General features: G+C 43.1%; 3 protein-coding genes and 1 pseudogene across 11 annotated transcripts; 2 read left to right on the top strand and 2 right to left on the bottom strand.

The window, feature by feature from the left end:
• Positions 1 to 4,051: 4,051 nt before the first annotated feature.
• ARIH2 (ariadne RBR E3 ubiquitin protein ligase 2) lies at positions 4,052 to 48,597 on the bottom strand. Of its 8 annotated transcripts, XM_071222154.1 has the most exons (18): positions 48,430 to 48,595; positions 45,413 to 45,472; positions 43,539 to 43,883; positions 30,916 to 30,961; positions 27,896 to 27,926; positions 20,297 to 20,364; positions 16,882 to 16,945; positions 15,185 to 15,335; positions 14,310 to 14,431; positions 13,019 to 13,128; positions 11,587 to 11,704; positions 10,548 to 10,598; positions 10,436 to 10,457; positions 8,111 to 8,262; positions 7,350 to 7,493; positions 6,661 to 6,729; positions 5,257 to 5,340; positions 4,052 to 5,029 (listed from the first exon to the last, which is right to left on the bottom strand). In XM_071222154.1, exons 5-18 carry the CDS (start codon positions 27,914 to 27,916, stop codon positions 4,958 to 4,960), a joined length of 1,248 nt encoding a protein of 415 aa, XP_071078255.1. In that variant the 5' UTR covers positions 27,917 to 27,926; positions 30,916 to 30,961; positions 43,539 to 43,883; positions 45,413 to 45,472; positions 48,430 to 48,595; the 3' UTR covers positions 4,052 to 4,957. The 8 variants fall into 8 exon arrangements, with proteins under 8 accessions (XP_071078255.1, XP_071078254.1, XP_045055692.1 ...); XM_071222153.1 differs by lacking the exon at positions 27,896 to 27,926; XM_045199757.3 differs by lacking the exons at positions 27,896 to 27,926; positions 30,916 to 30,961 and having other exon boundaries at positions 5,257 to 5,393; positions 48,430 to 48,597.
• LOC112310029 (small nucleolar RNA SNORA42/SNORA80 family) lies at positions 41,025 to 41,152 on the bottom strand (annotated as a pseudogene).
• A 2,992-nt stretch (positions 48,598 to 51,589) lies between the features above and the next one.
• Positions 51,590 to 71,809, top strand: SLC25A20 (solute carrier family 25 member 20). The gene is made up of 9 exons (XM_024566152.3): positions 51,590 to 51,795; positions 55,722 to 55,814; positions 59,412 to 59,539; positions 63,822 to 63,912; positions 68,555 to 68,672; positions 69,377 to 69,449; positions 69,797 to 69,906; positions 70,389 to 70,513; positions 70,945 to 71,809. The coding sequence occupies exons 1-9, from the start codon at positions 51,691 to 51,693 to the stop codon at positions 71,005 to 71,007; spliced, it is 906 nt and encodes a 301-aa protein (XP_024421920.1). The 5' UTR covers positions 51,590 to 51,690; the 3' UTR covers positions 71,008 to 71,809.
• Positions 71,810 to 75,748: 3,939 nt separating this feature from the next.
• On the top strand, positions 75,749 to 119,313 carry PRKAR2A (protein kinase cAMP-dependent type II regulatory subunit alpha). Of its 2 annotated transcripts, XM_024565769.3 has the most exons (11): positions 75,751 to 76,301; positions 90,296 to 90,331; positions 93,699 to 93,751; positions 96,527 to 96,610; positions 102,094 to 102,200; positions 105,240 to 105,393; positions 106,666 to 106,767; positions 107,385 to 107,459; positions 112,295 to 112,360; positions 114,676 to 114,817; positions 115,517 to 119,313. In XM_024565769.3, exons 1-11 carry the CDS (start codon positions 76,049 to 76,051, stop codon positions 115,648 to 115,650), a joined length of 1,206 nt encoding a protein of 401 aa, XP_024421537.1. In that variant the 5' UTR covers positions 75,751 to 76,048; the 3' UTR covers positions 115,651 to 119,313. The 2 variants fall into 2 exon arrangements, with proteins under 2 accessions (XP_045055718.1, XP_024421537.1); XM_045199783.2 differs by lacking the exon at positions 114,676 to 114,817 and having other exon boundaries at positions 75,749 to 76,301.
• The last annotated feature ends 5,010 nt before the right edge of the window (positions 119,314 to 124,323 follow it).

Genomic DNA, 124,323 nt, shown 5'->3' with positions numbered 1-124,323 from the left:
AAACCCCAGTGGAAGTTTCTCCTTTTCCTGGTTAAGACGCACTTCCCTCGTCCGGGAAAAGGGTGGTCTGTATTTTCTCGCGCCTGGGAATGGGGTGGCAGCGAGGAAGCAGCAGTGCCACAAAAACGACTCAATACTGCGGTGGATTGGGGCGCCGCGGAGAAGACCGCCCATGTGATGGCGTAGGCTCCATGGCTTTGGGTGGTAACACTCGTCAGTGTAGGAGGCCAAGAATGCTTGGAGTTTAGCTCTGTGGTCGGTCTGGAGCTCCCGGGGAGGCCTGCAGGAATCAGGCCTCAGGAAGAAGCTGTCTGACGTGCGGGGTCGCGTAGACGGTGGGACCCCGCCTGGGGTTGTCAGAGAGGGCTTCCTGGAAGAGCCCCGGCACCAGGACGGTCAGATCCCACACGGTAAAAGCAGGAATGCGGCAGGTGCTCAGGTGCGCAGAAGCTCTCCTTGCCTCAAAGACGACACGTGGGAGGGAGAAAGGGACTTTTCCGTAATTGAGTGACCATCGCCTCTGAAGAAAATTGAGCTCAAACTGTTGTCAAACCCAGAGTGGAAGGACATGCTAGTGGCCCAGCGCCAAAGCCTGGGCATTTTCAAGCTCCTTGCTCTCCAGGGCCTGGTTATCCTTAGGCAGACATGCATATGCCCTAGGGCAACGCCGTGGAGGCAGGTCCCACTGGTGGTTTCTCCTTACCCTGTCAAGACCCCCTTTCCCTCCCACGTCCTCCCAGAAAAGTCCAGTCTGCATTTTCTGGTTTCCTCAGTAGGAGAGGCCAGGGGCTCCAAGGATAGACCTGACTTCTCTTGGGGATTCTACACACAGTGGTGGTTTTCACCAGCGCCCGAGTACATGGGTGCATCCATTCATCCAGCTACCTTCAGGGACCATCCCCTCAATCTCCTTAAAATAAATATTACAGAGAAACACTGTCCAACCAAAGGAGGCTCTGGGTGTTTTGGGGGGAGGGGTACAGGTGGCAGTGGGAGCTGTGCGCTCAGCCAAAGCTGAGATGCTGACCACACACCAACGGTCCAGCATCCCGCTCCGGATGGGGTGGGAAGCGACAACTCCACAGCCAACCAGGCAAGCCTGAACTCCCCTCCACCGCTGCCAAGACAGACGTAGCAGGATCTGGCGCTTCTCCCTGACATGAATTCCGCAAGAAGTGACCCGGCTACAAAAAAAATGCCCCTCACTCACATCGATGAAAATCCTATTACCACCTTCAGTGTTCAAATTTCCCACAGCTTTTGTTTGATCCACTCTAATTAGGTCAGAAACCTTCCCAATTTTTTTTTTAATTTATTTTTCATGAAGTCTCCCAAGTTCTGAGTACAATAGGACAAATTTTTCTGAAGTCATATAAATCTACAATAGGACAAATTTTTCCGAAGTCATATAAATCTACAAAGTTCTTAAATATGAAATACCAACCGAGTGAGTTTTACCAAGGATGTCATGAAGGAATGCTGAAACCACTTCCTCCTTGGCCTTTTAAAACCAATACGAATCCCTGACTGGTGTGGCTCAGTGGTTTGGGCATTCTCCTGCAAACCAGAGTCGCTGGTTCAATTCCCGGCCAGGGCATGTGCCTGGGTTGCAGGCCAGGTTCCAGGTTGGGGGCGCATGAGAGGCAACCGACCTGTTACCAGCAGTGGTGACACTGGGTAAATACTCTCATTTTGAACAGCTGTGTAATGTGGACTGGGACAGCACCTCCGACACTGGGCTGCTGTGAGGACTACCCAGGTGGGTAGTCCAGCTCAGTGCATGGTTGGTGTGACTGTCTCGTGGGGACAGAAATTGGTTTAACAAGCCAGGATCAATGGCTATGTCCTCACTGCCCAAAGCAGAGCCCAGTCCATAGGCAATGCTGGTTGTTGCATGAACCCCTGGGGCCATGTGGAAAAGTCTTTCCCTTAGACTTTGCTTGAATGTGCTATCTTGTTCTTTTTTAAGATGACTGAGGGCAGGGTGCCAAGGCCATGGTATCCTGCCCACTGGTCTGCAGGACTGGCCCCGGACCTTGCTGCCTCAGAGAAAGCATTCATTAGGGACCAACTCCCTGTGTCTGCCCCCTGCCCCTGTTCTGGAGGAACCTAGAGGGTACAGGCTCATATATCCCTTGCATGCCCAGGTGCCAAACACAGGGCTTGGCACACTCAAGGTCCAAAGAGGAGCAACTGTGGAGTTAAGGCTGGCAGAATCGGGCGTTTCTCTGGCCTTGACTGCCACATGTGTGTTGCCCACAGCTCTGGAACCTCCACCTGGACTATCACTGAGTTCCTGCCACTCCTGACACCACACAGATGGACTCTCTCAATGAGAACCCGTGCTCTGTATTTCCTGTCCTCAACCTTTGGCATTAAACTCCAAACACTTCTAGTTTCTACCCAGAGTCTTCTCTTCATAATCCAGCGCCCCTGCGAAGCCACAACCCCCAAGCCCTGGCCATACCCCCCAGCCCTCTGCCCCCACACCCACTTTGGAGAAACTCAGGGAGTCAGCAGGGGCTGTGGGGCACTGGAATCAGCACCCTATCACAATCCAGGGATTCCCTGGAGGTGGGGAGCAGTTTGGCCTGTACCCAGGGAAGGAGAGGCAGTCAGGCCAGGGGGGCCCTCACAGCCCCTGGGGGTGGGGCTGGTCAACAGGAAGGCCCTCACTGGAGCTCTCAGGCCACTGCCTCCTGGGACGTTGGCTCAGGCGGCTACTTGGCGCCTTTGAAGAAAGACTCTGCACGTATTTTTATAATCAGAAACAGTTTATTTTGAATAAACTACTCAACTTTGAGCAGATGACATTACCTCAACTTTTTCTTTGAAGAAAACAAAGATATATGGTAAATTCATGAAAACACAGTGCCTTCTTTACCTTCCATCCTTTGTAGGTAAAGTTCTGCCTGAGCTTTCCATTTAGGACAGCCACCGGAGGAGGCGGGGGACGAAGGAAACTGTCCACAGGTGGAGGGCTACAGGCTGTGGTCTGGGAACCGAACCTCCTGCAATGCCAGTGGCCGGGGCCACAGCTGGATGCGAGTGCATCACAGCAGCCATGCAGTCCAAACAATGCCCAGCGACACCCCACATGTGACTAAGGGCACAGAGCTGCGACTCAGGTCCTGGGCCATGGCAGCAACACAGAAAGATGGGTAGCGGGGACGCCAGGGTTGTCCATGTGCCCACAGGATGTCCACCCCCACCCCAGGCCACAGCAGGCACGCTCCTAGCGCAGTGAGCTCCCCACCGCCCAGTCCCGGGCTCACTGGCTGCACTTCTAACTTGTCCTCCCTCCCCACCCCAGGCCGTCCCTTACAAGAGATGGCAGGAAGAGAAAAAACCTGAGTAGGGGGCCTGCATCCAGCCATGCACCCATGACCCCCAGAGTCATAGCTGTCCCCACTCTTTTCAAGAGTAATTCAGGTTACAGCCATGGTACTTGGGAGACTGCTGAGGTGAAAATGTTGGAGTATCAAGAACTCCCCACACAGCACTCTCACGTTTCTCAAGCAGCTCTTCCAGGGGGTCCCGGATGCTCTGCTGGGCACAGGCAACTCCCTCAGAGTGAGGCACTGAACAAAGCCACAAACCCCGAGGATCGGACTTCTTAACTTTTCAAAGGCCCACAGGACCAGGTGCAGGAAAGGCAGGACACCACATAAACCACTCACTCCGTTGGGGTCAACAGTGCAAACTCTGGCCCTCTCGCCTGGCCGGCCCCCTCACTACCGGTGCTGGGGCCACAAACTCAGGACCGTCCCAGCCTCAGACTCGCGGGCCCTAGGGGCAGTGGCCTCCAACACCCGGTATCAGACAAGGGGGAGCACCTAAGCCCCAGAGCAGCTGCCGGACACACTCCAGGTAACACGAAAACAACTGGTGCAAACAAGGCTCCTGAGCCAGGAGGACAAGTGCCCTTGGAGGGCCGTGCTGCACTCTGACCCTGAAGTCACCCGAGGGGAGCAGCAGGACAGCGTCAGGTGCGGCTGTGAGCAGACCTGGTCAGAGCCACACACTTGAACACTGGCACGAAAGGAGAGGCCATGGTTGAACAAATTTATTTTGGGGAACGATTCCCTTTGAAAGCTGTCTGTCTTCAGGAGACAAAAGGCAATGCTGTGCCGCACTCCTGTCCCCTGGTCGGGAGCGCCACAAGCCGCCTATGTGCTGCTGTGGGCTCTGGCTTCAGGAGCCAGGCCCAGGTAAGCCTCACCTTCAAGAATAAAAATGAGCCCACTGACAAGCAGTGCCACCGGAGACACTCAGCACCCTGTGGCAAGAAAGACCTTGTTCTGTACTGTCTCCTCACTGCCAAGGTGAGGCAGGTGCACCCAACCACAAAGGGTCCGCAAGGAACAGGCAGGAGGCATGACACGGCTCCCTGTGTGCCATGCCCATTACATGGGCGAACTCAATCCCCTGATACCGCCCAGGCTCCTCCCTTGGGGTTCCAGCCACGGCCAAGCCCCAAGTGAGTCTGGACGCAGAGGCCACCTTGGAGGCAGGGCGGGCAGGCAGCATGTGTTACCTTCTCAGTAAATTAGCTAGAGGGTAAAACACTCCAATGCCAATTTATTTTTAAAAAGGGTTCTGTGTAATTCTATAGTTGGTTTGCCTTTTTTTTTTTTTTTTGTATAATTGTACAACCTTTGAAAATTACATAAGTTGTAATGATCTAATACTATTATTAATAGTCATTCAGAAAAAACTTTCCCTCCCTCCCAACAACCATCCAGGGGGAATTAAAAATTCTGAAGAGGCCAAGAAACGAAAAGCAAAAAGATGAGAACAAAACAGAAGTTGACTAGGAGGAGTGTGGCCAGTGTCTCTCAGGGTGGGGCCCTGGCTGCTGCCTAGGGTCGTGAAAGGCAGAGCCTGCAGCATGCAGTATGGCAGCCAGGAGACCTCACAGCCACGTCTTCCTCACGCCGGCACATCCACGTCCAGCCTAGGTGTCGTGGAAATCCTTCAGCAGGGTTCTCCTCCGCTGCTCTGCTATATGCATCTGGTTTTCTAAGTCCTGCACCAGGGAAGCAAAATGAATGGTTGCATGGCCAACCCCGTGAACAGGGGCAGCCAAAGCCACGGCCACGGTGACAGGGGCTCTTGAGGAGTCAAAAACACTGCCCTTCCCACCCTTCTTAGCAGCCGCTTCCAGCCCACAAAACAACAACCCTGTCACCTGTTAATATGCCAGCCCCCCCCCCCCGCGTGCAAAGCAGGTCCGAGAAGACAGCGGTCTCTTACCCCTCTGTCATAGCTGTCTGCACGCTCCACTTTCCATGACAGGTTTTCAATCTCAGCCTCCAGTTGAGCCTGCTGGTACTCGAACTGTATGGGCAGAGCAGGAGGGTCAAAGGAGAGGGGCTGCAGCCGGGCAGGGCCTGCAGACGGAGGGGCAGACGCAGCACTCAGGCTCGCCAGAGCTCCGGACAGCCCCAGTGCTGTCCTCCGAGAGCAATGCTAGTCCTTGTGAAGGAGCCAGGCCCAATCAGAAGGCTACCTCGGGGCACAAATGGCAAGACTGCACTAACTCTCCACCCCCGAGGAAAGGGCAAGAATTTAAGCCACTGAAGAGTACGATCCCAACATACATGGAAACAAATGCTGTAAAAACATGTCAGCACGGGTGTGCACAGACACTGTGCTCCCCGAGTACTTCATCTGGTGTTTCCTTGGCTCTTCTGCAAATCAAGTCTTAAAAATAGTCAAACCGTTTGACTTACTAATTGTATGTCCAAGCTTTATGCACAAAGATGTTCTTCAATGTCTAATTTATAATAGTAAAACACAGAAACAACTCATGCCCCAAGTTATGGTATACCAACATAATACAACACTTACACAACTATTAAAAAATGGTATTTGCCAGCCCAGTAAAAATAACGACAGCTGCAACAATAAATGGCTCGAACAGTAAAATGCCATTCTCTCTCTCACACACACAGCCTTGATTATATAAATATTAATTTTCAATTTTATTTATTTATTTATTTTAGAGAGAGGGAGGGAGAAAAAGAGGGAAACATTGATGTGCAAGAGAAACATCCATCAGTTGCCTCTTGCACACTTCCAACTGGGGGCCTGGCCCACAGCCCAGGCATGTGTCTTGACCAGGAATCAAACCAGTGACCTTTTGAGGCACAGGATGGTGCTCAATCCACTGAGCCACACCAGCCAGGGGTAAATAATAGTAATTTTAAAAGGCTAGAAAATGCTAACACATGGTCATTTCTGGTGGGATTACAGACGATGTGAATGTTTTTCTGTTTTTCAAAATTTAGATAATAAATGTGAATTACTTTATAAATTGAGGAGGGGGAACAACTCACACATAAGATAAAGAAATAAATGAAGATGCAAAAAGCCCACTATCATTTAAGAACGTGTGTGCTGGACATTCTCCCAAAGCAGACCTCTCAAGTGGCCACAGACCTTTGCAGCCCACTGGCCCTATCACACGGTCACACTCAGGATGCTGCCCTACTACTACACGACACGCCAGCACCTGAGACCTATTTTGGAGATGCCAAAGGAGAAATGAAATCTGAAAATGAACAGTTCTGTTTTGATTTTGCCCCTCCCCCACAATAACCAAGGCACCTCTGAAGCCAAGAGGGCAGAGTAGAGGGATTGCTCCGCCTGCCTTACCAGCTTCTTCCTGGGGCCAGACTCCATGTAGTACGCATATGGGTACGTGTACTGAAGAGTGTATCGGCACTGCAATAGGAGAGAAGAGAAAGTACCTGTGCCATCATTCCAACCTACATGCATCTCAGGTGGCTTTTACAATTCTTACCCCACCATGCAAATTAGCCTGGCTCTACAGATATGGGCCTGAAAGAAATGAGACCAAGCCAAATAAAGGATGAATTGGGGGACAACATGGAAAAAAATGAAACACAAGTGGCCACAGAACACCCACAGTTCCTTTTTCAAGCTGTGATTTATTTACCAGCGGCCGCCTCATGGCTCTTCCCTCTTGAGTCGGACATCAGAGTCCACACATCTATCTCAATAACTGTCCAAAGACAAGCTCTTATTTTCCTTTGAGTGATGCGTGGATGGGACAAAAGAAGAAAAGGGCTCTAGCTTCCCCCGCAGGTCCTTCCCTGCAGGCAGAGGCAGCGGACTACTCTTCTTGGGATTTCCCTGGACATCAGCAGAGGACTACGTCCTCAGTGGACACAGCACAGGGCATTGTCAACGCATAAGCAGAAGTATGCAGGGCTGCACAGGGTGCTAATGCCCCCTTCAGTGCCCCTCCCCCACCCTCACAAGTCTGGGCCTGACAGGGCCAGGCCCTGGACAAGGAATCAGAAGAGTGAGGTGGTACAGACCTTGGCCAAGAGCTTGGCAGCATTCTGTAGGTACTGCCAGTCAATCCACGTTCCCAGATTATTCATGACCCTCTCCTGGATCTTCTCATGGATCCGCTGGTACGTCTGTGCCTCCAGCTGCAAGCTCTTATTGTGGTTTTCCCACTACAGGGTACAGAAGAAGGAGACAGCTATAGGAGTCCTAGGAAGGTACAGAGGTCCACACAGGAGTTCCAAACAGACACCTTGGCTGGAAGGGCATGGCCACAGCTTCACCCAACTGATGGGGCCTGAGTGTTGATAGTACAGGGGGGATTTCTTCAGTCCGCACCACTCTCTGTGTCTAGAGCGACTGCCTTCCAGATCACCCACCCCTCTGGGGCGGAAGGGCTCCAGACCTGAGGATTAACAGGCTATGCACTGGTCTGTCGTGCTCAGAAACCAAAGGCACCATGCTGTGGGGGCTTCTGAAGGGTCTTCCTGGGAGAACTGCCCACTAAATCTATTAAGATGGAACTTCACGGAAGACCATCTGATGGTCCCTCACTGTCCTTCGGTCCAGCACTCACACACAGTCAGCGCTGCGTTCTTCCTTGCCAGCTATGGGTGCCCTGTGAAGCCGAAAAGCCACATCTGGGGAGGTATCACCCAGAGCCATGGCAGGAGGTGTGCCCTGACTTCTGCACACACATGCAGGCTCTGGCTACCGGCCACTGCAAATTCTGTGGCCCCCAACTGAGGAAGCCCCCCCTCAAGGAGCAGCTGCAGAAGAGGATGCCTACCCTCTCGAAGTAGAACAAGTACTTCTTGAGGGCCTCCCTGGCTTGGGCCTGCTGGCTCTGGTTGACGATGTCGGGGTTCTCCTTGTACCGACTGCACTCATAGTACTCGCTGCCATGGGTCTTCCAATCCCCTAGACACATCCAGCAGAAGTCTGCACGGAACAGAAAGAGGAATTCACACCCACAGGACAAGCCCACAGTCCTCCAAAGGCAAAGCAGGGGGACCCAGAGGTCCTGCTGGGGGCATTCACCTGATCAGGACTTCCCAGGTGTCTCTCTCTCCAGGGGGAATTTGCCTCTCTCATCTCATCATATCGCACTATCTCTGTAGCTTGCCCTTGCCGACCTGAACAACAGCCCACAGGTATTCTCAGTTCCGTGAGCATATATGCTTTGTGCCTTTTTAACCCAATGCGGGCAAACGCTGACCGTACAAGACCACTACTAGTCTTGTAAAGCACAGCATAGAGAATACAGTCAATGATATTGTAATAACTAGGTATGGAGCCAGGTGATACATATAACATTGAATGTAAACTGTAACTGAAAAAGATTTTTGAAAAAGCATTAAAAAAACCACTAGTCTTTTGTGTCAATGCCACTGTGAGAAGCAGAAACTTGCAGAACTTGTCCAACCAAGACTCACTCACCACACACACCTGCCCTCCCGCTACGTCCCTCTCCTACAGTATGTGTTCTAGGAAGACTGTACATGAAGCTTAAAATAAAGACTTTATCCTTTTCTTCTTTTTTTGAAAAGCACCTTTCTATAAAAACTACAGCTACTCAACAGTTCATCCTCAGAATTACGACTCTGCTTCCACACTGGGTAAGCTGGGGAGGAAAAATGAAGATCCCTCCTGGATACTACACATCCAAGCAACGACTGGGGGCTCCTGAAGAGGGGGCACCTCAGTTCTGCCAGACGTCCAGTGCCATGTACTTTGTCTCTGCCACAGACCTGGCAGCGGACACCCTGCGGACACCCTGCTTCCCGGGATTCATTCCCACAGGATGACTGACTTCCCACAGGTCGATCCTGTGAAACTCAGGGAAGCTGAAGTCAAACCCATAGACTCAGCGGTCACTCATGTCCCTTCTCTCGGCAGTCTTCACTGGACAGTGGCAATACAGCTCTCCTTCATCAGCTAAGTTGTGCTTGCTACTTTTTTAAATACTATCTGCTTAGGGTTGCCTGTACAAGTGGTAGAACTGTACAGCCATCAAGGAATGAGAGTGGCAAGGGACGAGGAGACTACGACCGGGGAGGGACAAATAGGTACAAGGAGTGTGGTGGACACTGGGGGTGCTCACTCTGTCCTTTCTCTGTAGACTGTATGCGTGCCCTAAGTGGGTAATACATGCTCCTCTCACTCAAACACGCACAGGAAGATAGAGGAAACATGCCACTACTCTTGGCCCATCTTCACTTCGGAGTCACAACCTTTTAAGACCTTGCCCTGTCCACTCCAACTGCAGTGAGCTCCTGGAAGAACGCATGAAGCGCACCGACAGGCCCTCAGAGACACTCTCAGGGCCTCCTGGCAGCGTCTAAGCAGCTGCATGGGAGACCTGTTTGCATGTATTTCCTACTTGAAGGAATCTTACTTCTGTACTTGCTCTGGCAGGTAGGAAAGCAAAACCAACAGGTTCTACTCAACCTACTCCTAACAGATGAAGGAGGCCTGAAAGGCCAAATTCCTCTCTGGGAACCTCATAAAACCCCAAAGGAAAACTGTTATTTTACAATCTCCAGTAAAACCACGTGCAGCCCGCTCTAAAAGGTCCCTGCGAAGCAGCAGAGGTACACCCTGTGCTACGTGCCCGCTTCAGCAACCATAAAAAGCACACGCTAACATTTTCTTCTTGGACGACTGAGCGTCATGAGGGTCTAAGAGTTACCCCAAACTTGACTTTTTTGAGTAGGATTTTATTTATTTATTTTTAGAGAGAGGGGACAGGAGAGATAAAGGGAGGGAGAAAAACAGCAATGCGAGAGAGAAAGATCAACTGGCTGCCTCCTGCATGCACTCCCACCAGGGACGGAACCCGACCCCGGCATGTGCCCTGACTAGGAATTGAATCGGTGACATTTCACTTTGTGGAATGACGCCCAACTGAGTCATACCAGTCAGGGGACAAACTTGACTTCTGACGATGTGAGTCAGCAAGAGAGCAGCAGGACCACAAGAGGGACCAAAAGATAGTAATCGAAAGCATGACTGCATTGCTACAGACGTCCTCCCTAAACAAGCAGTGGAGACCCAAGCACAAGGAACACAGACTGTGCACCACTAGGCCCTGAGCACCAAGCCTGGGACTCACCGTGTTTACACTTGGAGCATTGCTGTCAGAGGAAAACAGAAGAGAACATGTTAAGGGCACGTTGACCAAAGGCTCCGTGTCACACACACAAAGGGTACAGGCTGCTGCTCACCATGTGATTGCAGCCTCCATTCTTCTCAATGCAGATGTTGCACTTGGGACACTGAGGAGACAGAAGGGCGCCATTAGGCTCACGTACCATCAGGTTGGTTCTAACACAAACTACACAAAGCTCCTGGTACCCGCGCCCAGTACTCATCGTGCGAGCACTTCTGGGGAGGACCATCTCACTTAAATGTGGCGGGTCGCTGAGGCTGGAACAGCAATCCAAGGAAATGAGGTCAGCATGTTTGGCTCTGAAACACTCCAAGCACCAGCTGAGCTGTACTAAGCCTTCCACCATCTGTCCCTGCCACCGGCCACTCAAGTTAAACACAAGCTGAGTCAGCAGAAAGCCTGCCTGCTTGGGAAGAATGCCAAAGCAGCACGAAAGCTGGACTAAGTCCTGGTTGGCTTGCCTGCACTTTTACTTCTAGAAGAGGGCAAGAAAACCACCTCTAAAGCTTGCTTACTCTCTTTTGAGAGACGACAGCAATCCTGGGAAACACTGCAGAAGCCAATTGAATGCTGTGCCACGAAGCAGAAAGTGTTTAATGATGTCATGTTCACAGCTGTGCTTGTGAGTGGATCAACTCAGCGCGTGACTGGCACGGGATGGGGCCTTGGGTGCTGAGTCAGCCGGGGCTCAAGGGGCTGTGGGCCACGCTTTCCCATGTAAAGTTTCTGAGTAAGAATTGAGTGTGCCTGGGCTTACATTAGAGTCTTGCTATTTATTAGGGGTGACTATCAACCACCTCTCTCCCAGGGACATTAAAGACAGGGAGGCACTCAATAAAACCTTAGGGTTTTTTTTTCCTAATTAGTTCCTTAACTTTTCCAGGCATTTCAGCATTTTACTAAAATAAAGGCACCCATCAATGCATACTATGACGGATGGCTGCTACCTCTGCCAAGTCTGGGCAAGGGTCTGCAGCCTCCAGCAAGGGCCCCGGGAACCTGGGTGTTCTGCTCTCAGGTGGCAGACCCCCTGGGCGAGGCCCTGGGCAGCACCAAGGAGGGCAGATCCATGACAGGTAAGACACAGTCCTTACATCTTTAGTGTGAGCACTAATGTAGTTGGCTGTTTCAGAGTCGTCCGCACACTTCGTGAGCCATTTCCGGATTGTGGCGCAGTCTGTGGGGGCGTGATACATCTGCCGGCACTTGAAACTCAAAACCAGAAAAGAAAAACACTCAAATAATCGTTAGGTCAAGCTTTTTATTTTCCTTCATCCAAGCCAAGAGATCCTGAATTAGAGTGTTTCAGAGGGAAAGCCACCTATCAAGGCCTTTTATACCTTTATTTACTCGGGATTATGCTGAAATATTATGTACACTTCTCTCCAATCGAAGCCCTTCTAAGACATACTTTCAATAAACCCAAATGAAGGTTCTGTTGTAAATGTCTTATGTGGTGTCAACACTTCCTGGAAGGATGTCAGATTCAGAATTCGGCCTCTCCACCGGCCTGGTGAGGTGCTCTGAGAAGGACACCTCAGCTCAGACCCAGGGCAGGGCCAAGAGCCTCTTCCAGGAGCACTGACTTATCTTTCAGCCGGATGTGCACACAGGATGCACGAATGCCAGAACCTGTACAATCTGTAGGCATATGATACATTAACAGCACAGGAAACTTATGGTCAGGGAAAAAAAACACTCATCAAGCTCGGCCCCCACGATTTTAATTTCCTTTTTGTCCAGGCCAACACAACTTGGATGGATAGTAGTACAGGCACATGCCCCAGGCAAAGGAGCTCATCATGTGGGACACGAAGGATGGAGAGGACTACACCGGTCTTCTTAACATCCGGTGAGCCACAGGCGCCCTCAACAACGTCTTGAAAGATGGACACATATGCACACATGCCACATTTTCCATGCAGTTTCTCCGAACCCCCCCCATGAAGTTCCCAGGGAGGCATGATTAGGGGAGCAGATGTGGACCTTAGTGATGACTCTTGCCAATAACCTGCACCTCAATTCCCTCACCGAACAAGAACAACAGTTCCAAACATGCACAGCTGTGGAAACGAAGGTGCACTGATGAGGATAATGCCTTTTCCCTGGTAAACCTTCAGTAGACTTTGGGTATTTCCATCATTTATTGAACGGAGTAAACCCCAAGTTGGTATAAACCACATTTATGAATTATAGGTGAGTTATAAAGATTAAAACATTGAAGATTATAAACAGGAATATGTAAACGATCTGTGCAGGTAGATAGACAGGTACAATCTCTGGGCTATGAGTCTGAGTAGCCTAAACCATGGCACACCCTCCAAGACTCTGGACTGAGCATTCTCAAACGTAACATGGAACATGAGATGCTGTGTACAAACCCTGCCCGGCTGGAGCAGAGCTGCTTCCCTGGTTCAAAGACCCTGTCTCTCCCAGCCCCTCCCCCGCACAAAGCAGTAGCAGTGGTTCTTTGGAGGAAGAGAAGGCACGAGCCCAGGGCTACTCGGCACCCACACTCACTCTTACCAGAAGACCTCGTTGCACCGATTGCACTGGACTCGGCGAGCTCTGGGCTCTTGTACCTGGATGACCATGGGGCAGTCTGCACCAGGGCACAGCTGAAGCTGATAATGACTCTGTGAACACAGCAAGGGGAAACAATGAGGTGATCCCCTAACCCTGCCTCCAATTTAGATGTCCCTGGGTGTTCAAACACCTTCTATTCTTCCAGCTGATGATTCACATCAAGGGGCTACGGGAATTCAAGATGAATGTCATGAAGACCAGGCATGAGGCAGATACTGAAGACCTTTCAATGCTTAGTTAAACCAGGTAGCAACTCATTAGAATGATCTAGGATTAGAGTACAAAATGGGATACAGAACTGCATCTGTGAGATGAAAATGCAAAGCAACCTCATCAGCTGAGAGACCCAACGACCCTCAGGCATGTACCAAAGGCAGCAAACAGCACAAGGAAGAAGGCACTGTTCACCCTGCAGCATGTGCGTGAGCAGACCCAGACCATCCAACAATCCAGTTTAAGTTTAGGCATAAAAAAGAAGAAAACTGTGTTGCATGAAACCAGCAAGCCTAGACAGGTAGCCCAATGAGCAGACTGACTCTACAACTGACCATGCTGGGATCCTGGACAAGATTTCAAACTGTACACAAAGCAATACCTCTTCTCTGGGCTGAATCACAGAGCGAAACGAATGGAACAGCAACTCCTGACATACGCCTGACTTGTGCTTGAACTTGGCCTACCTCAGCTTGTTTAAGCAATGTGTATAGTGTGGGTATGACTGACCATTCTACAAGAGACAGCCAAGGCTCAGAGAGGTGAAATAACGGGTCGATAGTTACGCAGTGAGGAAGTCACAGACCTGGAATTCACACAATTGTCTGACTCAAATCTGTGTTCTTCATTATGATTCTAGTGGTTTTCAAAAAATTGTTTTAATCCTCGCCCAAGGACATGCTTATTGATTTTAGAGGGAGGGGGAGGGTGAGGGAGAGAACATCAATGTGAGAGAGAAACAGCAATTGGTTGCCTCTCCCACACCTCCCAACCAGGCACCAAACAACAACCTAGGTATGTGTCCTGAAGGGAAATGAACAAGTAACATTTTGGTTTATGCGATGACACTCCAACCAACTCAGCCACACTGGCCAGGGCTCAAATGTTTTTAAATTTAAAGAAACTCTTCAAATGCCAGCACCTGATGGCAGCCTTGTCTATAAAGCAACTATAGTGAGCATCTGACGGAAAGCAGGCCCAGGAAGGCAGAGGGCGTAACCACAGGAGCTGGTCATACCTCCACATAGTCCCTGAAGAGGTAGCGCCTGTATTTGTCTCTTAGTTCTTCGTTGGGCAGTAGCGGGAACACAAAGTCCTCTGGTGTTCGAAGTGGGCAGTCCTGAGCCATGCAAGAGACTCCTGTTGAACAAAGATACTGTAATGGACAACTGTGTCTGCTCACTGAGCTCAACCCAAAATTCACCTTCCACATAGGAATCCCCTGAAGCAACAGAACTTATTCAAAGAAGAGAGAAATTAATATATTTGCACAGCGATACAACTAAAATATTATCCCAAATTACATACGCATTACAAATAGTACCACTAAAAATATCATTAAAAAAATCCTATATGGTTCCTGACTAACCATTGAGTTTTGTGATGTTTAATATTATGTGCAACTGATTACCACACCAACACATGACATTTTGCAGATATAATTCATGTGGTGCTAATTTCATTTCAATATCATCAAGTTATATGGTAACAAATACTCTCATAACCAACCATCAAATTTGATGTATGCTGTCACCTACATATCAAATTCTCTGGGTGTTTCTGAGTTATGGCTGCCACTTGGGGAATCAAGATAAGGTAGGCAGCTTAAAGAACAGTTCTTCTGAAAGTTCTCCCAAGAGGCAGCCTTGAAGTGACACTGACATTTACATATACGCCTAAACAATAGCCTTAATTGTCTAATTTTGCTCAGGACGGGGGGGGGGGGGGGGGGGGGGGGGGGACTTTGCCACTGTTCAGACTGACATGTTTGGAAAGCAATGGTTCTGGCAGTCAGGCTGAGAAGAAGACACACAGTTGACCTGAGTGTCTGAAAGAGCAGAGCAGGGATAAATACTTTGTGCCAGCTTTTTGCAAGCTCCACGGCAGACTCACCCACACCCACGCCGTCTTTGACAAGCACTGAGCAGTGCTGCTCCCAGCAGCTGCGACAAAACTGGTGCTGACAGGCCAGAGAGAGGAGGTTTTCCTTCCGCACAAACTGCATACACACTGCGCAGTGGTGAGGGGGGTGGGCTGTGGGGACCTGGGAAGAGGCAGATCCACATGAGTCGAAGGGGAGACTTCATTTCCCAGGGGCCATTAGGGGTGCCAAGCGTGGCAATCCTGACTCAGCCACAAGTGCCCAAACCCAGCAGCAACGCGTGAACTCTGGGAGTACCAAGAGCTCTGAGCAGAAAATGCCTATCAGGAAGGCTTCCTTAAGAAGGTAGTACATGAGCTGGGCTTGCAGAACCACTGGAATTCAGTGAGGCAGAGAGAACTTACAGCAATTTAATAATTTCAGGCTGAAAAGCTCAGAATTTCAAAATTGTCACGGTCCTTAGAGGTCATTCAGTCCACATTCTTTGAGAAACTACTGGGTTTCTTCTGTTAACTGGCCCAGTTGAGCACAGCACAGAGCTGCCCCTCAACAGGCCCTACAGACCCAGTCGTAAAGGGTCTGAGGCTGTGTACAGCTTCAAACAACCCACACTGCAGTTCTACTTATTGAAGACAGTAGGTTTCCCCACGCCAATATGCCCCAAATACAAAATACTACAGCCTCTGCCAAGTTAGAACTCATTCTTAACACATGGAAGAGACGTCACATACAATTAATTTAGTGGGATGAGGAAGGCTCCTCCTAGGCAAGAAACTCTACTAGGCCGTGGGCAGACACCCGTAAAGCTTGAGCTCTGTGACCCGTGCCATGTCACACAAACCGGCAGGCAGAACAATCTGGGTACCCCTGGCCAAAGCCACAAACCATGGAAAAATCGAGTACGAGTTTACATTGGGTTCTTGTTTGTTCAACTTGAGAAGGACTGTACTCCCACATTTATCCGTATGTGCCTGGAAACTTTCTAAGAGGTGGCAGAAGTTGTATGGTGATCCCAGTCCCATTCTCTCTCCAAAGGGCTCTTTCAACATGGCCCTCATTCATCTGACAAACGTCTCTCGGACTTCTAGATACACAGGAAATTGCTAGGCATTGTAGGATATGGTTTCTATCCTAAAAGCACTTACAGTCTTTACAGCACTTACAGGCAAACTAAAATGACAACTGAATCACAATATACATGTAACAGTTTAAAGATATAACCAGAGGAGTCTGGACAATAGTAATCAATCACAGGAAATAGGTTTTGTGAGAAACAGCTTGTATTTGGGTCTTTAAAACTGAGTTCCATACAATTAAAAAAAAAATTTTTTTTAAGTGAGTTTCATTCCCACAAGCAAAGATGGGGACAGGCTGTCAACATTCCAGGCCAGGGACGACACAAGGAAGAGTCAAAAAGACAAGCAGTAAGCCTGGAACCCAGGCCCCTGCAGGAATGGAATGCAGGTTGTGTGTAAGCGCAAAATGAAGGCGAGGCCGAAGAGGGTCCCAGGGTTGGCAATGGTGTAGTCCTCATCTATGGGGAAGCTTCCGAACTATAACGGAAACGAAATATTTAAGCCTACACTGGAACAAATACCTTAGGCAGGCTGCACTATAAACAAAGCAAGGTGGTTTTCAGTAACACTGTAAAGCCACAGGGCGAGCCACGTGCACTGGGAGAAGCCTTACTCAAGTAGGAAACACTCACATGCTTCGATGGACTGGGCTGAACTCGAGCCTCAACGAGCAGCTGAGCAGAGTTAGACTTGTATCTACAAGACAAAAGGCAGAAATGAAGGGAATCAGAAACCAAAGGCAAACATTTCACCGCTGAACAAAGACACAAAAGACCAAGTGTGTCAGTTGCTCTGAAATGTATCTGTCTCTAATTCCACATCACATAACCAAGCTTTCTTTTGCCCAAGTGCAAATATCTTTTTCTTCCAATTTTTTGGGGTCTCAATTGATATGAGAATTATAAACCTGCTTCAAAGGCACTGAACTATAAGAAAAATACTCATGAAGGATCATTTCTGCTTTAAATTCCTTTCTGAAATAGAGGCAAATATCTCTATGGCTTCAAAATAGGGAATGATAGCTTAAGACAGCAAATGCCATGCATACAGGAAAACTGAAGAATCGCACCACATTTCAGAACTGCAGATCATCAGGACGCACCGTAAAGTGAAAGCCAAGCTATAAACTGGGAGCTGCCTCAATCCCTGTACTGGCAAAGGATGAATATTCAGAATAAACAAAACAAAAACTCCTAAAAGTCCACTTGAAAAGATTAACTAACAATAAAAAATGGGCAAAAGAGAGAACAGGCATTTCACAGAAGAGAAAGCACAAATGGCCACTAAACACATGAAAAGGGGCTCCACCTCCCAAACCATCCGGGACATTGAAACATCCAGGAAATCAGAAACAATCAGATGCCATTTACACCCACCAGATTGTAAAACTTTAAGTGTGGAAGTATTGGGAACATTCATACACCACTGGTGAGCATGTAACATTGAACAATCACCTCAGAAAACATTTTGGCATTATCTAGTAAAGTTTTAGATAGCCCATCAACTCACTTACTACTCTTAAAAAAAATTTTTTTTAAATTTATTTTGAGAGAGGAAGAGAGAAAAAGATGGAGAGGGAGAGAAACATTGATGTATGAGAGCTACACCTACTGGTTGTCTCTCACACGCCCCCCAACTGGGGACCTGGCCCCACAACCCAGGAACTTGCCCCAACAGAGAATTGAACAAGTGACCATTCACCTCGCAGGCCAGCGTTCAATCCTCTGAGCCACACCAGCCAGGGGACACTTTCTATTCTTAACCCTACAAAAATTATGTGATACTAGAAGTCATGTGTAAGAGATTTCAAAGATGCATCATTTGTAACAGAAAAAAATAAAAAAAAAAACCCACAAAAAAACCCACACAACCCTGAATTCACAAATGGTTTTTTTGTTTCTTAAATTTAAAAAAAAATTATTTATTTCATTTTTTGACAGAGAGGAAGAGAGGGAGAAAGAGAGGAAGAGAAACATCAATGTGTGGAGGCTTCTTGCGCACCACCTATTGGGGACCTGGACCGCAACCCAGGCATGTGCGCTAACTGGGAATCGAACCAGTGACCCTTTCATTGGCAGGCCAGCACTCAATCCACTGAGTTACACCAGCCAGGCAGGGGTCACAAATGGTTTTTTGACAAGAGGATGAAGAGGATGTTATAAAATGCAACTTGTTGGTGATTTAAAAAATTGAAAACACATACAGCATGATTATATGTCTGTAGAGTTCTAAAAACATACAAAACTAAAAGATACATAATTTACGAAAAAATAAGAAAATGATTAATACTGAATTGAACGTAACTGATTGCCTTGGAGGAAGGAAGGGGTGTGGCCAGACAGAAATTGCTGCCAGAGGTCAGAGGGTTTCTTATTTGAGTGGATGCTTAAGAGCACTTGCTTCAACATTCTTTAATAACTACACACATAACATAAGTGTGTGTGCAAACACTAATTTTTGAAAAACCACTATTTCATAATAAAAATTTAATTCCTTCCAAAATACACTTAAAAACACAACCAACTATCATGTGGTAATAAAAGTGCTATATGAAGCCCAGCAAAATGCATTACCAAGATAACAAGAATATGAGTAGGGAAGAATTAAGTCTCAAATGTGTGGTCCTTATTCCATCTTCTCAGAACGCCTTGTCCAACTATGCTTATTCTTACTTCTCACATTAGTATTCTTAGTATCTTCAGCCATTCAAATCTTCTCCAAATTACACTAGAGTTTGGACAGTGAGAGACACCTCACTGCTGGAACCTATGTGGTCCCAGAGTTAGGGTAGCAGTTATAGGGGTGCAGTGGAAGTTCATATGGAAGTCTATCTAGATCCAGCATACAGCTCTTGCGTACAGTGAGAGTGCAGTTAGTGAAGGAGGAACACATTTGCTCCTTTCTACGTGGAACAAACGCTCCAGCTGGCACGGCCATCCCAGTGGTATTTAGTCTGGAGAAGGAAAGGCATGACCTTCCTCTGAGTTACAGTGGAATCATACCACACAGACAAAGTCCCACTGGAGTGTGAAAGTGCAGGATGGTGGCGTTTCTCACCAGGGGAATCTGGTTCTCCAGGGGCTACTGGGCCCTTTCTGGAAACATACTATTTTTCTAAAAAATATTTTATTTATTTATTTTTAGAGAGAGGAGAAGGGAGGGAGAAAGAGAGGGAAACATCAATGTGTGGTTGCCTCTCACATGCCCCCACCAAGGACCTGGCCTGCAACCTAGACATGTACCCTGACTAGGACTCGAACCAGCAACCTTCTGGTTCGCAGGCTGGAACTCAATCCACTGAGTCACACCAGCTAGGGCTGGAAACGTTTATTATTTCAAGAATTTGGGGATGTCACCACTACTGATTTGTAGTAGGTAGAGCCTAGGGGTTGTGCCAAACTGCCAACAATTCACAGAACATCTCCCCACATCAGAGAGTTATCTAGCCCAAAATGTCAATAGTGCTGAGGATGAGAAACCCTGAGCTAGACAGAAGCACATGCCTCTGGAGAGGGGGGTCGCCTAGGAAACCTCTCCCCAGGACCAGGGGGAGGAAAAACCCCTTTTCCTGACAACTTCCAGGGTATCCTGAGACTGCAAAGTCTGTGACTCAAGAGCTCTGGTTCTGGAGGTGGGTGGTTATCTGGCCATCCTTTTCTCAAGGGAATAGTGATACGTTGTGATGCAACCCTCACCTGATGTATCCAGAAGAAATAATGAGAAATGTTGGCAAGTATAATCTAGCAGGGCACTGATTACAAAGTAAAAAGGACACAAAAAATTTGAACTTCACTGTCCAACAACAGGGGTTTGAAAAAAGTATATAACACCTATATAAGGAAACATTGTGCCAGCAATAAAAGTAGGATTGAAAGAATAAGCTGAAAATATGGGAAAACGTTCCCCATATACTGAGAAAAAAGGGTGTGCGATATGATCCACTGTGTTAAAAATATGAACACTGTAAGGAAATACTCCAAAATGTAAATAATCATCATCACTGGGTGGGCGGGCATAGAGAGTATCTCTCCTCCCCCAACACCTTACCTGTCCAGTATCTCTGCAACTTGCCAGTGGAAATTAACTAATATAAGTTTAGCAACTGAATGAGACACCTAGAAAGAAAGAAAAAAAATCAAATTGTAACTGTGGTTCCTTTCAGAGAGCTCCACCTTTTGAGAAATGCATACATTCATGTCTATAGCACGCCCAGGCTTGGATTCAAATTCTTTGTCTTGGTGCTCTGCTTTGACTTTCAAGTTCAGACTCTTATAACCTTAGAGACTTCCTAGATCTCTTTAATTTTTCTTTCTTTTCATCAATGACTGTCCAAGAAATTAGTCTCAGCATCCACTTTAAGCAAAACAGCTATGAGCTCCCTAATGTAGTATGTTCCCTCAAGCTGCTACAGAAGGCCACACATGGGAAGTGTATTTCTTGTTAGGCCTGCTACTTGCAGAAAATCTCCAGGCTTGGAATTCTTGTATAAATCCGGCAAAACAAAACAAAACAAAAAAAACAAGCTCCTGTTTAAAACCTTGAGTGCCTGGGATCCAGTGAGCCCTAATTGCAAGGATAATTTAAAAGTCTGTAGGCAGCCTTTCTGTCTCCTACGCTCTTTTAAAGCACAGTGGTTATGGCCAAAGAGCCTCAGAAGGTGCTTTGAGGTAGCTATTCTATTTCAGTCAATTTTTCTAAGGAAATGATAGAGGCTATGTGTACAACAGTCAGTAAAAAATTAAAAATAACCTAAATGCCCAACAAAAAGGAAACATAAATAATATATGACAGATTCATGCAACGGATTACTATAGAGTCATTGAAAACGATGTTGCAGAAGTAAGCGTGTGAATATGGAAAGAGGCTCACATTAAAGCCAGTAGTGAGATAGCATGTACATGTTATAGCCACCTTATCTTGTTAATAGGGGAAGTAAGCCAGTTATAAAACAAACTACCCCTGAGTGTCAGGATGGCAGGTGGGGGCCACAGAAGATCGGCATGTGTCTGGATGCCTAGATCAGGCTTCCCAGAGAAAGCACTATGCAGCATGAGGGTGCTACTGATTCAAGGAGAAACAAGGAGCACACTTCAGGCTAAGGAGCCAAGAGAACACACAGTAACTTGGTACTCTGCTCAGTGGACTGTACTGAAGAGGAACTCCAAGGATCTCTAAGGTAGTGCATGCTGCTCCACAGGTAAGAACTGCAGGGGGGGAAGACACACATGACCAACATGTGACCCCCACTCCTACAGGTCAAGTGACTCCTGAAAAGAGACAGGTGCACCCCTACTAAACAATGGCATGTTCCAGCTCACAGTGTCAAAGGCTGTGCTGTAAGTGACTGCCTGCCTGTCCCAAAGCCTAGGCACATCTAGAAAACCAAGGACTCAAGACAGGTTATTTCACTAACAATGGTGGACCTCGCTTCCGTTCCATGCAAGGCAAGAGGCACCTGATCCATGCATGTTGGTGTGGTATTTCCTTGTTGAGGCTCACAGGACTTTGGGCCTAAGACTCATGAATTATAGTTAACACTTCTTTTAACTGTGGCTATAACAAAACTATTCCTCCACAACAGACCACTATCACAAAATGAAAAGACACAAAACATTTGGTTTAAACTTTAATGACTGTTTGAATGGAGCTTTTACTACAAATTTTTTTTTTTTTAAACCTGACAGTAATACTATTTAGAATGAGCTCCTCACTAGAACCTTTTTTTCCCATCTCTTACCCAGTGGGGCTCTGTCAGCCCTACACCCACTGCTTTCTATTCTGACTTCTAAATGTCTCACCATGCAGTGGCTACCAGGTCCTACCAAAGGTACGGAGCCACACAGGAAACCCAGAGGATTCCTGGCCATGTCTGGCAGCCACCTCCCCTGACCACCACAGGTGGCTTAGGTAAAGCCTTTAAGGTAAGAACAGGGTTCAGGCTGCTCTCACAGATCCACAGAATCCAGAACTGGAGTCGTCACAGGGTGGCCACTCAATACATGCTGACAATTAAATTCCATCATGCCTTTAATCTGTGTATTTTCAAAATGGAATTTCCCGACCTTCCTGAAGAAACTGAATTTTAACACTGTACCTGGTCTGAGCACTTAAGCTCAACTGCACTAACAGCAGCAACAAAGCCTCAGAATTCGCACACTAGGTGCAGCTCACCTACAGGGAAACAACATGGTCCTCTGTTGAAACTGGAAATTTTACTGATGACTAAGTCCATTAATGACCAACTCAGAATGTCCCGGTGAAGCTGAGTTTTGCTGACAACAGATAATGTTAAGAGAGGATGCATCTAGCACTTTATAAAACTGACAATGGAGTGATGTGAATCTATTCTTTTAGTGCCAACAGCCAAAGAACACACCAGTATAAACAAGATAGTAAGCACACACACGTCAGCTGCATGCACTTCAGCAGCCTTCTGCAGGAGGCACTACTGTGGTCCACAGGTCACAGAGGGGGATGTGAGAATGGCCCTTTATAACACCCACTGTATGTCATAGAAACCTAAAGGAATTCTGAGACCACTGATTTAAGCAAAATGCAGTGTCACTGCACCTTGACCAGTAACAAAAAACACCAGAAATCTGTAAGGAAGTCGGGTTCCAAAAGGCTCTCTGAGCAAAAGCAGCACAGGGGTAGAGGAAGAGTACCTAGAATAATTTATGCTCAAAGCAGACTCAGCAGGGGTGCCGACCTCTCCCTGATTTGGGTCTTAAGAAAGAACTGACTGCATGCACCCCCGTCCAGCAAGTATAGAGGAAATGACCTCAGGTAATTTGGGGGCACAAAAGGGGGGCAATATTTAAGGCACTTTCAGCAGGTCGGCCAGGACACACATTGTGAATGATATTTAAACATTAAAATAATCTGTTTTTCTAAGAGTATAAACAGCTGGGCTCTCAGGAAATAAGTACCTGGTGACACCATTATTGCTCAAAGAGCTCAGCAATCCGTTTTGAATCTATTAACACTTCACAACTGGTGAAAGTCTTCCACTCTTCTGTTATGTGTTCAATTTTGGGAAAAATAATCTTTCAGCTAAATCAAAACGAACTCCTGCTGATCTATTTGGATCAAGAAACCAACCTGCTAGTAGTTAGGGTTTTATGTACAGTGACCCTTGAGCAACACGGATTTGAACTGCACAAGGCCACTTATATGTGCGGTTTTCAATTGACCTGTGCAGTTCAAACCGGTGTAGGTATAGCCCTGGCTGCTGTGGCTCAGTGGATTGAGGGTCAGTCTGCGAACCAAAAGGTCACTGGTATGATTCTCAGGGCACATGCCTGGGTTGCAGGCCAGGTCCTCGGTTGTGGGGGTGTGTGAGAGGCAACCATGTATCTCTCACACACTGATATTTCTCTCCCTTTCTTTCTCCCTCCCTTCCCCTTGCTCTAAAAAAGTAAATAAATAAAATCTTTTTAAAAAATCACCCCAAAACCATGTAGGTATAGTGATTTTTGACTGCAGGGGTTAGTGCCCCTAACCACCTTGTTCAAGGGTCAACTGTATTATCAAGGAGGAGTTATAATGAAAAAGTCAAACCTTTTCCAAAAGGAAAATGGGTCCAGCATGGTAATCACTCAAAGCCAAAAAAGGCTAATGACTTAGGAAGGAACACCTATGACCATGACACATTCAAGATAAATGTGCAGTTCTACAATATCAACGTGTAATGAGATTACAAATCTTACTTACTTGAGCCCTTTTTCTACTTCTGGAAAACACTAACTGAAGAAAAGGCTAAAAACTAAGAACTAAGAAGTTTCTTATATAACAATTTGTAGCCCCAAGGTAATTACTCACAGGTTAATCTGAGCCTTTACTCAGAGACAGAATCATAAGAGTCTACCATTCTCTCCATCTCGGAGGCCAACGGGGGTCCCTCTCTAAAAAGGGTAGGGGTCACTACTTCCAGCATGTCGGTGAGTCTCATCCCTGTTTAAACTGCAAACCCTAGGTTGGTGAGATCCATCACTTTGGATTTTCACAAAATGTTGACTCAAGGACAGTTACAATAAATTTAAAACAAAGACAAGCTCTTTTCCTATACCTCCCCCCCACCAAAAAAAATAATCATGTTAAACTATACTTAAAGCTATTCTCAAGAACAGTGTTTGGTAGTTTGTATATAATACTTTACAAAGTTTAGTGCATCTGCCAAAAGCAGAAATAAAAGATTTTAATTCAATTTGGTTCATAATTTGACAAGACATTTGATTCAACTGCTGAATTTCAATCTATTTCGAGCTGCCGACAGTGGATACACCAAGGTATTCTTTGTATATAAACACCAGGCAATGTAAACTCCCTTTTGTCAAATTCAACAAACATTTCTCATGCATTATCCTGTTGGTAGAATCTGACACTTTCATTCCCTCTGCCTTAACAGCCCTCTTGCAGCACCTGTTCAGGTACAGGCATACCTAATTTTAATGCACTTTGCGGATATTACATTTATTTTTTATTTTTTACAAACTCAAGATTTGTGGCAACCCTGCATAAAACAATCTACTGGTGCCATTTTTCAGGTGATGGTTAGCATTTTTTAGAAATAAAATATTTACACTTTTTAAAAGACATAATGCTATTGTACCCTCAACAGACTACAGTATTGTATAATAACTTTTACAGGCACTGGAAAATCAAAAAATGTGTGTGACTCGCTGTATTGCAATTCTTGCTTTATTGAGTTATCTGGAAGCAAACCAGCAATGTCTCCGAGGTATGGCTATACTCAAAATGTGCTCTTCCCTCGGTATGCACATCTAGGCCCAGGGGGAACCACACTCCCACAACCTTCCAAACTAGAACCCTTGGCCTTTTCCGCTGTCTCACTCTTCCTTACCACCTCACCCTCTCCCATCATCACTACTCTACTGCCCAATCTCAATCCTGCCTCTCTAAGCACTTCCATCAGAAAACCCTTACTGCCCTGGCTGGTATGGCTCAGTGGATTGAGTGCCAGACTGTAAACCAAAGGGTAGCCAGTTCGATTCCCAGTCAGGTCACATGCCTGGGTTGCTGGCCGGGTCCCGGTTGGCGACGGGCGTGTTTCTCTCCCTCGCTTTCTCCCTCCCATCACCTCTCTCTAAAAAGTAAAATATATAAAATCTTTAAAAAAAGAAAAAAGGAAACTAAGGTAATATTATGAATAATCTAATAAATTTGGTATCTTAGATTTTTCTAAGATCTAATTAGAAGATCTAATAGATTTCTATTAGATCTAAGATTTTCTTAGATCTAATAAATTTGGTATCCTGAAAAATTCCCTGAAAAAATACTTAAAAAAAACTGACACAAAATTAAAAAGAAAAACAGAACAACTCTATCTATTAAAGACAATGAACTTGTGATAAAAAAAATTTCTCACCAAATTCCACGCCCTGATGTTTTTACTGTGAGTTTTACTTGTGTAAGAGCAACAATATTCTTATATAAACACATTTGGAAACTACATTAAGAAGGAATGCTATTTACAAAGTCATTTTATAAGCTTAACAGAACCCTGATACAAAAAAATATGACAAGAAAAACAAAAAGCAAAATAAAACGCAACTTAGACCAGTACATCCTGTGAACAAAGACACAAATATCAATCCAAATATTTTAGTAAATTAAATCCAGCAATATGGAAAAAGTACAATGTATCATAATCAAGTGAGGTTTATCCCAGGAATGGAAGGCTAATTTACCATTTAAAAACTCTAAATGTAATTCACTAAATTAACAAAATAAAGGCAAGAAACACAAATAATCATTTCAGTAGATACAGAAAACCCAAGGACAAAAATCAATATTCAAAATCTCACCAAATCAGAAACAAAAGTGAACTGCCTGATCTAATGTGGGTCATCTATGAAAGCTATTACACTCCATGATGAAATGGTGAATGCTGAGATCAGAAAAACGGCCTGGATAACCACTCACCATCTCACTAACATTATGCTGTAGACCCCAGCCAGGGCAATAAAGCAAGGGAAGAAAAGACATAAAGTAAAAGACAGAATAAAAGATTGGAAATGAAGAAGCAAACCTGTCTCTATTCCTAGATGAAATGATTGCTCATGCAGAAAATCCTTATTTTCTTTAAAGATTTTATTTATTTATTTTTAGAGAGGGGAAGGGAGGAGAGAGGGAGAGAAACATCAATGTGTGGTTGCCTCTTGAGCAGCACCCCCATCGGCCCCACCAGGGACCTGGCCCGCAACCCAGGCATGTGCCCTAAACTGGGAATCGAACCAGCAGCCCTTTGTTCACAGGGCCTGCACTCAATCCACTGAGCCACACCAGCCAGGGCTCCTGCAGAAAATGCTTTTAAAAAATCTATAAAATGACTTCTAGAACTAATAAATTTAGTAAGGTAACAAAATACAAGGTCCATAGACAAAAATCAAATGTATTTCTTTACAGCAGCAAATGAAAACTAAAATGTTAAACAAGCAAAATGTATTTTAATAATACATTTTATTTTACCCAGAATATCTGAAATATTATTTCAACATGTAATTCACAAAAAAATGAATTATGTTACATCATTTTTTAATCTAAGTCTTCAAAGTCCAATACATACCAATTTTAAAAGGTCACATTTCAAATGAACAGTGGCTACATATTATCTACCATACTGGGTAACAATGCTAACAGATTGAACGCAGCAATTAAATTAGTTGGGGTTTTTTTTTCTACAAATTAATAGTGGATCCTAAAATCTGTGGTACTCTAGAGAACCCAGAATATCCAAAGCAATCTTGAAGAAGAACAAAGTTGGAGGACTTAACATCATCTTGACTTCAAGATTTGCTATAAAGCTACAGTAATCAAGACAGTGGGGCTTAAGGACAGACATATAGATCAACATGAGAGAAGGGAGTCCAGAAGTAAACCAATACATTTGTGGTTCATTTTCAACAAAGGTGCCAAGGTAATTCAAAGGAGAAAAGGATGGCCTTTTCAAAAAATGGTTCTGGAATAACCGAACATCATTACACAATACAAACAAAACACAGAACATAGATGCTTACGTCATACTACACAAAAATTAACTCAAAATAGTCCACAGATTTAAATGGAAAACTTCAAAGTATAAAACTTCTAGAAGAAAATCTTTGTGACCTTGGTTTAGGCAAAGATTTCTTAGCTATAAATAATGAGAGCACAATCCTTAAAAGAAAAAAATCGATAAATTGGACTTCATCAAAATAACTTTTACTCTACAAACACATTAAGAAATGGAAGAGAAAAGCCAGAGACTGGGAGAAAATAATTGCAAATTATTTATCTGATAAAGGACTTAATTCAAACTGTATGAAGAATTCATACAACTTAATAAGACAAACCTAACTTTTTTAAGTGGGCAGAAGATTTGGACAGGTCACCAAATAGAAGTATGAATAGCAAATAAGCAAAAGAAAAGATCCTCAACATCATTAGTCATTAAGAAAATGCAAAATTAAAACCATAAGATACCACTTGACACTCACTAGAATGATTATAATCCAAAAGACTGACAATGCCAAGTGACAGCAAGGATGTGAAGACTACCTTTTTAATGCTGGTGGGGATGGAAAATAGCAGAGTGACCCTGGAGAACAATTTGGCATGTTCTTAAAATGCTAAACGTGTACTTACCATCTGACCTAGCAATCCCATTCTGAGATATCTATACAAAAGAAATGAAAACATGTGTCCATATAAAGCCCTCAGCAAGAATGGTCATAGAAACATATTTCATAATAGCCAAAAACTGGAAACAACCCAAATATCTATCAACTAATTAATGGATAAACAAAATGTGGTATATCCATACAATGGAAAATCATTATTCAACAATAACAAGTGAAGTACTATCAACCTAACACAATATGGATGAATTTTAAAAACATACTAACCGAAAGCAGCCAGACACAAAAGGCTACATATTGTATAATTTCATTTATATGAAATTTCTAGAAAAGGTAAAAACTAGAGACAGAAAAATGGTCTAGTTCCCTGGGGCTGGGAGCGGGGACTGACTACAAATGGACACAAGGAAACTTTTTTAGGTGATGAACATGTTCTACAACTCAAATTGTTGTAATAGCAGCACAGTTGCATCAATTTACTAAAACTCATCTCACACTTTAAAATGGATGAATTTAATGTAAGGAATACTTCAGTAAAGTTATATGAAAATAAAATTGATTGATGGATAGTATATGATAAAGCAAATGTAGCAAAAGCTTAGCAATTATATAATCTAGATGACGGGAATATAGATGCCCACTGTATAATTCTTTGAGCTTCTTTGTATGCTTTAAACTTTGCATAATAGATGTCAGGGGGAAAGTCTGCCAAATTTAATTCAATGGCAATCACTTGCATAAACAAATGTCACAGTAAAGAAAGGGTTGACCCTATTGTGACCTTCTACTTACTCCTCAAAATGAAAAACTCCCCTTCAAGAGTTTTAACATAGTTTTGACCAAAGGTTAGCTGATTATACAACGTGAATTTTTAAATAGATAGATAAAACTTCCACATAAGACTGGAATGCTGATCACTTCACAAGGCTCTCTTGACCTCCCAGACTAAGCCTTCTTGGTGTTCGATTGGATGGTCTGCTCTCACCCTGTCAGCTCCTTAAATATCGCTGTCCAAAAGGTAGAGCTCTCAGGCCTGTCTCTAACTCCCTGGCCTGTCTCTGAGCAATCACATTCCTTCGAAGCCTTGGACAGTGTAAATATGAGCCCCAAAGAATTCCTCTCTTATTTTTCCTGAGAGTTGGAATAGGTGGGAAAGGAAAGATGAGATGGGGCACAAAGTTCATCAAAGACTGAAGGGTGCCCTCCAATCTCTGAGAGGTCCAGAGAAAGCTTTCACAGTCAACGATGGAGTCAGAGGCCAACTGTAGCCCATCTACCGTACCCATTTTCTCTCTTCTTGTGCCCTCAAACTTGACTCTTAATGGGCCAGAAGCCTCTGGGCGAGCGTCCCCTGTTGTCATTTACCTTAGACACTGCCCTGCATTACCAATCCAATCTGGCTTTGTTTTGCCAGAGCATTTACAATCTCAATACCCTCAGACAGTTCCAGACCTTTATTTCAGAGAGCAGTACTTAACTACATGCATGTCAAAAAGAACTTTGCTGCTGGTCAGCAGTATTTCCCAAAGGTTGCTGGCAAACATTTTAAGTCATCCTCTATATTCTGTGTTTAGGACGGACACAACAGATATTTCCCTGATAAAGGCTCCCAAACATGTTCAGTAGTTACCACCTACACATAGATACCTAAAGGAGCAGATCGATGCTAGGGAGTCAAGTTCTCCTGTTTTAAAAAAAAAAATAAAGAATGAAGTGGCCCTGGCCAGGTAGCTCAGTTGGTTAGAGCATCACCCCCATACACCAAAGTTGTAGGTTCAACCCATCAGGGCACATAAAAAGAGTCAACCAATGAACGCATAAATAAGTGAAACAACAAGTCGATGTTTCTCTCTCAAACTTAGATAAAGAATGTAGTAAATGTGCTACACAATTCTATCTGTTTCCTAAGTAGGGCTGGGGGAGGGGGGATAGGTTAGGGGCGGGGGCCAGGGGAAATCCAGGATATGGGCCAATGATACTAAGTGTTTATAAATGCTTTAGCGGCTGTTACCAGCAAGCAGCTCCTCAAAACATGGTTAAAAGCACACAAGTCCACAGCATTTCATTTGCTGTTCCGGAGGCATTTTTTCCTATGATCTAGTGCTTCAGATACTAGAGAAATGAAATAGCATAAACATCAAACTGCTAGCTTAGAATGGAAACCACCTTGGTAAGATAAAACTTCTGAATTTGTGTGGCCTCTGAGCCACTCATTAGCAGGAGACAGTGAAGGATTTCAGAAGCTTGTATAAGGTAAACTCCAGAAGCAATTCAGTTTTCAGCGCAATTTGTTTATCAGCTCCTACTTTAGCAATTCTGTGACTTGCTGCCCCGATCTGTTCCAACTTTACTGTGTGTCTTTTTTCCATTAGGTCCATAAGCAGAAAGCACTGTGGTAAAATAGTTTTTCAAATCATAGGTCCCAAGTCCACCTGAAGTCTGTTAGTAAATGAGCCACAAATTTCTTCTCTGGTTTCCATCAAACCCACCCCAATCACCCCCACCCCAAAAAGTCAAGTTTCTATCAGAATTTTATATTAATCATTGGAACAAACATTTCTTGATCCCCTGACCACAAAGAACTTGAAATACCAGAGGAAGGTAAACTCTGCTACTGAAGGAAACAGTAAGTACACACAACATTCTGGACCCTGTCTACGACATAGCCAACCTCCATCTCTGAGGAAAAACGTTTTAGGAATTTCAGAAAATTTAACAGTTGCTACTTGACATCCCAGAGCACTTGAATAGAATATGTTTATTATTCAAAATAATACAAAGAACTGGCTAAATTTATTTAAGGATCAAGGCACATACTGAATAGCCTCTGCCTCTGACAATAGTTCCCCAAGGAAACCCATGAGCATGATGAGTTGCTTCTTCCTCTTTTTAGTCTCCTATAGCTGGGTCACTCTGTCCAGCCCTCGGGAACAAGTTAACAACACAGCTTGCAAACACAGATTTCTCCCCCAGAAAAAAGAAATCCAGCAGCCCACCAAAACTGTCACCAGCCCTTCCCACACTTACCAGTGCCATAGGGAGGATGCAGCTGATGGCAGTGAGCATCAACGGCCTGAAAAAATACAGGTGGTAGTTTCAATTTTTATTTAGAATTCTTACTTGCCAACTGCCTGAAATCTTTTAAGGCTACACGAATGAGTCTCCATGCCTCAGCCTGTGTTAAGCCACTTTGTGGTCCAATGACATTTGTTAACACCAGCAGTCATTTACTTCACAGCAGAGATGAAGGAAAGGAGTGAATTACTATGGGTCAGCTTCAGGGCCTGGGGTAGAAAGGGAGGTGCTATAGAAAAACTAGCCTATCAAATTCAAGATGGATGAATTCAAGTCTTAAGGGATTGAGGGTGAGGCAAGAAGGAACTAAAGGGATAAAAGGAAGAAACAAAGTTAAAGCAGAGACAAAGGAGTAAGTGAACACCTACTGGAATAGGGAAAAATCAGCAGCAATGGTGTTGGTAGTGGGTCCAGAGTCTGGCCTTAGGCAAGACTTATCCCTAAAGTCTAAATTAAGTGTCAGGCCTTCACCTCTCCCATACTTCACACCTACATACTCTCAAGCCTCTAAAAGGTCAGCTCTCTGGAACCTGATCATAACTCTGCTCCCTTTCACTTTTTATTTAAAGGTCTCCGTGTAGGAAGGGCTGATATGTAATCGAGGCACCCACATATTATACGTGCTTTAAACAATGATGATTAATAAATACAAATTTGATATTTTCTCTCCAGTCTAACCTTCAGTCCTATTATGATCTCTATCAGTAAAACCGTAACAAAAAAACCTAGACCTAGTTTTTTACGCAAAGCACAACAAAGGAAAAATATAAAAGTCAGCATTCCTTGACCATGAGGATACTTTTTTTAAATTATGAAAAATTCCAAGCATCTACAACAGTGAAGAGTGTAATGAAACCTTATGTACTCATTACCCAACTCCAACATCAACTCATGGCCAGGCCCACTGTATCTGTACCTCACCTATTCCCTACCCTCTAAATTATCGTGAAGTAAATCCCAGCCAGCTTCTCTTTTAGGGTGCATTTTCAATGAAAATCCTCTAGGAAGTACTTAGTACCAAATGCTGGTTACTGCCCCTTCTAGAATTCTAACAATTTTCCAGGGGGATGCCAAATAGGCAAGATGACCACCATTTCTGCAAACCAAGGAGTTGCTAGCTAATGAAGTGCACATAGTAGGACTAAAAGCCAAGTCTCCTACCATGCTCCTGCAGCCACAAGCTCATCTTGTCCAAAAATGATTTCAAACAATGCTCTGTCTATTCCAGCTACTGCTACTATGGAGAGAGGCAAAGGAGAAAATACAAAATACTATCTAGGCAGTATCATACAAGTCCCGCCTCCAGAGGCTAGCACCTTACTGACAAAGCCACAGACTCCAACAGCATGTTTCAAAGACACAGCTACTGACTGCTGTCCTTAGCGCTCAGAACACATGATGCTATTTTTATAACCTTTCTGTTCGTGTCAAGCTCCATTAGAATGGAAGCTTCTTGAGAACACAGATTTTTAAGAACAATTTCCTCCTGTCATATCCAACCACCGGGAACAATGTCTGTGCTGCCTGTCTCCTGCGGTCCAGTCTTAAGTCACTACACATCCATTTCCTCCTCCTAGCCCAGGCAGACACCAAGGTCTTCCAAGCCCTCAGAAGATGCAGGAAGAGGCCAGATATAGCTCTTATGAAGAAGGTTTAAACAAAAATGGATAAAGGGCCAAGAGGTCTTGTGTGGGCTGCAGGAAGGACAAAGATGCTGACAGGTTTGAGGAGGCAAAAATCAAACATGAGTTGGGGAGAGAAGCAATAGGGAGGCGTTCAGGCTGGAGAAGTCACTTTTAAGTTTTTCAACACAGCAAGATAAACTGGTGCTTTTAGTGCATATATTAAAAAAGCATGAAATAGAAGTAGAAAGAGTTTTACTTATTTACACCTCCTCTTTCACCATTCTAAAAAAAGGAGGCGGCAGAAACTAAAGGTAAAGGGATGTTTAAGTTACTTTATGGCAGAGATTAAACTATTTCTCCCCATAATTTTTAGCATCTATCTAAAAGTTAAAAAAAGTCAGAAGACACTCAGAAAACACTTGTTTATTGGGAACCAACAACTTCTTGACCTATTCCAATTACCAATGAACAAAGAAAATCAAATGGTTCATAAAAAGCACTTTGATGAAAAAGAACAACACTGCCACACCATTCTTTTCCCCAACCCCCATCCTCCCAGTCTTCCTACCCAGAAGAAATCTCTACCAGTCATTTTTCTAGGTTCCTCTGGTTGTTACCAACACCACTGAGCATGCCCATAATTCCCTATCAGACACTGCTTACTTGTACCACTACTACCTCCCCCTTCCAAGCCCCATTTTTAATGTTTAAATCACTATTTTCAGTTCCTCTATCAATTACCTTTGTAACTTTAAGGCCTTGTTTATAGGACCAGAATTGCAATCTTCTTTCTTATGCTTCCAACATTTATACCCTTGGGCCACTCAAAAGAGAATCTCCATACATTATCTCAGTCGCCATCAATTATTCATACTTGTGCCACATATGAGTTTGCTTTATATCTGGCTCAGGATTTTTTTGCTGTAATTTTTTTTGCTTTGTATGGGAATTCTAATTCTCTTGTCCCTTACAAAGAGTTCTATAGCTTCTTCATGGTATCCCAACCATCTTCCACTTCATTCTGCCTGTTGCTTGGAATCTACCCCATTCCTATTCCTGAAGAAGTTTTCTTGGATCCCACCAAAATTCTGTTCAAATGTGGGCTGACTGCTTTGCACACCTGTTGTACAGGTGACATCATGAGACTTTTCAGTGGACTACCAGATTAGTTCAACCATTTCTTGAATTATTTATTTTCCTCTTTTTTGATTTTCATCTGTAAGTAAATATATCAGAAAAGTTACAAGGGAAGTAAATATAGAAGTCCTTGATGTCTGAAAATGAGTTTACTTTGGAATGACAGAATTCTAGGTTCAAAACCATTTTCCCTCAGGACTTTGAAACTGTTGCCGATGAGACATCTGGTTCCCATTTCTCTCAGAAGATCGGTATATCTTTATGGCAACTTTTAGGGTTTTCTGTCTATCCTTATTTTTCTGAAATACCACAGTGACAATGCTGGTGGTGGGTCTTTCTTTATTCTTCTGGGCAATGGGTAGACCCTTTCGATATGAAGTCAACTCTCTTTAGCTCCTAGAAGTCTTCTTCTTCTTATAGTTTTTATTATTTTCCTTCTTGTAATCTTTTGTTTTCACTTCCCAGAAATTTTAGTATGTGTTGGATCTCTAGATCAATCCTCTGTCTTTTTTTCACTTTTTTTTTTTTTTTTGGTCTGTATTGTGGCTTTATATTGAGAGATTTTATCTTGATTTTATCTTCTTACCTACCTACAGAATCTTTTTGAACTTGGCAAATCTGTAATTCATTTTCACAAGTTCTTTCTGATTGCTTTTTCCTGATTGCCTCTGTTTTATAGATGCCACATCTTTTGAATATCTTGGAGAACACTAAATAGTGTGCTTTCAAAAACGAGCAAAATTATCTAATGGTCTGTTTCCCCTACGGTCAATTTTTCTGTTTCTCTCTCACTTTGCATGTTTTCCTCAATGTCTGGTGATTCCTCGTTAGCCATTCACATTAGAAAAACAGGGTCACCAAAAAAAGAATGACATACTAATACATGCTACAACTTGGATAAACCTCAAAAACATTATGCTAAGTAAAAGCAACCAGACACAAAAGGTCAGACATTGTATGGCTTATATAACACATGTAAAATAAGTAAATCCACAGAAACAGAAAGCAGATTAGCGGAGCATAAATGTGTAATGGGTGCCAGGCTTCCTTCTGGGATATGAGAACTAGATGAAGATGATGGGTGCACAGCACTGTGAATGTACTAAATGTCACTGAGTTGTACACTTTAAAACGGTTAATTTTAGGTGAATATTACAGTTTTAAACAGTGGGGGAGATTGTGTGTGTGTCAGGAAAACAAATCCTAACTCTGTGTACGTGAACGGAGCCTGTGAACTGGCAGGTTTTTCTTTAGGGTGATCCATCAGACTCAAGGGCCTCCAAAATCACTGATGAAGTCAGCCAAATCTTACATGCTCTCAAAGCCCTATTTCTCCCAACGTTATTCTACTTCGTAAAATAAGGAGTTTTGTCCACAGACAAGGGAGGAGCTGGGATGACTATTCTACATACACACATTTAATTAATCCCCCCCCATGTGCAGCACACTTATCCCTTCTAGCCTTTGTCAGTCATCCAGAACCCACAGCCTCTTCAAAGATCTGCTGGACAAACTGTTTTCCATGGACAATGATGTCCCCACAACTTGTTCTCTTGTTATTATGAGTTTATAACAGGTATATGTCTTTTCTTTCATTTTCATAGTATTTAAAAATGGAGGAGCACCCCATATTTACCTAATGCTCTTTAATAATTTCTCTCTCTGCCTTCCACAACTCTCTAGGTAACCACTGATTTACTTTCCTTTACAACAGATTAGTTGGCATTTTCTAGAATCTTATGTAATTGAAATCATAAAGTGTTTACTCTTCACTCCCCCTGAGTTCCCTCATGCAGCACAGTTATTTTGAGATTTATCTATGATGCTTATATAAGCAGTTCACTCTTTTTATACTGCTGAGAGTATGTTGTTCTACGGGCATGCCACTATTTGTTCATTCATCTGTATGTGAATATTTGGGTTGTTTCCAGTTTTTGGCTCTTACATTACTAAAACTGCTACAGACATTTGAATACCAGACAAATAAAAACAAATGGAGGGGGCCCTGATGGGTGTGGCTCTGACTGCTGGGCATCGTCCCGCAAACCAAAAGGTCACCGGTTCTATTCCTGGTCAGGGCACATGCTTGAGTTGCAGGTTTGGTCCCCAGTTGGGGCAGGTACAAGAGGCAACCAATCGATGTTTCTCTCCCTCTCTTTCTCCCTCCCTTCCCCCTCTCTCTAAAAATAAATAAATAAAACAACTTTACTTTACTTTAAAACAACAACAAATGAATGGAGGACAAAGGTATATGAGATTGGCCAACCATTTTGAAGCAGAAACCAAGGTCAATAAGCTAGCAAAAAGATTTGACTGTGCTCTACTATAGTGTCATTAAGTTCACAACTTTCAAAACGTTCACATTGTATTTATGGTAGAGATACTATTAGTCATTTTTATAGTTACTCATTATCAACATGAACAGAAGAACTCACTTTTACCTTGATAATCACTGAACTATGAAAGTACATTGGACATCAAAAACACTACAGGAAACCTATCCAACTCTATAGTAGTTGGGTAGTAGAGATCTATTCCCACTTTGGTTACAAAACCAGTACTCTGAATGGTGGACACACCCTTTCAACAGCCAAAGGAAGGGCGCACTCCTCCCTCCTCCCTTAGATAACCCGAATCATTACACAGTATATTTTTTTGTACTTCCACGTGAATATAATGTAAAATATCCCATCTCACCTCTGAAGAGTCTGTTTCATTACATCTGCATGAAGTTCAGGCTCCTGTATCAGAATTGCCAAAACAAATTCTGACATGCACCCCAAGCTGGGAACCACACATCCATTAAGTAAGTATATCCCATCTCTACTCAGAAATCAGCTGGCTTCATGGAAGCCCTGTGACGAGCATGTCTTCTATTTATAAATGGGAGCATACAGAAATAGAGCTCTGGGTTAATCGTCAACTTTTGCATTTATTGACTGGGCTTACACAATCAGATCAACAATAAGCAATACTTACTCAGAACAAAACATAACCAGGCTATTATGCAAAGGAAAAATGTTGGCATCCATCTCAAAGAGTTCAAGCCCTGGTTTACAAACTACTAATGTGCAGTAAGGCCAAGTACACACCAAGAAACACACACACAGTGGTACAGAGACAAGAGTGTCCAACTCTACCTCAGGATCATATGAGGGATGCATGGAAGAGGGGAGTCAAGGGCAAATCTTCAGTTTCCAGCTTGGTGAATGGTGGTATCAACAATTAAGATAGAGAATCCAGGAAGCAAAGTTTAAAGGGATTGGAGTTATTTCTTATAAGAGGCAAGGTTACATACAGATGTTGAGAGTATTGAAGAGACTGATAAAAGCCTACAGTAAAGGATAAATGAGAATGGGTAGAGCAAGTACCACCGGAAAAGAAACTGCTAGTCAAAAAGAGTGACTTCCCCAGATACAGGGACCACTCTTTATTCACTGTTGTAAGAATGGCTTTGTTCTCCTGTTAAAATCTTCAAACAAACCTCACACTCATCCTGCCTGTATTTTTCTCTATTTATGGTTAATAACTTGTAGTTATCACAGTAAAACCATTTCATGTTTATAAATGTTTGTGATAGTTCAAAGAAAAACTTTTAAATTCTTACAATTCATGTCAGTTTATCAAGCCACAGGGCAGACACATTTCAGAAGGAGCAGCATAAGAAACTTCTTGCTGTCTCACTCTGCATTTCTCAAATCTTTCCTACAACTCTTCTCTCTTTTGGGCAGAGAAAGCTAATCCTTTAAATTTTTCCTAGAGTAGTACGGGCAAGGACAAAGTAAAAAAGAGAGAGAGAAGAGAGAAAGAAAGAGAGCAAGTGCACGCACTCGTGCATACCAGGGGGACAGAGCTAGAGACTGAGAAAAAGTTAGAGTAAGGGGGGGCACCTCAATAGCAAGGACCCCAAAATCAACTAAACATTTCATTAAGTAGTGCTATCAACGCAAAGAACAAGACCAAACACCATAGCAAACCAGAAATGTAGGAACAACAGACTGGCTATATATATATCCCTGTATCCTCCTCCTGGTCCCAACTCAAAATTCAGTGTGCATAATTTTTACTTTTCTTATTAGTGAGTCCCAGGAGAAGGGCACCAGAAGCTCCAGATGAAGGCAAAAGAATCCCATTTACACGACCCAAATACCACATGCACACTAGGAGGCATCAGGCAGCAATATGTCACCTACAGCCTTCCTCCATGGGGCTCCTACTCCATGACTCAAATGGCACAATCCTAATAAAGTGTTTTAAGGAACCCCACCAAACATGTGAAAACAATATTCCCACTGTTCCGCCCTTGCCCTGCTTCTACCATAACTTAAGCATTTATATGAATACTCGTGTGTCAGGCACTTGACATGCATTATCTCATTTAATGCTCTAAAGGAGATATTGTTATTACTATTCCGTAGATGAGAAAACTAAAATATAGAGATATTGAGAAAGGTGCCCAAGGTCACATTATATTAAATGGCAGAAAAGGGAGTGAAGCCCAATCAGCTGACTACTAGCCAAGGCTCTAGCTAAGTTCCAACATACACAAGGCCACATTCTATGAAAATGCTCGCAGCAATATAACCGTGCCAATATAACAGTTGTAACACGTAAGTATTCACCTAAATGCCCAATGGGGAAAGCTTGAGCAAATTATGGTTCAAGAAGAAGATGGTGTAGTACACAGCCATTTAAAGTAATCTGACAATGAAGTAAAAATGGAGAAATGTTTGAAATATACATGAAAATACATGTACATACTGATTACTAGAACATAATGTTGACCAGGGTAGGGATTTTTGTTTATTTTGTTCACAGCTATTTTTCCTGGTGCCTGGCACATATAGTAGGTTTGACAATATTGGTTGAATGAATGAATGAACCACAGCATAGTAATATTATGTATGAATATGTACAATACCTGAAGGATAATAAACAAGGACGAAAATTTACTTTAGGTTAATGGAATTATGAATGATATCCTTCCTTTAATATTGCAGTAACATCAACCAAAAATTTAAATATAAGTAAATTCAGGATTAAGATACACATGTGGGATTAGAATCACCCCCGGTTACACATGGTTTACATGGTCCCTAAGGTAGTGTGAAAGCACAACAGAAAGACTAGAATGGAAGCTGGCCTTGACTCTGATGAAGAGCTTCTTTTCTGGAAGGTAGTGAGCATGTTGTGTGTGGTGCCAAGTACACAGCGAGCACACGAAGTCAATGATGACAATAACCTTTGTAAACTGGCAAGACAGGGACAACTCTAGCACTAGTTGTACTCCGGCAATTCTCAATGTCACTCTGGACATTTCTCCTCTATATCACCAATAAAATACAAATCAGACTTCCAGCATCGTGAAATATGTCAACACACACACTAACAACCAGCTATTTGGAACACAGGAATTTAATCAAGATTCTACTAAGATACAGGCATGCAAGGAAACCCGACATCAGGTTATAAAAATAGAAATCAGATGGCTGCTCAGCACATAAACAGTGTTACTATGCCCAGCTTAAAGATACTTTAAATAGTAACAAAAACAAAAATTTAATTAATAAATATATAAATGAAAATAAAAGCCTTAAAATTCGGCTACATCAGGACATAAAAAAGTTGATTTAATAAATAAAATTTAAAGCACTGTCAGATATTCAAAAACTTGGTGCCACTTAGAGAAAGACTAAATATAAGGTATTTTGTGTTAAGAACATTAATTGCTTGTTAAAAGTGGCAAGTACATAGAAACCACGTTGTTTTAAAACTGGGACTATTAAAGACTTCTCTACTTTAGAATCAGAAGCCCTGAAAACTCATTATGATTCATCCACAAAGGGGAATAACCATCTACAAAAAAGCTTAAGACATTTTCCAGGCATATTTTGCTGAATAACAGAATCTCAAACAAACTCAAGCAAGAAGGGGGAAGAATAGTGTTCTAGGGAACATTTTCCCAGTACTATTGCAGTTAATACAGCAATTCAAAGAGGAAGAAAAGCAGTAATAAAACCACTGAAAATAACCAGCTTATTTTCTCCAACCCTATCTGGGAAATACCAGGCTTGAGAAATGAGCAGCGCAGTTCAGTGCTTAAGCTAAAAAAATCTGTCCCTTCCTTCCAATAGTTAAGACACTTCAGATTGCATTACAATCCTCCGCATTTTATTCCTTTCACCTGCATTCCTTAGTCTCCCATCCCAGCCCAGAAGGTAACCTTCCTATCCTCATGCTTATCAAACCACTGGGTCTGGACTTCTTTTACCGACACTGCCCTTCCACCACACCTTATCTCTCAATATACCTCTGGTAGGATGATAGCTCTTTTACACAACAATACTTCTTGTTTTGCCATTATTTGAACAACAGCAGTTTGCCTCCTCCCCCCAACAGATAAGCATTTTCTCTGTTGTCTACCCTCAGCCTTTGATCTGATTTTCTGGGCATTTTTTTTTCTCAATTAATGCCTTACGCATGAACTAGTCGCAGAACACATACAGTTAGCTGTTCTCAGCCCAGAGGTCCTCACTAAACCAAAAGCTCAGTGTCCCAGAGAGTTGGGGTTTTTCTACTTGAGACATCAAATCTGCCCTGGCTGGTGTGGCTCAGTGGATTGAGTGCTGGCCTGCGAACCAAAAGGTTGCTGGTTCCATTCCCAGTCAGGGTACATGTGGGCTGTGGGCCAGGTCCCCAGTTGGGGGCACATGGGACCACACACTGATTTTTCTCTCTCTCTCTTCCCCTCTGTCTAAAAATAAATAAAATATTAAAAAAAAAAGACATCAAATCCCAAAAGGAAATAAAAGGCTTAGCTTTATGCTAGACTATGGCTCATCCCTGAACTGCCAGCACAGACAAAACGAGTGACAGACATGAGTAACAGTGAAAAATACAAGCCATTCCTCAAACTTAAGATAGCTTTTGTTCATGGACAGCTTTTCACAAAACTGTAATTTTAAACAACATGCATGTCACATTTCCTACTAGCCAAATACCACCTACATCATATGAAAGAATGAAGTATCTCAGCATGTCACAGACCTGTACAAACAGCACCGTGACCAATGGGGAAAACCAGTAGTGATCTGGGAGACGACTACTGATGTCGACTCAGAGACACATGCAAAAAGGGGGCCACTGCAGCCAAAGCACCTGTGAACAGCATTCTGTCAACTCAGCACTCCATTATTCCCTTCCACCTCAAAAAAAATTAATTATAATAATAAAAACACTAGGTTTTAGCGAGTCTAAAAGAGGAAGATTGTGTGTGACTCCTTTATTTTATTTATTTTCCACTGTGTAACCCACTTCAGTGCCTGCAGCCTATGGGCAGAGACCAGGCAATGGTTTATGGCCACAGTTTGCTCTGGCATGGGACACTAAGAGAGACCCAGAAGCCTGCCATAAATCCAAACCCATGCATCTTCCTCATTCTTAACCATGCTGTTTCTGCCTAGCCTCTCTGGTCAAATTCCCAAACCACTTAGAACATCACTGAGTCCCTTTACGTGCAGCCAAGCCACCAAAGGAGCCAGGATGCTTGCTGCCCAGGCCCAGAATGAAAATGATCTTAACGCGCTCCTCAATGAGGAAAAAAACCTATCTTCTAACGTCATCTAAATTTCCATGGGTTATTTTCCTTTTTGCCCCTCTTTCTATTAATCTTTCCTGTATTTCAACTTTCTTCCATCCCTTTTTTTTTTCTTCATCTCTGTTCCAAGTTCTTTTGCTCCTTCTTTTCATGACCTTGAGGGCCAGAATAATACCCTTTCATGACAGTAGAGAAGGATGTACAGCAGGAACTAGAGAATCTAGCTCACACCAATAGCACCAGCTACAGTCATCAACAGTTGGCAAAATCCACAAGTATCCAAGAAATAATTCAATGCCTACTATGGATGAACCACTGTGACAGGAATGATGGGGCATATAATGCATAAAGCAGTTTCTGCCCTCCAATAAGTAAGGTTCTCGTTGAAGAAATCATGCAAGAATATGTGGAAAAGGTTAAACACATGGGCTGTAACATCTGGGCACTAAGGCTAAAGGTACACCCATGGTTTTCTAGGGGTTCTTAAGGAGACTCACTCAGGGGAAGTACAAGCTGGACTCTGAAGGAGCCCTGAAGGACTAAAAGGTGAGGAAGGGCTTCCTAGGGAGAGAAGGCTTTTCAGAGGGCGGACCATATGTCAGCATAATAAGGAAAGATGTAAAATGGTAAATTTCATGTTATATATTTTACCACAATAAAAAAAGATGGAAAGAGAGGTGCCTGGGCCCCTCACCTGTCTCTGGCAGGGTAGGAAAGTCGGCAGAGAGGGCCTGATGAACTGAAAATTCTTATGCGTAAATGGAAACATTCAGAGGAACTTAGTCAACTGACACTGTCCAACACATAGCCACACACTTGACAATTCCTCTTCTAATTTTAAATACCAACATTGTATATAACCTGGCAATATGATTAAAGCAAAAAAGCTAGCTGACCAGATAGGGAGAGGTGTGCAGGGTGAGGAAGAAACAAACTTTTTTAAAAAGAGATGCCTCTTTTTATTAGGGCAACGCCCTCCAGAAACAGAAGTCCCAGCAGCTTCACTATAGCTATGGTGTAGAAATCCTAAACTCAGAGGTTCTAATGGGTCTCCATTCTCCAGAGTTTTTTCTGTTAAGCACAAAAGAGAAAGTCTGCAATCACCTCAAGAAGTGAGTCACAAAAAAACTCTAGCATTCAGCTTCTAGGTAGTTGCTTAAAAAAGCCCTGAGTATCTAAATCCAAGGTTAGCCTGTGCTGACCACCTGGGGGAAAAAACCTAAACTAGTAGATAACTGTTAGAGAAATCGTACACAGCACACTTTAGTTATTTCCATTTAAATACCAACAAGAAGATTATTTGATTGAAATCACACGAATGTCCCCCTGACCTTCAATTTGAGCAGACAACAAAGTCCATATAATAATCCCTGAAGGAAGGTCAAAGAAAACAGTAAAATAAGTAAATATCCCCATTTCCACATAATGGCCAACACAGAGAAGAAACATGCTGGGAAATTGGCTGCATGACCGTAAAAATATTTGTAGCACACAATGTTCTATGTGACTATACCACATACTAGTACAGTATTACTTCCTACAAAATATTCAGTGAGGACAGTAACTGGTCTGAGGTGTAAGACATTGAAAAGTACAGTACTTTTAAGTTTAGTTAAAAATACAGTACTTGATGGAAAAACCAACTTTATTAATTCTTTAAAATTTCTGTATTAACCCCCTCAAATAAGTAAAATACAAGCTATAAGAACTTATTTTATTCTTATATCTATTGCTATAAGATTTCTTCCAACATTAGTCACCAGCATATGAAACAAATGAGGTCATTAGCCCAGAGGCACTGATTATTTAGGGCAAACCAGGTACCTAGGCACTTCTCAAGACATTTACCAGTCACTCAATGTGGCTGTGTAGAAGATGGTGATTCTGATGCTTATCATATCTTAATAAAGTTTCATAAGCTCACGTTCTTAAACAAGTGTTAATTTGCAATTCTGCTTCTACATACTTCTGGTCTATCGTTCCTGAATCTACCCTCCTTTCTAATTCTTAGCAGTCTGGAAAACTGAGGGTCTTAGATATTCACGTATTAGAAAACAAGGTAAAAATGATGCAACATATACTCAAATTTGTTTTCAAGCTACAGGGCCATTCAATCAGTCTGGAGGAAACATTAGTTAGCAACAGCTCATATTCAGATTTCAGATTTCAGATTTAATTAAGGGGGGATCACACTTGGCATTGACAACACTGCTCACCTTTAGAATAGAGGCTAAGCTGGTCATGTGCTCATTGAGAGCACCCTCGGACTCCTTGTAGGTCAGGCAAGTAAACTGGTACTCCTCAGGATCAAAGGCATCAGCCCCCTGCTGCTCCACATCGCTGGCTACTCCCACATAATAGTCCTCTATGTCCCCAGGGTCCTCGTCCTCTTCCTCCTCTTCACAATTTGGGTCATAGTCCTCTTCATTGCTGTCAGACCCCTGGCTATTCATGTCCACAGACATCTTAGCATCCAGCCAAGTTGCAAATCAGGAAAGCAGGGTTTTTTCCCCTCCCCCCAATCTTTACCACTTTCTCAAATACATTAGTGTTTTTGTCTTCTAAGGAAGAAAAAGAAAAAAAGTACGTGTTACTTTCACTCTGAGAAGTTGTAACAGAAGTCATTCAAGAATCAAAATGGCATAGCCCTGGCCCTACCCACACTATGGCCTATTCCCAACTCTTGTCTCATACAGGTCACCCCTCCCCATCAAAGGGAAACCCTTTCCTGGAGGGGCAGAAGTGGCTGACAATGGTAACTTCACAGGAAGGCCCTAGCATGAAAAAGTAAGGCTGCTCTATGTCAATGAGTCCCTCCTGCCAGAATCTTTTAAGAGAGAAGCACATCCCCACAGCTGTCCACAGGGGAAGCAATGTAAAGGCTGAACTACCAAAGTTTATAATCGCTTTGCTAATCACACCCCACTTAATGGTGACAAAAACAGTACATAAATAGGGACACAATTCCTACTGTAATAGCTAGGAGAAAAACATCACTATTTCACAGACATCACTCTCGGGTATCTGGAAAGCAGTTGCATAGTTACTAAAGAAAAAAAGCCACATAGCTCTTCAACATCTTCCTCTAGCCTGCAAAGTTAATTGACTCAGTCTTAAAGGGTTTTACCCATCCTTTAAATGGGGTACTTAGGGGCAAAGAAACTGACCTAATAATGAAGAAAACTACAGATATTGTTTGTCTTAGCATTATCAAGGCTAGGGAAAACAATAATCTATTTAGGGTAAAAGTTCAAATGAAAACAGTTACTGAAAAATCTTCACAGTTGCCCTAGCTGGAGTTGCTCAGTGGACTGAGCGCTGGCCTGAAAACCAAAGGGTTGCCAGTTCGATTCCCACTCAGGGCACACGAGTGGGTTGCAGGCTGGGTCCCCAGTGGGGGGTACATGAGAGGTAACCACAAACTGACATTTCTCTTCCTCTCTTTCTCCCTCCCTTACCCTCTAAAAATAAATAAATAAAATATTAAAAAAGAAAAATCCTCATAGTTCAAAATATTACTCAATCACATATAAATGAACAGAGAATACTAGTTGAGAAAGCAAAATAATCACAAGAACTAACTTCAACTCAAACATTTTGGCAAATACCCATTAACTTCTCTGCATAAATACTATTTCAAGTGATCATTTCCAATAAATAATATCAAATAGTGACCTAAATCTAAAAACAAACAACCTTAAAATGCAAGGGCATTTAAATTGAATGGTATGTAAATAATTTACACAAACAAATCTGATTTAAATACAAATGTAAAGTCTATTTGAAGTAGATAATCTCCAAAACAAAATTAAGCCAAAGATTCAAACTGCATATATACTGAATATGTAGCCAGTCTAAAGGACTGTAGAGCCACATTTTAATGTAAAATTTAAAGTAAATTCAGTGAATCTAAGTTTGACATTAACTATAAATGCCCAATTTTTAAAAATCACAGAAGAGAACAGTAATGTAATATTTGTAATTTGACTTTTAACAAGATGTTTTGTATGGCAGAACCACCAATTCACAACTGAACTTAACTATGGTAGTTTTCCTTTAGAAAAAAGGTTAAATTTTAAGTTAAAAATACCTGTAATCCTTGAAGATCTTTCAAAAAGATGTCGCCCAAATACTGTCATATAATTTCCATCTAAAATGAAAACAGAAAATTCTAATTATATATTTTTAAGTTGGTACCCTACTTTTGCAAATTATTTTTTTTTAAGCAAAGACATTTAAAAGGACAAGCAGGAAGGGACCAGAATAACAATGAAATTACAACTGACCTTTGAACATGGGTCTGAACTGCATGAGTCCACTTATATGTGGATTTTTTTCAATAAATACTATAAATATATTTTCTCTCCTTTATAATTTTCTTAATATTTTATTTTCTTGACCTTACCTTATTGTAACAGTATAACATATAATACATGTAAATACAAAACATGTTAATTAACATTTATGTTATTGGTCAATAGTATGCTATTAAGTATTAAGGGAGTTAAAAGTCATACACAGCCGTGGCTGGGTAACCCAGTTGGTTAGAGCATTGTCCAGATATGCCAAGGTTGCAGGTTTGATGGCCGGACAAGGCACATACAAGAAGCAACCAATGAGTGCATAAATAAGTGAAACAACACACCAAGGTTTCTCTCTCCCTTTAAAAATCAATAAAAAAGTTATACATAGATTTTACATCGTGCAGGGGGCAACGCCCCTAATCCTCACATTGTTCAAGGGTCAACTGTATCTTCTTCCATGTCCCACAGAAATCCATTTCTTATCATTATACTGGCAAGTTACATGGCCCTCTTAAAAAAAAGAAAGTATTCAAAGTAAAGAGCTGACAATAATCTAACCTGGGGTACTGATGATGTAAATGTATACCCAATTCCCTCCCTCAATCTGAAAGCCAGCCACCTTACTCCTACTGTTCAATCCTAACTGTGGGCAAAGTAAATTGCAACTGACTTAAAACTGGGTTTTTACTATAAATTCACTTCCACTGGGGTAATCTAACACTTACTGAATACTGTCAATATTTCAGATCTCATTTTACTCGCAAAAAAATTATTTTCAAATAAAAAATGTCCCCTGCAGGATGATACTAGGCAATATTAACGCCCATTTCCCACCTCTCTTCTGACATGCTCAAGGGCCACCTGTCAGAGATACAGATCCTACTATCGGAGACTAAGTACGTACTACTTGCTCATTCAATTAGATATTTTATGACTATTTCTTAACCCTTTAGGATTTCTTGGAAAACCAGAGCTTACAACTTCTAAACATAGACAAGCAAATATAACCTAAATGAAAAGCAAAGTCTGAACATTAACTGTGGCATATTATTTTCAAAATACTGGAGGAACAATTGATTTTTTAAAAATCCTTTTTTCTTTTACTGTATTTGTATGTAAAGATACTGTGTACTGGGCAAACAAAATCTATGAATATTGCTCCTATCTACAAAATATCTACCAATAGCTCTCATGTAATGAGAGCCAATTTCAGGTCCTAGTCATTCTCAGCACATCTTCACAACCCTACAAAGTGGCTGTCATCTACTCACAAATGAGGAAGCTCAAGTTCAAAAAAGTTAAGTAACTTGCCCACACTACTGGCAACCAGAAGACACCAGTGACATCCATTCACCAGATTCATGGCCTTTGGTGACTCATAACTCCCCATCACCCTTCCAGGGAGCCTTAATACTATCCACAAAGTTACCTCCAGAATCACAACAAAAGAGCACGCTTTTCCCTTTCTCTGGATTCCTCTCCAGGATTTGGGCTTACAGGTTGCCCAGGCTTAAGAAGCAGAGGAAAACTTCAGGTTCCCCTCCTACAAGGGAACCTGAAAAAAAGAGAACACCATTTAGTACTTACTGGGTGTTCTAGGTTCAGATTTAAATAAGCACTTAATTTTTAATCTTTTCAAGATTAAATATCCCTATTCTACTTGAAAGAGTGCAGACATCGCTCAAAGGGGTGAGTATGTCATTGCCTCATCAACAGAACCAATGACAGCACTTTAATTTCCCTAGATGTTAAATACCATTCTTACATCCCAGATGGAAAAGGAATAAATTACTTTTTCCCAGAGCCAAAGACCTGACACCCTACTCTGGGCTAAAGGGTCTAAACTTAAGACTTCTCAGTGTAAAGGACAAGAACAGAGATTTTCTGGTGACTCTGACGATGTTTATTCCAGATATAATTTTTAGCCCTGAACGGTCATTTAAAGTCTACATCTCCGACGAAAACTACTTGGCACAAAAATATTGTATGAACCAGCAACTTAGTTTCAAAATCTCACACTATGTCTCAACTGTCAAATGCAGTAGCTGCTGGCCACATGTGGTTTTTAAATTTTAACTTAAAAATTAAATAAAATTTAAAACTTGGCTTTTCAGTCGCACTGGCAACAAGTCAAATGCTAGTGGCTACCCTACTCAACAGCAAAGGTAAAGAATATGTCCATTGGGGCAGAAACTTCCACGGGGCACAGCAGCCAACAATCAGTACTGAGGGGAAGTCATCCGAGAACACTACTGTCTCTCCCGCGGCTAACACAGCGGCGTCCCGCAGGCCGGCGACGCAGCTCATGGGGCCGCATGTACCTTCCAAGGCGCCGAGATATCTGCGAGGACACAGAGCCCACGCGCTGGGGGACCCTTCACAGGCGGACGTTAACTAACCGCGCGGGCGGCACTGCGAGAACTCCCAACACTGACCCGAGTGGGGAGCCCCGGAGGCGGCGCGTTTCCCTGCGCGCCCGTTGGGGAGGGCCGAGATGTGCCGGCGCCAGTCGGTCAGAGGCGATGCCCTCTGACCTCTCCGCGAGCTGAGAAGGCGTTAGGAGAAGAAAAAAAACGGAGACGCTAAGCATTCGCCGGCTCGCTCGCCTCGGCCGTATACTTCAGCCGCCCCGCTGCAGACGGCGGCGGGAGTTAAGATAAAGTACCGGCTGCCGGAGGCGCTGAGGCCTCACGGGCAACGACGAAGGCGGAGCCCCGGCCGGGCTTGGGAGGTGCGCTGAGAGCCCACCCCCCTCCCCCGGCCCGCCAGGTAAACAAGGCCGCAACTCCGTCCTCACACTTACCGGAGGCCGCGATCCCTCGGCCGCTGAGTCCGGGCGGGCCGGACTGGGTCAGGCCGGACCAGAGGGAACGGACCTTGTCGGGACGGCGGCGGGGGCGGCCGACGCCGGTCAGGGCCCGCGCTACTTCCTCCGCCGGAGCGTTCTCCGCAACTCCGGAAGTGCTCAGCGCGTTTGCGTCACTTCCGGCCGGGGGTCGACCGGCGGTCGCCGGGGTCGCGGCGGGCGCAGGGTAATAATAATTACCCTTCGGCCGACACTAATTTGTAGCCCCGCGCTCGGTCCCAGGGGCTGACCTGATGGGCACACCCGGCTCCGAGGGATGCGGGAAGCCGCAAAGTAGAGGGTTCTTCTAACTGTGGCGTGGTCACAATATCGCTTCCTGCTTTTGGATATCAGCGCCACCCGCCAGAATACTTTTAACCAGCGTTTTTCTGATGGACTCCTCACTTTGCTGTTTGTACCCGGGTGCTGGACACGGTTATAACTTGGCGTCTGTGGAGTGGATAAAGGACTGTTGTTTTTCGCAGGGCCTTTGGGTCGGCGCGCCGGGGCCGCATTACGCCTATGCTTTGAGGCTGTCGCCTAGGTAGCACCTGAGCAACCGAATTTTCCGTGTCCAGTTCTTCCGCTTCCGAATAAACGTACAAGACAATCTTAACTCCCTTGCTGCACATCTTTTTTCAAACAGTCTAGGAAGTACCAGTTATGACTTGTCGTGCTTTCTAGGACCTGTTGTCAACCTTTAAGGATAGATTGAGCCACGGAGGCCCACTCAAGTTGCTGCTGCACAAGTGGAAACGCCATTGTGAAGACGGTGATGTTAGGGAGTGCCCTAGGCTGTGCAAGTGCATAGATGACCCAAGCCATTCCCACCATACACTAGTTGTACAAGTACTGATAATTGAGATATCTATGCGCAATGGGGATAATTTAGTTCTTGCTTCTTGTATGCGCTGTTGTGTTTCTCATACATGAGACTTAGCTTCCAGTTTCAGAACAAGTACCTAAATCAGGGGCAAATACGTGCTAGACAGACCCAAATTAATTCGGAGTGAAAATTAATAGTAATGAGTTAAAGTGTATTGTGGGGTTATGAATTTTGTATATCAGCAACATAAAAGTGTGCTATAATCCAGTGTACTTACTACATTTGTTTTGAGAAAACATCCCTTTAAATTATTATACTAGCAAAGGACCCAAATTATGTCAATTAGAAGTTCTCACTTTCAGTTATGGGTAATAAATCCTCTCCAGTGAATAAAAGGGAAACAATTAGTTTTTCTGTAGAATTATTGCATTTGCAAAATAGAAAAATGAGGTCACTCACATATCTAGCACGCTGGTATACATACAACATTTTGGAATCCTGTATATTACCCTTAATTGTCTGCCTGTCTTTCCCCTGGTAAAGGTTAAGTTTCTTAAAGACACAGATCCAACCTGTTTTTCAATATTACTCCATTAGATAAACATTTATTGGGCTGATGATAACATTTTTAAAAAGATTTTATTTATTTTTAGAAAGAGGGGAAAGGAGGGAGAAAGAGAGGGAAACATCAATGTGCGAGAGAAACAATCGGTGCCTCCCCCACACCTTCAGCTGGGGACCTGGCCAGCAACCCAGGCATTTGCCCTGATGGGGAAGAATCAGCAACCTTTCATTTTGAAGGCTGACACTCAATCCACTGAGCCACACCAGCCAGGGCAATAATGACATTTTTAACTAGTGTCAATTTCTCCCTAGGAAATAAAGATTTAAAAATTAAGCCAAGCCCTAGGCCCGGTAGTTCAGTTGGTTAAAGTATCCCAAATATGCCAATGTTGCAGGAATAATCCTTGATCAGGGCACACACAAGAAGCCACTAACAGCCCTGGCTGGTGTAGCTCAGTGGATTGAGCTTGGGCTATGAACCAAAGGGTCGCTGGTTTGATTCCCAGTCATGACACGTGTCTGGATTGCAGGCCAGATCCCCAGTGGGGAGCATGTGAGAGACAACCACACATTGATATTTCTCTCCCTCTCTCCTCCCCTTCCCCTCTCTCTAAAAATAAATAAGTAAAATCTTAAAAAAAAGACATTACTTAAAAAAAAGCCACCAATGAATGCATGTTTAAGCAGAACAACAAATTAATGTTTTTCTCTTTACTTTTTTCTTTCTCTAAGAAAAATCAATTAAAAAATAAAAACAATTCCTCTAGATTCTTCCGTAAGAATATATCCAGAATCCAAATATTCTTCACCACCTCCTCTGCTATGCCCTGATCCAAGCCAGCATTTCTGGCCATGATCTTTAGCCTCAACACTTCCTGCTTTCTCCTTGCTCCCTACAGTCTATTCTCACCCAGCAGTCAGAGGGCTCCTATTAACTCATAAGTCATAGTATCACTTCCTTGCCCAAAACCCTAGAATGGCTGCCATCTCCTTCAAAAGAGAAGCTGCTGTCCTCACAGTGACAAAGTCTGCCTTGTATGCTACCATCACCTCCATGTCTTCATCAGCTACTCCGCTTGCTCTCCCTCACTCTGCTGTAGCCACAAAGGTCTCCCTGTGGCTTCTAACAGACCAGGCACAGACCATCTCAGGGCTTTTGCATTTTATTTTCCTTTTCCTTGGAAGGTTCCTCAACCTCCATATCTGTGGGCAGGACTCACTTCCTCACCTTCTCAGGTCTTGAATCCAGTCACGTCAGTGAAACCCTTCCTTACCTAATTAAAATTGTAAATTACTCTGTCTTCCGTGCTCCTAATCTTCTTTCCAGGTTTATTTTTCTCCATAGCAGTTATGGCCAGTTGATACGATGCATCTTTTACTTAATTTATCTTTGTTACGGTGTGAACTCCACAAAGACAGCGACTGGTGTGCTGTACTACCAGCCGCGCCTCGAGCACCTGGAAGGGTGCCTGGCACACAGCTGAGGGCAATCGACTCCTGCCGAGCGAGTGAAGGAGTGGGAGCCCAGAAGAGGATGCATTTACGTCCGAAAGGTCTTTCTGGATAAAACCACCCACCCGCATATCCAAACACCTCTCCGACCGCATCACGGCCAGCCCGGCTTCCTCGGCCACGCCCATCGGGGGAGGGGCCGAGGCCGGAAGCAGCCCCAAGGCGGAAGCTCCGCGGGGCAGTCTAGGCCCACCTCCCGACCTGCCTCGGGTTCTTGCCCCGCCCACCCTAAAGTGGGTGAAAGGTCGGCGGAGCCGGACCTGCGACTGGGGCAGTGCAGCCAGGTGACAGGGAACGTGCAGGCTGGCTGACAGACCATGACAGACCAGGCGAAGCCCATCAGCCCGCTGAAGAATCTCCTGGCCGGCGGCTTTGGAGGCATGTGCCTGGTGTTCGTGGGGCACCCGCTGGACACGGTTAAGGTGCGAGGAGGCTGGGGCGCGGGTTAGAGGGAGGAGGCCCCGGCAGGGTGCAGTGTCTCCCGCGAGGCGCGGCGCGGGACGGAAAGGGGGCCTGTGGAGGCTTCCCTGAGAAGTCTAGGAATCTCCCTCCCGCCCCTTTAAGGGGCCCGTGGAAACTGTTCCTCGCGCCGCAGAGAGCTGGTTCGCGCAGAGTGAACAGTCTCTAACCAGTCATCAAGGACTGTGATTTCAAGTTCGACCCGTAGCCTCTCCTGACCTTGCGCCACTTCTGTGGGGATGGGAAAGAAAAAGCGCCTCCCCAGTGCTCTGATTTCAGCAAACCCTAACATTATTGGCAAGGCCGAAATAGGTCGCTTGTAAATCTCGCCTCAGAAAGAGGCACGCTTATTCTAGAGATGTCTTTTGACACATTGCTCTGGGCCAGAGTGCCCATTACTATCTCCTTCCACCTTTCCCCCTCCTGAGTGGTGCTTGGCCATCTTCAGCCTGTCACGTCATATTCGCTCAAGTGGCCTCCAGTGGGAAGTCATTATGCCCTGGGAGACTGAGCCCCTGCCCAGGAAGCCTGTGACCAACTTTGTCCTGGGCCAGGCCAAGGCTCACAACTCCCAGGTGAGGAAGCCATGGTCAAATGAGGCTTTGGGAAGGAGAAAGCTCATCCGGGCTTTTCCCTGGGCTTCCTCACATCATGCCTGCCTCAGCTGTTCCCTCTTGCAGCACTTTCAGCCAGGCCTTAATGGAGGCCAAAGTCCATGCGCTGTGACTTAGGATTCAAAGCTTCATCCTACTTTTTAACCTTATTTCTGGACACACATTGGGAGGAAATCGACAGATCACTGCCAGGGTGCTGGGGAGCAGACATGAGTCTCACAGAGTGGGAAGCCTGAGGAAGGGGCTAATTAGAATTCAGATTGGGTTTCCAACACAGGGAAATAGCTTTAGGACATGTCTCCCTGGCATCTGGGCAGCAACTTATTTGCTACCTTTCACCTAGGAGAGGGGCTGGGGCCATTCTTTGGCAAGACCAGGATTAAAGCAACCTGCCTGGCTAGGACACTCAAACATGAAATCAAATATTTAGCTGATGGTACTTCTGTATGTTTACTGCTTCCCAGACAGTGATGGTTCTAAGCAACACTATCTAGTAAGAGAAAAGAGCCCTGGCTGGTGTAGCTTAGTGGATTGAGCACAGGCCTGTGAACCAAATGGTCACTGGTTCGATTCCCAGTCAGAGCACATGTCTGGGTTGTGGGCTCTGTCCCAAGTGGGGGATGTGTGAGAGGCAACCACACACTGATGTTTCTCTCCGTCTCTTTCTCCCTCCCTTCCCCTCTCTCTATAAATTCATAAGTAAAATCTTTGGAACAAAAAAAGGAAAGATTTGTCTGGCCCCTCTTCCTATTTTTTTTAAATTAGTTTTCAGATATACAACATCATTTGACATCTGTATTCACTGCAAAGTGATCACCTCCAAAAGTCTAGTTACTATCCATCACTATGCAATTGACTCCCGTCACCGCTTTTGCCCATCCCAACCACCTTTCCCTCTGGTAACCACCAATCTGTTCTCTGTGTCAATGAGTTCATTTTGTTTGTGATATCATATGGTACTTTCTGCTTCTGACTTATTTCACTTAGCATTATACCATCAAGGTCCATTCATGTTTTTTCAAATGGCAAAATTTCTTTTTCTTTTTCTTTTTTTTTGGCTGAGTAGTCTTCTAATGTGTGTGTGTGTGTGTGTGTGTGTGTGTGTGTGTCACATCTTACTTATCCGTTCATCCATACATGGACATTTAGGTTGTTTCTGTGTCTTGGCCATTATAAATAATGCTGCAGTGAATATAGGGGTGCATATACAGGGTGGGGCAAAGGGAGGTTTACAGCTGTTCATATGGAAACAATACAATAATCACTAAATAATAACACAAGAATAAGCTCTATGTTTCACGTACTCACAACTGTAATCCTGCTTTTGTCCCACCTTGTATCTTTTTGAATTAGTAAATAAATGAATCTCCACATTCTATTGGTTCTATTTCTGTGGAGAATCCTGACCAATACAATAACCAAGAGAATTGAAAACATATCCATACAAAAACCTGTGTGCAAATGTTTATAGCACCTTTGCTCTTAATAATCAAAAAGTGGAAAAAATGCAAATGTCCGTTACCTAATGAACAGATAAATTAGTACAATGGAATATTATTCATCAAAAAGAAGGAGTAAAGGACTGATGTATACTACAACATAGATGAACTTTGAAAACATTATACTAAGTAAAAGAAGCCAGGTGTGAAAGACCACATAGGAAATAAATGAAATATACAGAATAGGCAAATCCATAGAGACAGAAAATAGATTGGTGGTTACGAGGACCTACAAGGGCCTACGAAGAGAGCAAAATGGGGAGTAACTACTAATGGGTGTGCCGTTTCTTTTGCGGGTGATAAAAATCTCAAATTGATTGTAATGAAGGCTGCACAACTGTGTATATACTAACAATCATTGAATTGTACGCTTTAAATGAGTGAATTTTATGGTATGTGAATTATATCTTAACAAAGCTGTTTGAAAATAATAATACTGAACCGAAGACCCGGCTTCCCCCCCCCCCCCCCGCCCACACACACCCTAAAAGATGTTGGCTGGGACTGCACTGTTCTGAAGATTGGCTTCCTTGTGGTTCACCCATAGGCTGGCGAGTTGGTGCTGGCTGTTGCCAAGAGGCCTTCTTTCTTCCACACATATCCTCTCCAGACTGCCAGAGTGTCCTCATAACATTGTCGCTGCCTTCTTCCAAAGCAGGTTAACCTGTGATGGAGACAGGCGGAAGCTGGCTGCCTTATTGCCTAGCCTTGGAAGTCACACAGCATCAATACCACCACACTGTGTTCAGTAGAAGTGAATCACTGAGTCTGGCCTATGTTCAAGGGGCAGAGAATTAGGATTTACCTTTTGAAGGGGAAGCGTGTCAGATGATTAGTGAACATAACTGAAAACCACTACACTGCATAAGGATGGATGAGGACCTGACCTGGGAGAAGACTCAGAGAGGGGAAAAAATAGGATTCTGGAAGCATCTTGAAGGATTACCCCTACAGACTTGGTACTCATGTGATAGAGCAAGAATAGCAACAGGAAGTAGTCAGAGGTGATGCTAGGGTTTCAAATCTTGAGAAAGAGGGTAGTTAGGTGGGTCTGCTACAAAGGGGATATTATCAGGAGGGTGAGATTCTGGGGGTGATTTGAGTAGGGAGAGCTTCTTCAGGTGGTTGGAAATGTAGCCCTAAAGGTAGGGCGAGTCTGGAGATGGGCCAGTAATAGTAATCACTGAGCAGCAGCCGAAACCCTGGAATCTGACTTTCTGAAAGGAATACTGGACCAGATGAGTAGGGTGCTGAGCCTTGAAATGCATGGAGTAGAAAAGAAGACAAAGGAGCAAGTACTAAGGGAGGTTTTAAGAGAGACAGTTGCAGCATTGGATACACCAAAAGGTCAAGAAGGATAAGGACCAAGAAAAATGGCATTAAATGCACCTCACTCCAAAATGCCATTGTTGATTTGAGCACCTTACCTAACTATCAGCATGCCATTATGTGTTGGAGTGGGTGGTGGCCAGAGCTAAGCTTTGCATCAGATTTTTACTGGCTTGTCACTGAACTCATGAAACCCTGTCTCCTCCTCTGTAAACTGGGAATATCTATCCCATTGGGTCATTGTGGGATCCATTAGGCAAGAAATGAATGGTGAAAGTAAGTGGATGGGGAAATCAGAGGAACTGTCACTGTCTCTAAAATCATTCTACTAATGACTTGTGAGTGCTGGATTTGAATAAACTGGAGGAAAGAGAAGCCTGAATCTAGCAGGTTAAGTGAGGTAGTTCCAATTCTGGGAAATTACAGTATTTTAACTTCTGATTTCAGGTCCGACTACAGACACAGCCCCCGAGTTTGCCTGGACAGCCTCCCATGTATTCTGGGACCTTTGACTGTTTCCGGAAGACTCTAATTAGAGAGGTATTGTATCTCTGTGCCGGGCACCCCTTTCACTCTGGGGAACACAGATACAGGGTTGGTGTGTGGCTCCCCCTAGGGCTTAGCTTGACCTTGTGTTCTGCTGGAGTCTAACCCACAGCGGTGGCTCTTTCACCATGCCATTCTATGCCCTCCTGTTGTCATCGCTCTGGAGCCTTTGCGAGTTCCAGTTCCAGTTTTATGCCAATGACCAAAGCTAATAAAATGATTCTTTTTGGAAGGCAGAATTTAGGCCGCAGGAAATTAGTGAGGAATAATTGGAGGCTCAAAGTGGGAGAAAACACAAATCTGGATCAGACAGTTTGACAAGGATCAGTGGCAGAAGTTTACAAAATGTCTGGAGGAAAAGTCAGTCAGCCCAAGGCACAGTGAGAGAGGCCTGCAGAGTATTCAAACCCCTAGACAGGGACACTAAATCGATCAATTGCCTCCCTATACACCCTGACCAGGGATCGAACCCAAAACCTAGGTATATGTCCTGACCGGGGATGAACACCCAAAACATTTTGGTGTTCGGGATGACGCTTCAACCAACCAAGCCACCTGGCCAGGGCCAAAATATGGGATTTTTAAAAAAGTTTTAATTACCAGTGATATTTAGTACTCACTTCATTAGCACATGTTTAAAAAGCCCTTGTTGAGAATTTTTTTCTTCCTTTGCTCCCTAAAATATAACTCTCGTGTGAATAAATGGCCTATTAAATACACAGAAACTGAGAAGTAGGTGTCACTGAGATAAAGAGGAGTTTTGCTGGTAAGTGATAAACTCGCATTTGGGGAGTTGTTCCCAGGGTCCCTGAGGGATCCAGGCATAGGAGGAAGATTTTGCACCCATTTGTGAGTTAGTGCTGTCTTTCCTTCTGTAAGGTGCTCCTTCTTTTTTCTAAATCTTCACCTGTGGATATGTTTTTATTGATTTTTTTTTTTTAAGATAGAGCAGGGGAGAGGGAGAGAGAAAGAAATATCAATGTACGAGAGAAACATCAAGAGGTTGCCTTCCATACATGCCCCAACCAGGGACTGAACCCACAACCTACTTATGTGCCCTGACTGGGAATTGAACCTGCAACCTTCTGGTGTGTGAGACAATGCTCCAATCAACTGAGCCACCCCAGCCAGGGCAAAGTGCTCATTCTTTTGTCTGTGTAGAGTCTGATCAGTGTAGGATGAAGGCTTTAGGCTTCAGGTCTGCTCAGAGCCCTCTGCCCTTATGGAAGAGAGGCAGGTTTACAGGCCCTTAGGACAACAAACTTTGTTGAGCACTTGTTTAGCAGCTGGGCAATGTGCTGGATGCTGGGGGCCCGGTGAGAATGGCTTGTTTAAACCCAACTCCCTGCAGAGTCGACTAGGTTCCCTTACTCCAACCATACTGGCGTGTGTCCCTGGTGTTTGTTGTGCCAGGTGTGGCTCTCTGCTTTCTGGAGCTGCCAGACAAAGGTCTTGCTTGTGCTGCATGAGTCTGGGTGGGCCAGCATGGTGAGAGGAAGGCTAGAACTGTCAGGACTTGGCCCTTCCGGACCTGAGCATCCTGCTCAGCCAGGTGGGGAGCTGCTGTGGGAGGGCCTTTGGAAGGACTTTGTCCCCTGCTGCTTTCGTAGATCCTCCTCAAAAGCTTCTCTGTCTCATCACCCTTTTCTGTTTACTGCCTTTGCACTTTGTATTTGGAGAGTCAGCTTACAGCTGGCAGGAATGTTTGACCTGTGCAGGATCCTGGAGGTGTGCCGACAGGTAGAGCTGTGCCGTTAGTTCTGGAAGGTGGATGGGGTATGAATGCCCGGGAGCTGCAGCCAGGCAGGCTCTTCAGACTGGGTCTGGACCCTCCCACTTGCAGTCTGCTCTGATACTCCTGCCACTCTATATAAGGAACAACCTTTACGGTTTTTATACTTGTTTTAAAATTATTATTGTTTTTTAAAAATTATTTTGTATTAAAGTGATGCAAACACTTAGTTTGTTACTGAAAGGCTGGTAACAAAAACAGCCATCTTCCCCTCACATGCGCACCTTCGTCCGCCCCCATTCTCCAGGGACAGCTACTCTGAGCCCTTGCAGTTGTTTCTGCTGTTTCTCTGGAGCTACGTAACACACATTTACTGCTACATTTCACACATTTTTATATGTTTTATCTCCCTACTTATGGTAGACGATTTTAACTCTTCCATTACCTATCCCCTTTTTCTGACCTGCGCATATAATTTCATCTTAGATTGTGATTTAATCCAGCTCACTGTTTTTATGATTACACTATACATATGTGGGTTTTTTTCTGTTAATTAAATAATGTACTAAGATGTGCATTTCGTCTATTGGGCAATGTTTTGTTTTTCATAAGGTTGGGTTAGTAATCCTGTCCATTGCAGTCACTTGTGTTTCTCTGAACGGCTGTCTCTGTCGTACTGTGCCCTAACTGCTCTGTGGCGTATCTCTCTGGCTGTCCACACTGCCTGAACCGTAATAACCCGTTGTTTCAGTGTGTGTAGTTTTGCTTTGTTTTTCTTGGAAACATGTCCCCTGGAGTCCTCCCTCCTTGTACTCCCATATGGAAGGGCTTCTTCCCAGGCCCACTGCGCCCAACACCATCCTGCAAGTCCCTTTCACTTCTTTGGGGCTGAACCTTTGCTCTCCCAGATCCCAGACCTTCCTTTCCCTTTGCTGCTCTTGTTTGGCTGGGATATCTATCTACTTGTCTTAGTGTCCACTTATTACTACTGCATAGTTGTTTTCGTGACCAAACTATACTGGTGAAAATTGGTGTGCAAGCTTACTATTGGTGTTTTATTTTTTAAAGATTTTGTTTCTTTATTTTTAGAGAGAGGGGAAGGGAGGGAGAAAAAGAGGGAGAGAAACATTAGTGTGAAAGAGAAACATCAATCGGTTGCCTCTAATACGAGTCCCAACCAGGGACAGGGGACAGAACCTGCAAAGGAGGCATGTACCGTGACTGGGAATCAAACCAGCAACCTTTCCCTTTGCGGGAGGACTCCCAATCAACTGAGCCACACCAGTCAGGACTTACTGTTGTTTTTTAACAACAAAAATCTCATGTCTTAATTCTTGGAAAATACAAAAATTTCTTAATCACCTGTAATCTCACCCCAAGGAAGTCAGATCAAAACACCCTATTTTGTAGCCTGCTTTGTTTTCACTTAGTAGTGTCTTCACGTTACAATATGATTTTATGCCTGTGTGATAGTCCAATAGTCTCATTGTCTCATTTATCTCCTATTTGGGAGCTTTTAGATTCATTCCACAATTATGGTACCTGATAAATGCCTGCTGTTATTTTCTTTTTTCCATCTCTGAGTATTTCCCTAGAAAACATCTCTAGACAGGATTTCCTGGTGAAAGGGTCTGCCAGAAATTCTTCCAGAATGGAAGCTGTTTTCCATTTTCTCCAGGAGTATAGAAGAAGACAACTCTTTCTGATAAACCTGCAGGGATTCTTCCTTTTAAAAGCTCTCCTTGGCAGAGAGGTGAAGGAAGGATGCCTCAGATGAGCAGACAGACACACTGCTTGCCTGTTTCAGTGGGGGTGGGGGGATGTCTATACACAGCTTCTGCTTCTGTGATTCCTTGCAGGGCATCACAGGGCTATATCGAGGCATGGCTGCCCCCATCATCGGCGTCACCCCCATGTTTGCCGTATGCTTCTTTGGGTTTGGTTTGGGGAAGAAACTGCAACAGAAACACCCAGAAGATGTGCTCAGGTGAGTAGTTACAGGCCTGGAGTACTTGATGCTGCTCTGCCTGGTGATGTAACCTGAGTTAAAGAACCTTGGTGGACAGGCAGTGGCTGTCCTCCTGGGCTCCCGAGGCCGGCTCCTGAGAGCGCACATGGGGCATGAAGGAGCTACTTGAGTTTCCTTGGCCTTATGAACCAAAAGAGAAAAAGCCCACCCACCCCTCCACCCCACCACCAGGTTTTCATAATTCCTGCTGTGAGGTAGTATCGTGGCTACTGGGGCTGTCAGTAATACCAGCCTCAAAGGGTGTTGTGACGTCTGCATGCTGAAATGTGTGTCAGGTTAAAGAGATAAAAATGTGTATCAGGCACCCTGAGCAGTACCTGGTGCTGCAGTAATAACAGTGGCAGCCTCCTTGTCGCTCACCTGGTTGGGATAAGGGAGATTCCTACTTCTGTCTTTTACTTCATTTTGATAACATGATTATCATTATTTTAGATACTGGTTTCTCTGTTAAAGTGAAGTAAGTCAGTGCTTTTCTTTTTTTTTTTTTCTTTTTTTTTTTAGACAGAGAGGAAAGGAGGGAGAAAGAGAGGGAGAGAAACATCAATGTGTGGCTGCCTCTCTTGTGCCCCCTACTGGGGATCTGGCCTGCAGCCCAGGCATGTGCCCTGATTAGGAATTGAACCGGTGACCCTTCGATTCACAGGCTGCCGCTCAATCCACTGAGCCACACCAGCCAGGGCAGTGTTTTTCTTTTTAATATACTTTAAAAAGTTGTATTTGGGTATGAAGAGGCAGGCGAGTCAGAATTCCAGCTCATGACAAAGTGGCTCGTGAAAGTAGACTTCTCCCAGCTGTACCAGAGTCACGCGCCAGAAGCCCAGCGGGGTCGCTGCCAGTACTTTGGCCTGTGGGTTGTGTTCCCCTCACGATGTGATCAGAGAAACACTCTTCCTGCTTAAGCAAAGCTTGAGACACTCAGGACCCACCCCCATAATCCTGCCACATTCAGAATCCTGAAAGTCAGCCCTATCACTTTCTCCTCCCCTCAGTGGTGTTTGGGAAGAGTATGGAAAGGCGCAGTACCAGGGCCTTGGCGTGGAAGCTCAGGAAGGGCCAGTGCTCACACATGCCTCCCTGGGGTGGGATGGGAGTGGGGTGGCAGAATGGGCCAGGCAGTGACAGAGTATCTACACGGTACCCTGTGCACACACAGACCCCGTTCAGAGGAAGGTCGCCAATTCCAGGAGATGTAGGTATGCCTAGTTAGGGTCTAGGCATCCTGGGAAGAACAGAGCATACTGGCCTCATCGGGGAAGTTTATTTGCTGAGAGGTCTCGTCTTGGGAACAGCATGTGAATGGAGACTGTGAAGGAGACGATGCATGAAAGCAAGTCTCTTGACTGCTCAGCAGACAGCCTTTGGGCTGGGCTTGCATGCCTGAGGTGGATGTGTGAGCCCTGCCTGGGGTGTGTGTGTGGCAGAAACTGGGCAGTTGAGACTGGTGCCCTGCCTAGAGGGAAGGACCCCCAGTGGGTGTCTCCCTACCCCATTTGACATCTGTTCCTCAGGTCTTGGTCTCCTTATTGGGTGGAACTGGCCTGAAGGCTAAGCTGTCAGAGGTTTGGGGTCAGGAGGGGCCTGACGCTCAGGCAAGTAAGTGAAGTTTTTTGAGCAACATTTGCTAAGTTGTGGGGAACCTGTTGAGATACTGATTGTAGCTTTGTGCTGCATAGCCTCTAGACCACCCTGGTACCACTAATCCCAGAAGGAAAAGATGCCAGAGATGGCATAGACAGCTGTGGCCAAAGATGCTAGGAGCCTCAGACTCCTCAAAATACTCAGTGCAGCTCATTCTGTGGGGGGCAGGGTAAGGGACCCTATATCTGGCCACTGGGGAACTGTTCCCTGCACAGAGGGCCCCAGGACCCATTATGCCTGTCTGGGCACCGCCCTGGTCTGGCTTCTTCTCAGTATTTTTTAAATATATTTTATTGATTATGCTATCACAGCCGTCCCAATTTCCCCCCCTTTTGCCACCCTCTGCCCAGTACCCCCATTTCCTCCAGCAATCCTCCTCGTTTAGTTCGTGTCCATGGGTCGTGCATATAAGTTCTTTGGCTTCCCATTTCCTATACTATTCTTTTCTCTTTTTAAAATATTTATTTCTTTTTAGAGAGAGGGTAAGGGAGGGAGAAAGAGAAGGAGAGAAACATCAATCAGTTGCCTCTTGCACGCCCCCAACTGGGGACCTGGCCTGCAACCCAGGCATGTGCCTTGACCAGGAATCAAGTCAGCAACCTTTCTCTTCACAGGCTGGTGCTCAATCCACTGAGCCACACCAGCCAGGGCTCCTATACTGTTCTTAACATCCTCCTGTCTATTTTGAACCCACCACTTAGTTTCTTAATCCCTGTACTCCGCCCCTCACCCTGTTCTTCCCCTTCCCCCTCCCAGCTGATAACCCTCCAAATGATCTCCATATCTATGATTCTGTTGCTGTTCTGGTCATTTAATTAGTTTGTTTTTTCAGATTTTCAGATAGTTGTTGATAGGTACGAATTTGTTGCCATTTTAATGTTCATAGTTTTGATCTTTCTCTTAAATAAGTCCTTTTAATATTTCATGTAATAATGGCTTGGTGATGATGAACTCCGTTAGCTTTACCTTGTCTGGGAAGCACTTTATCTGCCTTTCCACTCTAAATGATAGCTTTGCTGCATAGAGTAATCTTGGTTGTAGGTCCTTGCTTTTCATCACTTTGAATACTTCTTGCCAGTCCCTTTTTGTCTGCAAAGTTTCTTTTGAGAAATTAGCTGACAGTCTTATGGGAACTCCTTTATAGGTAACTCGCTGCTTTTAAGATTCTCTCTTTATCTTTAACCTTTGGCACTTTAATTATGATGCATCCTGGTGTAGTCCTCTTTGGGTCCAAATTGTTTGGGACTCTGTGCTTCCTGGACTTGTATGTCTATTTCCTTTGCCAAATTGGGGAAGTTTTCTTTCATTATTTTTTCAAGTAACTTTTCAATTTCTTGCCCTTCTTGTTCTCCTTCTGGCACCCCTATGATTTGGGTGTTGGTATGTTTGGAGATGTCCCAGAGGCATCCTATACTTTACTCGTTTTTTTTTTTTTTATTATTATTTTTTCCTACTTGCTCTTCTGGTTGAATTCTTATTTTGTCCTTATGTTCCAAATTGTTGATTTGAATCCTGGCTTCATCCTCTCCACTGTTGGTTCCCTATAGATTGTTCTTTATTTCACTAAGTGCAACCTTCATTTCTTCCTGGGTCTTTTTTATGCTGTTTTCCTACCCAGTGAGTTCTCTGAGCATCCTGATCAGCAGTGTTTTGAACTCTGCAGCTGATAGGTTGGTAATCTCTGTTTTGTTCAGTTCTTTTTCTGGGGTTTTGTTCTGTTCTTTCATTTGGGCCATATTTCTTTGTCTCCTCAATTTGGCAGCCTCCCTGTGTTTGTTTCTGTGTATTAGGTAGAGTTGCTTTGACTCCTTGTCTTAGTAGTGTGGCTTATTTTAGAAAAGGCACCTGTCAGGATGAATGTGGTTTCTTTAAGTCCTTGGTTTTTGGACTTCCATACAGCTCGATTTTTCTGACAGTTCTGGGTGTTACTTGTTTTGAGGTCTAGTTGTAATTCTTCTTTCTGTGGTTGTGTCAGAAAGCAAAGCATGTTTAGCTGCAACTCAACCTTGACCAGAAGTCCCCCTTCTCAGTATCTTATAGCACATTCCTTAGGACTGACCTGGCTGCCCCTCAACCCGTGGAGGTGGCCACAGCTGTTCTTCCTAGCCTTGATGCTGTCCTGCTTAAATCTTGACTTAACATATTCTCAGGCCCTTGGTGACCCAGAGGAGGTGACATTGGAGAGGAACTGGAGTCGACTGAGATCCAGATCCTTGGTTAGTAGCTTTTTTCAATAGCCCTGAATTTTACAGATGGGGAAGCAAGGTACAGAGAGGCATTGAAACTTGTTTATAGTCATTGTGCATGGCAAGCCCAGGGACGGAAACCGTGTCTTACTGTAAAGCTTTTCCCATGGGTGAGGCCATCTGCGTGTGTAGGTGGGCCTTGTGTGGTTCTTGGCACTGGGATCCCTGCCCTGGGAAGTTTGACATCAGAATATACCTGAAACTTGGCTTTTGTGCAAAATTTGATTTATTTGTGCTGGGCTTTCTGCCCAGTCCAAGTACTTATTTTTTTTCTTATAAAGTCCTCTTTGGCTAGGACTGCCTCTGTCCAGTTGAATACTCACAAGTGCTTGCTTCTGGTTTTGTTTTCGGTGCAGCTACCCCCAGCTGTTTGCCGCTGGGATGTTATCTGGTGTATTCACCACTGGAATCATGACCCCTGGAGAACGGATCAAGTGCCTGTTGCAGGTAAGGGTGTGATCTGGATGGAGTGATGTGAGGTTGGGGGGGGGAAGTAGTTAACTTCTTCTATTCAGTATACAATTTTGTGTGGATGTTTATGTTCTTTCACCCTTTATAAGACTTCAGGTCAGGTGTGCAAAACAATTTCAAGGTTTTCAGGAGCATGGAAGCACTTGTACTATGCCAGGACAGTATAACAGACCAACCAACACGTCACACCTGTGACGTGTCAATCCAGACATATCTACCCTTATTATTAGCACCTACTTCAGTAACTCTGAAAGGTAAGTCATGTCTCATCAGAAGAGAAAGAGAAGCTGCTCCTGCCCAACATCTTATGTCTCCACCGATTACCCTAAGACTCAGTGCCCATAGAGTGCCTGGCTTGTTCTCAGGCCCAGTCATCTGGCTGTTTGACTTAGCACACAGGACTCTTTTTAAAAATCAAATGTTAATGCTTTTTCTTTGAATGGCTGAAGTAATTTAACACACAATTCTTGCAAGAAAAAAATTTTTTAAAACATTGTATTTACTTATTTTTTTTTAGAAAGAGGGGAAGGAAGGAAGAAAGAGAGGGAGAAAAACAACAGAAACATCAATGTGTGAGAGAAACATCGATCAGTTGGTTGCCTCTGGCACACCCCCAGCTGGGGGTGTGGCCCACCACCCAGGCATGTGCCCTGACTGGGAATCAAACTGGTGACCTTTTGGTTAGCGTTACTATGCCCAACCCACTGAGCCGCACCAGTCAGGGCTAGAAAATATCAATAATGCAGAGAAGCACAAAGAAAAAAATGTATCTATTACCCATGATACTACCCCACTGAGGTAACCACTGTTACAACTGCTTGCATGTGAATTCTAGTCTTTTGGTAAAAATGTATATTTATTAAGAAATATCTTTTGAGATAAAATTAAGTTCACCTATTACAATTGTTTTATAACCAACTTTCTTCCCTTAATATACCATAATATTTTTCTGTGATTATTTTTCTCAAGCATAATTTTCTGCAACTTATTTCATTACATACGTGGCTGTCATTTACCCAATAATCCCTTACCTGGGGGTATGACAAATTATATGCCAGCAACGAAGATCTCTGTAAATAAGATTTTGCACAATGTACCTGATATTTTGATGAGTATAAGTTGCTTGTATTTTTCCTTTGTGAAGTAACTATTCGTGTTCTTTGCTCATTTTGGTTTTTTTCTAAATTTATTTTTAAAAGCCTGGGCTTAAGATTATTAATTACTTATCATATGTGGCAAGTCTTTTTTTCATGGTCACTCAATTTTGTGTATTTTTTAATTAAACTTTTCATTTTGAGATAATAGATTCATGTGCAGTTGTGAGAAATAATACAAAGAAAAAAGAAAGAAAGAAGTAATACAGAGAGATCCCCTGTACCCCTTACCCAGTTTTCTCACAATGGTAACATCTTAAAGCTTTAGTACAATATCACAATCAGGATATTGGCATCAATACAGTCAAATACAGGACATTTCCAGCATACCAAGGATCCCTGATAGTGCCCTCTTATAACCACATCCACTTCCCTTCCCCGCTCCAGTCCCAAACCACCCCAGCAACCATTAATCTGTACTTCCTTTCTATAATTTTGAAGTTTCAAGAATGTTACAGAGATGGGATCAACATAATTTTCTGGAGGTTCATTCATATTGTTGATATATGAATAATTCGCTTTATTTTAAGGAGAACGTGGCATGGACGAACCACAATATGTTCAACTTTCCATCCATTGAAGGACGTCTGGGTTGTTTCCAGGTTTTGGCTCTTATGAGTAAAGATGCATAAACAGTCGTGTACAGAGATTTTTCTGAGAAAATAAGTATTCATTTCTCTGGGATAAATGCCCAGGAGTATAATTACTCAATCATATGGTCCTTGCCTGCTCAGTTTTTAAGGAAATGAACAAACTGGTTTAAGGGTGGCTGTTCCGTTTTGCATTCCTGCCAGCAATGTGCGTGTGAGCCAGTTTCTCTGCATCTCCACCAACATTTGGTGATGTCACTATTTTTCATTTTAGCCATTCTGATAGGTGTGTAGTGATATTTCCTTTTAATTTGTGTTTCCCTAATAGCTGAAGATGTTGAACTTGTTTTCATGTGCTTTTTGCAATCTGTATATCTTACTTGGTAAAATGTCTTTTCATGTCTTTTGCTCATTTTCCAACTGGATTATTTTTTAATCGTTGCGTTTTGCAGTCCTTTATTCTAGATACTAGTGCTTTGTTAGATACGTGGTTTGCAAATATTTTCTCCCAGTCTGTAGCTTCTTTTCATCCTCTTAATCTTTTGAGCAAGCATTTTAAATTTTTATGAAGTTCAGTTTATTTTTCTTTGATTGATTGGGCTTTGGATATTTAGGGTACTGGGCCTAAGAACCCTTTATCTAGACCAACATCCCAAAGATTTTCTTTTACTTTTTCCTAAAAGTTTTGTTTAGTCCTAGCTGGTGTGGCTCAATGGATGGAGCGCTGCCCTGTGAACCAAAACGACATCAGTTCCTATTCCCAGTCAGGGCACTTACCTGGGTTGCAGGCCAGGTCCCCAATTCGGGGCCTGTGAGATGCAACCAATCTATTTATCTCTCACACATAGATACTTCTCTCTGCCTCTTTCTCCCTTCCTTTCTCTCGCACATGGATGTCTCTCTCCCTCCCTTTCTCCCTTTCTTCCCCTCTCTTGAAAATAAATAAATAAATAAATCTTAAAAGTGTTGTTTATAATTTTACATTTTATATTTATGTGACCCCATTATGAGTTTTTGCATAATGTATAAGAATTAGTCAGAGTCTTCCCTTTATATCGCCAGTTCAGACTTTTTTTGAACCTCCAACAAGTTTGTCCAACATTTTCATGTGGATGCTCATAGACACCTCAAAGTCACCTCGTGCAAAACTGAACTGGTCTTCCCCCAAACCTGCTTGACCTTCAGCCTTCTGCAGCTCAGGGGGTAGCAACACCATCCTTTTAGCTGTTCAGCCCTACAACCCAAAAGTCCTCCTGGGTTTTTCTCTTTCTCTCACTGTATATATCCCATCTGTTGAACAGTTAAGTTGGCTTTCCACATATCCCAAACCCATCCCTTCTTACCACCTCCATTGCAGCTGCACTGCTCCAGGTTACCTTCGTCACTGGCCAGGACAACTGTGAGGGCCTCCTTACTTGGTTCCCCGCTCACAGTCTGTACTGTAAATAGTGAGAAGATTGTTGGTATGTCAGTTCTATGTCCAATCCTCTCTGGTCTCCAGATCACTGTGAGTCAGCTTCAGCATCCTCTGGTCACATGGGCCTCCCTGCTGTTCTCAGACATACCAGGTTCACATGTGCCTGGATCATTTGGGGAAGTTCCACAAAAAAAAAAATAAATAAAACATTGGTATTACATCGATGTTATCTTAAATGTTTATTTTTAGAAAACTTGACATCTTTCTGATTGGAAACTTTTCATAACCAGAATTATGACTTTTTATTTACCTCTTCTTTTATGTCCCTTAGAGATTTTTTAGAGTTTTTTTATTTTGTTTTAAAGTTTCACATATGCAAATCCTATTGCTTGATGCACATATATTTTATTGGTTTTTAAATTTTTTTATTGCTCTTTTGAATGAGATTCTTTTCCATTATTTTTCAACTGGTTAGCGCTGGTATGTAAGAAAATTATTGGGTTTATATATTTATTTTTAAGTGTTTCTCCTTGGAACTGTTAAAACTGAACTCTCTTTTCAGCTTTATTACTCTGTGGTTGATGCCCCATGTGTTCTGATTCCTCTTGCCTCTGTATTTCCTGTGTGTTCTGCTTGGGGGTCTCTTTCTCTCAGACTGTTACTGGGGTTACCCCTGCCTGCCCTCAGGCTCTTGGTTGTTAGACCCTGGATCCCCGAGACTGAGATGGAGGCCTCCTCTTAGCCCTCTGTTGGCTCTGCGCAGGACCTCTATCCAGATACTTACAGAGCTCTGAGTCTAATTTCCAGTTCTCCTTTTCTTTTTTTTTAAGATTTTGTTTATTTATTTTTTTAGAGAGAGAGGGAGGGAGGAAGAGAGGGAAACATCAGTGTGTGAGATACATCAATCCATTGCCTGTCATAAGCCACCAAGGGGACCTGGCCTGCATGTGCTCTGACTGGGAATCAAACCAGTGACCCTTCAGTTCACAGGCTGGTGCTCAGTCCACAGAGCGACACCAGCCAGGGCTCCAGTTCTTCTTTTCTTAACCAAGCTTCATGACTGGTTAGGACTCGGAATGGAGTTGGTGCTCATTGGATATTTGCGGAAATAGAGTAAAAGAATGACTGATGTATTCGTCTCCTCCTTTGTAGACCTTCCAACTAACTTTATTGGGAATGCTTTTGTATTTTGGAGAGTTCTTCAACTTATTTTCCAACTCCTCTGTTGATATTTTTTTCCAGTCAGCGTGTGCATATTCTGTGACATTTTCACCTAGCTTTATTTCATAGTGACTTGCACCAGTATTGTACATTTCAAATAACTATTGTTTTGATAGTCATCTTTAATTGGCCTAATGCATAATGACCACTTCCCTACTCACTTCGTAATCTGTAACCTGCTGAGTCTGTTGACTGTGATGCTCTTCCTGACTTGATGACTCTTCCCTCCCTCGCAGATTCAGGCTTCTTCAGGGGAAACCAAGTACACTGGTGCCTTGGACTGTGCAAAGAAGCTGTACCAGGAGGCTGGGATCCGAGGCATCTACAAGGGGACTGTGCTCACCCTCATGCGAGGTAAACTTTGGGGTCCCCTACTGGAGGTCACCTTGGAGAGGCTCACCTGGGGTGGATTTGCCACAGAGAGTCTTACCTGGATCACCACTTTAGCCTTGGCACCACATGCCGCAGCTGGGACAAGGCTGAGACTGAGTGTCCTGGTTTTAGGTAGTCTCTCCTCTGGCCAGTATGGACACGAATGAAGATGGGGGCATCTTCCATCCTTCTCGTAGGCCAGCCCTCAAGGGTAGAAGTCATGACAGCGGCAGTTGGAGGGGAGTGGTACGTGGGTAGAAATTATGGCTGGAGGGATGAGTGGGAAGAAAGAATGACTTAGGAACAGTGGGGCTCTCCCTGGTTTCGAGAGGCATGTTCTGCTGGGGTGGAAGTAGGAGACGCAGAGATGGCCCAGCCTGGTCCTGAAATGGCAGCTTGGAGGAAGGCCAGATGCCAGCCATGGTTGTAACTGCCTGCCTGGAGTGGGCATGTCGCGGGACTGCGCAAGGGGACTTTGAAGATGAGATGATGTCACGTGTGTTTACACTCACTCACACTGGCGCCCACCCCAGAGCAGCATCTGGTCACTGCCTAGTGATGACTGCAAATAGGATGTGCTGCTGAGGGACTTCTCAGGAAACCTTGAAGAATCCAGGGCCAAGCTTGGCTCTACTAAGTTCAGGATTTTATGTCATTTAATTCACATCTTTCTTTTCCACTAACAGATGTTCCGGCCAGTGGGATGTATTTCATGACATATGAATGGCTTAAAAATATCCTCACTCCCGAAGGAAAGAGGTGAGGAGAAAAGAAGAACTTAGAAGCCACTTTGCTCAGCCATGGGTAGGTTGCACTTTCCTGAGAGTGGGTCTGGAGGCAGAAGTAGGACTTGCTTCTGGCTTCGTGTCCTCTGTCCTCTGGTTGCTGCTGAGGCCCAGCCAACACCTCTTGCCCTGTGCCTCACCCGAGAGAGCAAGTATTTGAAACAAGTGCATGAAACCTCCTCCAAGGAGTGGCAGCTGCCATGTCACATGAGCTGGGCCCCTCGCACTCTAGCCGGTTTCTCCTCTCCCCGTCTGCTGCAGGAGGGAAGGTCAGAGTGTCACTCTCACAGCCTTTGTCTGACTGTGGTTGGTGTTCTGCAGTGTCAATGAGCTCAGCGTGCCTCGGATCCTGGTGGCTGGGGGCATCGCGGGGATCTTCAACTGGGCTGTGGCCATCCCTCCAGATGTGCTGAAGTCCCGCTTCCAGACTGGTTAGTGGAAGGTAGTGGGGTAGATGGGGGTGCAGTGGGTCCTGGAACTGACTGCCCCTGGGGTACAGAGCTCATAAGTCCTGAGGGACACTCACTGTCCAGAGCACCCCTAGCTCCTCTCTGACCAGCTTGTCCCTTGTGGTCATTTGTGTTCCAGAAGCCTAGACTCATTTTTCATGTTGACCGGAACACAAAATACATGAAATAAGAAGTCAAATCAATTCTCCTTCCCCACTGTGAGCAGGACTGTTTCATTGTTCATTCCTCTTCTCCACTCCCTCAGCACCAGTAATCCAGACATTGGTGTCTGTCCCAAGGTTAACTGTGTTGTCTGTGGACTGGTCCCAGATGACCTGCAAGGGGTCCTCTCCCTGGTGCTGTGACCCTGAAGGGAGACTTGACTACAAGATTGTTCTCATGTGGGTCACCATAGTCAGGTCAGGAAGCTTCCTGAAGCCTTAACAGTTGGGTTCTGCCTACAGCACCTCCTGGAAAATACCCTAATGGTTTCAGAGATGTGCTGAGGGAGCTGATCCAGAATGAAGGAGTCACATCCTTGTACAAAGGGTTCAATGCAGTGATGATCCGAGCCTTCCCAGCCAATGCGGTGAGTGGCTGGCAGGAGCTGTACTTTCCCTTTGGGGTTCAGAGCAAGGGGTTCAGGGCTGACTTTTGCCTGCTCCTGGGGTTGGATTGGGGGCTCAGTTTTCAAAACAAACAAACAAACCCTACTCTCAGTCGGAGCCTTCTAATTTGCTCCCTTTCCTGAAGATGTCAGGAAGATTCGCCTTTGTGAATCTCTGAGGTGAGGGGCTTTGATGGCCTAACCTGGCCATCAGAATTGGACAGTTGTGGGACATGCATTTTCTTCCCCTCTTGGGAATGAGAAAACACAGCTCGATTCCCTGACCTGGGTGGGGTGGGAGTGAGACTAGGGAGGGGTTCTGGTCCTGATGGGGCCAGCCAAATGTGGTGCTGGGGTCTCTCTGAACAGTGACAACTCCTGCTGACTTTTCTCTTCTTCCAAACCTTTCTCAGGCCTGTTTCCTTGGCTTTGAAGTTGCCATGAAGTTCCTTAATTGGATCGCCCCCAACTTTTGAGGCTGAAGGCTGCTCAAGGCTTCTGGATGCTGGAAACTGTTACCAAAGAGGAGCAGTGGGCAGGACTAGGCCTTCCTGAAGGGGGAGTGCAGGGGGATGGTGGGATCAGAGCTCTGTGCATGGACTTGTTGAGACCGTTTGCCTTAATGACATCCTCTACCTGGTATAACCTGGTGTGCCATTTTGAAACTTGAATTCACTCTTGTCCGTTTAAGGGATCTCAGGAAGATTTGGAGATGAAGTAAGTAGCTTCTAGACCAGATACCACCTGTGGCCTGAGTACTGTCTATGGATTGGTTGACTGCTGGCCCTAGTATACCCAAAATGCTGGTCTCAAAAGAGAAAACCTCAGCCTTTCACTGGAGGTGCTATGCATGTTTTCAGCCAGCTGACCAGGAGCTAGGGGCATCTTTGATCCCTAGGCAGGAACACCCACGGGATATCCGTGGTATCATCCTATCCTGACCTTCACAGGGGGGTATGAACTTGAGGCCCATGTTTGTATGTCAAGTGGAATGAGCAAATGTGTAGGGGCAGATAGCCTGATAACTGTAGGGTTTTTGTTTTATTTTTTATTTTTTTAAGGCATGCAAGTAATCAAAATTGAATCTAGAGTAGTCTAATTTCCCAGGAGAAGGTGGAGAGCTTTCCCTCCTACACAGTGAGGAGAGTTGTGATCAGCAATACCAGCCTGCTAGGATAAATGAGAAAGCCCAAGGTGTAGGAAGCCTCTCTTTGCACATTCTTTTCTCGTGAGAGCCCCCTGTTTTTACAGGAAACAATAAAGATTGTTTTTAATTTTTGTATTGTGTGGGGTTTTTTTTCTTTTGAATTGAGATCATTTCAGCAGGCAGCCTGTGGCCTTGGTAGAGGCTGTCAGGGATCCGGTATCCTTTCCTGGTTGCTTCAGGCTCCATCAGGAGAAAAAGGGGCCAGTTTTAGCCAGGCCACTTCCCTGACTACTCCAGCCCCAGCTGCTTAAGGTGGAGTGGGGTGTGGTGGGGCAACTCGATTGGTAACTGTTCTCGTAACTCCCAGTGCAAGCCTGGCGTGCAGGCTCCACACACCCAGCCTGCAGCTTATCCGTTCATTCCTTAGCCATTCTGCACCCTGCCACACAGATGTCTGAACTAAGAGATGAAGAATCAATTGTTCTCAAAGACCAAAAGCAGTCTTGAGTTTTCATATGAGCTTTAGGTAACCATGTGGACTGATGTCACCAGCCTGGCTTTACTCACCAGGCTGAGGAGGATGCCCAAGTGCTGCCTAAGGAGGTGAGGACATTGGAGTAGAGAGTCACAAGCTAGTCTGTCCTTGCCTGGTGGAGGGTGAGGCAGCTGGAGCTGGGCTTCTCGGACAGTGTCCCATCTGGCAGTCACAGATCTGTTGCACTTCTACTTCCTGCCTGCTGCAGCTGCAGGGAGACCCTTGAACTGTGGCTTTCCAGCCACCACTCTGTGTAAATGGGTGAGTGGGGCAGGGGCCCACACACACATCTGGGAGTGGGTGTGGCCTACCTGGGGGGAAGCTGAAGATTTGGGGGTTTAAAGAAGGAGGCTTTATTTCTGGGAAGATTTTTCTAGAGGACCAGATAGGAACTATAGTCCAGTCAAAAAAATAACATTCTAAGATGAAAGTTGTGTGCCCTCTGCTCTCGTGCTGTGGGATGTCTCTTTAATCTTTCTGATTTGGAGGTGGCCATATACGTGTCTCCTGAAGCTGTTCTCAGCACAACCCAGTTTTTGAGACCTTCGTGAGACCTCGCCCTTTGCTGGGAAGCCCCTGGGAGCACATTTGCATTCCAGTGAAATGCCAGCCGTTCCCATGGCTCAGGATCTCTTTTACAGTCTGTGCTTCTGGATAATTTGCCCTTTGAAACAGCTTCTATTTTAAAGTGGAATGTTTTTGGTTCCTTGATGTTAGTGGTGGTAGATTCTTTTACTCCTTTGGGTCTTCAGTAGATGTTAAGTCAAATAGGGAAGCCCCTGGAGGCATATTTGTGAAGGCAGCAGAGCAGATGGTGAGTAACTCCCTCCTGGCTGGCACTTCCTTTTTATGATGCACTTTGAAATGCCACCTGTTCTGAAATATCTCCTCTCTCCCTGATGGGGGTAAGGGTGGGGTAGAGATTGGGGCCCTCCATAGCAATTTATCTGTCACAGACAGCCTTAACTAGAAGCCAGACAGTGTTAAAACAGCCAGCCAGTGACATTAGCCTCACCAGGCACAAAGCAGAGTATAACTGGGTGAAATGTGAAGGACAGAGGACAGGTTGTTGCAACAGCAGCCTATTAGAAGCAATAGTAGCACCATTTCTGCTGTAAGATCATACCATCTGTCCCCACAGTTCTTTCCCCACAGTTCTGAGGCTGGAACCCCCTATGCCCTTTCTCACCTCTTCAGGGGTTCATTTTCATCTCTTATCCACATGTAACTCAATGTTTGATGGCTAGGGATTTTTACCCCCTCCTTCAGATGTGGAAGTCAAGGCTCAGAAGGGGTAAACTGCTCTGCCAAGTTGATAACAGAGGGGGGGATAGTAGAGTGGTGTATGGATATCCAGAGGCCTGAAGAAAGGCTCGTGATGCTATCAAAGACTGACCTGGGGCTACCTGACCCAAGCTCCAAGAGGCCTGTCTGCAAAATGCAGGATCAAACCCCAGGCAACTGGCCTGTGAGTTAGGCCAGGGGTGACACACAGAGTCCCAGTAGTCACTGGCAAGTCCCCAGGACCAGGTGATCCCAGAGGGCTCCCTTTTCTGCTTTCTCTCTGCTCTGGGCAGCATGCAGGACTGTGGCTCTCCAGTTGGGCCTGGGAGCTGGCTGTCTCTGCTTACTCTGAGGCTAGTCTGTGGAGACAGGTAAGGAGCCTTATTCCCTCCGGGTCCAAGGATGCCTTTGAATGCCATGTTTGCTGGCTGGCTGGCTGACCAAGCTGCAGGGCATATGAGAACAAGCCAGGCAAGCTAGCCTGCTTGTAACAGAGTCTAATGGGTGTTCCTTAGAGCAAATGGCAGAACCCACCACACCCAGCTCATCAGCCCTGGAGTAGCTAGCCTCCCTCTACTCTATCTTGTAATTGAGTCCAGAGTCCTACCTGTACCAGTGCCTGTCCCCCTTTCAAATATATAAACCTGACAAACAGGCAAACCAGGGAGTGGAGTTCTGATTTTGCCCTTCCAAAGGGTTGGCTGTAGGATTGTTTGAAGTGGGGGCAGATCCTTAGGTGTGGCAGTGCAATGGGAGTCACACCCAGGTTTCCTGGGTGTGGGCTGACTCCTGGAAAGCTTGGAAAGGTTGGTCCACCCAAACACCAGAGGAGAGTTGAGAAACTATGCCCCTCCAGGCCTCACTGCCTGTCCTTAGTGAAGTCTTTATATTGTGAGATCAGAAGCACAGCTTTGAAGCAAAGAATCCTAATTCTGAGACCATGAGGTCAGGAGAGCAGTTTAATTGGCCCTGCTTGCTGTGTGGAAATTTATCACTCACTCATTCATCCAGTATACCTTCTTTAAGGTCCCAGCAAGCAATAAGTTGGACACTACCCCTCCCCTCACAAAGTTGGTGGTCCAAGACTCCTTTCAGGGGTCAAGGAACCTGGCTTGGGAGACACTGCTGTTTGGAATCACAGGCCTGACTGGCCTAGAGCTTGGGTGGCTTCCGCACCTGCAGCACTGAGCTTCTGGCTATGTGCCAAGCGAATATGAGAGGTCCTAGTGAGGATTTTAATTAATACCGGGTAATTACCAGGGGGAACTTAAGCAACCCAAATTAAATGCCTTTCAGGTTCCCTAGACTACATACAGCTAGTCTCTTTCTGGTGGGACCCAGCAAAGAGAGGGAGGACTCTGTCCTATGTCCAGTGGGCCTTTGGTCCATGCCTGGGCTGTGGCATGGACATCCCAGGAAGGTCTTCGCCTTTTCCTATTCACTTCCAATCTGGTGTGGGTAAAAGGGTACAACTTGGGAAATAGACTGGCCCTTCCAGTTTGCCTATGTCCCTTCCCCAGGGGCAAAGGATAACATTGCTTTGTGGTCTGCTCAACACCATCAAGCACAGGACCCAGGGTGGAGTGTGGGGAGAAAGGCACATGCAGACCTAGTCCTGGGAACCCTGGTGGGAGTACTCGAGGAAAAGAAAAGGCACAGAGGTCATTCCTGCAATGGCCTTATTCCCGTTTCTCGAGGTACACATGTGGCCTTTCAGGCTTGTGTGCCTGTGGCTCCCAAATTACTGTGTCATTGGAACTCCTACTATGTACAAAGCCTTCCCCGTTTGACATCTCACAGACCTGCCTGAGCGTCCTGTGGACGTTCCACCATTCCCCTGCCGGCCAGGGTGGTCCCGACTCTTCCAGGCCTTTGCTCTCACTCTGCACTATGCTCAGATGGCCTTCCTACAGATCCTAAGTTGGATCCTGTCGAGGCTTGGAAGTCAACTTGAATGTCACCCCCTAAAGTGGGTCCACTAGTTCTCTGCCACAGCCAGAGCCACACTGATGTGGTAACGTCCCCTAGGCTGTATCCCTGGCACCTAGTAAATGCTGGCAAAAGGAGGCTCTGGGTGCATGTTGAAAGAATAAATAAAAGGTCTTTAAGACTAGGTCAAAGGCGCTAACGACTCCGTTCAGCGACTCAAGCCCAGACTGGCCAGGGCGCGCTGCCCTACGGCGCACGCGCACTGAAGGCTGGCGCTTGGCGGGGGCGCGCATGCCCGTAGCCGCGTGCGTCACAACCCGGGCTCCTGCCCCGCCCGTCCCGCCAGCCGGCTGGTCGGTCCCCGCGGCAGCGGCGGCGGCGGCGGCGGCGGCGGCTGCCCAGGAGAGCGGCGGCGGCACCAGGCCGGCAGTACAAGCAGCGTAGGGTCCTGTGGCCCGGAAACGCATAGCCGGCCAAAGGGTGGCACGGCGCGAGGAAGGCCCAACCGCGGTCGCGCGTGAGGAGACGTCGCGGGCCGCGGGCGTGAGGCCGGGCGTGAGGGAGAGCGGAGGCAGTGGCCGCAGGCGGCCGGGACCAGCCTGCCCTCGCGGCCGCCGCCGGCATGAGCCACATCCGGATCCCGCCGGGGCTCACGGAGCTGCTGCAGGGCTACACGGTGGAGGTGCTACGGCAGCGGCCGCGCGACCTCGTCGACTTCGCGGTAGACTACTTCACCCGCCTGCGCGAGGCCCGCGCCCTAGCCTCCAGCCCGCCCGCCACCCCTCCTTCGTTCTCCCAGGATCTAGAGCTCGGCCCTGGCCTTGTTGCCGATGCGAACGCAGAGAGTGAGACCGATGAGGACGAGGACTTGGACGGTAGGTGGCGGGGCTGGGCGGAGGTTCGCGGTAGGGGGACGGAAGGAGCCTGGCAGGCGGGCTCGAGAGGGCTAGAAGGGGCTGCGGGGGCCATGCGGACCACCCTGGGTAGAGACCTTGGAGGTCTGGAGCGGAGTCTGTCGGGGTTCCCGGAGCCGCTGGCGGGAGCCCCGTGTGCGACTCTTCCAAATTGAGTTCCGCGGTGCCCCGAGCCCTGGCGCGCACGGAGTGAGTTGTCAGATTCAGCCTCCTAGGAAACATGCACGCTTTCGGCCCGCGTGGTAGCGCGGAACCCGCGACCGCCTGGCGGGAGGAGCCCTCGCCTCTGCTGGAGACACTTCGCCCGGTTTCGTTCCCAAGACGAGAACACAAACATCCATTGACTCCTGTTTAATAACAGGACGGCAACTAAGCTTGGGAATCATTCACTTTATGAAAAGTTACTGGGAAAAACTTTAAGTATAGCAAAGTAGAGAGGAAAGACGAAACCTCCAGATGCCATCACCCACATTCAACAGTTTAGATATTTGCAAAAAGTGTTTCCTTCCTCTCTTTTTTTCTCTTTCTTTCTCTCTCTTTCTCTTTTACCTTTGCGGAAGTATTTTTAAAGGAAATCCCAGTCATTTCACAGCTGCATACTTGAGTATGCATTTCTTAAAATATGGAGCCTGGGAATACAGGTACAGATTTTTAAAAAGATTTTATTTATTTATTGTATAATTTTTTAAAACTTATTTTTAGACAGAGGAGAAGGGGGAAAGAGAGGGAGAGAAAACCTCAGTGTGTGGTTGCCTCTCCCATGCCCCCCACTGGGGTCCTGGCCTGCAACCCAGGTATGTGCCCTCACTGGGAATCAAACTGGCGACCCTTTGGTTCACAGGCCAGCGCTCAATCTACTGAGCCACGCCAGCCGGGGCTTGTATTTTTAAAGAGGGAGAGAAATATTGGCTTGCAACCCAGACTTGCACCCTGACTTGGAATTGAACTCGCAACCTTTCGGTTTACAGGCTGGTGCTCAATCCACTGAGCCTCACCAGCCAGGGCCATGAATACTTTTTAATTTGGCTAAAACGATCGGATCAAACTTGGTGAGGGTAAACACTAACTGCCTTGTTTAGCACACTGAGTGCAGGAGAGAAGACAAGTAACAGTATCTACATCTGATTTAAGCAAGGTTGTCAAAAAGCAATTCCAAGGTAGGCTTTGTCAATTTAACAATAGCATTATCCTACTTTTAAACAGCCAGAGTTTAACAAAACAATGAAAACATTTGAGAGGCAAAGTTAGAGACTTAGTGTTGTTAGATCATGCTGCAAAGAAAGAAAGAAAGAAAACTATTTCTGAGTCAAAGTCACATTAAGTATGCTGGCCAGTTTTATTGGTCATTGCTGTGGTAAACTTAAGTGTTCTGGACAGCTTCCCTAAGTTTATTCCCGCTACGAGTGAAATTGCTCTTCCATGTTTCCTTTAACTTATTGCACATTAAGTTATGGGGTTTTGCCTTAACCCTGGAAATAAGAAACTGTTGTTTCCCAAATCTCTGCCACAGATTTACTTCGTGCTCTAAGACAAATTGTTAAACCTATTTGATTTCAGATTTACTTATCTTTAAAATGGTGAGAGTGGCAACAAGCTCTCAGGAATGTGTTTTTAAAAGCTTTATTTCAGGATAGACTCCTACGTTTGTGTCACTGTCATATCTATAAATCACAAAGCTGTAATCGGCTTTGCAACCAATTTTTTTCTGGTCTCTCTTTTTTTTAATTTTTCTTTTGGGGGGGTTAATTAATTAATTATTTATTTTTAGACAGAGAGGGGAAGGGAGAGAGAGGGACAGAAACATCAATGTGTGGTTGCCTCTCACATACCCTTCACCGGGGACCTGGCCTGCAACCCAGGCATGTGCCTTGACCGGGAATCGAACCAGCGACCCTTCGGTTTGCAGGCTGGCGCTCAATCCACTGAGCCACACCAGCCAGGGCTAATTTTTCTTTTTTAAAAAATATTTTATTTATTTATTTTTTACAGAGAGGAAGGACGGGAGAAAGAGAGGGAAAGAAACATCAGTGTGTCCCTTCCCTCTTATGTGCCCCCCACTGGGGACCTGGCCCACAACCCAGGCATGTGCCCTGACTGGGAATTGAACTAGCGACCCTTTGGTTCACAGGCTGGCACTCAGTCCACTGAACCACACCTGCTAGGGCTAATTTTATTTTCCAATTAGAGTTGACAAGCAAAATTATATTAGTTTTAGGGGTACGACATAGTGATTAGACATTTATATACTTTACAAAGTGATCGCCCTGATAAGTCTAGTACCAATGTGAGACCACACATAATTATTACAATATTGACTGTATTCCCTGTGCTGCACTTCACCTCCTCGTGACTATTTTTCCTTCTATAACTAATTTTATAATGGGCAATCTATACTTAATCCCTTTCACATTTTTTCTTCCATCTCCCTAAACCCTCTCCCATCTGGTGACCACCAATTATGACAGTTTTTATTTACATGAAACAGTATTTTAGAAACCAGTCCCAGATGAGTAAAATGGAGTTTATAAGTTTTGTGTTATATCTTCATTCTTTGTTATTTTTTATATCTTTGTTCTTTGTTTTGTCTCCAGTGCTTAGCATTTAACCTGACCCATAGTAGATACTTAAAAATCTCTTCTTGATTAGAGTGTCGTCCCTGGTATGCAAAGGTTGTGGGTTCAATGCCTCGTCAGGTCACACACAAGAATCAACCAATGAATGCATAAATAAGTGGAGCAATAAATCGATGTGTCTATCTCTCTTTCACCCCTCTTTCTAAAGTCAATTTTTTTTAAAAATTAGAATAAATATTTTTATAAATCTCTTGTTGAGTAAATGGGTGAATGAATGACCAAAGAGCTGATTTTGGAGACTGCTATCACAGAGTACACTGTGGGAGTACAGAGATGGGAGCTAAGGAAGGGATTGGTTGGTGAGTGGTGTGGGAAGCAATGGAGAGGTCAAGTCCAGTAAGGCCGTTGTTGAAGTGATTGGACATAGTGGTAATTCTCAGAGATAGAGGCTCCACTGGGGTTGTGGTAGAAGAGGTTTGATGGCTGCAAAAGATTCAGACAAGGAATGGGCAGTACATTTTGAAGAAGTGAAGAATGGACTTGGTGGTAGCTTAAAGGAGAGGTACTAATTAGGGAATTTTTTTGTTTTTTTAAAGATAGACTCACCCTTAACATGTTCACATGCCTAGGTAAAGGAGCCGGTGGAAAGGTGGCAGCTGATGAAGCAAAATCCTAGAAAGGTGTGTGGATTAGAACAGAGGGGGAAAGTGTTATTTAATTTAAAGGGTAATTTGAGTCCTGGCTGGTGTGGCTCAGTAGACTGAGTGCCGACCAGTAAACCAGAGGGTTGCTGGTTCAATTCCTAGTCAGTGCACATACCTGGGTTGCAGGCTGAATCCCCAGTTGGGGGCATGCAAGAAGCTACTGATTGATGTGTCTCTAACACACTGATGTTTCCCTTCCTCTCTTTCTTCCTCCCACACCCTCTCTCTAAAACTAAATAAATAAAATCTTTTTAAAAAAAGATTTTGGAAAAAGAGTAATTTGAGATTTTACTTCTTTATGCCCTTAATTCAAAGTTTTGTCTTTTACCTTCTTGATTGTGATAAATGTGAATGTTTAAGCTAAAGGAAAATTACCTCTTTGAAACTGGTTATTGATTTTTCTGGCTTATCTGTCTATTGCCTATTTGCATGCAGTGGATGTATGAAAGAGAGGCAAATGCATTTTTAAAAGGTTTATAATTTAGACCTTTCGGGGGGGTTCTTTTAAAAAATATATCAACTACCCCATACGAAATCTTTTATCTGGAAATGAAAGAAAGCAGCTTATTGGACCCTCTTTCAAGTCTCAAAACTCTTCAGTATCTGATGAGAGATGATCTATTTTTGGATGATTTTATTTTTTGGAATTTTTCAATTGTTCTTATTAACTTATTACTTTCTTGAAAAAATGAAAGCAATTAAAAGATCATTAACATGATAAATACACCAGAAGCTATGGTAATAATCACTAATTTTTATTGTGGTTTCTGGAGATAGCCAGATAATTACAGTCAGCAGTTAAGTGATATAGTTATCCTTGGATTGGTTTTTTGATGGAGATACTTCATTGAGAATGCAGATTTCCTACTTTTTCTTCAGCTCTGCTTCTGATACTTATTGTTAAAATATTTTCAATTTTGGCCCTGGCTGGTGTGGCTCAGTGGATTGAGCATCGGCCTGCGAACCAAAGGGTTGCTAGTTTATTTCCCAGTCAGGGCACATGCCTGGGTTGTGGGCCAGGTCCCCAGGAGGGAGCATGTGGAGACAATCACACATTGATGTTTCTCTCCCTCTCTTTTTCTCTCCCTTCTTCTCTCTCTAAAAATAAGTAAATAAAATATTTTCAATTTTGTGAAAAGGAATGACGTCCTCAGTGATCTGCTCACAAGTAGTTTTTATTATAGAAAAGGGCAAGACAGTCTCCAGTTAGAAAAATGAGTTCTTCAGTACTATGAATCACACACTGCTTCTCCTATGCCTACGTTTTTCTCTTTGAGAGGGGTAATCATCGTAAGCCCTGTTTTTATCATATCATGATTAACTCTTCTGTGACTTTGGTGAGGCTCCTGGGGCTTGCCTTCCCTGGGTGAACTTGTCATCTTCCTGGGTGTGAGAAGGTGGAATTACTGCTCTTCAGGGTTACTTGTCTTTACGTAATGCAGCTAAAAAATCTTACATGTCCTCCCTCTTCCCTCCCTTCCTTCCTCACTCCTTCCTTCCAGCTTTTACTGCTGGGTGGCAGTAAAACTTATAGCCCTCCTACCCTTTTTGAAAGTGTCTATGAGAATGGTCTGGGGAAGAAATGATTTTCAAAAAACCTGAGAAAATGTGGGCTTTCTAAGGAAATATGATTATTAAAAACAAATTAGAGGACACTTATTCACAGAACACAAAAGATTCCATCTAGCATTAATACAGAAACTGAGCTTTGCTAATGCATCTTCAGTAACCTATAGGCAGCTTTTGAAATGTTCTCATTTGAAAGACCAAATGCAGTTGCGGCCATCAGCGCATAATATTTGGGCAAGGACAGGTTGGGCATATTTGCCCATTCTGGAGACTATATGAGGAGCTTGTTTTCACTGCCTTTGGTACAGAATAACCTTAGTTTACAGCTCTGTCGAAGAATGAGAGATTATTTCAAGATTAAATATTTACTCAGTAATAATGGATCAAGAATTCCTATTCAAATAAAAAGCAACTTGAAGGAAAATAATAGGGAAAATATTTTGCTCATTGAGTTCTTTTGTTATAATTTTAGATGATGTGGCTCCAGAAATGAAAATAGGTGTTGGCACAGCTACTTTTTTTTGTCTCTTAAAACATGTGGTCTGCTAGGACTGTTTTTGTTTTTGTATATTATATTTTCACAATATGTTTTCTTGTGTAATTTTTCCTGCTTAATATAAAATTTAGTGTATGGCTCTTTGGAATTAAAAAGAAAAAGTAGGAGGGTTCAGAGACTGGTAACTAAAACTTTTAGCTTATATTATTTCTTTTGCATTTGCAGTTCCATTTAAGTGAATCTAAAAATAGATAGGTTAAGTTTTTCTCAGTCCAAACCCTGATATCTGCCTGGAATTTGTTAGCAACAGTTTGAAGATATAATACCCACAAGATATTATGTATGGGGACAGTGACTAATAATGTGGAAATTTGGATAAAGATTTTTTTGATAAACCAATGGCTGGAGAATTACTATTCAGTTTGCAGTGTTATAATTAAGCATCTTTTTTTTTAACGTACCCAATACTAAAAAAAGATTTTTATCCTCACTTGAGGACATTTTTTTCATTGCTTTTTTGAGAGGGGGGGGGGAGGGAGAGAGAGAGAAACATTGATGCGAGAGAGAAACATCAATTGGTTGTCTCCCATACGTTTCTGGACTGGGATCAGACCAAGGATCGTCCACACCCAGGTCAAGGGTCTACCCACAACCTAGGCATGTACGCTGACCAGGAGTCAAACCTGCAACCTTTTCGTTACAGGACAATGTTCTAACCAACTGAGCCACAGTGTCCAGGGCCCAATTTCTTCTTTTTTAAGATTTTATTTATCCATCCTGGCTGGTATGGCTCAGTGAATCGAGTGCCAACCCGTGAACCAAAGGGTCGCTGGTTCTATTCCCAATAAGGGCACATGCCTGGGTTGCAGGCCAGGTCCCCAGTGAGGGGTGCTCCAGATGCAGCCACACATTGATGTTTCTCTCCTTCTCTTTCTCCCTCCCTTCCCCTCTCTCTAAAACTGGATAAACAAAGTATTTTTTTAAAGATTTCATATAAAAACAAAGTATTTTTTAAAAAGATTTCATAGGGGAAAAATGTGAAATCTTTAAAAATTTGTTTATCCAGTTTTAGAGAGAGGGGAAGGAAGGGAGAAAGAGAAGGAGAGAAACATCACTGTGAGAGAAATGTCGATCAGTTGCGAGTCACACGTGCACTGACTGGACTGAGCCTGCAACTCAGGCATGTGCCCTGACCAGGAATCAAGCTGGTGACCTTTCACTTTCAGCACCCAACCAACTGAGCCACACCAGTCATGGCCTGGGCCCAATATTTCTTTTAAAAAGTAAAATTATAATTAGAGGAGGATTTTCTTCTTACTGTAAATAGATACATCATTTTGTCATGTTCTTGATGGCTCTTTTGGAAAAGATTATTGAAGTTTTTTGTTTGGTGGCTCCACGATCATTAGGAGGGCAGGCGATCGATCTGTCTTGCCATTACCAGACCAAGTGTCCAATGCTCAACTAATGGGTTGGTCTCTTCACTCACAGAAGATAAGTCCCATCTGGTTGGCGATGCTTCAGGGTTTTTTTCTAGGGATCATTAGATTATCCTCAGATTATGGTTGGTTTCAATGCATACCAAATTTTTTAAATGTTGTTAATCTAGTATATCATTAGTATCTAAAATGCTAATAACCCTGACTGGTGTGGCTCAGTGGATTGAGCACCGGGTTGCTGGTTCGATTCCCTGTCAGGGCACATGCCTGGGTTGCAGGTTCGGTCCCTGGTAGTTGGGGGTGTGTGAGAGGTGACCAATAAATATTTCTCTCCCTCTTATTCTCCCTCCCTTCCTCTCTCATTATAAATAAATAAATAAAAATCTAAAATAAAATAAGATGCTTATAAATAAGAATGGGATATAGCGCTCCTAGAATGAGTGGGCATCAGTGGTCTTGGGTATTTTTTTGAATGTTTCTCTTTATTTTTGTAAATTGGCTAGGGAGTTTTAACAGTTTGTTTTTGTTGCACAATAAAGAATGTGTCTGGCCTGTGTCCCAGAATCCTGGCAGTGAGCTTCTAAAATTCTTAGAATTTCCCAAGTGTAGGAGTGTTTTTGGAGTCTCATGGATCACACCTGACTTTTGTTAATGAGAGGATTCAAGATGGGGCCTGGTCACCAGAAGACCAACCATGTGGAGGATTGGGACTTTGATCCGGTCTGTCCTCTGGATAAAGGAGCTGGACTGGAGCTTGAGGTTAATCATGCAGCCCACGATTCAGTCAGTCATGTCTGTGGAATGAAACGCCAGTGAAAAAACTGAACCCTGAAGCTTGGTGGAGCATCATGGTCAGCAAACCCATTTATGTGCTGGGAGAGTGATGCACCCTGTTTCCGTGAGGAGAAGGCATATTCAGGACTTCTCCCTATGCGTTTCTTCATTTGACTAATACTGCTTTGTACCCTTTATAATAAAACTGTAATTGTAAGTATACTGCTTTCCAGAGTTCTGTGAGTTGTTCTGGCAAATCTAACCTGAAGAGTTGTGGGAACGTCAGAATTTGTAGCCAGCTGGTTAGAAATGTGGGTGGCCTGAGAACCCCTGAAGTGCAGCTCACTCTGAAGTAAGGTCAGTCTTATTTAGACCATGTCTACTTTGTGGTAAGTGTCAGAACTGTATTGACAAACACCAGTCAGTGCCATAATAGTTTTATATTCCTATTACATTTTGACTAAAATTGGCCCCAGATGTGAATTGGTCCCAGAAAGGGGACATGACTTTTAGTCACTTTCCAGACTGAATAATAGGAAATCATTTATTCAGTCCATTTATATTTAGTGTCTATGTGTGCCAAGGTCTGTACTAAAAAAAAAAAAAAAAAAGGCAGGAAAGTCCCCATCCATATTCCTTAGGAGCTTTTAGTGTGGTGTAGTAGACACATGGAATTCTTGTGTGCTCTGATGGGGAAGGAGTGCTCAGCCTTTGGAATGCAGCTACCTTCTCTGAGTCTTGGATGTTGGGGCTGGATTGGTGATGGGTCTGTTAGGCAGTGGGTACTTTAGAAGCAGAGAGATATGAAACCTACAAGTGTTGTAGGGGCAGGGAGTTGTGGGTGGCAATGGTTGTTTCAGAATAAGTGACTGTGTTTACTGGCTGGATGTATATGTTAGGGCAGTGCTTTGCAAAAAGTGGGTAAAGGAACCACCAGTATGAGAATTACCCTGTCCACTGGCTCCCCACTCTGCTCCCAGAAATGCTGGTTTTCTTTTCTACTTTTTTGTGGTAGAAAATGTTAATTATTGACAATAGTAAGAAGAATAGTGTAATACACTCCCATCTACTTAGTACCCAACTTCATTAACTCATGGCCAGTGATAGGATGGCAATGGGCTCTAATTTATAGTTTGCCAATTTCCCTTGGGGAGTATTTACCCATGCATTTACCATGCCAATTTCAAACTACCAACACAATTTCACTGATCTCATGGGAGCTGGCCCCAGCTCATGAATCATTCCTACTCAAACTAAGCTCTCCTTCCAGATTGTTACCATAAGTAGTTAATATTATACCTCTAAGGACTACTATTAAAAATATACCCACAGTACTTATCTTACCCTTGCTGGGTTCTGTGTTTGTTGGATCAAATAAGTAAACATTGTGGAGGATCACTGACATATTTGGAGCAAAATTTGGAACATATACAATAATGAAAGAGTAACACCCAATTTAAAGATGGCAGTGTAGGCAGACGTGGCTCACCTCTTTGCACAACCACATCAAAATTACAACTAAAACATAGAACAACCTTCACTCAGAACCTTCAGGAATCAAATTGGATGGAAGTCTGACAACTATGGAATTAAAGAAACCACATCCATCCAGACTGGCAGGAGGGGTGCAGACGCGGAAGGGGCTGTTCCCTCATCCACATGTGGTGGATAAAAATTTGGAAGGGGTATCTGAGGAGCAAGGAGTCCCAGCCCCACACCAGGCCCCCCAGCCCAGGGTTCCAGGACCTGGAAGATTAGTCCTCACAACTTCTGGCTACAAAAATCAGGGATTGAGTTGGTGGAAGAAACTGCTGGAGCCCCAAGCAGTTCCTCTTGAAGAACCTACACTGGACTCAACTACTCAGACTCATTCCCTCTGAGCTCCAGCACTAGGGTAATAGCTTGAAAGGCACTCGTGGCATACAGGGAGAAACTGAAGTGTCTAGTAGCATCAAGGTGAACAGATACCATTGTTCCTTTCCTAAACCCTACCCTTACAGAGCCAGCAAGCTGGTGTTGTATCTAAGACTCCATCAACCTGGCTAACACTATTAAACCCACCTTGGAGATCCTCAGAGACTCTACCCCATCCAGTGTATGGGCCCACCCAAGCTGCTTTTCCACATGAATGGCTGGTTCTTGGCTCCGGCTTCACAACTTCCTAAGTCCTCTCAAACAAGCACCAGCCTTCCTCGGTGAGCTCCGGGCCCAGCACTAGCAGCAGCCAGCCTAGATTCACAGCTTGGCTTTGCCTGGGAGTCTCCAAGCCTAGCTCAAGTAGCAGCCATCTCAGATTGCTTTATAGCTCAGTCAGGACAGCCCTGGGCAAAACATAGGTGGGGGCTGACCTTGGCCTGCACCACCAAGGAAAACTCAGGGCCAGTGCACCCAGTGGACAGCAACAGACCATGTTGGAGCACCACCACCCTGTCCCCTGCACAGCTGATCGTCCACGGAAGGTGGAGGGTTGTGGGAAGTGGTCACAGACAATCCTTGCAGCTGACTAGCCTGGGTAAATCCTTACCATTGATCTGCGAACAGCAACCAAGGCTCAACTACAAGAGGAGGGTGTACTCAGCCCACACGGAAGGCGAACCTCGGGTACCCAGCTTAGGTGATAGGGGAGGTCGTGCCTACCACCAGACCCCATAGAACACCTACTACATTAGGCCACACTATCAAGATACGGAGTCAGAGCAGCTTTACCTAATACATAGAAAGAAACACAGGGAGGCTGCCAAAATGAGACAAAGAAACATGGCCCAAATGAAAGAACAGATCAAAACTCCAGAAGAAGAGCTAAATGAAATGGAGATAAGCAGTGTATCAGATGCAGAGTTCAAAACACTGGTTATAAGGATGCTCAGTGAACTTAGTGAGGACCTCAACAGCATAAAAAAGATCCAGTCAGAAACAAAGGATACACTAATTGAAATAAAGAACAATTTTCCCTGGCTGGTGTGGCTCAGTGGATTGAGTGTCAGCCTGTGAACCAAAGGGTCACCAGTTTGATTCCCAGTCTAGGCCATGTGCCTGGGTTGCAGGCCGGGTCCCCAGTAGGGGGTGCATGAGAGGCAACCACACATTGATGTTTCTCTCCCTCCTTTTCCCTCTCTAAAAATAAATAATACAATCTTAAAAAAAAAATGTAGAGGGAAACAACAGTAGAGTGGATGAAGCTGAGCATCAAATCAATGATTTGGAACATAAGGAAGCAAAAAAACGACCAATCAGAACAAGAAGAAGAAAAAAGAATCAAAAAAAAAAAAAATGAGGATAGTATAAGCAGCGTCTGGGACAACTTCCAGAGGCCCAACATTTGCATCACAGGAGTGCCAGAAGGAGAAGAGAGAAAGCAAGAAATTGGAAATTGATTTGAAAAAATAATGAAAGAAAACATCGCTAATTTGACCCATGGACATGAGCTCCTGAGGGAGTGGGGGTGCTGGGATGAGGTTGGCAAAGGGAGGAAAATCAGGACAACTATAATAGCATAACCAATAAAACATAATTTAAAAAATATACCCACAAACTTTTTACTGCATCTAAGATAATTAACCATAATTCCTTAAATATTCAATCTGTGTTCAAACTTCTCCATACATCTTCAAATAAGATCCATAGGTTATATTTGGCTGCTGTATCTCTTAAGTCTCTTTCAATGTATAGGATCTTTCTCAGTATGTCTCTCCTTTTTTTCCCCTTTGAAGTCTACTTATGAAAGAAAATTTCTATAGATTTTTTTTCACAATCTGGAGCTTGCTGATTGCATCCTGTGGTGTTTGTATCTAAAGTTCCTCTGTTCTGTATTTTTCCTCTAAATTCTAATTAGTGCTAGAGCAATAATTCTCAAAGTGAAGTTCCAGGATCAAAAACATCAGCATCAACCTGGGAAATTTGATAGAAATACAAATTTTTGCTTGTCCTCATTACAGGCCTGTTGAACAGAGACTCAAGATGGTTTTCTGCAATATGTTTTAAGTAATTCTTCAGATGATTCTGATACACCCTAAAGTTTGAGAACCATTGCTATACAGCCTTAGTCAAATTCAGGTTTGTCTCCCCTTCTTCCCCCCACCAACCATTTTGTAGTTGTTGATGTGTTTCCCTTAGAAGGCATATGAAGCTACTGGTCTCATTTATGAGGCTGATGATCATGTCAATACTGTCTAGACTATGGGCATTGTTCTATCATTCCTTTCTTATGCATAAGACGGAATACTTCTGTAAAAAAAAGTTCCACTCATTAATTCTCACGTTACCTGTAGTATAGTTTATTCAGGAAAAGCAGGATAAGTGCTTGAGTCTTTTATTTACCTGGATTCAAAATAATAAGTTCCTTCTCTAGCATGCTCCAAAGATGACCAATGAAGTCTGAAAAAATATCAATATAAACTCAAGGAACTACTTTTATCTGATTTTTTTTTTTTTTTAGATTTCATTTATTTATTTTTAGAGTGAGGGGAAGGGAATAGAGAAAGAGAAGGAGAGAAATATCAATGTGTGGTTGCCTTTTGCAAGCCCTGTACTGGGGACCTGGCCTGCAACCCAGGCATGTACCCTGACTGGGAATTGAACTGGCGACCCTTTGGTTTGCAGCCCATGTTCAATCCACAGAGCTACACCAGCCAGGGCTCTGATATTTTAATCTATTGCCATTTTGTTCTTATTTGATGCTCATGTTATCCCATCTTTATGTAGTGGGAACCTCTTCATGTTTCCACCTAACTCCCTTGAGATGTGACCTTTGTTTCTTTCGTGAATCCTTGATTTCTGGTAGATTTTCCAGTAGTGCTACATCTTTAGTTCCAGACTGGGGATTAGTAATTTCTTCAAAGTACCCTATTTCTCTTTAGGCAAAAATAGTAGAGACCACGATCTGGATGGTAGGGATGGTCATTGGTATTGGGGTTAGTCATATTTTTCATTTAAGTTCAAGACTATAGTGTTTTTACTCAATATAAGTATATCCCTTTTCTAATTCCAGAAAATCCCAGTATTTAACAACAAAATTACTCTCTTGCCCTTACCGGTGTGGCTCAGTTGGTTGAGAGTCATCCTGCAGAGCAAAAGGTTGCCAGTTTGATTCCCGGTGAGGGCACATGCCTCGGTTGGAGAGTGTCCCTGGTTGGGGAGGGTGAGAGGCAACTGATCAATTTTTCTTGAACATCAATGTTTCTTTCCTTCTCTTTCTCCCTCCCTTCCCCTCTCTCTAAAAATAAATAAATAAATAAAATCTTTTTTAAAAAGTCGCTCTCTTTCTTCATCTCATAGCACACACAAAACAGTCTCAGAATCCTAAGGCTAACAGTATGATTTCTGAAAATTAAGATTTTCTTGAGTTCTTGTTATCTTTAGGATATACCCCACTAGGGTGTCCAGTCAAGTCAGTTGAAATAGTTCGCTGTGTGCTTTTGGTTCCCAATTTAATATACCGAATACAGTTAATTTTGCTTTATATTTTGGGGATTGCTTTTTCAAATTTAATCGTATAATTTTGTAAAATATTTGTATGGTTCCAAAGTCAAATGTATGGCATAAGGTATATTCAGAGAAGTCTGACTTCTACCATTGTAGCTTTCTTCCCTTTGCTAGTTTTGAGTTTATTTTGCTCTTTTTTCTACTTCCTTAAGTTGTACAATTAGGTTATTAATTTGAGATCTTTCTTAAATGTAGGCATTTACAGCTGTAAATTCCCTCAGCACTGCTTTCAGGGCATTTCATAAATTTTGGTATATTGTGTTTTTGTTTTCTTTTGTCTCAAGGTATTTTCTAATTGCCCTTCTGATTTACACCTGTACATTTAAATTAATATCATTGTGGTTGATTGTTGGTAGTGATGCTTGAAAATGATTTTTTCAGCATTTTTAGATATTGTATAGCAAGAGAGTGTACCTTGCATTATAGTTTTTAAATTTGTGACTATGTTTTTTTTCCCCTAGAAGTTCAGGTTGTTGTTGATTTCACATCTCCCTGGTTGTTTTTGGTTGTATCTTATTCTTTATGCTTTTGACACCTTCGTGTCTTTAATTGTTATAAACATACTGTTCTTATTTTGTTCTGTAATCTTGATATCTAACCTCTTGTGAGGTATCCTCTGATATCACTCATGCTCAATTGTGTCAATATGTGTTTTATAATTTTAGGTTGTATACTAAAGTTTAGTGGGGCTTTAATTATGAAAATCCATGAGACCTGTACATTTCATACATCTACCAAAGTGACAGGCATTGGTATTTCAAATGATGGAAGGAACCTCTCCCATACCCATCAAGCTAGAATGACCCATCATTTGGTATTAAGGTGCTTAGTTTATTGCCAAAGATCTTTGCAAAAAGGGAGGATAAAAATGGGGTCATATGACATGATGATGACTAAATGTTTCTTCTTTCTTTTGCAGTTCCAATTCCTAGTAGATTTGACCGGAGAGTATCAGGTATGTGTTCTCTTTCAAAACATACTGCTACAATGCTATTTTAAGATAGGATTATCTTAAATAAAAACAAGCTGATCTTTTTAATAAAAAGTTTGCATTTATTAAAACTACCTGATTCCTTCATTCTGTTTCATTTTAAGTTCTGAGTATATATGTATATATTTTTGTGTTGCTGTAATTAGTTAATTATTATGTCATTAATATTTTTCCATGTTTATAATTGTGGCTTCAAAAAAACTACATTTAATATTACTATTTCTGGTTTTTTAGATTATGCTGCCATTAACTTCTTGCATACATTTTTGAACCACTTAAATTACTTCCTCAGTTACAGTGTTGGGAGTGGCATTCCCCAGTCAGTGACTAAGCATTGCATTGGCTTTTTCTGTGTGTTGCTTTCTGGAGACAGTCTGTAGAATAGGCTGCAGGGAGAAAAGTAGCCCGCAAAGGCCACTTTTCCAAAACCATCTCACTAACGTGTGCAGTGCCTACTCCTTTAAAGATTTCATATATTTATGGACTACTTCTTTAGTTTAGATGTAAAATAGTACCTCAGATAGTTTTTATTTGACATTCCATTGATAATTATTAATAAAAATGAGTGTTTTCCAAACATGGGAAGTCTGTTTTTATTTTTTTGTATGGAACTAGTTTGGTAATACTTGACCCTTTTATCTCTTATAGTCTAGATTATTTTTGTAAGTTTGAGTAAATTTCTGTCATGATTTTTAGCCATTTGAAATTTTAATGCGAAGTTTTCCATATTGGTTGTGCTATTTATTTTAATTTTGCTACTTTTTTATTTACTCAAAATTTCCATTATATAACTAGTACTTTATACACTGCCTGGCACATAGCCAGCACTCAGCAAATATTTATTGAATATATACATCCTCTCCTCTTTTTTCTTTTTTTTTTTTTTAATTTTTAAAAAGATTTTAGTTACTTCTTTTTAGAAAGAGAGGGAAAAAGAGAGGGAAATATCAGCATGTGGTTGCCTCTCACGTCCCCCAATGGGGACCTGGCCTGCAACCCAGGCATGTGCCCTGACTGGAAATCGAACCGGCAACCCTTTGGTTCACAGGCCAGCTCTCAGTCCACTGAGCCACACCAGCCAGGGCACCTCTCCTCTTTTTTCAAGATTGCTCCTAAGCTGAGGAGGTCCTCCTTTTTTCATAGAGCTGATGAGTATATTTTCTAAAAGTTTTTCATGTAATTAAAATGTTTGACTTTTGGATACATCCAGAGTTTGTTCGTTTGTTTATAAAGAAAAGACTTTTATTAGCAGGTTATAATAACATCTAGAGTTTATTTGGTTTTATAGTTGCGGTGTTAATGTATTTCAGGATTGCTATGCAAGCTGTATGTGTCGCATTCTTTTATTTCGCCTTGTTCTGAGAATGTTTCTCAACCCTACATTTACTCTTTTTGTCCCTTAATCCTTTTCTTTGGGAAAACCTTATCATTCAGAAAGACTTTTAGCTAGACTGACCAGTTAACATTTTGCCACATTTACTCTTTCTGTCGTGTGCATATGTAACGTTGTACACCAAAGTCTGTCCAAAGGAGATTGAAGGATGTGTTCTTATGTATAGACAGTTATTTACAGAGAGGAAGTATAGTAGAGGTTAAGGTTGGCGCAAAGACTGGTGAGTGATCATCTCCCGTTCCTGTTCATCCCTGCCTGCATCCCCTGGCCCCCAAAAGATTAGTAATATTCCTTGATATCTGTAGGATCAATGTGAGTGGTGGAGAATATGGTGACATCTCCAGAGGCACAGTTGTTGGTAGTTCATGAATTGCTGCTTGGGCTGTCAGTGATTCAGTCCTTGAACCGTTGAAAACTCAGACATGTACATGTTATTTGTCCCCCTTAAATTTTAGTCTGTTTCTCTTTGTATTCAGTTGTAGAATTCCTCCATCTGTATCGATTTAATTTTGATTTTAAGTATATAAAATATTTCATATGACTTAAATGTTAAAACTGTATAAAAGAATTTTATCAGAGAAATTTTATTCCTTTCCCTATACCTTCTTTTTCTTTGTTTCTGCCAACCCGCTAGGAAACCATTATATTACTTTCTGAGTAAGTAATATTTTATTACTCAGAAACTAATAAAATTGTTTATCCCTTTTTTTTTCCTTTTGGAAAATTGAATAGGTAAAAAAATTGTATATATATTGAAATTTTTATGTTTATTCCCTCCCGCCTCCTTTTTTAGCTCTCCTATTCTCCCATAGAAGTCCTTTCTTATTGAAGGGATGGCATATTACATATGCTTTTCACCTTGCTTTTTTTCCTTAGAACTCACTATCTGTTAGCCTGTGGAACTCTTCCTCATTTTTTCTTAGCAGTATTATTCAAATGTATACTTAATATCATTTATGATATTTTTGCTATCATAAACAATTGCTCAGTGAATATTTTTTAAATCTTAAATTATGACAAAGACAAGTCCTACAGGCAACTGGCATAAACACAGGTTACCTACAAAGAAAATCAAGATGGTTTTAGATTTATGTAATATATCTAGAACTGAGCATGCTATGAGGTATTTATTTTGTCGGAAATTCATTCTTATTTTTAAGTCATTCATGTACATAATGATGGCGAGTTATTTTAATTGATTCTGTTCGTAATCACTCCATATCCATATGAATATGTTGCATATATTGTACTTTGTGGTTTTCCACCCCTGCTTCATAACTCAGCAGAGACAGCACCTCCTTGCTTGTCCTTGGCACTACAGTAGGGTTTAGTAGATGATATACCTGGTGGGTCAAAAGTGTGTTTATGCTCCTTGGCTGGTGTGGCTCTGTGGGTTGATCACTGGACTGTGAACCAGGGCGTCACCAGTTTGATTCCCAGTCATGGTACGAGCCTGGGTTGTGGGCCAGGTCCCTGCTTGGGGTGTGTGAGGGGCAATCTCTCACACATTGATGTTTCTCTCTCTTTCTCCCTCCCTTCTCTTCTCTCTAAAAAATATAAATAAATAAAAATATCTTAAAAAAATATATATTTACAGTTGTGAGTACATGAAACATAGCTTATTATAGTATTATTTATTAATTATTGCATTATTTTCCATATGAATAACTGTAAACCACTTTTGACCCATCCTGTATTTTATCATCTCTCTCCTATTTGGAACTACAAATCCCTAGAAACCTGGCTTTTCAGCACCTAACAGAATGCCTGGCGTTAGTAGGTATTTACTATATTTGTTAATTGAAAGAAGGGCTTTAAAAAATCACTACAGCTTTAGCAAAGAGTGAATAAAAGGTAATTGTGTTCACTTCCTATTTTCCTAGTAAAAGCACACATCTGTTTTATTTATTTTTCTCTATTTTTTCTCTCCAAATTTAGTTTGTGCTGAGACCTATAACCCTGATGAGGAAGAGGAAGATACTGATCCAAGGGTAAGAACTACAGCAAAGGGTACTAGGTAGAATTGTTTTATAACCTACTTACTCCCCTACTCCTCTACATGCCAAATCAAATCATGCTGATAATTACATACAAATTAAAACCTCAAGATGATGCCATTTTTTTATCTAACAGATTGACAAATATTAAGAAGAATTATACACCTGAAACTAATACAAAATAATATTGAATGTAAACTGAAATTGAAAAATAAGCCATGGCTGGTGTGACTCAGTGGACTGAGTGCCAGCCTATGAACCAGAGGGTCGCTGGTTCAATTCCTGCTCCAGGCACATGCCTGGGTTGCAGGCCAGGTCCCCCAGTATGGGGGGTAGGGGGTGTGCAAGAGGCAACCGGTCAATATTTCTCTGGCGCATCGATGGTTCTCTGCCCGTATTTCTCCATCCCTCCCCTAAAAATAAATAAATAAAATCTTTCAAAAAAGAAAAATAATAAAAATTTTAAAAAGAAGAATGAAAGCAAGATTGATTGAGTTATTGGTAAGAAGGGGTGCCCGGCTATACCTATCAAAGCCTGAAGCACAGTCAGGACAACTGGCTCAGCAGTGACCTGAAGGAGAATTTATTCCTTAACAGTTGGATCTCTTTGTACAATTATTTCTGGAAGGCTGTATCCCAGAGGTTAACAGTGGTTGTAGCAGAACTGTGGTTGACTTATGGGTGCATTTTAAAAAATTTAGGTTTTCAAATTCTTGTACAGTTAACAAATTACTTCTATAAAAGCGAGTGTGAAGCATCATTTTTAAAAGATTGATGTTATAAAAGAAACTGATGATCTTTCAAGAATGCCTTAAAATGAATAGCCTAGTAAGGATTTCTGGAGTATTCTAATAATAAAATGCTACCATTGTGTGAATATAATAGACGTAGATTTTTAAAAATATTTTTATTCTGGATATTATAAAATTCCTGATGACTTTTAAAAGTTCAATTGATTTTTTTACTAACTTTATTCAAAATGCTTCACACTTTGGATATGTTATTTCTGGTTAGATTACATGATGTACCTTTCTTTTTAGGATGAAGACAATACTTAAGAAAGAGCTTGATGGGTCTCTCAATTATAAATAACAGCAGTACTAGCAAAAATTATTTTTTAGTTCAATAAATGTTGAATATAATAATAGTAATAGTTTTGAGTATCTACTAAATGTCAGGTACTGTTTTAAACACTGCATATATTAACTTGTTTAATCTTTATGACAACTCTAATTTTATTTGTTTTTTTAATAAATTTTTTAAAGAATTTTATTTATTTATTTTTAGACAGAGGGAAAGAGGGAGAGAAACATCATCAGTCAGTTGCCTCCATATACCCCCAACTGGGGGCCACAACCCAGGCATGTGTCCTGACCAGGAGTTGAACCAGCGACCTTTTGGTTTGCAGGCTGGCGCTCAGTCCACTGAGCCATTCCAGCCAGGGCATGTCTCTAATTTTATAGATACCACTACTACTACTGCTGCTAATAATAATGATTACTGATACTTGTTGATGTTTGAGTTCTAGCTTATATAGCCATTGTTTACTTTCCATGTTTGCCTAGATTTCAACAGACGACTCAAACTTAACATGAATTCCTGATTCTCTCTCCTTTTAAACATTCTTTTCACCCATAGTCGTCTTCAGCTCAATTCATGGCAGTACTATCCTTCCAGTTGCTCAGGCCCAAAACTTTAGGGTCACCCTCTGTTCCTCTCATTTTTTCACACCCATGTTTAATTTTTCAGCAGATTTGTTGGGCTCAGTCTTCAAAACAGCCAAAATTCCACAACTTCTCATCACCTCCATTGCTACCACCGTGTTCCTAACTACCACCATCTGGCAATGGGATAATGACAGTAGCTTCCTGGCTTTCACCCTTTCTTCTCAAGGCTGTTCTTTACTCAGCACCTAATGTGAGCCTTTAAAAACATTAGATCTTTTCCTTTCCTCAGTCACAATCTTTAAATTGCCCCCATGTCACTGGAGAAAAGTTCCAGTTCTGTGACCTACAATGCTCTCTGTATTTGGGCATCACCCACACCCAATCCCCCAACCTGGCCTCTTCCCAGTCTCTCCCCCTCACTCTGCATTAGTTGCACCTGTCTCCTGGCCATTTTTTGAACATGCTATTTACCTACCATAAGGTCTTGTTTTTACTTGCTGTTCCCTTAGCTTGAAGTGCTGTTCCCACAGAGATGGCCAACATGACTCCCTCCCTCAGGCTATCCTCACTTCCTTGAGGTCTTTACACAAATGTCATCTTCTCAGTGAGGCCACATCTGGACACATGCACACAGATACCCTTCCCTACCTTATTTTCCTGCTGAGCCTTATAACTCTTCAACATATTTTTATGTATTTAGTGAATACAAGAGCATGTGTGTTTGTCTCTATGTTCACTGCTGTGTCCCCAGAGGTAGGACAGTGCCTGGCACCTAGCAGATGCCTAGTATTTGTTGAATGAACAAATCTAGAGTCCTCTGCTTTACGAATGAGGACTCTGAGGCTTCGGGCCAGGGAGGGCAGCTAACTGGCTAGCAGCTACACAGTCGGTGCTTTTCAGGCCCCAAGGTGGGTGCTCTTCATCCCTATGATATCACCCTTCACAATCAGGACACTGCTTGGAATTTATATACATTTGAAATTATATTAAACATACTCTTAATTTTTCCCACTTTTTAGGAGAGAGAAATATACCAATTTGTAAGTAAAGTAAGATTTTAAAATGGAATTTAAAATTTCCTTGGTTTTATTTGTATTGACAGGTGATTCATCCTAAAACTGATGAACAGAGATGCAGACTTCAGGAAGCTTGCAAAGATATTCTCCTTTTCAAAAATCTTGATCAGGTAACATTGATTTTTAAAATATTTTTGTCCCTTTATTTTGCTTCTGTAACTTGTTTCCTGAGCCTGCATAGGCCAGCTGGCTCACTTCTCCCTATGTGATTTTCTAGAAAAATTGTCTCTTATAATTTGAAAAAATATTTTTATCTTTTAGCTTTTTTCCTTTGTCATTTAAACAGTTTTTAGTGTCTTAACCATAGTTATGTGAGGCATAAAACTTTAGGTTCATCTTACTTGCAGATATTTGCGTTGTGTTGTGAGCTTTTCAGGTGACTTTAGCTTTTCTCAGAGCTGCTTTGACACTTCCTCCAGACAGTACCATTTGAGGGCCGTGCAGTTTGGTCACGTAAAAAGAGAATGCTCAGGTTTGCATGGCCCTGGCTTAGTTTGAAGGGTCTGAATTCATGCTACAGAATAATTTCTCCCAAGATGCCAGCATGGAGTCTCTTCATCTGTATCTGGAAGTATGTGACTGCTTCTCAGACCTTAGGTGTGGGGCAACTTTTGGGGTTACTTCCCATTGAAAACCTCAGGCATCGGGTGTACACAGAGTTGTGTGTACTGGGCCCCAGTAGAGGGATCTCTGTGTAGGCTTGTTTTCCCTCCCTTGGCGGAGATAGAGAGCAGGGACTACCTCCTGAAGACAGTCTTCAAATTTCCTCTGTCCTCTCTACTTTGAGGGGCCACCTGCTGAAGCTACATGAATAGCTGAGGTGCTAGACCTACTGGGGAGCCCCCAAATGTACAGAAACAGGAAGGCTGGGATTAGAATTCTACTACTACCCAGCTCCTGCAAATAAGTCTTCTGAAGACATTCCCATAAGCCCTCCCTGGGAATCTGGCTGGCCATACATGAATCTGTGATGTATCAGTCAAGGGGACCAACCATCCCTGCTAAACCAATCTGTTTGCTAGCTCTGTGGTTTTAGGAATGCCTGGAACATTAATCAGAGTTCTATTAGACTCAGGCTGAATAAAACAAAACAAGGACCATGAGCCCAAGGAAAGGCTGGTTGTGAGAAATACTGTCTGTCGGCTGTTTTCTCTAGATGACCCATCTGTATCAACGGAAAGGGGAGTTGCTTCTTCATCTACTGTGAATAAAACCCCTTGTAAGCTTAATACCATTAGATGTTCTAAGGGAAGTTGCTATGTCAATTTAATAGAGTTTTGTTAGTTTTGGAGAATACCATTTTAGCTTGAAAATTGGTAACTGAATTTTCAGACTTACCGGTAATTATATTTTTCTAACATTTTATCATGAAAATATTCAAATACAACAAAGTTGAAAGAATTTTATGGAACAAGCATTTGTTCACTACTTTGATTAACATTTACTATGCTTGCTGTGTTATATACCATCTAACTACCCATCCCTCAGCAAATGGATTGGCAGACTTTTTCTTAGAGAACCAGATAGTAGATATTCCACCACAGTTACTCAACTTTGTTATTATAGCAGGAAAGCAGCCATAGACAATACATAAATGAAAGGGTGTGGCTGTGCTCCAATAAAAATTATTTAGAAAAATAGGCAGCTGTTTGTTGACTCCTGTATTAACCCATCTTATTTTAGGCAGTGCATTTCACAGTTAATTGAAGGTATCAATATTCTTTCCCTTAAATACTTTGGCATGCATGTCATGAACTAGAGCTTAATGCTTGCTTATAATTTTTTAATGTTTTAAGTATGCATTCACGGAAGTTTGACTGAATCACACACTTAGTAATCCAAACTGCTATTAAGATATAGTCACCCTGATTGGTGTGGCTCAGTGGATTGAGCATCATCCTGCAAATTGAAAGGTTGCCAGCTTGATTCTCAGTCTGGGCATGGACCTGGGTTGCAGGCCAGGTCTCCAGTTGGGGGCATGTGAGAGGCAACTGATAGATGTATCTCTTGCATGTTTTTTCTTCCTCTCTTTCTCACTCCCTTCCTTTCTCTCTAAAAGTAAATAAATAAAATATTTTTAAAATATAAAATTTAAAATAAATCTTAAAAAAAGATATAGAACATTGCCACCACTCCAGAAAGTTCCTCATGCCCCTTCATGATCATTTCTTGCCCCTCTGGGGGGACAAGGCTCTAACAAACTGAGCTTACCTGGCCAGGGCTATTTTGGACTAGTTTTAAGCTCACAAAAAAAGTTGCAAAGGTAGCACAGAGATCTCATATATTCCTCAACCAGTTCCCCCAATATTAATATCTTATATATATCATAGTACAATTATCAAAACCAGGAAAGTAATATCATTACAATACTGTTTAAACTACAAACCTTCAGCACCTCATGCAAATTTCACTTTTTCTCACTAATGTTTTGTTTTGTTCTGTTTTCTGGTTAAGGGTCTAATCCATAATCCCACATAGCATTTAGTTGTTATTTATTCTTAGTCTACTCCAATCTGTGACAGTTTTCAGTTCTTTCTAAATCTTTTGTAATGTTGGCACTTTGAAGAGTACTTCTTAATTATCTCATAGAATGTACCTCAGTTTGAATTAGTCTGGTGTTTCCTCATGATTGGGAAACAGTTACACATTTTTGTCCAGAGTCCCACAGAAATTATATTGTGTCCTTCTCAGAGAATCATATTAAGGGGTCCGTGAAGTCAGTATGTCTCATTGCTGGTGATGATAGTTCTTTCCTTTTTATTGCTGAGTAGCATTCCATTGCATAAAAATGCCAGTTTGCTCATCCATTTTTCTGTTGATGGATGCCCGACCTATTTCTCATTTTTTAGCTGTTGCAAATAACGCTATTTTGTACAAGTCTTTCTGTGAACTTTTTTCCCCATTTCTCTGAAGAGTTACCTGAGGACAAAATTGCTGAATCATAGGATAGGTATTTATTTGATTTTATAAAAATAGGTCTTTTTGAAAGCAGTTGTATCATTTTTCATTCCTTCCAACAATATGTGAGATTCCCAGTTGCTCCTTATCCTTACCAACATTTAATATTGTCTGTCTATTTAAATTTTAGCCATCCTGGTAAATGTATTTATCTCAATTTTTAAAAGTTTAAAAGTTCCTGTTTTTAAATTTTCAAATTTACAGGAAGTCAAAAGAATAGTACCATGAACAGCCATACACCTCTTACCTAGACTGACAGTTAACATTTTGTTCCATTTACTCTTTCTCTCACATGCATGTGTATACATGCTTAGTAAGAACATATAAACTGCTTTTTCCTGAAGATGTATTTTCCAAGAACAAAGATATTTTCCTACATTAATACAGTACTATTATTAAACTCAAGAAATTTAATATTGGTGTGATAATGTTACCTAACATACAGTCCATATTCAGATTTTCCCAGTGAAGTTCTCTATAGCTTTTTGGTTTTGATTTTCAAATGCTGAATCCCATGTTGCTTTTGGTTGTCACGGTGTCATTTCAGTCCCCTCTAACCTAGAATGCTCCCCTAGCACCTATTCTGTATCTCATGACACTGGTGTTTTTAAAGAGTCCAGGGCAGAAAAGTTACTCAGAACAAGAGGCTGCCAATGCACAGCCCCCAGGCCAGACACAGCCAGGTATAGATGTGTGTGTTTGGTCTGTATTGTACATGAAAATCTGAATTTGTTCCCATACAAATACGTTGCTTAATGACAGGGATACCTTCTGAGAAATGTATCATTAGGCTATTTTGTCGCCATGTGAACATCAGAGTACACTTTACACACCTACCACACACCTAAGACCCATGGTGTAGCCTATTGCTCCTAGTACAAGCCTATACAGCGTGTTACAGTACTGAATACTTTAAGCAATGGGAAGTTTTGTGTATCTAAACATATCTAAACAACAGGAGATTAAATCAAACACAAGAAAAATGATGCAACAGGAGATGCCATAAACATGAGATGTGTGAGGCTGCTGCTGGCTAACACAGCATACTGTGTTACAACAAGCCTTTCTTTTAATAAATGGAAAGAGTACACTCTAATGGTAAAAAGTGTAGTTAGTGCATACATAAGCGAGTTACATAGTTGTTTATCATCATCGAGTATTATGTGCTGTACAAAATTGTATGCGACCCTACTGACAGTTGGTTTGTTTATACCACCGGCCCCACGGACATCACCATACACATGTAATGTGCTGTGCCACGGTGTTAGGGTGGCGCAGCCTCACTAGGCAATCGGAACTCTTTAGCTCCATTGTAATCTTACTGGACCACCATCGTGTATGCAGACTGTCATTGACCAACACGTTGTTATGCAGCACGTGACTTTATTTAAACACGAGATGGTAGCACTGGGCTAACATTCCACATGAATGTGGACGGCATATGAGCAGTGAGCCAGCCTTTTTATATTTGTCAGCTTGTACAGTATTCAACATACACGGAACTATAGAATGAAAGTGGTGTTTTTTGGTGATACTCAGTTATTTTAGGTAGCATAGTCACACTGACAGAACACTAAATCACATGAAAGTATCCACCAATAAAATTACCTCCTGGCCAGGTCTTCAACCCACATTCCTCCAAAGAAGAAGTCTTTCTTTGAGTTGAAGCTGGAGTGTTTTTTTTTTAAGATTTTATTTATTTATTTTTAGATAGGGGAAGGGAGGGAGAAAGGGAGGGAAACATCAATGTGTGGTTGCTTCTCAAGTGCCCCCTACTGGGGACCTGGCCTACAACCCAGGCATGTGTCCCGACTGGAAATCCAACCAGCACTCAATCCACTGAGCCATACTAGCCAGGGCTGAAGCTGGTATTCTTTACTGAGCTCTAAAGGTCACTGATCTCACTGCCTGACAGAGGCCCTAGTCTGAGACCAATGTTTTGTTAGAATTGAATAGCATTGTTTTGTATTCATTATACTTACCAATACAGTTATCTTCTGGTTATGGCAGGTAATATTGCTAAGTAAACAATTGTATGTGTTTATATAGAAATGACTGAAGCAGGATTAGCTATCTGATAATAGATCTAATTTACTGAGTACCTGCTATGTAATACTTTCCTTAGTATTTATTAAGCCCCTTTGTGCACATGAAAAGAAGTGAAGAGGTGAAGTGATGTGCTTGGCTAGTCAGGGCAGTTGTGACTACTTACTCCAAAAGATAACCTCCAACACCATCCCAGCCCCTTAGATCTGATGATCCTGTTAAATTAATACCTACAAGGCAGCATCATATGGTTTTACATGTGAATAGTGGAGCATCAGGGCCAGTGGCAGGCAAGTGGGTGTGGTGAGAGAATGGGCACCATGATTTAGATATGTATGTTTGCTTAAATTATGGAACACTTTTTCAAAACAATGCTGCCTCAGAAAAACTCAGCATCTGAGCTGCGTACGTGGAGGTACAAAGCTGGATTGTTACAGGAAAGCTCTTGTTTCAGTATCCCTTAAGTTTCTGCTTGGATATGGGGAATAAAATGGTTTTGGGACTCCCACTATGTAGTCACAAACTACATAGTCATTTTTTTTTCCAGCAGCTGTGAAACCCATCTTCCCTCCTTGTGTTTACCCTGCAGGAACAGCTTTCTCAAGTCCTCGATGCCATGTTTGAAAGAGCAGTCAAAGTGGATGAGCATGTTATTGACCAAGGAGATGACGGAGACAACTTTTATGTCATAGAACGGTAAGAGATGGGGCTTTGCAGTTGTGCGGCCACACTTACTACAATTCATGTTTAGGACAAGTGCTTTGCCCTGTACTTTGTGCAGTCCCAAGAGGAGTTAGGCAGATGAACAAGCTTCCCAGGGCTTACCCATCTCCTTCCACAGCCTGCCCCTTTCTATTGCAGTCCTGAGTCCTCAGTACACCCCATACTCAGTACACTCCACTATCTACAGTAGAAAGTCTCCTTTATTGTTAGGCAATATGTGCTTTATAAACCTGTTGTCAGTGTTCAAGGGAATTGATTTCCTGAAGAAGAGCTGTGATTCAGTTATCATACGAATCTTTCAATCCCAGCCTCATTTTCTATGTGAAGACACTGCGTCAACCTTTGCCTCTGTTCCAGGTATAAGCCATGCTGGAAAATATGAAATGTGTGGGTTTGACCTGCTCGCCTTAGTGTGCCCTGACATCTGGAGCTGTTAGTGTCATCTGGGGGACTCGTTATGACCCCTGCTGAAAAGAGTACCCTCCCCAGAGTTTAAGATCAATACGATGTTGCCTTACCCAGTAACTTCCATATTTATTTTTAAACATTTGCTTTTGAAGTAATTTCAGAGATACAGAAATTTACACAGATAATACAAAAATTCTCATAAACCTAGTTCCCCAGGTTAGTGTTTTATCGCATTGCTTTATTGTTTGAGAGTAAGTTGCAAGTACAATGCCCTTTCACCACTGAATACTTCAGTGTGTGTTTCCTAAAAATAGGACATTCTTTTACATAAGCACAGAACAATTTTAAAAGTCAGAAATTAACATTTATACAGTACTGTCATCTCCTCTACAGACTTACTCAGACTTTTCCAGTTGTTTCCCTAATTCCCAAGATTCTTTTAGTCTCTGCCAAGTAGCTATGCCAGACTCATGTGGTTCCCTTTCTTGTCAGGCCTTTGCTTGTTCGGATCTCGCACAGAAAATGTTCTCACTCCTTGAATAACCTTTGGACTCTTGGTATCTCTGACAGTGTAACAGCTAGAAGAAATGTTTTATTTAAGGAGTAAAGATATTACAAATAATATCTTCTAAGTTACATTCTCACGTCCAGCAGCCACCTTTCCCCCTTGCTCTGCCGTGTGCTCTCCCACCAACTCAGGAACCCCAGTGGGCCCGCAGTTTGGGAAATCAGCATCCACCTGCACGTGTCCGTAGCTTAAAGGTGGAAATGCCTGTCTACAAAGGGAACGATTTGTTACATGTGTAAATGAGAGGGATTATCTTTCGTATGCTGTGACAGTAATTATTAACACATTGGAAAGACTGTCATTTAAGTAAAAAGATATGGTTCCTGACCTCAAAAAATTCATCTGTTGGAGAGACAGACTCTTAAATGGATAAGTAATCCAATAATTATTATTATTAATTATAAATGGATGTGGTGGGAACAACAATGATAAAAATATGTTCCATTATTTGGAAGAGGGCCTGAGTGAGAGAGGTTAGGAAAGACTCTGCTTTGTAGCTGACCTTTGACCTGAAATGGCTCATGTCATTCCCAAAATTAAGTAACTAGTGTTTCCTGGAGTATTGACTCTGAATTCCGTTTCCCAGTCATGGTCTCATTAGTTTTGCCTTGTCTACCAGGTCTAGTACAGGTCCGCTTCCCTGTTGAGTGGTGAGCTCTCTCAAGAGCAGAGTTGGTGCCACATGATTGATACTTTAGTAATTGATTTTAATTACTGCTTCCTGTGTAACATATGATACTTATGATTTTATCAGACAAGTGGAGGCTTTTAATAGGAAATTTAGAGAATTAAAATAAAAACAGAAGCAAGCCCTGGCTGGTGCAGCTCAGTGACTTGAGCTGATTCCTGTGAACCGAAAGGCCATCAGTTTGGTTCCCAGTCAGGGCACATGCCAGGGTTTCAAGCCAGGTCCCCAGCTGGGGGTGTGCAAGAGGAAACTGATTGATGTTTGTCTCCTTTTCTCCCTCCCTTCCCTTCTCTAAAAATAAATAAATAAAATCTTTAAAAAAAACTGGAAAGATAGTGATCTGGCCATAGTTTCATTACCAGAGTATATCCATTTTTTTCCCCTATGTTTTACTGTTGCAGTCAAATCTATTACCCCAAATTTGGTTCAGATGCTTTGACTGATGATACCACACACACTAAGGGAATAAAAAGGTTTCTTACTTAAATAATGAGGCTTTTTAGGGAGAGCAAGTCAAGCTCCCAGTAAGTCCAAAAAAGATGGGAGGGGTGACTGGCTTGGAACTTCACGGTATTTAGAAGGTGGGACTTGGGTGAGGGTACTCTTATGTATGGGCTGGCACTTGTGTTATCTGAATATCCCATCAGCACCAACGGAGGGAGCAAGAGGCTTTCTAAGACAGAAGAGAAAGGTGAACTGACATGGTAGGGCTTGAAAGCTATTACAGTCAAACATCAAAAATGGAGTTGACTGTTTATTACATTTACATGTACGCTTTTTTACATTGTGTCACACATTGTTGTGTGGCCTGATTTCAAAATCCATTTTAATCCATGGGATGCAGCACTTTCTCTCCTCTTTTATATTGAGTGTATAATGTGGGCATATAGATTGGAAAGTAAGTAAAACTCTCTTTGTTTGCAGATGACATGACCCTCTAGAACAGGGGTGTCAAACTCATTTTCACTGGGGGCCACATCAGCCTCGAGGTTGCCTTCAAAGGGCCTAATTTAATTTCAACTCCTTAACTGTTAAGGAGTAGTTACATTTATACAGTCCTAAAATTATTTTGGCCCTTTGAAGGAAACTGGAAGGCTGATGTAGCCCCTGGTGAAAATGAGTTTGACACCCCTGCTTTAGAAAATCCTAACAGTGCTACAAAAAAGCTACTAGAACTAATAATTGGGTTTAGCAAGGTCACAGAATACAGAGTCTAAATGCATAAATCTGTTGGGAATGCCCTATAACAATGTTTTCTCTCATATACTTTTTATTTATATACCACCTGGCAGTTCTTAAATTTGTTGTTGGAATTAATAAATGAAATTGTTTTTTGTTATACTTTCAGGGGAACTTACGATATTTTAGTAACAAAAGATAATCAAACTCGCTCTGTTGGTCAGTATGACAACCATGGAAGTTTTGGAGAACTTGCTCTGATGTATAACACCCCGAGAGCTGCTACCATTATTGCCACTTCAGAAGGCTCCCTTTGGGGACTGGTGAGTTGGAGAAGTGGTTCCCCTTGCATGGATGGCACAGTATTAATTCCCTTTACTCCTGAGTCTCTTTCCTTAGGCCTTTGATTAACACGTATTTAAGAGACAGTTATGTGAAAGACATGGTGGAAGGCCCTGACTGGTGTGGCTCAGTGAGTTGGGTGTCGTCCCGCAAATGGAAAGGTCACTAGATCCCTTCCCAGTTGGGGCACTTGCCTGGGTTGTGGGACCAGGTGCCTGGTTGGGGGCGTGCGAGAGGCAACCAGTTGACGTTTATCTCGCACATCGGTGTTTCCCTCCCTCTCTTCTCTCTTCCCCTCTTTCTAATAATAAATAAATAAAATCCTTAAATAAATAAAATGATTTTTCAGTACCATTTACTCTAAATTACAGGATAACAACTGGGTCTTGTGATCCTGCAGTTGTGTCACCTCTTACTACATTTTCTGTTTTATGTTTTTATGAGACAAGTTGGGGGGCGGGTAACGCTCTATGTGAGAGCCTAGAAAAATAAGTCATTGAGCCCTGGCTGGTGTGACTCAGTGGACTGAGCATCAGACTGTGAAGCAGAGGGTCCCTTGTTCAATTCCCAGTCAGGGCACATGCCTGGGTTGCAGGCCAGGTGCCCAGTAGGGGGTGCAGTAGAGGCAACCACATACTGATATTTCTCTCCCTCTCCTTCTCCCTCCCTTCCCCTCTCTCTAAAAATAAACAAATAAAATCAAAAAAAAAATCTTATATGTTTTTAAAAAAAATTATCCTTGATCACTCCAACCTACTTTGAAATCTCTCTCCCTCCTTGGAATTCTTGTGGCACTTATTTTGTCTCTGTAGTTCATCTAGTACATTTCATATGCCGTCTTGAACTATATATAAATTTTTTATTCCTATATATTTTGTATTGTCTCCTCATTGAGATTTTAAAGTCCTTGAGGAGAAAAAAAACATCTGATTGTTTTATGTCCTTTTTCTGAGGGTACATCTTTTCACATTGAACAGTGATCGTAAGCTCACAAATGTTTAATTGGAAGTTTTTTATTTTATATTCTATTTATGGCCCATAGGTGGCATCCGTTGAGTACTACATAGCAAGCAACAATTTGTAGACTTCTGTCTGGCTCAGGCTGTAGTGTTTTTCTCCCAGTGATGACTTAGATTGAAATATCTGACTTAGTACCTTTCACAGTCTTCTAATACTTGCTATGGCCAGTCAATTAAACCATAGGTGTTCTCTTACATACACGTTTACTGTGATTTTCATGTTCTTTCTTGTAGGACCGTGTGACTTTTAGAAGAATCATAGTGAAAAACAATGCAAAAAAGCGGAAGATGTTTGAATCATTTATTGAATCTGTGCCCCTTCTTAAATCACTAGAGGTAAAATCTATTTAAATAAGACTCTGTTTATGTAGATTTAAGGAAAGCTATTAAGCCCTGGTAGGGTGGCTCAGTTCATTGGAGTGTTGTCCCGTACACCAAAAGGTTGTGTGTTTGATTCCTGATCAGGGCATATACACCTAGGTTTTGGGTTTGAGGCACGTACGGAAGGCAACCAATCAATGTTTCTTTCTCACATCAATATCTCTCTCTCCCCCCTCCTCTTCCTCTCTCTCTGAAATCAGTAAACATATCCTTGGGTGAGGATTAAAAAAAAAAAAAGAATAGAAAAGCTATTAAAACTATCCTATTGCCCTGGCCAGGTAGCTCATTTGGTTAGAGCATCATCCCAATAGTCCAAGGTTGCAGGTTCAATCTCCAGTCAGGACACATACAAGAAGCAACCAATGAATGTATAAATACGTGGAATAAGAAATCAATGTCTCTCTCTCTCTCTCCCCATAATCAATAAATTAAAAAAATTTTAATTAAAAACAATTCTATTATTAGGTTTTCGAATCAAACTATTCTAATCCATTTCTTTGTTATATAGATATTATTTGTGACTTTTAGTTGCGGTATTTTCCTTATCATTGTGAGTATGTCTATTGTTTCAGGTTTCAGAACGAATGAAGATTGTGGATGTCATAGGAGAGAAGATCTATAAGGATGGAGATCGCATAATCACTCAGGTGAGGGGTGGGGAGTCACCTCCTGAAGAACTAGTGCATCATTTGTCCTCTCACTTTGGGGAGCTCATGTTGCGAGATACTAGGGCACACTTCCTGCAGGGTTTTCTGATGCCCCTTGATGTTCATCTCACTGACATGCAGATCTGTTGCCTTCATTCACCTTTCTGTGGCTTCTGGTGTTTGTTCTTTTGGATGTCATTTTCTTTTGACCCTGAGCAAGCTTCATTCATGGCTGTTAAAACCTGGGGAAGGTCGAATAGTTGTGCCCTTTACCTTCTCTCTGTGTTTGGCACAGAGGTAGATTCTTAGCTAATCAATCTAACACAAACCAGAATCTTCAGTCTCCAAAGCAACTCTATCCTGAAAGCCCCAGGCCTTCAGGAGGTATGTCAAGAGGTATGAGAAACCACAGTGTTTTCTGGTGTGTCTGTGCTCTTGAAGACAGGAGTGCGGGCTAGTGGTACGAAATGGATACAAATTAATATACTTATTATAGACTCCTTTTGACAATGTCTCTAGACCAAGGGTGTCCCTAGACCAAGGGTTCTCAAGCAATTCCAAATGGTTTTGAGAGGAAGAGTGACATGAGTATTCTATTTTCAAAGCATAGTTCTGGCATCAATGAAAAATGAATTGGTGCCCTGACCAGTGTAGCTTAGTGGGTTGGGCATCGTCCCACAAAGCAAAAGGTGGTCAGTTGGATTCCTAGTCAGGGCATGTGCCTGGGTTGCAGGTTTGGTCCCTCATTGGGGCACGTATGACAGGCATCCGATTGATGTTTCTCTCCCTCTCTTTCTCTCTCCCTTCCCCTCTCTCTAAAAATAAGTTTAAAAAAAATTTTTTTTAATGAATTGGCTTCAGCTTCATTGCTTAATCAAAGAAATGCAAATTAAAAACCACATTTAGGAACCATTTTCATACATATTACTTTGTCAAAAAGGTGGAATCTGACCTTTTTTTTTAATCTGACAATTTTAAGTGATGTAGCAAGAACTTTTATTCACTGTTAATAGGAGAATAACTTAGTTGAACCCCTTTGGAGAGAAGTTTAATCTTAGCCTATAAAGTTCGATTTATTCTTAATCTAGAAGTTTCTTTCCTTGATATTTTCAGAGAAATGCTCTCACACCTCAGAAGCGACCCAACCCTCACGAGTTCCTTCTCAGCCACAGCCCTCCTGCCGCCCTACCCTGACCTTCATGGCAGTCACATGCTTGCTTCTCTTTGTAGTTCTTACCGCTTGTGTGTATACCTTAGATAATATGGCCAAGTTTTACTTTTTTTTTTAATTTCTTTCATCGGAATTAGAAAGTATGTATTTTATTTGCATCTTGCTTTTTTTGCTCAATGTTCATTCACATTGTATGCAGCTGTGGTTTATTGGGGTGGGGGGTATTGCTATATAGTATTCCAGTATATGAATATGAACTATTTGCCTTTCCACTGCTGATGGACATTTAGGATATTTCTAGTTTTTAGCTATTACAAACAATACGTAAGTGATTACATTGATTTGGTTTTCAAATGTCAAAGCTACCTTTTGTTGCTGACATAAGATAAACCAACTTGGCCATCATATAGTATCCTTTTTATATGTTGATAAATCCAGTTTGCTAATATTTTGTTTTAAGATTTTATATCTACCCCTGGCTGATGTGGCTCAGTGGATTGAGTGCCAGCCTGCCAACCAAAGGGTCACCAGTTCAATTCCCGATCTAGGGCACATGCCTGGGTTGTGGGCCAGTTCCCCGGTGAGGGCCACATGAGAGGCAACCACACATTTATGTTTCTCTCTTCTCTTTCTCCCTTCCTCTCTCTAATAAATAAATAAATAAAATCTTTATAAAAAAATTTTATATCTATGTTCCCGAGGCTTATATATACTTTTCCATTTTATAGTAGCTTTGTCAGATTTCGATACCAAGATAATGTTAACTCATGATGTAAATTGGAATTCAGTTCTCTTTCTATTATCTGAAGAGTTTGTGTAAGATTAGAGTTTCTTGCCCTGGCTGGTGTGGCTCAGTGGTTGAGTGCTGGCCTGTGAATGAAAGGGTCATTGGTTTGGTTGCCAGTCAGGGCACAAACCTGGGTTGCAGGCCAGGTCCCCAGCAGGGGGCGTGTGAGAGGCAACCACGCATTGATGTTTCTCTCCCTCTCTTTGTCTCCCTTCCCCTCTCTAAAAAATAAAATTAGAGTTTCTTGGATATTCTATGGAACCAGTGTTTTCTTTGTGGGAAGATTTTGACTACAGATTATTTTAATTGTTAAACGACTTAGATTTTTTATTTCATTTTTTTCACTGATTTTATCAGGGTGATATTGGTTAATAAAATTATATAGCTTTCAGATATACAGTTCTACAATATATTTCATCTTTGGTGTATTTTGGTCAGATCTTTTTTAGGGGTTTATTCATCTCTTCTAAAATTCAGTGTTACTGCCTAAAGTTGGTCATAGTGTTCCTATTAATGTCTTTTAAATATCTGCAGCATCTAGAATGATGTTCCTACTTTCTTTTTTAAGATTTTATTTATTTATTTTTAGAGAGAGGAGAAGGGAGGGAGGAAGAGAGGGAGAGAAACACTGATGTGTGAGAGAAACACAGATTGGTTGCCTCTCACATGCCCACAGCCAGGGACGTGGCCTGCAACCCAGGCATGTGTCCTGACTGGGAATCAAACCGGCGACCTTGTGGTTCTCAGGCTGGTGCTCAATCCATTGAGCCGCACCAGCCAGGGCTCTTTTTTAAAAAACTTTGTTCCTTTATTTTTAGAGAGAGGGAAAGCAAGTGAGAAAGAGAAACATTGATGTGTGAGGCTAACTTTGATTGGTCACCCCTCGCACACTGAACCCACAACCCAGGCACATGCCCTGACTGGGAACTGAACTGCCAGCCTTTTGCTTTGCAGGACTATGCCCAACCCACTGAGCAACACTAGTCAGGGTGATTCTTTGAGGTTTTTTGAAGAACCAACTTCTTCCTTTTAATTGTTGTTTGTTTTATGTTTTATTACTTTCTGTCTTTACTTCCTTTCTTCTTTTTTGTAATTTTTTTTCCTATTCTCTTGAGTTAGATGCTTATCTCTTTAGTTTTCAGCCTTTATTCTTTTACATTATGGGCATTTAAAACTAGAAATTTCCCTACCTCTCTGAAGATCAGTGATGATCCTCAGCACTTAGAGATTTCTACCATAAGTTCCCCTGGACATTTGTGCTCTGACTTGTTACTCTTTAGCACCAACATGCCACAGGCTCCTTTCTGCAGCCCAGTTGTTCTTTACACATGCATTATGCCTGAGGATGGGCACCTTGCATAATACAGATGTCCAGCTGGGGCCCAGATGCAGCAGAGAGAACGGAAGCCACTGCCTATGGCAGGGGATGGTGGGATCCTAGCGTGCCCCTCAGCCTGTTTCTGGATGCTCTCCACACCACACATGCTGTCCGGGCAGCCCCTGGCCAGCAGCTGTCCCTTCAGGGTTTTTTTTTATTACATCCTTTTAAGTTTATCAACACAAATTTTTATGTTTGTGTTGATTTTTTAGTTTCTTTCATGGCTCGCCGTCCTTCATTAACTCCTATCATGCAGTTATTTGTGTAATGCTCGAACTTCATGGTGATTTGGCTCTTCTGAGTGTAGGGTAGCTACCCAACATAGCAGCACCGAAACCCACAAACACCCCTTTGTAAAGCTGTGGTTCTCACTCACGTGGAATAGTAATTATTATGTGGTGACCCGGCACTAGATAACAGGAACATCAACCTCAGCTGTGTATGGTGCCCGCTTGGAGTACTGTATGGTAGTCGAAGGATATGAAGCCTATGAATGCTCAGAAGTATAGATTCTCACTGAAGATGTAAGACCCAGAAGGAATGAGAGCATATGATTAATATTGAATTATCCAGTGTGGATGGTCACTGCTTCAGAGCTTAAGAGTGAGGGCTCAGAGTCTGAAGTACCTGTGCCTGAAAGCTGCTTCTCCCCTGCTTGCCTAACTCTCACCTCCTTCCAGCCTCTGCTTAAATCTCACCTTCTCAATGAGGCTCTCTGTCGGATACTGTAGCCATCTCCTCCCCTAGCCTTCCACATCTCACATTCTCTGCTCACTTTTTCCTGTAGCACTTACTGCCTTCCAATACAGAAATAACTTACTGATTATTATGTTGATTGTTTACAGTTTGTTCATGCCATCAGACTGTAGATTTCACAAGGGTAAGGGTATTTGTTTTGCCCACTGCATGTATCAGTGCCTAGAATAGAACAGTGCCTGGCAGGGAGTAAGTACTTAATTATTTGTTGAATTACCTGAATGACTAGTTCAGCTAAGTGGGGTAAAATCAAAACAAGAAAAAGAAAAGCCTGCGGCTCATGAGGATGACATCAACCCACATCAAAGCCCTTTCTCACCAGGCAGGGCTTTCACACTGTCCTCCAGAGGGCTGCATTTGATGGTCACGATGATCCCTGGGCCCCACGACCCAGGGGTAGCCAGGAGCCACCATGATAGTGTCTGTGACAGCCGTGGCTACTGACCCCTTGTCATAGGTTTCAGTAGTGTTCCAACATGAGCAGTAAGAAGAGCAGTGCCCTGGGCATATCCATGGAAGAAAATGTGAATATTCCGTGTTAAGAAATGAGAGATATGTGTCAGTTATATGGGACTGACATCCCCTGTGATCAGGATCTTCTCGTTTTGTTCTGAATTTGTTAGCCATTGATTGACTTGTAGAGTTGGAAAATAAATACAAATCAGAGCTCAGGCAATGACAAAATGATCTACTTCTGTGTCTGTCTTCAATACACATGTACCTGACCTCCTTTCCCTTTTCAGGGTGAAAAAGCTGATAGCTTTTACATTATAGAGTCCGGTGAAGTGAGGATCTTGATTAGAAGCAAGGTGAGTTTGTGTGTGATTATGCAAGTTATTCCAGGGAAGATCCAGATGCCAGATGTATGCACAGAAAGTAACTCTTTATTTTAAATAATGGGACGTGTGTTTAGTATACCAAAACCACCATTGTTAGGTGAGGCAAAGACCCATGTTTAAGCCTATCCACTGATAGGGACTTACTGTAGTATATTTATGTTTGTCCCTATTGCCTTTGCCTATTGTGTAATTAATGATGTGAGAAATATTGGCCTATAAATCAATAAAAAGATAAATATCCTAATAGAAAAATAGGGGAATTATGTCATTAAAAATACACGTAGGTGTTGAATATGAAAATAGCTTCCTGCCCTGGCTGCCATAGCTCAGTGGATTGAGCACAGGCTGCAAACCAAAGGGTCACTGGTTTGATTCCCAGTCAAGGCACATGCCTGGGTTGCAGGCCAGGTCCCCAGTGGGGGCCACATAGAGACAACCATACATTGATATTTCTCTCTCTCTCTTTCTCCCTCCCTTCCCCTCTCTCAAAAAATATAAATAAAATCTTAAAAAAAAAAAAAGAAAATAGTTTCCTTTTTGGAGCACTGGGAGGGGAGGTCTCTAGGACAGTTATCATTGTGGCTAATTATTGTGGCCATTTGATGGATTGGGAGATCTAGAAAACTGATGACTGTAGGAGGGAGGAGTGATTCTTCCCATAAATATAGCATAACCAGAATTCTCTGTTTCAGTTTTTTTAAGAATATAGAATTTGTAAAAATACTTATATCTAAAACTAAATTAATTTAGTATGAAACCCTCTATAAAATATCTTTGTTAAAAGTTAAGAATAGGGAAAGAAAGAAAAATATGATTACTGCTTATAAGATGGCTTGGTTTCTAATTAAAAATAGATCTGTTTCATATGAAACAATAGTTTGAAACTTCTGTGTTCTTCGCTTACAGTCTTTGGACTACTGATACGTGTTTGTACATTTGTTAGGCATCCATTGCCACACAGCATAGTCTTGGGTGTGACAACAGCACTGTGACACTGGGGGAGTGGGCGAGTTTGTCCGAAATGCAGAGGCTTGGGCTCCGCCCCAGACCTACTGACCCAGAATTTGCATTGTTACAAAAGCCCCTGGGTTCTGGTGTTGGTGTGTCAGGGCGGTACGTGCTGTTCTAGAGAAGGGGCTAGGTAGGCAACAACATGTCTGTAGTCTCAGAGAATGCTACAGAAAGAGGAAAGCGCATTGGCTTGCTTGGGGCAGGTTGATTAAGAGCAAACGGGTCAGAGCAGAAGCGTGGACGGAGGAATAGTCAAGCCACATAAGCTAATATGGCACCTCTGTTTATTTTCCTAAATAAGTCTTCAATAAATTAATCTATCTGCACATAACATAAAGGGGCTCTTAGAGATTTCAGACTAATTTTTACTAATAAATTCTAAATAACTTTTTACTTAAACAAGTTACTGCTTAGTTTAGTAGAGGGATTTGGTTTAAAAGAAACTCTAAATATTAAATACAAAATAATACTTTATTCACCATTTTCAGTAATCTCATAAGCATGAGTTATAACCTACTTAATTTCTTATCTTAATAGAGAGTTAGACCACGAAATTTCAGGTATGGACACTTAATTCTCCTTTAAAAAAATGTGTGAGAGGGGACCACTAACTTAAGAAGTAGTGGTCACTACTTCAATACTAGTAGTAGTATTGTCTTAAGAAGACAATACCTAAAAAGAAAATTTGTCACTGTAAAGTTTTATCCGAGAAAGGCATGGTCTCAGATCAAAAAGTAGCAGCCCAGGATTTTTACTCTTTACCTAAGAAAAGCATTGACATTATTTAGAAAGAATTAACAAAAGATGTTGTTTATTTCCCCTGTGCCACAGAGGTCAGCATCTAACAAACTGAGAATATTCATATACAAGTATATGTATAAAATAAATGTATTATTATATGTCAATATATAATGTGTTAATAGTTGTTAGTTACATAACACTATGTTATATCAATGATTATATGTTATATATTGTGTAATATATGTCATATGTTAATTGTATATTATTATTTATAATATATATAAATCTTCAAAAGAAAATGTTCTGCACCTTACCTTTTGATATGTAGCTATTACCTGAAAGGTGTTAGGACTCAGATGAAGTGTCAGTGGAAGCCAACTCCTCTGATTAAACCATGTCACTGACATTAGCCTAAAGTGAATTTCTCAGTAATTGTGTTAAGTGTACTGAAAAGGGAATAGAAGTGTGTGTAACTGGACATGCCCAACTGTGATTCTGGAGTCAGCCTGGGTCATCTTCTCACCCTACGCTAGACTAAAGCAAACAAGGATGGTGGGAACCAGGAGGTCGAGATTGCCCGCTGCCATAAGGGGCAATACTTTGGAGAGCTTGCACTGGTGACCAACAAACCCAGAGCTGCTTCAGCTTATGCTGTGGGAGATGTCAAATGCTTAGGTAAGAAAAATTCTTGCCCTGGCTGGTGTGGCTCAGTGGATTGAGCACCGGCCTATGAACCAAAGGGTTGCTGGTTCGATTCCCAGTTGGGGCCCATGCCTGGGTTGCGGGCCAGGTCCCCAGTAAGGGGGCATGTGAGAGGCAACCACACATTGATGTTTCTCTCCCTCCCTTTCTCTTTCCCTTCCCCTCTCTCTAAAAAAATAGATAAAATCTTTAAAAAAAGAAAAGTTCTTTATGTCTGAATACTTTTTTTTCTAACATTCAATATTTTTTTCTCATCAGCAAGCCTTGGCTTATTTCACCAACTCTTACATCTAGGCTTGGGCAGTTTGTGTGACCAACCAGAAATGCGTGAATATTTTCTTTTCACAAACATTTCTGAGCATTGACTAGCCTGTGAACAAGATGGGCATACAGGCACCCGGGCATTGTCAAAAGAGAAGGCAAGTGTCCAGGGTTGTTTTGGGACAGAGAGAAATAGGTGCTGCCGGACTCTGAAATGTCTCAAACTTAGATGACACTGTCCTGCTGTGTTCACATAGAAACAGCCCTCCTTTTCCCCAGTGCCCAGTGTCCCAAACTCTAAGGTCCTGTAATGTGAATGTGTATATTTAAGAAAAAGTTTGCATGAGGAAAATGACTTTGAATTGTTGATATAGAATTCATTCTGTTTCTCATCTCTTTTTAACAATGCAGTTATGGATGTACAGGCCTTTGAGAGGCTTCTGGGGCCCTGCATGGACATCATGAAGAGGAACATCTCACACTACCAGGACCAGCTGGTGAAGATGTTTGGCTCCAGCATGGATCTAATGGACCCTGGGCATTAGGTGCGCCACACCTCGGAGTCTTCTCAGTGTGACACCACAACCTTCCAGTCAGCCACAGAACACACACAGAAAGCAGACACAACAGAACTGTTCCTTCCGTTGCCACCGCAGCTGCCATTGCTGTGGCCATGGGCATTTAGAAAACTTGAAAGTCAGCACTAAAGGATGGGCAGAGGTTCAACCTGCACCTCTACTTTGCTTCTGAAAGCCCATTATTAGACTACTTGTAATGGTTATTCCAACCCAGTTTCACATCTTTGGTTCAAAATGGCATGTCTCTCCAACAATTTAAGTGCCTGATACTAAGTCCAAAGTGTAAACATCTTCCTTTCCTCTCTTGCTGCTACTATTGCTTTTGGAAGTTACCACAGGTCTGCCCAAACCTATTGTATAACTGTAGACACCCTCCCCAAACCTTTCTCAAGGGAGGAAATGTTGTAGCCTTTGATCTCCTTATTTGTCCTTTGAGAAAGTCGACATTTGTTCACAACTGTAGCCTTTGGTTTTACATTGGAAAGTAGTGGCAATTATGATGAAGCTCTGTGGTCCTGTGTCATTGTACTGTCTGCTGAAAGCACACGTGACAGCTATCTCCAAATTCTCAGTGATGCTTAAGGGATGGCCCTGCTCAGGGCCTAGCAGGTCGCACCCCAGAGCACCCTGATCCCTCACTGGGACCCATGTTAGAGCAGAAAATTTGGGTTTGGTACATTGTTCAGGTAGCAGAGAGACGGAAGGTTTTCTGGGTTGAGGGTTTTTGTTTTCTGTTTTGTTTCAGCAGATTTTGTTTTGTTTAATCTCTGTGCAGTTTGCCTGAATGAATTGCTCTCCATTTATAAGGAGCCAGGGTTTGGGGGTGTCATCACTTTATCTGACCCAAATACTTTCCTGGTAATTCCTGCCATCCCATATGTCCAGTTGCCTCTACTGGCTGATGGCAGCTTGCTGGCAAGAGTTGTACTACAGAGAGCCTTTTTCTTCTACTCCAGAGTTACCACATAGCTGTGCTGTTGAACCATCAATTTTTAAACTCTTTAAAGAAGAAGCAGCTATTTTTTGAAACTGAAAAAATATTTCTGTAGGAATTCCCCTTGGACACATTCGTGTATATCAGTTTGTCAGCTGACTCAGGCATTTATTCTAATGATTAACTCTTTGTTGGTTTTCAAAAATTGGCATCATTTACAATTTTATAGGATTACTGCCAAGATCTTTCTAATTAAGATGTTAGGATATTTGGGGTTCCAATTGTTTATCTCAGAAGAAAATAATTTAGCTTCTGTTTTTAAACTTTTTTAACCTTTTAATTATATCAGATAGAATTTTGATTATTTTAATTAACTAGATATGTTTCAGAATGAAATTTTTTCTTCAGAATGACTTAAAATCAGATGTTACAAGTGATGTTAAGAGCAGTATGGAATTTGCATAAAGATAAATTTGAATGTTGTAGTTCGTTTTTTATTAAATCAAGAGGCCCTTTCCAATATGATTTTTTTTTAACTTGGGGATTAATAAATCCCTAAGATACCACATGCTGGGGCTTGAGCCATTCCTATGGTGGACGATGATGGGAGCCCACATAGTCGCCTTGAGTGGTCCACATAAGCCAGGCTCTCTGTTTTTGCCACAGACACTGTGGTCAAGAGATTTCCAGAGCAGTGACTCACTGCAGCCTTGGTCAGTCCTTTGTTGTTCCTGTGCTCCGTGGAGTAAAAGCAGGAGGACTCTTCAGACTGGCTGCCCTCGGTGGCCTGCACTGCAGCTCTCGGAATGATGAAAGGTTATAACCAATTGTCCAAAACAGGCAGCTGGCACTGGGAAAGTCCATGTGTTTTTTCCCATGATTATTCAAGATGATTATTTTCTGTGGTGTTGTTTTATTATCAAATAAGTTAAGAAAGCAGATCTTGCACGTTAGCTGACAACCACCACACCGTTTTCTTGCCAACATAACAGGTACTCACTGGGCTTCAGGAGTGACACAGAAGTCTAGCCCCAGACTGTGTGAGGACTCTATACAGTGAGCAGAGGTCCCCTTTGCACCTACGCCCCATCACGCCAGCATTAGTCAGAGCTGGCTGTGAACTCCATGCCAGAGTCACTCCTGCAGGCTGCCCTCTTGCACATCCCAGGTCAGTCTTCCTCTTCACAGAGTCCTCTCTGACACCCCCGACTCACTGATGGTTGGTGTTTTACAGAGTAGAATTCATCAGATTTAAGTTCTCCTGCTCTAATTACAGATTGATATAGGGATGATCGGTCTAGCCCCTCACTGCCTACAGGGCCCCTTGGGGCTCCAGCTTGAAGGAGGGAGACTTCAAAGGGACCAGTGTGAGTGAAATAGGACATAGCTGTTTCCAAGGTGCCAGGAGTCTGACAGTGTTCCAAGTCTGTGTGCAGCGTGGGAATCAAAGGTAGTGGGCAAGTCTGACTCAGGGCTCTGGTGTCCATGTTGTGCCAGGCAAGCCCTGCACTGGTGGTTGCGCCTCACAGGGCGGAGCTTGTGTTGGAAAGTGACCCCTTCGGTCATTGATTTGGGTGGGGAGAATGTTCTGAGAGCTGTGAGGTCCAAGTTGCAGTATTACCCTTCCTTCTGACCCCAGTGTATCACATCCACTGTCTTTTGGTTGTATTCTCTGAAAGAAGGATTCTTATGTTCTGACCTCTTAGTCAATAGTTCTTATATATAATTGCTATAGATTCTCAGAAATCCAGGGTGGAGGTTTTCTTCGAGCAGTTTAATGAGTGAATTCGGCAGCAAAGTGGCCAAGAAATGGTTCTCCAGCCAGGAGAGTTCACGTTCATCCTCTCACTGCGCAGATTCTCTGCCCACAATGGCCTTTGGTGGTCAGTGAGTAGTGCCGCTGGCACCCAGCAGCACCCTGGGCACGCAGCATTTCCATGCGGTGTCAAGTGTACAAGCCACCTTCTCACGCTTAGAAAAATTGAGAGGGCATTTTTGCACAGAGAAGAAGAAAAGAGACCCATGAATGTCATCTTTTATCTTGTTTTCAGTTGGCTGATGTTGGAATTTTTGTTCTTGACATGCACTTGTAAACCAATCTTGCCAAGATACAAGTTGTTTCGGTTTTTCACTGTAATTACCTCTTGTCCCTCCTGTCTTGACTGCTGACGTTCCTCGGTGATTCTAATGTCTATTTTATGGGAAGCAGCCTTCCCGAGGGTTTCCTTTTACACACTGCAGGGCTATCTTTATACTTAAAAAAAAATTTTTTTTTAAAGAATATTGTCACTAACCTCATGGGGGATTTGCAGAAAACCATTTAACCCACCTTGAGCAAAAGATAGATTCCTCATTGTTTTCTTCAGCTCGTTGTAATAAAAAATCTAATTCAGCATTATTGTGCTACCTCAAAGGTAAAAATGTCTTTTAAGGTCTTGTTTTGGTCCTGAGTTCTATACAGAGTGTTCAAAATGTCTTTCAATTGGAGTTATTTTTAAGTCACTGGGAAGAATCTTATTTTAACCTGTTTTACACTTGTGTTTTAATCTCAGAAGAATAAGTGATTAATCCTTGCTCTGTAGTATTGAACGTACAATGACATCATTGTTTGCCATAAACAAGGTTGGGTTTTTTAAAAGGAAACTCTAGGGCTTGGCTTTGCTTTTGATTAATAAAGGCTGACAAATCATGTCTGACTTTGAGGTGTAGCCTTGTGTTGTGATTGCCCTCTCGCCGTGGGGCTCCAGGCCTTTATATTGCTCTCTTGGCAGACACATGGTTGGAGCTGAGGTATGAGTTCTTAGAAATCAGAGAGGAGGCCTGGGCATGTGTATTAGTTAGGGTTCTCCAAAGGAACAGAACCAATGGGCGGGGGGCACTATTTGTAAAGAAATTTATCAAAGAATTGGCTTCAGAGTGAGTTGGCAATCTGTAGACCCAGGAGAGCTGATGGTTTAATTCCAGTCCAGGTCTGAAGGCCTAAGACCCTGAAGAGCCAATAGTGTAGTTCCTGTCCAAAGGCTAGCAGGCTCAGGGTCTGGGAGGAGCCGATGTCCCAATTCAAAGGCAGTCAGACACGACAATTCCCTCTTACCTGAGGGAGAGTCAGTTTCTGTTCCATTCAGGCCTGCAGCTGATGGGATGGCATTAGGAGGGCAATCTGCTGTACTCAGTCTATTGGTTTAAATGTTAATACCACCCTTACGGAAGCTCCCAAAGTAATGCTTGACCAAGTATCTAGGCACCCCATGGCCTAGTCAAGTTGACACATGCAATTAACCACAGCTTTGAGTTGTTGGGGGATGGTGTGGAAGGGCATCCAATATATCCCTTGCCAGCAAAGATACACTTACCAGTGAAGCCCAACAGAAATCATCTGCTGTCTGACAATATTACTCGTCATTTCCTTCTCTGTAACATGGCTACCAGAAATAGCAATGACTCTGATAGCCCACTGTACCTACAGTTTCAAGAGACCACAGGGAGGTCATTCTACAATAAAACCAAGTTCCAGTTTGATCTTGCCTTCACCTGGCAATTACAAACAGTCAAGTAATGAGTGAACATACAAAATACGCACATGGGGCCCAAGAAACGTAATTGAACCCTCAGTCCCAAACCAGCCTTGTTTCAAGACTTTAGAAATGAAATATGGCCCTGGCTGGTGTAGCTCAGTGGATTGAGCTCCGGCCTGTGAACCAAAGGGTCGCTGGTTCGATTCTTAGTCAGGGCACATGCCTGGGTTGCAGGCCAGGTCCCCAGTGAGGGGTGCTCAAGATGTAGCCACACATTGATATTTCTCTCCTCCTCTTTCTCCCTCCGTTCTCTTCTCTAAAAATAAATAATCTTTAAAAAAATTAAATATGGTACACCTTTGTGGTTTGGGTGGTATTGCTATAAATAGTTAAGAAATGCCAGGACAGCATCAATATCGTATTGTCCACAGTCTCAGCCCTGAAGAGTGAATGTCATGTGAGAACTTTGCTTTCTGTGTACGTTGTAACAGGAAGCTAGATATTTGTCATATCAAAGTTGCCTGAATATATCCTCTATATCCTTAGCAGTCTTAGTACATCAATTTTATAAGAACAGAATTAAAAAGTATTACTTATAATATGGTTAAAGAAACGGGGGTAATTTCACAAGGCATCATGTTAAGTATAAATTTTGCTTCCTTTACCCATCCTCCCCATCATAGATGATGGCCAGCAATACATACTGTTACCTGATTTTGAGATATGCAGATAACCAGGGGGGTCCAACCATTTGGCATCTCTGGGTCACACTGGAAAAGGAGTTGTTGTCTTGGGTCACACATTAAATACACAAACATTAACAAAAATAAAACAATCTCATAATATTTGAAGTAAATTTATAATTTTGTGTTGGGCCGCATGCGAGTCGCAAGTTGGACACCCCTGATTGTAGACTGTTAACCAGGAACATATCGAATAATCAGTTGTGAATTCAGATAAGTATTATCCAAGTTTTGAATTAGAATGTCAGAAATTGGATCTGACTCAGCTCATTTGTTTAGTGAACAAATCTTGATGACCTGCTGGGGATTTCCTGACACTGTTTAAACCCCAGGCGTTAGCAGGACTAGCGGTACTGAGGTCCACTGGGCCCGTCCCGGACCTTGCCTCCAGTACTGAAGGCCGCAGCCCCAGGCTGCAACTTTAAGGATGGTCACTCTCGCAATGCCTGCTGTTGCCCTTGGCCATGCTGCTCTTCTCTATGTGGGCTGCCTTTGCCTCTTGGTAAAGTGAGTGGCTTTTTTTGTTGTTATTATAAATAAAGGTTTATTGAAACACAGCCACACACTCAATTATTTAAACAAGGGGGGACCCCTGCAGAAAATGGAATTATCTTCTGGAGGGCGGGCTCCTTGTAGTACAGCCTTCCCCAGCTAGATGAGTGTTCTAGCACCCCGTCTGGATCAGTGTACCAGCTGGCGTTGCTCTGAGAGGCTGCGTTCAGCTTCAGTGGATTTTTTTTTTTGAAGACTCTTTCAATGCATTTGCCCATTTTATGATGGGTGATTTACTAGCGCACCTGCCCACACCGTGCGGAGTGTTCAGTTTTTCACCAAAAACAGCACAACCTCTGTGCCCCACCCTCTCTATTCACCCAATCTCAGAAAACAGCAGAAGCACTAAAAGGCATCAAAATTGATGAGTTCACAAACTCCTGAGCAGTGGAAAAAAGTCTCCATAGGTGTATTGTATCAAATGGAGAGTACTTTGGCAGTGACTGAGGTTTAAACATAAGAATAAATACACACTTTTTTATACATAAATTCCTGGGTGTTTTGGGGTCCCCCTTCGTATATAGTTTGTGATAGAGGCTGCGTGGCCTGTGAAGCCTTTGTTGATGTCTGCCCTAAGGAGACTCAAAGTCCCCATCATGAGGATTAAGTGCAACCAGCTTGAAAAAGCAGTATTTGCCTTTGTGATTGATAGGAGCACTTTACTGACAGTCATGAGTTACTCTGGCCTTGATAACAGCCCCCTTTTTAAAAGATTTTATTTATTTTTAGAGAGGGGGAAGGGAGAAAGATAGGGAAAGAAACACTGATGGGTTGCCCTTCACACGCCCCCCAATGGGGGGATCATAGGCTGGCACTCAATCCACTGAGCCACAACAGCCAGGGCAATAAAAGAGTCCTTTAAAAGTGTGCAGGTTGTGTATTCTGCAATCGAATCAACCAAATCTTCAGCAGGATGAAATTTTCTGGTAATTCAAGTGTATTTGTTCTTGGCAACCCCTACCCAAAACATGGCAGCAAACTGCATGTTCCCTTTCACCTTCTCCCTCTGCTTCCTCCAACTCCATTGCTGTGGTCATGGCTGCAGCTGACAGGACCTAGGGTGTGCTTTCCCAGCCTGACTACTTTGCATGGGGCTGCTTAAAGGGAGTGTCGTGAACACAAGCCCTCACTGCTCTAGCCGGAGTCACACAATTCTGGTTACAGAAGCATCGGAGGAGCTGTGGAAGAAAGACTGGAGTTAAGATTTGAAGGAATCTCCCCCTCCAGGCAGGGTCTCCGAAATCGTCATCTTCATGCGAGTCCTTCTAAACATCCTGACGAAGTTTGGCCAGAGATGCCGTTCTGGCCTAGGTTGCCTTCTTTGATGGTGTGTAAGAATCAAAATTTTCTTAAAGTGTCTTTTTTTCATGTGCATTTCTACTCCTTCCGCTTTGACTTCTTTCCAACCAGAATCATTGATCCTGTGGGCAGTTCTTTCTGTTCTATAAAACCAGTTATCTGGACTGTCTTTAAGTACATAGAGCAAAGCCGTGCCCAACCCGTTTGTAGATGCAGGGCTACAGGGGCTGTAAAGGACACTGGCCAGGCCAGAGAGTGAAACCAAAGGGGGCTGGGACACTAGGAAAGTCAGCAGGACTTGACTGTTCCTCCTCAGTCAGTCCATTCTGACAGGTTACAAGAATGAGCCCCAGTCAGGTGACTCAGTTGGAGTGTCACCCCATACACCAAAAGGTTGCAGGTTTGATCCCTGATCAGGGCACATACCTCGGCTGTGAGTTCGATCCCCAGTCAGGGTGCATATGGGAGGCTACCAATGGATGTTTCTCTCTCTGTCCCTTCTTCTCTCTCTAAAGTCAATATCCAGTCCAAGGGTGAAGATGTAAATAAATAAATAAATAATGGGCATTTGAAACAGTACCAGCTAAAATGCCCATGGCCACCTTGGCCATAGGCCCACCCCTTCTCTGCAGAATTGCAGAGCCAAGGGTCAAAAGTCACTGTGTGTCCTGCTAGAAGCCAAGATCCAGCAATCTCCTTTCCAGCCAGGTCCTCCAATGCCCAGAATGAGGAAGCAGGAGTGTGCAATTGAGTTTTTTTCCTAGCAAATAGGTAAAAAGGAAGAGCTGAAGTCCAGACCCACCAGATCAGCAAACCAGCACTTCCCAGCATAACATCCAAGCATAGTTAAACTGAACGTTTTCATTCCAAAAATGAAAGGCTTGGGCACAAAGGAACATGTACAGCAATCCCCCCATGCCTGTCATGACCCCAGGCAGAGGGAGGAGCAGGGTACCTGAAGTTGAGTCTTGGGCCTGCAGGGCAGGAGGGAAGAGGCCTTTGGGGCAGATATGCATCAGTCCCTGGCAAGTCAGAACAGCTCAAGAGCCATACTGGACCCTGGGGTCCTGTCCTAAAGCTGTCCTAGAGCTGGGCATCATGCCCAGGGTAAGAAATGAGGCTCAGATGTGCCTGGGAACCAACCTGGACCCCAGACAGGGGGTTGTTCCCCCTAGCAGCTCTGGAAGCCAGGGTGTTGCCTCAACCTAGATGGAGCTGGGGGGTTGGAGAGCATATGACCCCCTACCCCCACCCTGAACTCCGGGCCACCATGGTGGGTGAACACGCAAAACACCCACATCTGCCCTACCTCAGAATTCAAGATAGTTTCACCCAACTGATAGTGCCTCCTGCCTGAGGCCCGCAGTTGGAGCCTCGTCCAGGGCCTCTTTTTGGTTTGCTCCTCTGTAAACAAGGAGCTGGGTTTATGATGGGGTACCACACCCCGCCTTGGCTTTGCCTGCTGGCATTGGGCCCAGCGGGATTTCAGCCCAGTCCCTCACCTGCCTGGGCTGGGCGGAGGTCCAACTACATATAGCAGGGGGCTTGGATCCAGTGGCTGGTGTGGTCTCTCCTCTTGTGCACACTTCAGGCTGCG

Source organism: Desmodus rotundus, chromosome 8 (assembly GCF_022682495.2).
Source record: "Desmodus rotundus isolate HL8 chromosome 8, HLdesRot8A.1, whole genome shotgun sequence".
NCBI lineage: Eukaryota > Metazoa > Chordata > Mammalia > Chiroptera > Phyllostomidae > Desmodus > Desmodus rotundus.
Note: the sequence above shows the minus strand (reverse complement) of the source record. Positions and strands in the feature narration are given on the sequence as shown.

Coding starts and splice junctions, on each gene's coding strand:
- ARIH2 (XM_024565741.4), bottom strand. CDS start 43,787: ATGTCTGTGGACATGAATAGCCAGGGGTCTGACAGCAATGAAGAGGAC. Junction 14,432..15,184: donor CAAAGACGGCGTGGGTGTGG/GTGAGTCTGCCG, acceptor TTTGTTCAACAG/GAGTCTCTTGCATGGCTCAG. Junction 5,030..5,256: donor CAGACAGCTATGACAGAGGG/GTAAGAGACCGC, acceptor TCCCTGGTGCAG/GACTTAGAAAACCAGATGCA.
- SLC25A20 (XM_024566152.3), top strand. CDS start 51,691: ATGACAGACCAGGCGAAGCCCATCAGCCCGCTGAAGAATCTCCTGGCC. Junction 59,540..63,821: donor CACCCAGAAGATGTGCTCAG/GTGAGTAGTTAC, acceptor TTTTCGGTGCAG/CTACCCCCAGCTGTTTGCCG. Junction 69,450..69,796: donor CTCACTCCCGAAGGAAAGAG/GTGAGGAGAAAA, acceptor GGTGTTCTGCAG/TGTCAATGAGCTCAGCGTGC.
- PRKAR2A (XM_024565769.3), top strand. CDS start 76,049: ATGAGCCACATCCGGATCCCGCCGGGGCTCACGGAGCTGCTGCAGGGC. Junction 76,302..90,295: donor TGAGGACGAGGACTTGGACG/GTAGGTGGCGGG, acceptor TTTCTTTTGCAG/TTCCAATTCCTAGTAGATTT. Junction 107,460..112,294: donor GAGATCGCATAATCACTCAG/GTGAGGGGTGGG, acceptor TTCCCTTTTCAG/GGTGAAAAAGCTGATAGCTT.